The sequence below is a fragment of the Schistocerca gregaria genome, chromosome 2, assembly GCF_023897955.1.
Source record: "Schistocerca gregaria isolate iqSchGreg1 chromosome 2, iqSchGreg1.2, whole genome shotgun sequence".
Lineage (NCBI taxonomy): Eukaryota > Metazoa > Arthropoda > Insecta > Orthoptera > Acrididae > Schistocerca > Schistocerca gregaria.
In genome coordinates this window covers 823,101,899-823,246,077 of record NC_064921.1, presented here as the reverse complement: position 1 = coordinate 823,246,077, position 144,179 = coordinate 823,101,899, and the positions used below count along the sequence as shown (strand labels likewise).

The 144,179-nt window shown below is 41.0% G+C and overlaps 1 protein-coding gene across 1 annotated transcript; it reads left to right on the top strand.

Annotated features, from left to right (window-relative positions):
• The first annotated feature begins 62,701 nt into the window (after window positions 1-62,701).
• On the top strand, window positions 62,702-131,547 carry LOC126335998 (ubiquinone biosynthesis O-methyltransferase-like). The gene is made up of 5 exons (XM_049999476.1): window positions 62,702-62,884; window positions 77,450-77,670; window positions 87,497-87,629; window positions 106,991-107,138; window positions 131,363-131,547. The coding sequence occupies exons 1-5, from the start codon at window positions 62,702-62,704 to the stop codon at window positions 131,545-131,547; spliced, it is 870 nt and encodes a 289-aa protein (XP_049855433.1).
• The last annotated feature ends 12,632 nt before the right edge of the window (window positions 131,548-144,179 follow it).

Below are 144,179 nucleotides of genomic sequence, written 5' to 3'. Positions count from 1 at the left end.
TAGCGGGCATTACTTCGTACGAATAAAGAGCTAGCTGCGTTGCACAAGAGCGATGTTTTCTGAAACCATGTTGATTACGTATCAATAGATCGTTCCCTTCGAGGTGATTCATAATGTTTGAATACAGTATATGCTCCAAAACCCTAGAGGAAAACCGACGTCAATGATAAAGGTCTGTAGTTCGATGGATTACTCCTACTACCCTTCTTAAACACTGGTGCGACCTGCGCAACTTTCCAATCTGTAGGTACAGATCTATCGGTGAGAGAGCGGTTGTATATGATTGCTAAGTAGGGAGCAATTGTATCAGCGTAATCTGAAAGGAACCTAATCGGTATACAGTCTGGACCCGAAGAGTTGCCCGTATCAAGCGATTTGAGTTGCTTCGCAATCCCTAAGGTATCTACTTCTAAGAGACTCATGCTAGCAGCTGTTTGTGTTTCAAATTCTGGAATATTCCATTCGTATTCCCTGGTGAAGGAATTTCGGAAAACTGCGTTCAATAACTGCACTTTAGCGGCACGGTCGTCGTTAACAGTACCATCGGCACTGCGCAGCGAAGGTATTGACTGCGTCTTGCCGCTTGTGTACTTTACATATGACCAGAATTTCTTCGGATTTTCTACCAAATTCCGACTGTTCCTTGGCTACCCGTGTAGCCGCCAGCCGAGTGTAGTGAACTCCTGACCTATACAGCGGAACCCGAAACCCCACCATCCTATGGCGCAAGTCAAGGAATCTGCAGCCAACACGGTCGCAAAACCGTCTGAGCCTCTGATTCAGACCCTCCACCCAGCTCTGCACCAAAGGTCCGCACTCGGTTCTGTCGATGATGCTGCAGATGGTGAGCTCTGCCTTCATCTCGTAAGCCAGACCGGCAGTCTTCACCAAATCAGATAGCCGCTGGAATCCAGAGAGAATTACCTCAGATCCAAAGCGACACACGTCATTAGTGCCGACATGTGCCACCACCTGCAGCTTGCTGCACCCTGTGCTCTTCATGGCATCCGGAAGGGCCCTTTCCACATCAGAAATGACTCCACCCGAAATGCACACGGAGTGCACACTGGATTTCTTCCCCTACTTAGCCGCCATATCCCTAAGGGGCCCCATTACGCGCCTAACATTGGAGCTCCCAACTACCAATAAGCCCTCCCTCTGCGATTGCCCGGACCTTGAAGGCTGAGAATGATCCTCTGAAACAGGGCAGGCAGCTGCATCTGGCTCAGCCAGAGACAGTGACTGAAACCTGTTTGTCTGACGCACCGGGGAGGCCTTCCTCGCCAAAAATGTTGGCATACGAATATATTCGCACTCTTTTAAAGCAGAACATTCTAAATCCGTTTACACAGTCTCTCTTTGCAGTTAATCCCCCATAAACAGAATTACCCTCTGACTGCCACTGTCTATATACAGGGTGGTCCATTGATAGTGACCGGGCCAAATATCTCACGAAATAAGCATCAAACGAGAGAACCACAATGAACGAAACTTTATCTAGCTTGAAGGGGGAAACCAGATGGCGCTATGGTTGGCCTGGTAGATGGCGCTGCCATAGGTCAAACGGATATCAACTGCGTTTTTTTAAAAATAGGGACCCCCATTTTTTATTACATATTAGTGTAGTACGTAAAGAAATATGAATGTTGTAGTTGGACCACTTTTTTCGCTTTGTGATAGATGGCGCTATAATAGTCACAAATGTATAAGTACGTGATATCACGTAACATTCCGCCAGTGCGGACGGTATTTGCTTCGTGATACATTACTCGTGTTAAAAGGGACCGGTTACCAATTGGTTGATATCATGTTGATGTATGGCAATTGTGATCAAAATGCACAACGGGCGTGTGCTATGTATGCTGCTCGATATCCTGGACGACATCTTCCAAATGTCCGGACCATTCGCCGGATAGTTACCTTATTTAAGGAAACAGGAAGTTTTCAGCCACATGTGAAACGTCAACCACGACCTGCAACAAATGATGACGCCCAAGTAGGTCGCCACACATTAGTAGCAGACAAATTGCGCGAGAATCGGGAATCTCAAAAACGTCGGTGTTGAGAATGCTACATCAACATCGACTGCACCCGTACCATATTTCTATGCACCAGGAATTGCATGGCGACGACTTTGAACGTCGTGTAGAGTTCTGCATCTGGACACAAGAGAAATTATGGGACGATGACAGATTTTTTGCACGTGTTCTATTTAGCGACGATGCGTCATTCACCAACAGCGGTAACGTAAACCGGTATAATAAGCACTATTGGGCAACGGAAAATCCAGGATGGCTGCGACAAGTGGAACATCAGCGACCTTTGGCGGTTTAATGAATGGTACGGCATTATGGGAGGAAGGATAAGTGGCCCCCATTTTATCGATGGCAATGCAAATGGTGCAATGTATGCTGATTTCCTACGTAATGTTCTACCGACGTTAGTACAAGATGTTTCACTGCATGACAGAAAGGCGATGTACTTCCAACATGATGTCCGGCAAATAGCTCCTGGGCGGTTGAAGCGGTATTGAATAGCATACTTCATGACCGGTGGATTGGTCGTCGAAGCACCATTCCATGGCCCACACGTTAACCGAATCTGACGTCCCTGGATTTCTTTCTGTGGGGGATATTTGCTATCGCGATCCACCGACAACGCCTGACAACATGCGTCAGCTCATTGTCAATGCATGTGCGAACATTACGGGAGACGAACTACTCGCTGTTGAGAGGAATGTCGTAACACGTATTGCCAAATGCATTGAGGTTGACGGACATAATTTTGAGCATTTATTGCATTAATGTGGTATTTATAGGTAATCACGCTGTAACAGCAAGCGTTCTCAGAAATGATAAGTTCACAAAGGTACATGTTTCACATTGGAACAACCGAAATAAAATGTTCAAACGTACCTACGTTCTGTATTTTAATTTAAAAAACCTACCTGTTACCAACTGTTTGTCTAAAATTCTGAGCCATATGTTTGTGACTATCACAGCGCAATCTATCACAAAGCGAAAAAAGTGGTCCAACTAAAACATTCGTATATATTTACGTACTACACAAATATGTAATAAAAAATGGGGGTTCCTACTTTTTAAAAAACGCAGTTGATATCCGTTTGACCTACGGCAGCGCCATCTAGCGGGCCAACCATAGCGCCGTCTGGTTTGCCCCTTCAAGCTAGACAAGTTTCGTTCTTTGTAGCGTTTTCATTTGACGCTTATTTCTTGGGATATTAGGCCAGGTCACGATCAACGGACCATACTGTATGGTATGTCTCCCACCTATTGTCTCTTTTTACTGCCACTGATTTACAGTATATTCCATTTCTACTGTCTCATCTCTCTCTTACACAGCCTGCTTTTGTCTTTCTTTCCCGCTTCCGTTGTCTCCACCATACACAGACTGCTAAGAATATCTCGGGAGCCGTTTACCTACATGTTTAAAGTTTCGGTACTAAATGTGGCATCCCCGCTCCCCACATCTTGAAATTCGCCGGTCTGGTCATGAATGAGGATGAAATGATGAGGGCAACACAAACACCCAGTCATATCGAGGCAGGTGAAAATCCCTGACCCCGCCGGGAATCGAACCCGAGACCCCCGTGCACGGGAAGCGAGAACGCGACCACGAGACCACGAGCTGCGGACCCGATCTGGTAGGGTCCAAACTTCAAGCCTTTATACGATTTCCACTCATCCATATTTTTCATCTCCTCCTTCCATTTGTAAGTAGGATGTTTAGGTTTTTTTATTGGTAACTCCAACGCCACATAGCGCTCTGTAAGAAAATCACTGGCTGTGCTGTGTGCAGTCTGTGGCTGGTTTGAATTGTTGTCTGCCATTGTAGTGTTGCGCAGCGGCAGTTGGATGTTAACAGCGCGTAGCGTTGCGCAGTTGGAGGTGAGCCGCCAGCAGTGGTGGACATGGGGAGAGAGATGGCGGAGTTTTGAAATTTGTAAGAATTGGTGTCACGAACTGATATATATATATTATGACTATTAAGGTAAATACATTGTTTGTTCTGTATTAAAATCTTTCATTTGCTAACTATGCCTATCAGTAGTTAGTGCCTTCAGTAGTTTGAATCTTTTATTTAGCTGGCAGTAGTGGCGCTCGCTGTATTGCAGTAGCTTGAGTAACGAAGATTTTTGTGAGGTAAGTGATTTGTGAAACGTATAGGTTATTGTTAGTCAGGGCCATTCTTTCGTAGGGATTTTTGAAAGTCAGATTCCGTTGCGCTAAAAATATTGTGTGTCAGTTTAAGCACAGTCGTGTATAATTTTTCTAAGGGGACGTTTCATATGTCGACCCTTAGCCGAGGATACCTCACTGGAATCTTCTAATTTTTTTTCTTATAGTTTGTGTAATAAGTGTAGATTTTGTTTATTGCTAGCGCGTAATTGTAGAGAGAATCTCCTTTGTAGTTGTAGTCTTTCATTGTTGTACAGTAAAACAGTTGTGGCATGCATGTAGATTTGCACCAAGTATTTCGCAGCTGCGCTTGCAATTAACTAGATATTATTTTCAGTGCTATATTTATGTGTTCTCTTATTTTTGCTCTTCAAATTGTGCTTTTATGTGTTATCGTGTGAAATATTGTGACAATAATGGCGTGTGAAAAACGTAACACTAGGCTCCAAAGTAAACTGAGAAATAATAGTGACGACGAGCGTCGCTTATCAGCACCATTGTTTAGTGAATTAACAGACATTCGAAGTAGTAATTTGGTAATTGTGCATAGGGAAATGGAGCGGGCGGCAAATAATGGTGTAGACAATGAAACAAGTAGTGAACAGGGAACAATTATAGATCGATCAGTCGGCATCAGGAATCCGAAATGACAGAACACAATATTGCAAATACTGTAGACTTAGGTTATGGGTCCTCACCGTTTTCTCAAATGAGTCAAGACACATTTTCTGCCTGTCAAAATGTAAATGTTGCCGGTGAAAATGCACAGCCAAAAAGCATAGAAAAACAGATTCCAGACACTAATACATTATTATTGCAATTAATGCAACAAATGGAACAAAATCAGAAACAAATGGGGCAAAATCTTCAAAAGTTAGACACAATGGAAGAAAATCAGAGACAAACACAGCAAAAGCTTCAAAAGTTAGACACAATGGAACAAAATCTGAGACAAACACAGCAAAAGCTTCAAAAGTTAGACACAATGGAACAAAAGCTTCAAAAGTTAGACCCCACACTTGAACAAACACATGAAGATTTAACCAATGAGTTACATAACATCGAATCGAATTGTCAAAAAGTCTTTAATGACGTAAAAACTCAAATTTGTGAGCATTTCCAACCTATTTTTTCGCGGCATGTAAATGTATTACAGAATCACGAAGCAGCCATAAAAGAACTGCAAACTATTGTTCATGAAAATCATGAGACCTTGCAAGCTAAAATTGACTCAGTTGCATCTACCGATTCGGTTACGCAACTTGCAAAAACTCAAGCGAACTTAAAGGACACAGTAGATACTCTGAAAATTGGTTCAGAAAGACACACAGAGGAAATAATTTCACTATGGGACAAAGTAGCAGAACTTTCAGATCAGTTCACTAACTTATCTACAAAGGTAGATGATGATCTGAATGACACAAAACCTGTAGCCTTCACTGACACTGAAGAGTATGAACAAATTAGAAAATTCAAACAGAATCAAAATCAAATCAACACACAGTACAAAAGAGAAATGCGGGAAGTACAAGATCAGTTAGCTCAAGTAATACAAGAATTACATATTTCAGAGGACACTCGCGCCCCAGTACGGGAAGAGGGACATAGCAATACAGAACAACCACAAAATAATAACACAGGGCATTTCGGAAATCATGAAAGAAATTGGCAAGGTGCACTGAATTTTGAGATGGAACCGCCGAAACGATGTAACAATGACCGACATGCGACTCGCCGACATGATGATTTTGACTATAAGCTGTTCATTACTACACATAAATTCAAAACATTTAAGAATTGTGGCAACGACATTCATCCACAAGCGTATCTTCATCAATTCTCATTGTTTTCCTCCCAACTGGTCATCAGAACACAGATTAGAATTTATGTGTGGCTACTTGGAGGATGAACCAGCTGTAAGAATGCGATCGGTCATTCACGATTGCCGCAGTGAAGGAGAATTTTATCATGCCTTCCTCTCAGCATATTGGTCTCAAGCTACACAAGACCGAGTAAAACATGGCATCATAATGATGAAACATTTCGAAAATCTGAATTTTCCAGTCCTGTGAAATATTTTGAAGACATGTTACAGAAGAATCAATATCTTTCAAACCCATACAGCCCCACAGAACTCATTCACATTTGCTTAATGAAATTGCCTGAACATTTACGACATATGATTTTGGCGGGACGTTGCAAAGACGACATTGAAACTTTTCAGGGGATCTTACAAGAATTTGAAATTGACACTGACAATCGCGGAACGCGAAAACAGAAACGCAACAATTACAGGTCACATCCGTCACAATTCCGTGACGACAGAAACAATAACTGGACACGACATGTCTATTCTTACAACGCAAATCGTGACCAAAACAGACACCACTCATATTAGAACCACTGGCAGAGTAATAGCTACAGAGAAAGATCGCATTTCCGTAGTAATGATTATAACAGAGACAATCGTAGAAACAGACAATATTGGAGCCAAAACAATTACTATCAAGGGAGACAGAATAACTTCAGACGCAACGGTCCAGCGCGCAGTTACGATTCAGGGAGAAATTCTACACCACGTGGCCGACAAGAAAGAAACTATGGAATCTACCGACAAAATGACAGACCTGAATTGCACCAGAAGTGGCGGGATTCCTACAGGACAGGGCCCTCTCGGCAAGGTGAATTTGTAGATGTTAGGTCTCCTAATCCCAATAACGGCGCACGCCAACAAAGAGACAGACAATGACTCACACCGCAGGCAGCCCCATGCGCCGGCTGGCTGAGAGAAAAATAACATAGACGCTAACCTTAAGAAAAAATCCAGTATTCTTTACCGACGTATACCGCATGATAATTGCGTTCAAGTTAACTCTGAGCACTAGGAAGAGTAAAGGATTGTACTAGATTTCACATGTAAAACCGTTTATTGAAAGATAATCTGCTTTTTAACTTTGTCTTTGCCATATAACTTTTCACTTTACAATACTCATATGCTTTGTCAGACTTAGAATCTGTTAACATGCAACAATGTTTGAAGTTTACTATCCAGTCTAGAACCTACAGAACATATTTAGACAGTATTTACGAGTGCATTGTTATAGTGAACAGACGTCACAGTGTTATTGTGTGTGCACATTCTTGCTTGTTAGTTGCACGATTACGTAACGACTATAAGGCTCACATACTTAGAACATTTACCAGTACTGCGAATGAGATTTTAATGCAATATTTTGGTTTACTTGAAAATACATTCTGGATTTAAAGTACTTTCTGTGAGATACCAGATGACACAGTGGTTAGTTTATGTGATAGCTACACGATTTTATCACGACGCTACTAATGTGTCACACAATTTACAATGTTGCTTTTGCGGTGTTTCTGTTTTATATCTGCACTGTTTTTCTGAATTCTTCTGGAAAGGAAGTAGTAACTTTGTGGTATAGCTACAATGAGACAGCCTTTACTGTAGCACAACAATACGTTACAGTACAGTACTTACTTCATCACGGCAACAAGCGTAGTAACTACGATATCTATACGCAAAGCATTTCACTTTTGTTTATCATGAGGTAAGTACATTGACTTCTGCAGAACTTAGCTTTCGGAGGACGATAACTACGACACTTCCACAGAGATTATCTTACAAAAAGACGCACAGTTTAGCGCTACAGTACACGTATTTGAGTGATTAATTTTGTACTTAAAACATTTATTTTTAACGATATTTGAAGTACAATGATACAGAGGTTTTCCGTGATACATTTCATTCCATTGCTGTAATCTGTAACACTTGAGGATATAATTACATTAATCCTCAGGGGGGTACACGCCTACTTTGTGTACCATGTGTGTGGCAAGCACAAGGAGCCGTAGCTAATATGGTATTTGCTTATACAACCTAACACATCGGTACCATATTTCTCTAACACATAAATTACACAGCTATCTGATCATTTAACTGAGAGAAATAAACATTTATTATACTACATCAGTGACAGATGTTTACGTAATTACACAGTCGGATAACTTCACACTTACGAAATTGTATTTTGTCTGTACTTTGTGAACTGTTCATACTTTTTCGGAACCATTGTGATACTATGAGAGTTTTGAATGACATATTTGGTATGGGATCACGATATTTAAAGTACGTTTGAGGTAGATGACACTTTTGACATGAGCAGAGAATTCTTTTAGGTTTTGAAATTATTGGAGGAAGCTACGACGATTTTGAGAGTTTGACTGAGGTGTTATGATGTTATTATTAGGATGACTATGTGTATTATGCTGCTGAGGTATGTTTATGATCAATAAGCTGATGCTATATGAGGAATTTGATTATGCTACATATTTATTATGATGAGATATTGAAGAAGTGTCGACGAATATGTATATGTGTAATAAGGTAAGGAATAAAGAGTAGTGGTTAGGGACTCTGGTTTGTGAAAAAGGATGTTGGAAACCGAGAATCGTACTTTAAGTGTTATGAAATGTGTGTATATGCGTGAATGTATCACTATGCTGCTGAAAATTTTTTGGACACTATTATATTTAAAGGATTTTGTTTCTACAGATTAGTAACGCAAATTCTCAACCTGTGAAAATATTTTTATATGAGACTGTCACTGTAGCGGAAACTGCTGTCGTAACTTTTTCAGTAAGAAAGGTAAGTGACCACCTGCACGTAATGCGTCGTGGGCACCCAGCTGTGCGACAGTCGCCTGGGAAAAAAGCCATTAGTGTGTGCCTTTCAGAGGCGTAGGTAAAAAAAAGGAAGCCATTATCCTGGCTATTGAGATTCCTTTGTAGAAAACATCGTAAATACGACATCCTCAAACTTGAAAACATGATTACAATGTGGAGTTCTAAATTTAGGACATATCCTGAAATGAAATGATGAGAAACATTTTATATCTATTGTCTTTCTAGCTGAGAGATTGCTCATTTTGTTTAATATCCAGTTTCTATCTGCACTGCAGCATTGGTTAAAATAAAATTTAATAGATGTACTAATATCACTATTTTCTGTCTACAGACCCAGTAAAGAATCATTTTATGATGTACGTTCTTGGAAAAGAGAGCACAAATAGATATTTCCCTTCACAGGAATGGAAAAAATATTTTTTTTACGATTTGGTAACTTATCTGCTAGTGTATGTTCTCGTGATGCACCACTCTAGTGTTAAGATGTGACATAGGTATTAAACATTTTTACTGTAATATTTTTTCTGCTTCAGCTTTGTCATGTTTAGATATAAATTATTATATTTATTACTGCTCGCTTTGCTTACTTGCATTTTTTTTGTCATTGCTGTTTGTATTAATTGTTTTGTGCCGCTGCATTGCCTCGTTCCTTAGTTAAGCATCTGAGCTCAGTAGATTTAAGTTAGCTTAAGATGGGGTAGGCTATAATAGAGAACGAGTTGCGATGAATTGTAAGAAATGCATTGAGAAGCTATATGAAAATGATTTGGCCAAAAAAGTAGTGCACAGTGGAGGAAAACTATTTTTGAAAGAGGATGTGAACAAAATACAGAAAGCATGCTTGGATAGGATATTTTGGTGGAAACAAATGTTGAGATAAGACGAAAGATCTACAGAATGACGTTTTGGGTTGGACTGCAGTACCAAATGTTACACTGAAAACAAACCCTGTCCTTTCCTTGTGTTATCCCGCTATGTGTTTGTGTACCCTTGTGTATTTATGTTCTTCCGGTCTTTATATGTTTATGTGATAAGACTTATGTTGCAGAATTTTTCTAATACTCAGTTACATGAACTATGATGAGGAATACTGTTATCCTCAAATATAATTTGCATTAATAATATTTTATTTACTTTGTAAAGATATTTAGACATTATTTATCTGTTCTGTTTTGTTGCTCATATGTGAAGTTGGTGTTTCAAAAGTTATTCTGATCTTTATGTATGTCCTTATGTCATAATTTTTGTAAGGCAGATGTGCATGTTTATTTCTATTCTTTTGTAAAGCCTGTATTACTGCAAATGTTATCTGTACTATTATGTTCTTTAGTGATATATTTTGTACCTTTGTTATTGTATTCTCATGTTATAAAATTGTAATTGACACCAGTTCATCAAATTAAGTAACTTGTAAATTACATTTCACTGCACACATTTCTGTTGGTCATATATATGGATAATATGTGAGAAGTAGGGACTGATAGTGTTTGCACATGTGTTAATAATTCAGCAAGGGACTGGATAACAGCATTTCTGGTTCTAAGGACATTTCAAAAACAATTTTTGTGAGTGCACAAGTGGTGGTTATGGACTTGCTATATTATCTGCAAGACTCTTCAGTGGTGATTGTGCGCCTGCACAGTCAAACAGATGGCTGCTGGCCATCTCTACAAGGACTACAGTGGGTCTACACCTTTGATGACCCACCAACACCATTATTTCTACAAGGTCTACAGTGGGTCTGCATCTCTGGTGGCCCACCAATACTGTAATCTCTACCAGGACTACAAGGGGTCTACTCTGTGTTGACCTACCTACCAATATTCTTCAAAACTTCGACTGACTCTGCTGTGGGTTTGCTCTGTTGTGGCCCATTACCTGTCTGCATGTCAAGAGTCAGCACTGTCTTTCCGTTGGAAGGACAACACTACTTCTTCAAGACTGCATGGAAATCCACTACTTCTGTGTGCATTTTCTTTTACTACTCAGACTTTGAGAAAAACACTGCAATTTTACTTTGATGAATGATCAGGACTGTCTTTATGGACTGTGAGAAAATTTTAGCTTTTGACCAACATTGTACTGATAAGTGTGTGCATTTCATTTCTTTGTTATTGTAATTATGAAAACATTTTTCATATCTGTGTTGGCCACTGCCCAAAACAATTTGTAAATTTTTTTGTGGGGAGCAAGGGGGCTACGTAAGTAGGATGTTTAGGTTTTTTTTATTGGTAACGACAACGACACATAGCGCTCTGTAAGAAAATCACTGGGTGTGCTGTGTGCAGTCTGTGGCTGGTTTGCATTGTTGTCTGCCATTGTAGTGTTGGGCAGCGGCAGTTGGATGTTAACAGCGCGTAGCGTTGCGCAGTTGGAGGTGAGCCGCCAGCAGTGGTGGACATGGGGAGAGAGATGGCGGAATTTTGAAATTTGTAAGAATTGGTGTCACGAACTGATATATGTATTATGACTATTAAGGTAAATACATTGTTTGTTCTGTATTAAAATCTTTCATTTGCTAACTATGCCTATCAGTAGTTAGTGCCTTCAGTAGTTTGAATCTTTTATTTAGCTGGCAGTAGTGGCGCTCGCTGTATTGCAGTAGCTTGAGTAACGAAGATTTTTGTGAGGTAAGTGATTTGTGAAACGTATAGGTTATTGTTAGTCAGGGCCATTCTTTCGTAGGGATTTTTGAAAGTCAGATTCCGTTGCGCTAAAAATATTGTGTGTCAGTTTAAGCACAGTCTTGTATAAATTTTTCTAAGGGGACGTTTCGCATTCTATCTTTTGATCGCACTCCTTCTATCCCCACCCAGCTCTCTTTCTCTTTTACTGCCACTGTTTCTCACTAAGCGTCAGTATCTCCTCTCTCTTTGGCTCCCATGGCTATTGTCTTCATCCATTTTCTTTCTCTTTCACTGCCAATTTCTCTCTCCCACAACCACCGTCTGCTCTCTCTTTCCCTTTCGCAGGCACTATCGCCTCTTTCTTTCACCGTCACTGTTTCTCTGCTTCCCTCTTTTGGCCAAAAATTTTGATAATGAAGGCGGAATGAGAATTGAGCCAGCTGGTTCACCACTTTTCCGTCAGAGTCTTTTAAAGAGATACGTAACCGTCTTTTTTGTGTTCCAAAAGCAGCGTTTGTCAACAGGTTTCCTACTTTTTGCCGCTACAGCAGCGTGTGCTGATTCTATAAAACGAATTCGGTAGGTCAGTAAAGTTTCGACAGTCACATACTTCTACACATTTACACACTACGACAGATACAAGCGGCAAATAAGAACGCATAGTATAAGGTTAACACGAAATCGGTAATTGTACATCTTCTTTAGATACTTTGCCATCGATCGCAATTCATCGAAAACACCCGGCTTACGTTTTTTATTTTACAAGAGTAAAAATGTTAAAATTATATTACTGAATTTGCAGTTTTTCCATCTTTACACAATTTTTAGCAGTCATTTTAAATTCTTTTCAGGCGTGCTAAGAACTTTTTTAGCCAATTTTCTGTCACTACGGTACCAGCCTGGGCATGTTTGTATAGGCGTGAAGAGCCATTAAGGCCAAGATGCCGTGCTGTAAAGTTTTATTTGTGAAAAATGGTGACTAATAACCCAGTTTGGTGACCTCAGTATCCTCGCGATAACCCTAGAACCCTCACCGTGTATTCACTACGTCAATTAAAACTACATTTACGGCTCAAACCGGATATTACGAGTATTTTTACGTGCATAATGCGGTTACTTTGAACACATGGTTGTCGGTAACGGACAATGATATCGAAAAAATTTTGAAGGTTCCCCAAGAACAATTTCTTAAGAAGAAATAGTAAGCGTTTCGATGATTTGTCATGAATATAAATTATATGTTTCCCCACAGTTGATACCCAAGAAACATGTCTTTTCGGGATATTCTTAGCGAGCGTTCATGAATATATGATGTTTATATAAGCCACGTAAGGTCGACCCTAGACCACAACTAATGCAAAAAAGCAAACCGATTTTCTAATTTTTTCTGGCATGGAGGAAGTCTCGAATATTTAAATTGTGACCCTTTACTGTAGGATAACTGCAGTATGTCCATTCTTCCGACAGCTATACAAATGGTCACTAAACCAAGGGCTATCCAAAACACTTGAGCCCTTATGTCTGTGAATAATAGAACCCGAGACAAGACCGCCTGAGAGACAGCATTTTCACGCTTGGTTTCTTGGAATATGTTGGTACCGCGCATTGTCTTGGAACGGTCTTACTCACGATGGGCAAATTACCAAGATTACAAAATGGTTCAAATGGCTTTAAGCACTATGTGACTTAACTTCTAAGGTCATCAGTCCCGTAAAACTTTGAACTACTTAAAGCTAACTAACGTAAGGACATCACACGGACCCATGCCCGAGGCAGGATTCAAACCTGCGACCGTAGTGGTGGCGCGGTTCTAAACTGTAGCGCCTAGAACCGCTCGGCCACCCCGGCCGGCCACCAGTATCTGAGAATGAGAACACTTAGCGACTTCCAATAAACTTTCCACCAAGCAACATCCTTACGAAAGTTTTTTCACTTACAAGCTTAACGTCAAATATGTAACACATTAACTCATTTGCAAAGTAATCAGATGTCTGAAATTGTTTCATAGCTAGGAGTTGGATTCTTTAAATAATCGTAGATGGGGTGTTTACTGGTACTTACTAATTAAGTATGTCCATAGCTGACGTCCAATGAAGAACATCGCAGGTGACTCGTAACAAATACAAAACGAACCACAATATTCACTTATTAATACTTATATTTAACACATTTCAATTATCTAAAGTATTAATTGTTTATACTAATACGCATTACTGAATAATTCCAGATACTTCACTTACTTAACAGAAAGTGGGAAAGGAAAATATCACATTTAGTGTAGTTATAGAATTCGTGTCCTTTTTGTTGTATCTGTCACTACTTCCATTACTAAATATGAAGTTACTGATCTCTCTGCCAAAAAATAGTCTCTGAGTTATCCTTAACAATTTTGATAAAACACATTTTTATATACATCATCAAAAAGCTGTTATTAAACTTTATTTCGCTGCAAGTAGTTTTAGACTATTTTGTAAACTTCTGGCAAGCATTGGACCTTACTGTAGAATGTAATGTGTAGAATTTTAAGCCGTAATGTGTGCCAGAGGATGACGAAATCGGCCACGACTGACATAACGTCCGTAGAGATCAGCAATCGCTTGTTGCAAAACACATTTTTTACCGCCGGCCTTGTCTGCATTTTTTTTTTTTAAATGACCGATTTCTGTTCAACATGAACCATCTTCAGATTTGATTATACCGGTTACTCGAGTAACCTGTCGAACTATCAAAAACATTTATGTGTGACATCTCTAATCTAATGATCCAATAGTCGGAACTAACTGGAGCAATCTCTGGTGGTGTATACAAAAGATCGTTTCTCTGTTGATTACAATGATATTTCTGGAGCAGACAGTATCAATTTGATGAACAAATAAGAGCGCATCCGAAAGTTAACTGTTCTGTTCGGTAAAAACTTGCATAGGTTGCACTCCATGTAAGTTTTGTGGTGGGTGGTGTGGAGGGGTAATTTGGGAGGGGAAGTATAGAAGCGAACGCTAGTGCCTCTGATGAGTCTTTGTTTCCATATTATCTGGGTCGTCATCTTCTGCCTGTGGCTGGCGAGTTTTTTTGTGGCTTATCCGTATCAGGTCAGGCATCGACATAGTTGTTATCTAGTTTAATCGTAAGACGTAGTTTAGGATTAGAGAAATCGGCTGTGATGGGTGTTTATATTATCAATTTTTTTTTCACTCCTATGAGCAGAGTCCGTATTTGTTTGCAATTTGCAACGAGTTTTTGATTAGTCTGAATGTATGCATTGGCAGTGTTCTTCACTGTCCTCACCTTTGAGAAGTAACTGATCCAGTTTTAAAGTGCAAATAACTGTATATTTATGGGAAAACTGGTTTTGTACTCATATTTATTAAAATTTACATGTAGCGGCATATTTTCCTTTTACTACTCAAAATAAAAATTTCCATTCGTAATCAAATAATATTTTATGACGACATTGTAAAGTACGATATTTAAAATTCTAGTTTTTTACCTAAGGCTCACTTTTGTGTGGGTGTTAGTAATAAAAATTTTTCTGCCACGCCGGGTAACTGTCTTGTCACGGTCCGCGCGGCTGCACACCCTCCCCCCCCCCCCCTCCTTCCCTCCCATCCCCGTCGGAGGTTCGAGTCCTTCGTCGGGCAAGGGTGTGTGTGTGTCGTTTTAGCGTAAGCTTAGGGACCAATGACCTCCTCAGTATGGTCTCGTAAGACCCTACCACAAATTTAATTTTTTAAAATTTTCTAACCGCCCACCAGTTCCACAGCAATGGTGATTTATAAATTAGAAAATTAACTTACCTTTATAAAATTTGTGAAGCAGAGTAACAGCAAGTTAACCTATATAACAACAATTACTTACCAAATGTGTTATGTCAAAGTTTTCGGAAAACCTAATGAAAATGTTTTGAAAACGTCTACTGACTATCGGACACCGTGAAAGCTGTAACGCTCGCTATTAATAGTGGGCGCCAGGGGTTCATAAATGCAATAGGTTTCTTTACTTTCTTGCAATGAAAGCTAGTGACTGTAGTTGTGCGATTTCACTATATGAGTTAATTGTCTACACATGTTGCAACAGAACCTGGGGTTCCCCTTCTTCATTGTGTGATGCTAGATCGCATCTGTATTATCAGCTATACGCATTTACTTGCAGCTAAAATCACATTTCAATACCAAGAACACGGAGTGAGTGGTACCTTGCTTCGTCAGGTCACCAACAAAAGATATTGGCACTGGGTGTAAATCGTCCACTCCGCGTATTTAAGAGTGCTCATGGAGCTTAATTAAGATTTCCGTTATAGATAATAAAGGATTTTCTCCTACTATACCAAGATATTTATAAATACAAAGATTATATTGCTTGTGAACATAGCGTTTCTCCTAAATAATATTCATTTAATATTCGTCATCACTAAAGTGCCTATGAGACATATTAAATAGCCACGCATTCGTGTCTGTGAGAATATTGTTTGAATCTAAGTATTTCTCTGTCCAACAAGTCCCCCAACAGATGAAAACAATCGAATACATTATAACACTTGTTATTGTATGTAAATATTAACACTTTTTAAACTTTAGTATTTTTTTGATCAATAAATAAATAAATGATTTCATAAGGCTATTTCGCATCAGTGTGTAAAGTAGTGTATTTCTATTAAATACCTTTGAAATAAAAAAAACCTTTTTCCAGATCTGTGACTGGCTTATGTGAGGCGCACCATTTTCAACGGTCTTAAGTTCCCTCAAAGCAAAAACTTAATGCCTCCACCTGTATGTGGGCAACAATTGCGAACTAAGCCCTTACCATCCACCTTTGTGTTAAGTAATATGCTTCTTACTCGTAAGTACAATGCGTCTACGGGACGTAGCACGAATGACGACATCACTAATAAACTTAACTCCTTCCATAGGCAGTAACTGACATAATATTTCAGTAAACCCTCTTCCCAGCTTAATAAAGCATTTACACACTCGTTCGTGTTAATATGATTATCACAACAATACTTAAAAGCTTTACATACTTCAGCATCTCAGCTTGTGGCGTCGCAACTAGTGCGAGCGCACAGTTTTCTATCAAATATTTACTGTGAAATGTAGACAGACTGTAAAGTAGCCATCAGATTAGCATATGTGCTGTAGCGGGCAGATTACCGGTGTCCGTTCGTCTGACGTCACGACCATATGGCATGTCTGTACCGTGAGAATGTAAGACCTGTGCGCTAACTAGCCGCGTGTATAACGTGGAACTTTCATCTTTAATAACTTCTAACTGAGGAACCTGAGGAAATTAAAAGTTAATATACTAGTTTCTGTTATGAATAAAAATAAGTCATCCAAATTTGAGCTTTGAAACCTGCATATTTTGGAAATTAGAAAAATCTTACAGAAAACGCAAATTTCTACAATTTTCGAGTCTAAATAAATACCATTATGTATAGATCACCTTCAGTGACCATCCAACTATGAAACAAAATCACCTTCCGTGCTTTTGTATTTATTTTGAGAATTTTACTTTTAGAAATTCACCTATAACTTTGTTAAAACCATAAATGTTTTGAATTTTTGTGAACAGTTATTTTATATGAGTAGGTGAGAGTGAATGAGTGTGCCTGAGTGAATGAAAGAGGGACATTCGCCATTCTTTGCAAGTGTATAAAATCTAGGTTGGAACTCGCAAGTGTTCAGACGATGTAACCGTGGGAACAGAGTCGCCAGTGGTTCCCCATCTTAGTGAATGTCGGATGTCCAAGAGTGTATGGTATTGTACAAGCAGCCAGAACGTTCGCGAGTATTTAAATAATTTCTGGAAATAAAGTAAAGTCTAGTTTTCCTTTCGGTTTGTTAAATTATACAGTAAATTTTGTGTAACAAGAAATCATGACGTAAATGATTCAGAAGTCATGACTGGTGCGTGCTAGATTTTGGCGCGAGGCGCACCCAAAGAGTTAATTCTGATTGGCTGTGTGATGTGTGAGCCAATGAGATGCGAGGACGGTTAGGAGACTAGGAGAGTGAGTCGCGAGTGGATGAGGGGTCGCGAAGGAACTGTGATCGAGAAGAGACATGCTTGATGTGTCCTCGCGAATAATGTGTAAAATGAAGTCATAAAACGGCTTCATCGGTTCGGTACTGTGCGATTTGAGACTGGAAGAGTCCAGTAACGCGTAGTGTGAGTTTGAGCGAGTTGTGACTTTTCGTTCCGCGAAAGACGCGAGTAACTTTAATAATTAAAAGCGTGGCGGTACTTCGTAAACTTTTACTAAGTGCTTATGGCGAGCATTAACGTTAAAAAACGAACTATTATTGAACATCGACTGCAAACGTGTATGTTAGAAAATCGTCTGTGGTGCAGTTAAGTAAATTCCGTAACTTTGAAAGCTAATTCTGGCGGGGTTTGAGTGTGGATAGAATTGTGAACTGAACTTTCTTCAAACGTAGATTAGCGGGCTGATGATCAGGCTTAAAGACAATAAAGAGCTTAAATAGAATTACCAACTTCGCGTTCTCGTTTGAGTAAACAATTACTACCATTCCAATAACTCAATTTATTTAGGAAGATTGCTCATAGATTGTATTTCAGCAAACATGTATCGCGGCCTCCGGTGAGCGGCTATTAAATTGCAGTTTCTTCAACACTGCTTTTCTGCAATTTTTCCAGTAGCTGCTATCAGGAGAGGCGAGTGCAGCAACTACCTAAGAAACGAGGTAGGTGGATTTTCTTTCAGGGAAAGGAAACTGCGCGATAAGAGCCTGACCCGTCGCAAGTGGTGCATCGGCCGGGAAATAAAAATAGTAAATTCCAGTGAATTTCAAAAAAAGCAGTAGTGACAATTACCGGACAATATAGAAGTGCTCGCTATGTGTAGGAACTGTGTAGCGTACAAATTGATATCGCCACGTGAATAGGAAGGACAGTGAAAGTGTCCGTGAACTGTAATGTGTTGTACGGAACGGAAGAATTTTTCGGTGACTACGCGCCGATTGGAATAGCAGTCTACGACGGCGTCTGGCAGACGACGAGCTACGGAGACTACGCAGAGGCGACGACAGCAGTGGCAGTTGGCAGCGCTGATTCGAGCGGGGGCCCGGAAACTGGTACAGCATTGCAGTGTATGGTGAACGGACCCGCAGTTTCATCTAGCAGCAACGCAGCACGCCGAAGCACAAAGTTAAGTACAGTGCTTTTGAAAACTTTGTGTGTTTGTGGAGTCAAACTGAGAAAAATGGCTGAGTTTCAACCAAGTGACAAAAAGGCGGAACTAAGTTGTGATAGTGGGATGGAGACAGGGGAAAATGACCCCATGAATTTTAGTTTAGACGTGTCTCAACCCAATTTCAGTAGTAGTTTGACTGATTCATCCTATGTTAATTATAGTTTGGAGTCAGATCCAAATATGTCAGTGCCCAGTGAGTTACAGTTACCCATGCCGGTAGTTAATGTTAATAGGGACATTGTATCAGCAAATGAGGGGGCGAAGGGTAATGTCGCCAGTATGCTGATGAATCTATTAACTAAGATGAACGTGTTGGATTCCAATATGTCAAGTAAGATGGATTCCAGTATATCAAAATTGGAAACTAATATGTCACAAATGGAAACTAATATGTCAAGTAAAATGGATTCAAAAATGTCTAAATTAGGATCTGATTTAAGTAATGAGATGACTAAAATGGGCGCTGATTTAGATTCCAAAATATCCGATCTCAGAGACTGTTGGAAGCAAGATTTAGCAGTGCTCAGTAGTAAAGTAAATGTTGAAATACAGCAGGTTAAACTAGAATGTACAGAAAATATTGTTCAAGTGCAAAGTGAATTGACGACACGAATCGAACAGGTTACTGAGGATCAACAGCAATTTAAATCCCATGTTGATGCAGAATTAGATAAAGTATGTGAGCACATAAAAGTGGTAGAGAATTCCAATGAAATTAATCATGCCGCTTTAGAATGTAAAGTAAATGATACCAAAATTCGGTGTGAGAAACTTGGAGAGCAAGTTGTAAATAAGGTCAATAATTTAGAGACTCACATAAGCCATTTCAGTGAAAGTGTGAATGAGCAACTTTGTGGGCATGAATGCAGACTAACCAAAGTAGAACAGTGTGTTTCTAACCATAGTGGTAGTATAATTTCCAGTGGAATAACTGAATCTACCGAGGTTGCGTATGTTACCCACAGACAGTTTTTAAAATTTGACCCAAGTAAGAACATGCACCCCAGAGAATTTTGGAACGATTTTGAAGACGTTTTGCCGAAAGTATGGAGCGATAAACAAAAGATAGGCTTTATCACTTCAAATTTGATGGGAGAGGCCAGAGTATGGGGGAATTTAGCCTCTGGAAAATACGCGAAATTGTCAGAATTTAAATTAGCGTTCTTTGAGGAATACTGGGGAAAGAGAAAGCAGATGGATGTTCTTAATCGGTTCTGGTCGGGAGAGAAGTATGACCCCAAGAGAGAGGGCATCAAACGATTTGTTCAAAGGTGGGTAACAACTCTGTCCTACCTTAGTAATAAGTTAGAAACAGAACAGATCATATTAGGGGTAGAAAATAAGCTACCGTGGAACTGGAAAACTAAGATCATATCTGCGCCCCGAGATAACATTGACAAGTTCGTACAGTATTTAGAAAGGGTTGAATCCGTCCAAAAAGAAGAAGAAAACATGAGGAGGGAGCATCGCCCGCCTGCTAGGCAGAATGACAATCGCGCGGATGTAAACATTAATAGGATGGGTGTTCAGAGAGGCGGCGGATACCGTGGCAGTTCACGTGGTAGAGGAAGAACATATGTTAACAGGTTCAATGAACGCGAGCAGTATGACAGCGGCCGACAGATGTCAGGAGGTGAGGCGGTCAGCTGGAGGCATAGTGATGACGCACCGCGCTCGGAAAACCATTAATTGTCTACGAGTGTGCTGGCGATCGTAGGCAACAGCGTTTGAAGTTAAATCCGCTGGCAAAACCATTCATAAGAAAGCAGCCTGAACGACCACCTAACATAAATGTTGTTGCTACAAAATTTAGGGAGGATAACGTAAAACAGACAGAGATAGTAGCTTTAAGTCAAGTGGAGGTTAATGAACCAATTAACTGTAAGAATAATCATAAGAAGCCACTTATTGAAGAACTAAGTACTAGTTATAAGGGTAATAATCAGAAAGACATTATGCACAGTAAAACTAATGAAGAGCTGTCGGATAGGGGTGAGAACAGTAATAATGGCAGGGTTGTGACTGTGCTTGATAAGATAATTGATGTTGTAGATAGTTACGAAGAAGAGGATAGATTAGAGGAGGAGGTAGAGGTTAATGACGACGCCTTGGATAGGGTCGTAGAAAAGGAGGTTAATGAGAAAGAGGGGGAAACATTGGAAAAATGTTTTGACTTAGCAATAGTGGATAGGCTAATAGGAGCTGCCACTAGAATTGAGGGTGATAATAAGCATGAAATAAACCCTGTAAGTGTGAATGTGATTGCCACCCAAAAGACAGGCTTCGAAAGGAGAGAAATTGTGCAAGATTTATTGGAGGAAGCAGAACCCAAAATAAATAAAGAGTACTTAGGGCAACCGATAGTAGAGCTAAGAGTATTAAATGAACCAGTTAAATGTTTGATAGATACTGGATCGGAAGTCTGTGCAGTATCCCAGAACTTGGTAAATGAACTCCCTAACAGTAAACAGATTGTTAAGATGCCAGTAAGTGGCTTGAACATTGTAGTAGCAACCGGTAAGACTAAGAAGACAGTAAAACAGGAAGTGTTTCTACCCATAGCATTTAAGGAAGTAGAAATAAGACAGAACTTCTTAGTTATAAATGGACTGAGTGTAGACATGTTGGTGGGGGCTGACTTTTTGAATAAATATGAAGGATGGGTGAATTTTTCTACCAATGATGTTATGGTAAAAATTAAGGGTAAACTAATTACTATACCTTTCATCGGTAAGCAGCTATGTGAGGACCCTGAGCAGAATGATTTTCCTATATGTATTTGTAAAACAGAGAAATTCTTGGAGGGCTATAATGAGTACGGTGGCAAAAAAGTAGAGGATCCGTCTGAGCTTGTGAGTGTCAGAAATAGGATCGAGGAGAAATTACTAAAGAGAGACGTGGCCAGGAGTGAGTAGAAACCTCAGAGAGCTTTGCACTCTTTGCAGAGCTAAGTGCGTGACGAGCACTAGGTCTCGAGTCGTTTGACAATATTTCTTCCACTTTCTTTTCCGTATTGTCAACCTACCTCTTCTTTCATTCAGAACTAAAATTCTATCGTCTTTCCTTCTTCTCTATCGTAGTTTTTAAGTGATAAAGTGTCTAAGTAATGAGTAGGAAAGAACCTCAGTGCAGTATAGGTTAAGCGTAAGGAATGAGTGTAAGAGAAAATCAAAAAGGATTAAGATACCTCAGATAAGTAATAAGTCTCAGTAAAGTAAATGTTTGGCCTAAGGTGTGAGTAATGCCCTTAGAAAGGTAAAATAACTAAGAAATGTAAGAGCCTCAGAAAATATGGTGACGAACATTGAAGCTGTTTGTTAAGTAACAGAACGATATGTTAAGACGTAGCATTAAGCTAATGTTTAGGAAAGGAAATGGAGCAGTACAGCAAAACTGTCTGTTCAATGAAGTCAGAGCCTCAGGAGGTGATTTAGTGGTAAAATGAGTAAAGGTACAGTGCAACAAGGTTGACTGTCAAAGGGGTAAAGGAAGTTAAGTTAAAGGGACAGTGCAGCAGGACTGACTGTCAAATGAAGAGAAATATGTGAGAAAAGGAGAAAGAATGAGCATAGTGTTTGGCTAGCTCGATATTAGGAAAAAGTGAGGCTACGAAGGTGAGTAAATAAAAAGCTTAATGTTGGTAACCAGAGGTGGCGTTTGTTGGTAAACAGAGGAGATGTTTGTAAACAAAAGGAAGTGAGGCTACGAATGTAAACAGAGCTGAGGCGACGTTGGTAACTCAGGAGGTGGATGTATGTTAGAAAGTATGGGTAACGAGGTTTCGCAGATTAGTAGGAAACGCTTTAACAAATACTAACCTGAGTGTGTGAAGTATGAGTATGAGAGTTGTAAATTAAACCCGAATGTGACTAGAGAAAACCTGATGTTGACAAGAAATTGAAGTAACTCCAGATATGTGAGATGAGGAAAGTACCCATGACATCGATTCCATTTTTGACCAGAGACACACAAAGCTCCCCAAGTTTGTCGTAGAGATTAGTATAAGGATTGTAGTGTTGATAAATGAATAAGTAAATATGTATTTTTCAGTGTTTAATTTATGATACAGGACTACAGGAGATTGCCTGGAGACAGAATTGTAATATTGATAATTTTGTGTATATTTTATATTGTTGTGTATTGTACAGGAACTGGACAGTCACCAGTGCTGGCGGAGATTTATTATGTATTTGTAAACTATTTGTAGGAATTGTTTTTCTTAGTATTTCTTATGTAACCATAACTTGTTTGATTATGAGATGAAGAAGTAATTAAAGAGTAAATGTGCCACTTCGGTACTGCATTAGGAAAGTCAATTCACTTTTCACTTAAAAAAAAAAAAAAAAAAAAAAATTTGAAAATTGTACATACTGTAAAGTAAATTTTATCAAAAATATGAGACTTTAGAGTCAAGCAGATAGCGCCATTTATCGCTGCTGTAGGTTAAGACGTAGCAGTTAGAAAGGGAACTGAGGCCAGCTGATGTTTCAGGTGCGCCGAAGTAAACAGAGGTGGTAGCACGAGACTTGAAATGGACCTCCCAAGCAGGACCCGGTCGAACTACGAGTGCTATCAAAATCTTAAGTGTAAGTGGTAAAAAAAGTGACGCTCACCATAGCGATAGTAGTGTTAGTGTGCGTGTGACGTACATCAAGATAGTATTTAGGTTTGTTTTCTCTTTCAGGAATTTGTAAATAGAATTTTGTAATCTGAAAAATTTTTTTTTGAATGATGATAAAAGTGCATGTTTAGATATAAGATGTTTTGTAGGTCGTCAGCCCTAGGTATAAGTGGATGATTGATGTACAGGAACTATAAATGTTAAATAGCTGTTTGAGTAAATCTTTAATAGAAATTTTTTTAGAAAACTAAAAGTTTGTCATGAATGAAAAAATTTAGTTTCCTCAGGAGGTGTGTGGCGTCGCAACTAGTGCGAGCGCACAGTTTTCTATCAAATATTTACTGTGAAATGTAGACAGACTGTAAAGTAGCCATCAGATTAGCATATGTGCTGTAGCGGGCAGATTACCGGTGTCCGTTCGTCTGACGTCACGACCATATGGCATGTCTGTACCGTGAGAATGTAAGACCTGTGCGCTAACTAGCCGCGTGTATAACGTGGAACTTTCATCTTTAATAACTTCTAACTGAGGAACCTGAGGAAATTAAAAGTTAATATACTAGTTTCTGTTATGAATAAAAATAAGTCATCCAAATTTGAGCTTTGAAACCTGCATATTTTGGAAATTAGAAAAATCTTACAGAAAACGCAAATTTCTACAATTTTCGAGTCTAAATAAATACCATTATGTATAGATCACCTTCAGTGACCATCCAACTATGAAACAAAATCACCTTCCGTGCTTTTGTATTTATTTTGAGAATTTTACTTTTAGAAATTCACCTATAACTTTGTTAAAACCATAAATGTTTTGAATTTTTGTGAACAGTTATTTTATATGAGTAGGTGAGAGTGAATGAGTGTGCCTGAGTGAATGAAAGAGGGACATTCGCCATTCTTTGCAAGTGTATAAAATCTAGGTTGGAACTCGCAAGTGTTCAGACGATGTAACCGTGGGAACAGAGTCGCCAGTGGTTCCCCATCTTAGTGAATGTCGGATGTCCAAGAGTGTATGGTATTGTACAAGCAGCCAGAACGTTCGCGAGTATTTAAATAATTTCTGGAAATAAAGTCTAGTTTTCCTTTCGGTTTGTTAAATTATACAGTAAATTTTGTGTAACAAGAAATCATGACGTAAATGATTCAGAAGTCATGACTGGTGCGTGCTAGATTTTGGCGCGAGGCGCACCCAAAGAGTTAATTCTGATTGGCTGTGTGATGTGTGAGCCAATGAGATGCGAGGACGGTTAGGAGACTAGGAGAGTGAGTCGCGAGTGGATGAGGGGTCGCGAAGGAACTGTGATCGAGAAGAGACATGCTTGATGTGTCCTCGCGAATAATGTGTAAAATGAAGTCATAAAACGGCTTCATCGGTTCGGTACTGTGCGATTTGAGACTGGAAGAGTCCAGTAACGCGTAGTGTGAGTTTGAGCGAGTTGTGACTTTTCGTTCCGCGAAAGACGCGAGTAACTTTAATAATTAAAAGCGTGGCGGTACTTCGTAAACTTTTACTAAGTGCTTATGGCGAGCATTAACGTTAAAAAACGAACTATTATTGAACATCGACTGCAAACGTGTATGTTAGAAAATCGTCTGTGGTGCAGTTAAGTAAATTCCGTAACTTTGAAAGCTAATTCTGGCGGGGTTTGAGTGTGGATAGAATTGTGAACTGAACTTTCTTCAAACGTAGATTAGCGGGCTGATGATCAGGCTTAAAGACAATAAAGAGCTTAAATAGAATTACCAACTTCGCGTTCTCGTTTGAGTAAACAATTACTACCATTCCAATAACTCAATTTATTTAGGAAGATTGCTCATAGATTGTATTTCAGCAAACATGTATCGCGGCCTCCGGTGAGCGGCTATTAAATTGCAGTTTCTTCAACACTGCTTTTCTGCAATTTTTCCAGTAGCTGCTATCAGGAGAGGCGAGTGCAGCAACTACCTAAGAAACGAGGTAGGTGGATTTTCTTTCAGGGAAAGGAAACTGCGCGATAAGAGCCTGACCCGTCGCAAGTGGTGCATCGGCCGGGAAATAAAAATAGTAAATTCCAGTGAATTTCAAAAAAAGCAGTAGTGACAATTACCGGACAATATAGAAGTGCTCGCTATGTGTAGGAACTGTGTAGCGTACAAATTGATATCGCCACGTGAATAGGAAGGACAGTGAAAGTGTCCGTGAACTGTAATGTGTTGTACGGAACGGAAGAATTTTTCGGTGACTACGCGCCGATTGGAATAGCAGTCTACGACGGCGTCTGGCAGACGACGAGCTACGGAGACTACGCAGAGGCGACGACAGCAGTGGCAGTTGGCAGCGCTGATTCGAGCGGGGGCCCGGAAACTGGTACAGCATTGCAGTGTATGGTGAACGGACCCGCAGTTTCATCTAGCAGCAACGCAGCACGCCGAAGCACAAAGTTAAGTACAGTGCTTTTGAAAACTTTGTGTGTTTGTGGAGTCAAACTGAGAAAAATGGCTGAGTTTCAACCAAGTGACAAAAAGGCGGAACTAAGTTGTGATAGTGGGATGGAGACAGGGGAAAATGACCCCATGAATTTTAGTTTAGACGTGTCTCAACCCAATTTCAGTAGTAGTTTGACTGATTCATCCTATGTTAATTATAGTTTGGAGTCAGATCCAAATATGTCAGTGCCCAGTGAGTTACAGTTACCCATGCCGGTAGTTAATGTTAATAGGGACATTGTATCAGCAAATGAGGGGGCGAAGGGTAATGTCGCCAGTATGCTGATGAATCTATTAACTAAGATGAACGTGTTGGATTCCAATATGTCAAGTAAGATGGATTCCAGTATATCAAAATTGGAAACTAATATGTCACAAATGGAAACTAATATGTCAAGTAAAATGGATTCAAAAATGTCTAAATTAGGATCTGATTTAAGTAATGAGATGACTAAAATGGGCGCTGATTTAGATTCCAAAATATCCGATCTCAGAGACTGTTGGAAGCAAGATTTAGCAGTGCTCAGTAGTAAAGTAAATGTTGAAATACAGCAGGTTAAACTAGAATGTACAGAAAATATTGTTCAAGTGCAAAGTGAATTGACGACACGAATCGAACAGGTTACTGAGGATCAACAGCAATTTAAATCCCATGTTGATGCAGAATTAGATAAAGTATGTGAGCACATAAAAGTGGTAGAGAATTCCAATGAAATTAATCATGCCGCTTTAGAATGTAAAGTAAATGATACCAAAATTCGGTGTGAGAAACTTGGAGAGCAAGTTGTAAATAAGGTCAATAATTTAGAGACTCACATAAGCCATTTCAGTGAAAGTGTGAATGAGCAACTTTGTGGGCATGAATGCAGACTAACCAAAGTAGAACAGTGTGTTTCTAACCATAGTGGTAGTATAATTTCCAGTGGAATAACTGAATCTACCGAGGTTGCGTATGTTACCCACAGACAGTTTTTAAAATTTGACCCAAGTAAGAACATGCACCCCAGAGAATTTTGGAACGATTTTGAAGACGTTTTGCCGAAAGTATGGAGCGATAAACAAAAGATAGGCTTTATCACTTCAAATTTGATGGGAGAGGCCAGAGTATGGGGGAATTTAGCCTCTGGAAAATACGCGAAATTGTCAGAATTTAAATTAGCGTTCTTTGAGGAATACTGGGGAAAGAGAAAGCAGATGGATGTTCTTAATCGGTTCTGGTCGGGAGAGAAGTATGACCCCAAGAGAGAGGGCATCAAACGATTTGTTCAAAGGTGGGTAACAACTCTGTCCTACCTTAGTAATAAGTTAGAAACAGAACAGATCATATTAGGGGTAGAAAATAAGCTACCGTGGAACTGGAAAACTAAGATCATATCTGCGCCCCGAGATAACATTGACAAGTTCGTACAGTATTTAGAAAGGGTTGAATCCGTCCAAAAAGAAGAAGAAAACATGAGGAGGGAGCATCGCCCGCCTGCTAGGCAGAATGACAATCGCGCGGATGTAAACATTAATAGGATGGGTGTTCAGAGAGGCGGCGGATACCGTGGCAGTTCACGTGGTAGAGGAAGAACATATGTTAACAGGTTCAATGAACGCGAGCAGTATGACAGCGGCCGACAGATGTCAGGAGGTGAGGCGGTCAGCTGGAGGCATAGTGATGACGCACCGCGCTCGGAAAACCATTAATTGTCTACGAGTGTGCTGGCGATCGTAGGCAACAGCGTTTGAAGTTAAATCCGCTGGCAAAACCATTCATAAGAAAGCAGCCTGAACGACCACCTAACATAAATGTTGTTGCTACAAAATTTAGGGAGGATAACGTAAAACAGACAGAGATAGTAGCTTTAAGTCAAGTGGAGGTTAATGAACCAATTAACTGTAAGAATAATCATAAGAAGCCACTTATTGAAGAACTAAGTACTAGTTATAAGGGTAATAATCAGAAAGACATTATGCACAGTAAAACTAATGAAGAGCTGTCGGATAGGGGTGAGAACAGTAATAATGGCAGGGTTGTGACTGTGCTTGATAAGATAATTGATGTTGTAGATAGTTACGAAGAAGAGGATAGATTAGAGGAGGAGGTAGAGGTTAATGACGACGCCTTGGATAGGGTCGTAGAAAAGGAGGTTAATGAGAAAGAGGGGGAAACATTGGAAAAATGTTTTGACTTAGCAATAGTGGATAGGCTAATAGGAGCTGCCACTAGAATTGAGGGTGATAATAAGCATGAAATAAACCCTGTAAGTGTGAATGTGATTGCCACCCAAAAGACAGGCTTCGAAAGGAGAGAAATTGTGCAAGATTTATTGGAGGAAGCAGAACCCAAAATAAATAAAGAGTACTTAGGGCAACCGATAGTAGAGCTAAGAGTATTAAATGAACCAGTTAAATGTTTGATAGATACTGGATCGGAAGTCTGTGCAGTATCCCAGAACTTGGTAAATGAACTCCCTAACAGTAAACAGATTGTTAAGATGCCAGTAAGTGGCTTGAACATTGTAGTAGCAACCGGTAAGACTAAGAAGACAGTAAAACAGGAAGTGTTTCTACCCATAGCATTTAAGGAAGTAGAAATAAGACAGAACTTCTTAGTTATAAATGGACTGAGTGTAGACATGTTGGTGGGGGCTGACTTTTTGAATAAATATGAAGGATGGGTGAATTTTTCTACCAATGATGTTATGGTAAAAATTAAGGGTAAACTAATTACTATACCTTTCATCGGTAAGCAGCTATGTGAGGACCCTGAGCAGAATGATTTTCCTATATGTATTTGTAAAACAGAGAAATTCTTGGAGGGCTATAATGAGTACGGTGGCAAAAAAGTAGAGGATCCGTCTGAGCTTGTGAGTGTCAGAAATAGGATCGAGGAGAAATTACTAAAGAGAGACGTGGCCAGGAGTGAGTAGAAACCTCAGAGAGCTTTGCACTCTTTGCAGAGCTAAGTGCGTGACGAGCACTAGGTCTCGAGTCGTTTGACAATATTTCTTCCACTTTCTTTTCCGTATTGTCAACCTACCTCTTCTTTCATTCAGAACTAAAATTCTATCGTCTTTCCTTCTTCTCTATCGTAGTTTTTAAGTGATAAAGTGTCTAAGTAATGAGTAGGAAAGAACCTCAGTGCAGTATAGGTTAAGCGTAAGGAATGAGTGTAAGAGAAAATCAAAAAGGATTAAGATACCTCAGATAAGTAATAAGTCTCAGTAAAGTAAATGTTTGGCCTAAGGTGTGAGTAATGCCCTTAGAAAGGTAAAATAACTAAGAAATGTAAGAGCCTCAGAAAATATGGTGACGAACATTGAAGCTGTTTGTTAAGTAACAGAACGATATGTTAAGACGTAGCATTAAGCTAATGTTTAGGAAAGGAAATGGAGCAGTACAGCAAAACTGTCTGTTCAATGAAGTCAGAGCCTCAGGAGGTGATTTAGTGGTAAAATGAGTAAAGGTACAGTGCAACAAGGTTGACTGTCAAAGGGGTAAAGGAAGTTAAGTTAAAGGGACAGTGCAGCAGGACTGACTGTCAAATGAAGAGAAATATGTGAGAAAAGGAGAAAGAATGAGCATAGTGTTTGGCTAGCTCGATATTAGGAAAAAGTGAGGCTACGAAGGTGAGTAAATAAAAAGCTTAATGTTGGTAACCAGAGGTGGCGTTTGTTGGTAAACAGAGGAGATGTTTGTAAACAAAAGGAAGTGAGGCTACGAATGTAAACAGAGCTGAGGCGACGTTGGTAACTCAGGAGGTGGATGTATGTTAGAAAGTATGGGTAACGAGGTTTCGCAGATTAGTAGGAAACGCTTTAACAAATACTAACCTGAGTGTGTGAAGTATGAGTATGAGAGTTGTAAATTAAACCCGAATGTGACTAGAGAAAACCTGATGTTGACAAGAAATTGAAGTAACTCCAGATATGTGAGATGAGGAAAGTACCCATGACATCGATTCCATTTTTGACCAGAGACACACAAAGCTCCCCAAGTTTGTCGTAGAGATTAGTATAAGGATTGTAGTGTTGATAAATGAATAAGTAAATATGTATTTTTCAGTGTTTAATTTATGATACAGGACTACAGGAGATTGCCTGGAGACAGAATTGTAATATTGATAATTTTGTGTATATTTTATATTGTTGTGTATTGTACAGGAACTGGACAGTCACCAGTGCTGGCGGAGATTTATTATGTATTTGTAAACTATTTGTAGGAATTGTTTTTCTTAGTATTTCTTATGTAACCATAACTTGTTTGATTATGAGATGAAGAAGTAATTAAAGAGTAAATGTGCCACTTCGGTACTGCATTAGGAAAGTCAATTCACTTTTCACTTAAAAAAAAAAAAAAAAAAAAATTTGAAAATTGTACATACTGTAAAGTAAATTTTATCAAAAATATGAGACTTTAGAGTCAAGCAGATAGCGCCATTTATCGCTGCTGTAGGTTAAGACGTAGCAGTTAGAAAGGGAACTGAGGCCAGCTGATGTTTCAGGTGCGCCGAAGTAAACAGAGGTGGTAGCACGAGACTTGAAATGGACCTCCCAAGCAGGACCCGGTCGAACTACGAGTGCTATCAAAATCTTAAGTGTAAGTGGTAAAAAAAGTGACGCTCACCATAGCGATAGTAGTGTTAGTGTGCGTGTGACGTACATCAAGATAGTATTTAGGTTTGTTTTCTCTTTCAGGAATTTGTAAATAGAATTTTGTAATCTGAAAAATTTTTTTTTGAATGATGATAAAAGTGCATGTTTAGATATAAGATGTTTTGTAGGTCGTCAGCCCTAGGTATAAGTGGATGATTGATGTACAGGAACTATAAATGTTAAATAGCTGTTTGAGTAAATCTTTAATAGAAATTTTTTTAGAAAACTAAAAGTTTGTCATGAATGAAAAAATTTAGTTTCCTCAGGAGGTGTGTGGCGTCGCAACTAGTGCGAGCGCACAGTTTTCTATCAAATATTTACTGTGAAATGTAGACAGACTGTAAAGTAGCCATCAGATTAGCATATGTGCTGTAGCGGGCAGATTACCGGTGTCCGTTCGTCTGACGTCACGACCATATGGCATGTCTGTACCGTGAGAATGTAAGACCTGTGCGCTAACTAGCCGCGTGTATAACGTGGAACTTTCATCTTTAATAACTTCTAACTGAGGAACCTGAGGAAATTAAAAGTTAATATACTAGTTTCTGTTATGAATAAAAATAAGTCATCCAAATTTGAGCTTTGAAACCTGCATATTTTGGAAATTAGAAAAATCTTACAGAAAACGCAAATTTCTACAATTTTCGAGTCTAAATAAATACCATTATGTATAGATCACCTTCAGTGACCATCCAACTATGAAACAAAATCACCTTCCGTGCTTTTGTATTTATTTTGAGAATTTTACTTTTAGAAATTCACCTATAACTTTGTTAAAACCATAAATGTTTTGAATTTTTGTGAACAGTTATTTTATATGAGTAGGTGAGAGTGAATGAGTGTGCCTGAGTGAATGAAAGAGGGACATTCGCCATTCTTTGCAAGTGTATAAAATCTAGGTTGGAACTCGCAAGTGTTCAGACGATGTAACCGTGGGAACAGAGTCGCCAGTGGTTCCCCATCTTAGTGAATGTCGGATGTCCAAGAGTGTATGGTATTGTACAAGCAGCCAGAACGTTCGCGAGTATTTAAATAATTTCTGGAAATAAAGTAAAGTCTAGTTTTCCTTTCGGTTTGTTAAATTATACAGTAAATTTTGTGTAACAAGAAATCATGACGTAAATGATTCAGAAGTCATGACTGGTGCGTGCTAGATTTTGGCGCGAGGCGCACCCAAAGAGTTAATTCTGATTGGCTGTGTGATGTGTGAGCCAATGAGATGCGAGGACGGTTAGGAGACTAGGAGAGTGAGTCGCGAGTGGATGAGGGGTCGCGAAGGAACTGTGATCGAGAAGAGACATGCTTGATGTGTCCTCGCGAATAATGTGTAAAATGAAGTCATAAAACGGCTTCATCGGTTCGGTACTGTGCGATTTGAGACTGGAAGAGTCCAGTAACGCGTAGTGTGAGTTTGAGCGAGTTGTGACTTTTCGTTCCGCGAAAGACGCGAGTAACTTTAATAATTAAAAGCGTGGCGGTACTTCGTAAACTTTTACTAAGTGCTTATGGCGAGCATTAACGTTAAAAAACGAACTATTATTGAACATCGACTGCAAACGTGTATGTTAGAAAATCGTCTGTGGTGCAGTTAAGTAAATTCCGTAACTTTGAAAGCTAATTCTGGCGGGGTTTGAGTGTGGATAGAATTGTGAACTGAACTTTCTTCAAACGTAGATTAGCGGGCTGATGATCAGGCTTAAAGACAATAAAGAGCTTAAATAGAATTACCAACTTCGCGTTCTCGTTTGAGTAAACAATTACTACCATTCCAATAACTCAATTTATTTAGGAAGATTGCTCATAGATTGTATTTCAGCAAACATGTATCGCGGCCTCCGGTGAGCGGCTATTAAATTGCAGTTTCTTCAACACTGCTTTTCTGCAATTTTTCCAGTAGCTGCTATCAGGAGAGGCGAGTGCAGCAACTACCTAAGAAACGAGGTAGGTGGATTTTCTTTCAGGGAAAGGAAACTGCGCGATAAGAGCCTGACCCGTCGCAAGTGGTGCATCGGCCGGGAAATAAAAATAGTAAATTCCAGTGAATTTCAAAAAAAGCAGTAGTGACAATTACCGGACAATATAGAAGTGCTCGCTATGTGTAGGAACTGTGTAGCGTACAAATTGATATCGCCACGTGAATAGGAAGGACAGTGAAAGTGTCCGTGAACTGTAATGTGTTGTACGGAACGGAAGAATTTTTCGGTGACTACGCGCCGATTGGAATAGCAGTCTACGACGGCGTCTGGCAGACGACGAGCTACGGAGACTACGCAGAGGCGACGACAGCAGTGGCAGTTGGCAGCGCTGATTCGAGCGGGGGCCCGGAAACTGGTACAGCATTGCAGTGTATGGTGAACGGACCCGCAGTTTCATCTAGCAGCAACGCAGCACGCCGAAGCACAAAGTTAAGTACAGTGCTTTTGAAAACTTTGTGTGTTTGTGGAGTCAAACTGAGAAAAATGGCTGAGTTTCAACCAAGTGACAAAAAGGCGGAACTAAGTTGTGATAGTGGGATGGAGACAGGGGAAAATGACCCCATGAATTTTAGTTTAGACGTGTCTCAACTCAATTTCAGTAGTAGTTTGACTGATTCATCCTATGTTAATTATAGTTTGGAGTCAGATCCAAATATGTCAGTGCCCAGTGAGTTACAGTTACCCATGCCGGTAGTTAATGTTAATAGGGACATTGTATCAGCAAATGAGGGGGCGAAGGATAATGTCGCCAGTATGCTGATGAATCTATTAACTAAGATGAACGTGTTGGATTCCAATATGTCAAGTAAGATGGATTCCAGTATATCAAAATTGGAAACTAATATGTCACAAATGGAAACTAATATGTCAAGTAAAATGGATTCAAAAATGTCTAAATTAGGATCTGATTTAAGTAATGAGATGACTAAAATGGGCGCTGATTTAGATTCCAAAATATCCGATCTCAGAGACTGTTGGAAGCAAGATTTAGCAGTGCTCAGTAGTAAAGTAAATGTTGAAATACAGCAGGTTAAACTAGAATGTACAGAAAATATTGTTCAAGTGCAAAGTGAATTGACGACACGAATCGAACAGGTTACTGAGGATCAACAGCAATTTAAATCCCATGTTGATGCAGAATTAGATAAAGTATGTGAGCACATAAAAGTGGTAGAGAATTCCAATGAAATTAATCATGCCGCTTTAGAATGTAAAGTAAATGATACCAAAATTCGGTGTGAGAAACTTGGAGAGCAAGTTGTAAATAAGGTCAATAATTTAGAGACTCACATAAGCCATTTCAGTGAAAGTGTGAATGAGCAACTTTGTGGGCATGAATGCAGACTAACCAAAGTAGAACAGTGTGTTTCTAACCATAGTGGTAGTATAATTTCCAGTGGAATAATTGAATCTACCTAGGTTGCGTATGTTACCCACAGACAGTTTTTAAAATTTGACCCAAGTAAGAACATGCACCCCAGAGAATTTTGGAACGATTTTGAAGACGTTTTGCCGAAAGTATGGAGCGATAAACAAAAGATAGGCTTTATCACTTCAAATTTGATGGGAGAGGCCAGAGTATGGGGGAATTTAGCCTCTGGAAAATACGCGAAATTGTCAGAATTTAAATTAGCGTTCTTTGAGGAATACTGGGGAAAGAGAAAGCAGATGGATGTTCTTAATCGGTTCTGGTCGGGAGAGAAGTATGACCCCAAGAGAGAGGGCATCAAACGATTTGTTCAAAGGTGGGTAACAACTCTGTCCTACCTTAGTAATAAGTTAGAAACAGAACAGATCATATTAGGGGTAGAAAATAAGCTACCGTGGAACTGGAAAACTAAGATCATATCTGCGCCCCGAGATAACATTGACAAGTTCGTACAGTATTTAGAAAGGGTTGAATCCGTCCAAAAAGAAGAAGAAAACATGAGGAGGGAGCATCGCCCGCCTGCTAGGCAGAATGACAATCGCGCGGATGTAAACATTAATAGGATGGGTGTTCAGAGAGGCGGCGGATACCGTGGCAGTTCACGTGGTAGAGGAAGAACATATGTTAACAGGTTCAATGAACGCGAGCAGTATGACAGCGGCCGACAGATGTCAGGAGGTGAGGCGGTCAGCTGGAGGCATAGTGATGACGCACCGCGCTCGGAAAACCATTAATTGTCTACGAGTGTGCTGGCGATCGTAGGCAACAGCGTTTGAAGTTAAATCCGCTGGCAAAACCATTCATAAGAAAGCAGCCTGAACGACCACCTAACATAAATGTTGTTGCTACAAAATTTAGGGAGGATAACGTAAAACAGACAGAGATAGTAGCTTTAAGTCAAGTGGAGGTTAATGAACCAATTAACTGTAAGAATAATCATAAGAAGCCACTTATTGAAGAACTAAGTACTAGTTATAAGGGTAATAATCAGAAAGACATTATGCACAGTAAAACTAATGAAGAGCTGTCGGATAGGGGTGAGAACAGTAATAATGGCAGGGTTGTGACTGTGCTTGATAAGATAATTGATGTTGTAGATAGTTACGAAGAAGAGGATAGATTAGAGGAGGAGGTAGAGGTTAATGACGACGCCTTGGATAGGGTCGTAGAAAAGGAGGTTAATGAGAAAGAGGGGGAAACATTGGAAAAATGTTTTGACTTAGCAATAGTGGATAGGCTAATAGGAGCTGCCACTAGAATTGAGGGTGATAATAAGCATGAAATAAACCCTGTAAGTGTGAATGTGATTGCCACCCAAAAGACAGGCTTCGAAAGGAGAGAAATTGTGCAAGATTTATTGGAGGAAGCAGAACCCAAAATAAATAAAGAGTACTTAGGGCAACCGATAGTAGAGCTAAGAGTATTAAATGAACCAGTTAAATGTTTGATAGATACTGGATCGGAAGTCTGTGCAGTATCCCAGAACTTGGTAAATGAACTCCCTAACAGTAAACAGATTGTTAAGATGCCAGTAAGTGGCTTGAACATTGTAGTAGCAACCGGTAAGACTAAGAAGACAGTAAAACAGGAAGTGTTTCTACCCATAGCATTTAAGGAAGTAGAAATAAGACAGAACTTCTTAGTTATAAATGGACTGAGTGTAGACATGTTGGTGGGGGCTGACTTTTTGAATAAATATGAAGGATGGGTGAATTTTTCTACCAATGATGTTATGGTAAAAATTAAGGGTAAACTAATTACTATACCTTTCATCGGTAAGCAGCTATGTGAGGACCCTGAGCAGAATGATTTTCCTATATGTATTTGTAAAACAGAGAAATTCTTGGAGGGCTATAATGAGTACGGTGGCAAAAAAGTAGAGGATCCGTCTGAGCTTGTGAGTGTCAGAAATAGGATCGAGGAGAAATTACTAAAGAGAGACGTGGCCAGGAGTGAGTAGAAACCTCAGAGAGCTTTGCACTCTTTGCAGAGCTAAGTGCGTGACGAGCACTAGGTCTCGAGTCGTTTGACAATATTTCTTCCACTTTCTTTTCCGTATTGTCAACCTACCTCTTCTTTCATTCAGAACTAAAATTCTATCGTCTTTCCTTCTTCTCTATCGTAGTTTTTAAGTGATAAAGTGTCTAAGTAATGAGTAGGAAAGAACCTCAGTGCAGTATAGGTTAAGCGTAAGGAATGAGTGTAAGAGAAAATCAAAAAGGATTAAGATACCTCAGATAAGTAATAAGTCTCAGTAAAGTAAATGTTTGGCCTAAGGTGTGAGTAATGCCCTTAGAAAGGTAAAATAACTAAGAAATGTAAGAGCCTCAGAAAATATGGTGACGAACATTGAAGCTGTTTGTTAAGTAACAGAACGATATGTTAAGACGTAGCATTAAGCTAATGTTTAGGAAAGGAAATGGAGCAGTACAGCAAAACTGTCTGTTCAATGAAGTCAGAGCCTCAGGAGGTGATTTAGTGGTAAAATGAGTAAAGGTACAGTGCAACAAGGTTGACTGTCAAAGGGGTAAAGGAAGTTAAGTTAAAGGGACAGTGCAGCAGGACTGACTGTCAAATGAAGAGAAATATGTGAGAAAAGGAGAAAGAATGAGCATAGTGTTTGGCTAGCTCGATATTAGGAAAAAGTGAGGCTACGAAGGTGAGTAAATAAAAAGCTTAATGTTGGTAACCAGAGGTGGCGTTTGTTGGTAAACAGAGGAGATGTTTGTAAACAAAAGGAAGTGAGGCTACGAATGTAAACAGAGCTGAGGCGACGTTGGTAACTCAGGAGGTGGATGTATGTTAGAAAGTATGGGTAACGAGGTTTCGCAGATTAGTAGGAAACGCTTTAACAAATACTAACCTGAGTGTGTGAAGTATGAGTATGAGAGTTGTAAATTAAACCCGAATGTGACTAGAGAAAACCTGATGTTGACAAGAAATTGAAGTAACTCCAGATATGTGAGATGAGGAAAGTACCCATGACATCGATTCCATTTTTGACCAGAGACACACAAAGCTCCCCAAGTTTGTCGTAGAGATTAGTATAAGGATTGTAGTGTTGATAAATGAATAAGTAAATATGTATTTTTCAGTGTTTAATTTATGATACAGGACTACAGGAGATTGCCTGGAGACAGAATTGTAATATTGATAATTTTGTGTATATTTTATATTGTTGTGTATTGTACAGGAACTGGACAGTCACCAGTGCTGGCGGAGATTTATTATGTATTTGTAAACTATTTGTAGGAATTGTTTTTCTTAGTATTTCTTATGTAACCATAACTTGTTTGATTATGAGATGAAGAAGTAATTAAAGAGTAAATGTGCCACTTCGGTACTGCATTAGGAAAGTCAATTCACTTTTCACTTAAAAAAAAAAAAAAAAAAAAATTTGAAAATTGTACATACTGTAAAGTAAATTTTATCAAAAATATGAGACTTTAGAGTCAAGCAGATAGCGCCATTTATCGCTGCTGTAGGTTAAGACGTAGCAGTTAGAAAGGGAACTGAGGCCAGCTGATGTTTCAGGTGCGCCGAAGTAAACAGAGGTGGTAGCACGAGACTTGAAATGGACCTCCCAAGCAGGACCCGGTCGAACTACGAGTGCTATCAAAATCTTAAGTGTAAGTGGTAAAAAAAGTGACGCTCACCATAGCGATAGTAGTGTTAGTGTGCGTGTGACGTACATCAAGATAGTATTTAGGTTTGTTTTCTCTTTCAGGAATTTGTAAATAGAATTTTGTAATCTGAAAAATTTTTTTTTGAATGATGATAAAAGTGCATGTTTAGATATAAGATGTTTTGTAGGTCGTCAGCCCTAGGTATAAGTGGATGATTGATGTACAGGAACTATAAATGTTAAATAGCTGTTTGAGTAAATCTTTAATAGAAATTTTTTTAGAAAACTAAAAGTTTGTCATGAATGAAAAAATTTAGTTTCCTCAGGAGGTGTGTGGCGTCGCAACTAGTGCGAGCGCACAGTTTTCTATCAAATATTTACTGTGAAATGTAGACAGACTGTAAAGTAGCCATCAGATTAGCATATGTGCTGTAGCGGGCAGATTACCGGTGTCCGTTCGTCTGACGTCACGACCATATGGCATGTCTGTACCGTGAGAATGTAAGACCTGTGCGCTAACTAGCCGCGTGTATAACGTGGAACTTTCATCTTTAATAACTTCTAACTGAGGAACCTGAGGAAATTAAAAGTTAATATACTAGTTTCTGTTATGAATAAAAATAAGTCATCCAAATTTGAGCTTTGAAACCTGCATATTTTGGAAATTAGAAAAATCTTACAGAAAACGCAAATTTCTACAATTTTCGAGTCTAAATAAATACCATTATGTATAGATCACCTTCAGTGACCATCCAACTATGAAACAAAATCACCTTCCGTGCTTTTGTATTTATTTTGAGAATTTTACTTTTAGAAATTCACCTATAACTTTGTTAAAACCATAAATGTTTTGAATTTTTGTGAACAGTTATTTTATATGAGTAGGTGAGAGTGAATGAGTGTGCCTGAGTGAATGAAAGAGGGACATTCGCCATTCTTTGCAAGTGTATAAAATCTAGGTTGGAACTCGCAAGTGTTCAGACGATGTAACCGTGGGAACAGAGTCGCCAGTGGTTCCCCATCTTAGTGAATGTCGGATGTCCAAGAGTGTATGGTATTGTACAAGCAGCCAGAACGTTCGCGAGTATTTAAATAATTTCTGGAAATAAAGTAAAGTCTAGTTTTCCTTTCGGTTTGTTAAATTATACAGTAAATTTTGTGTAACAAGAAATCATGACGTAAATGATTCAGAAGTCATGACTGGTGCGTGCTAGATTTTGGCGCGAGGCGCACCCAAAGAGTTAATTCTGATTGGCTGTGTGATGTGTGAGCCAATGAGATGCGAGGACGGTTAGGAGACTAGGAGAGTGAGTCGCGAGTGGATGAGGGGTCGCGAAGGAACTGTGATCGAGAAGAGACATGCTTGATGTGTCCTCGCGAATAATGTGTAAAATGAAGTCATAAAACGGCTTCATCGGTTCGGTACTGTGCGATTTGAGACTGGAAGAGTCCAGTAACGCGTAGTGTGAGTTTGAGCGAGTTGTGACTTTTCGTTCCGCGAAAGACGCGAGTAACTTTAATAATTAAAAGCGTGGCGGTACTTCGTAAACTTTTACTAAGTGCTTATGGCGAGCATTAACGTTAAAAAACGAACTATTATTGAACATCGACTGCAAACGTGTATGTTAGAAAATCGTCTGTGGTGCAGTTAAGTAAATTCCGTAACTTTGAAAGCTAATTCTGGCGGGGTTTGAGTGTGGATAGAATTGTGAACTGAACTTTCTTCAAACGTAGATTAGCGGGCTGATGATCAGGCTTAAAGACAATAAAGAGCTTAAATAGAATTACCAACTTCGCGTTCTCGTTTGAGTAAACAATTACTACCATTCCAATAACTCAATTTATTTAGGAAGATTGCTCATAGATTGTATTTCAGCAAACATGTATCGCGGCCTCCGGTGAGCGGCTATTAAATTGCAGTTTCTTCAACACTGCTTTTCTGCAATTTTTCCAGTAGCTGCTATCAGGAGAGGCGAGTGCAGCAACTACCTAAGAAACGAGGTAGGTGGATTTTCTTTCAGGGAAAGGAAACTGCGCGATAAGAGCCTGACCCGTCGCAAGTGGTGCATCGGCCGGGAAATAAAAATAGTAAATTCCAGTGAATTTCAAAAAAAGCAGTAGTGACAATTACCGGACAATATAGAAGTGCTCGCTATGTGTAGGAACTGTGTAGCGTACAAATTGATATCGCCACGTGAATAGGAAGGACAGTGAAAGTGTCCGTGAACTGTAATGTGTTGTACGGAACGGAAGAATTTTTCGGTGACTACGCGCCGATTGGAATAGCAGTCTACGACGGCGCTGGCAAAACCATTCATAAGAAAGCAGCCTGAACGACCACCTAACATAAATGTTGTTGCTACAAAATTTAGGGAGGATAACGTAAAACAGACAGAGATAGTAGCTTTAAGTCAAGTGGAGGTTAATGAACCAATTAACTGTAAGAATAATCATAAGAAGCCACTTATTGAAGAACTAAGTACTAGTTATAAGGGTAATAATCAGAAAGACATTATGCACAGTAAAACTAATGAAGAGCTGTCGGATAGGGGTGAGAACAGTAATAATGGCAGGGTTGTGACTGTGCTTGATAAGATAATTGATGTTGTAGATAGTTACGAAGAAGAGGATAGATTAGAGGAGGAGGTAGAGGTTAATGACGACGCCTTGGATAGGGTCGTAGAAAAGGAGGTTAATGAGAAAGAGGGGGAAACATTGGAAAAATGTTTTGACTTAGCAATAGTGGATAGGCTAATAGGAGCTGCCACTAGAATTGAGGGTGATAATAAGCATGAAATAAACCCTGTAAGTGTGAATGTGATTGCCACCCAAAAGACAGGCTTCGAAAGGAGAGAAATTGTGCAAGATTTATTGGAGGAAGCAGAACCCAAAATAAATAAAGAGTACTTAGGGCAACCGATAGTAGAGCTAAGAGTATTAAATGAACCAGTTAAATGTTTGATAGATACTGGATCGGAAGTCTGTGCAGTATCCCAGAACTTGGTAAATGAACTCCCTAACAGTAAACAGATTGTTAAGATGCCAGTAAGTGGCTTGAACATTGTAGTAGCAACCGGTAAGACTAAGAAGACAGTAAAACAGGAAGTGTTTCTACCCATAGCATTTAAGGAAGTAGAAATAAGACAGAACTTCTTAGTTATAAATGGACTGAGTGTAGACATGTTGGTGGGGGCTGACTTTTTGAATAAATATGAAGGATGGGTGAATTTTTCTACCAATGATGTTATGGTAAAAATTAAGGGTAAACTAATTACTATACCTTTCATCGGTAAGCAGCTATGTGAGGACCCTGAGCAGAATGATTTTCCTATATGTATTTGTAAAACAGAGAAATTCTTGGAGGGCTATAATGAGTACGGTGGCAAAAAAGTAGAGGATCCGTCTGAGCTTGTGAGTGTCAGAAATAGGATCGAGGAGAAATTACTAAAGAGAGACGTGGCCAGGAGTGAGTAGAAACCTCAGAGAGCTTTGCACTCTTTGCAGAGCTAAGTGCGTGACGAGCACTAGGTCTCGAGTCGTTTGACAATATTTCTTCCACTTTCTTTTCCGTATTGTCAACCTACCTCTTCTTTCATTCAGAACTAAAATTCTATCGTCTTTCCTTCTTCTCTATCGTAGTTTTTAAGTGATAAAGTGTCTAAGTAATGAGTAGGAAAGAACCTCAGTGCAGTATAGGTTAAGCGTAAGGAATGAGTGTAAGAGAAAATCAAAAAGGATTAAGATACCTCAGATAAGTAATAAGTCTCAGTAAAGTAAATGTTTGGCCTAAGGTGTGAGTAATGCCCTTAGAAAGGTAAAATAACTAAGAAATGTAAGAGCCTCAGAAAATATGGTGACGAACATTGAAGCTGTTTGTTAAGTAACAGAACGATATGTTAAGACGTAGCATTAAGCTAATGTTTAGGAAAGGAAATGGAGCAGTACAGCAAAACTGTCTGTTCAATGAAGTCAGAGCCTCAGGAGGTGATTTAGTGGTAAAATGAGTAAAGGTACAGTGCAACAAGGTTGACTGTCAAAGGGGTAAAGGAAGTTAAGTTAAAGGGACAGTGCAGCAGGACTGACTGTCAAATGAAGAGAAATATGTGAGAAAAGGAGAAAGAATGAGCATAGTGTTTGGCTAGCTCGATATTAGGAAAAAGTGAGGCTACGAAGGTGAGTAAATAAAAAGCTTAATGTTGGTAACCAGAGGTGGCGTTTGTTGGTAAACAGAGGAGATGTTTGTAAACAAAAGGAAGTGAGGCTACGAATGTAAACAGAGCTGAGGCGACGTTGGTAACTCAGGAGGTGGATGTATGTTAGAAAGTATGGGTAACGAGGTTTCGCAGATTAGTAGGAAACGCTTTAACAAATACTAACCTGAGTGTGTGAAGTATGAGTATGAGAGTTGTAAATTAAACCCGAATGTGACTAGAGAAAACCTGATGTTGACAAGAAATTGAAGTAACTCCAGATATGTGAGATGAGGAAAGTACCCATGACATCGATTCCATTTTTGACCAGAGACACACAAAGCTCCCCAAGTTTGTCGTAGAGATTAGTATAAGGATTGTAGTGTTGATAAATGAATAAGTAAATATGTATTTTTCAGTGTTTAATTTATGATACAGGACTACAGGAGATTGCCTGGAGACAGAATTGTAATATTGATAATTTTGTGTATATTTTATATTGTTGTGTATTGTACAGGAACTGGACAGTCACCAGTGCTGGCGGAGATTTATTATGTATTTGTAAACTATTTGTAGGAATTGTTTTTCTTAGTATTTCTTATGTAACCATAACTTGTTTGATTATGAGATGAAGAAGTAATTAAAGAGTAAATGTGCCACTTCGGTACTGCATTAGGAAAGTCAATTCACTTTTCACTTAAAAAAAAAAAAAAAAAAAAATTTGAAAATTGTACATACTGTAAAGTAAATTTTATCAAAAATATGAGACTTTAGAGTCAAGCAGATAGCGCCATTTATCGCTGCTGTAGGTTAAGACGTAGCAGTTAGAAAGGGAACTGAGGCCAGCTGATGTTTCAGGTGCGCCGAAGTAAACAGAGGTGGTAGCACGAGACTTGAAATGGACCTCCCAAGCAGGACCCGGTCGAACTACGAGTGCTATCAAAATCTTAAGTGTAAGTGGTAAAAAAAGTGACGCTCACCATAGCGATAGTAGTGTTAGTGTGCGTGTGACGTACATCAAGATAGTATTTAGGTTTGTTTTCTCTTTCAGGAATTTGTAAATAGAATTTTGTAATCTGAAAAATTTTTTTTTGAATGATGATAAAAGTGCATGTTTAGATATAAGATGTTTTGTAGGTCGTCAGCCCTAGGTATAAGTGGATGATTGATGTACAGGAACTATAAATGTTAAATAGCTGTTTGAGTAAATCTTTAATAGAAATTTTTTTAGAAAACTAAAAGTTTGTCATGAATGAAAAAATTTAGTTTCCTCAGGAGGTGTGTGGCGTCGCAACTAGTGCGAGCGCACAGTTTTCTATCAAATATTTACTGTGAAATGTAGACAGACTGTAAAGTAGCCATCAGATTAGCATATGTGCTGTAGCGGGCAGATTACCGGTGTCCGTTCGTCTGACGTCACGACCATATGGCATGTCTGTACCGTGAGAATGTAAGACCTGTGCGCTAACTAGCCGCGTGTATAACGTGGAACTTTCATCTTTAATAACTTCTAACTGAGGAACCTGAGGAAATTAAAAGTTAATATACTAGTTTCTGTTATGAATAAAAATAAGTCATCCAAATTTGAGCTTTGAAACCTGCATATTTTGGAAATTAGAAAAATCTTACAGAAAACGCAAATTTCTACAATTTTCGAGTCTAAATAAATACCATTATGTATAGATCACCTTCAGTGACCATCCAACTATGAAACAAAATCACCTTCCGTGCTTTTGTATTTATTTTGAGAATTTTACTTTTAGAAATTCACCTATAACTTTGTTAAAACCATAAATGTTTTGAATTTTTGTGAACAGTTATTTTATATGAGTAGGTGAGAGTGAATGAGTGTGCCTGAGTGAATGAAAGAGGGACATTCGCCATTCTTTGCAAGTGTATAAAATCTAGGTTGGAACTCGCAAGTGTTCAGACGATGTAACCGTGGGAACAGAGTCGCCAGTGGTTCCCCATCTTAGTGAATGTCGGATGTCCAAGAGTGTATGGTATTGTACAAGCAGCCAGAACGTTCGCGAGTATTTAAATAATTTCTGGAAATAAAGTAAAGTCTAGTTTTCCTTTCGGTTTGTTAAATTATACAGTAAATTTTGTGTAACAAGAAATCATGACGTAAATGATTCAGAAGTCATGACTGGTGCGTGCTAGATTTTGGCGCGAGGCGCACCCAAAGAGTTAATTCTGATTGGCTGTGTGATGTGTGAGCCAATGAGATGCGAGGACGGTTAGGAGACTAGGAGAGTGAGTCGCGAGTGGATGAGGGGTCGCGAAGGAACTGTGATCGAGAAGAGACATGCTTGATGTGTCCTCGCGAATAATGTGTAAAATGAAGTCATAAAACGGCTTCATCGGTTCGGTACTGTGCGATTTGAGACTGGAAGAGTCCAGTAACGCGTAGTGTGAGTTTGAGCGAGTTGTGACTTTTCGTTCCGCGAAAGACGCGAGTAACTTTAATAATTAAAAGCGTGGCGGTACTTCGTAAACTTTTACTAAGTGCTTATGGCGAGCATTAACGTTAAAAAACGAACTATTATTGAACATCGACTGCAAACGTGTATGTTAGAAAATCGTCTGTGGTGCAGTTAAGTAAATTCCGTAACTTTGAAAGCTAATTCTGGCGGGGTTTGAGTGTGGATAGAATTGTGAACTGAACTTTCTTCAAACGTAGATTAGCGGGCTGATGATCAGGCTTAAAGACAATAAAGAGCTTAAATAGAATTACCAACTTCGCGTTCTCGTTTGAGTAAACAATTACTACCATTCCAATAACTCAATTTATTTAGGAAGATTGCTCATAGATTGTATTTCAGCAAACATGTATCGCGGCCTCCGGTGAGCGGCTATTAAATTGCAGTTTCTTCAACACTGCTTTTCTGCAATTTTTCCAGTAGCTGCTATCAGGAGAGGCGAGTGCAGCAACTACCTAAGAAACGAGGTAGGTGGATTTTCTTTCAGGGAAAGGAAACTGCGCGATAAGAGCCTGACCCGTCGCAAGCTAATAGTCAGACTTCCTACACACACTTACTTACTTACACACACACACACACACACACACACACACACACACACACTTACTGTGTTCGAAACTTGGATCTTCCTCTGAGTATTCATTACAGGTTAAAAATCTTTCAGAGTTAATTTTATAATCATCGTATACTCTAGAATAATACGAAATTACAAGCAGTAATTGTAATTAATATTTCTTTGGCACATAAAATACTGATTTAGCTTAATATTTACCTTTTATTTGTGAAAAATGCTCTGTATGCCATGATTTAGTTGCTCTTCATACCCACAATGCAACTTCCACCCGGATCTGGACACTAAACACATTGTAGTACCTTTGCATCAGAGTCCTTAGTCGGTAAATTACTAAGTTTTATTAATTCTGATGTAATGGCCCCTGAACTTTTTTTAGCCAAAGGTAGGGGCACTCCCTCGACCACCTTTAGTTTTTTGTCTTCCGTTCATAACCTGTCATTTCTCCTTTGCTGTAATGATAATTAATATCATCAAGGGACATGCAACGAGTTGACGAAGGTCATGGGATACCGATGTGAGAATACACAGATGGCGGTAATATGACGTACAAGAGGACAGAACATTGGCGGAACTGTCGTTTGTACGCAGGTGTTTTATGTAGAAAGGATTCCGGCGTCATTATGGCCGCACGATGGGAATTAACAGACTTTCAACACAGAATAGTAGTTGAAGCTAGGTGCATTGGACATTCAGTTTCGTAAATCGTTTGTGAATTCAATAGTCTGAGATCCACAGTGTCAAGACTGTGTCGAGAACACCAAAGTAAAGAAATTACCTCTTACCACGGACAGTGCAGTGGCCAACGGTCTTCGTTAACAACCGAGAGCATTGGCGTTTGTGCAGAGTTGCCACTGCTGACAGACGAGCAATGCTGTGTGAAATAACCTCAGAAATCAATGTGGGGCTATGACAAACGTATCCTTTAGGACAGTGCAGCGAAATTTGGCATTAATGGCAGCAGACAGCCGACTTGAGCGCCTGACTAACAGTTCGACATCACCTGCAGCGCCTCTCCTGGGTTCGTGATCATATCGCTTGGACCCTAGAAAACTGCGGACGGGTCAGATGAGTCCAGATTGGAGATGGTAAGAGACGATGGCAGGGCTTGTGCGTGGCGAAGACCCCACGAAGTCACGGTTTCAATCTGGCAACAAGGCACTTTGGAACCTGGTGGTGGGTCCATAATAAGCTGTGTCAACATAGACTGGACTGGGTTCTTTGGTCTAACTGAACCGATCGAAATAAGTTCTGCAGAAATTTTTACGAAGTCTCAGACGGTGTTCAGGAAAGATAGATTAGGCAGAATTGGTGGTGGAGTGTTGGTGTCTGTCAGTAGTGGTTTATCTTGTAGTGAAGTCGAAGTAGATACTCTGTGCGAATTGGTGTGGGTGGAGGTTATACTTAACAGCCGAATTAAGTTAATAATTGGCTCCTTCTACCGACCCCCAGACTCCGATGATACAGTTGCGGAACAGTTCAGAGAAAGTTTGAGTCTCGTAACAAATAAATACCCCACTCATACGGTTATAGTTGGTGGGGACTTCAACCTACCCTCGGTATGTTGGCAAAAATACTTGTTCAAAACCGGTGGTAGGCACAAAACGTCTTCCGAGATTGTCCTAAATGCATTCTCCGAAAATTATTTAGAGCAGTTAGTCCACGAACCCACGCGAATTGTAAATGGTTGCGAAAACACACTTGACCTCTTGGCCACAAACAATCCAGAGCTGATAGAGAGCATCATGACTGATACAGGGATTAGTGATCACAAGGTCATTGTAGCTAGGCTCAATACCATTTCTTCAAAATCCATCAGAAACAAACGCAAAATAATTTTATTTAAAAAAGCGGATAAAGTACCACTAGAAGCCTTCCTAAAAGACAATTTCCATTCCTTCCGAACTGACTATGCGAATGTAGACGAGATGTGGCTCAAATTCAAAGATATAGTAGCAACAGCAATTGAGATATTCATACCTCATAAATTGGTAAGAGATGGAACGGATCCCCCGTGGTACACAAAAAAGGTCCGAACGCTGTTGCAGAGGCAACGGAAAAAGCATGCGAAGTTCAGAAGAACGCGAAATCCTGAAGATGGGCTAAAATTTACAGACGCGCGAAATTTGGCACGTACTTCGATGCGAGATGCCTTTAATAGGTTCCACAACGAAACATTGTCTCGAAATTTGGTAGAAAATCCGAAGAAATTCTGGTCGTATGTAAAGTACACAAGCGGCAAGACGCAGTCAATACCTTCGCTGCGCAGTGCCGATGGTACTGTTATCGACGACTGCGCCGCTAAAGCGGAGTTATTGAACGCAGTTTTCCGAAATTCCTTCACCAGGGAAGACGAATGGAATATTCCAGAATTTGAAACACGAACATCTGCTAGCATGAGTTTCTTAGAAGTAGATACCTTAGGGGTTGCGAAGCAACTGAAATCGCTTGATATGGGCAAGTCTTCAGGTCCAGATTGTATACCGATTAGGTTCCTTTCAGATTACGCTGATACTATAGCTCCCTACTTAGCACTCATATACAACCGCTCGCTCACCGATAGATCTGTACCTACAGATTGGAAAATTGCGCAGGTCGCACCAGTGTTCAAGAAGGGTAGTAGGAGTAATCCATTTAACTACAGACCTATATCATTGACGTCGGTTTGCAGTAGGGTTTTGGAGCATATACTGTATTCAAACATTATGAATCACCTCGAAGGGAACGATCTATTGACACGTAATCAGCATGGCTTCAGAAAACATCGCTCTTGTGCAACGCAGCTAGCTCTATATTCGCACGAAGTAATGGCCGCTATCGACAGGGGATCTCAAGTTGATTCCGTATTTCTAGATTTCCGGAAAGCTTTTGACACCGTTCCTCACAAGCGACTTCTAATCAAGCTGCGGAGCTATGGGGTATCGTCTCAGTTGTGCGACTGGATTCGTGATTTCCTGTCAGGAAGGTCACAGTTCGTAGTAATAGACAGCAAATCATCGAGTAAAACTGAAGTGATATCAAGTGTTCCCCAAGGAAGCGTCCTGGGACCTCTACTGTTCCTGATCTATATAAATGACCTGGGTGACAAAATGAGCAGTTCTCTTAGGTTGTTCGCAGATGATGCTGTAATTTACCGTCTAGTAAAGTCATCCGAAGACCAGTATCAGCTGCAAAGCGATTTAGAAAAGATTGCTGTATGGTGTGTCAGGTGGCAGTTGACGCTAAATAACGAAAAGTGTGAGATGATCCACATGAGTTCCAAAAGAAATCCGTTGGAATTCGATTACTCGATAAATAGTACAATTCTCAAGGCTGTCAATTCAACTAAGTACCTGGGTGTTAAAATTACAAACAACTTCAGTTGGAAGGACCACATAGATAATATTGTCGGGAAGGCGAGCCAAAGGTTGCGTTTCATTGGCAGGACACTTAGAAGATGCAACAAGTCCACTAAAGAGACAGCTTACACTACACTCGTTCGTCCTCTGTTAGAATATTGCTGCGCGGTGTGGGATCCTTACCAGGTGGGATTGACGGAGGACATCGAGAGGGTGCAAAGAAGGGCAGCTCGTTTTGTATTATCGCGTTATAGGGGAGAGAGTGTGGCAGATATGATACACGAGTTGGGATGGAAGTCATTACAGCATAGACGTTTTTCGTCGCGGCGAGACCTTTTTACGAAATTTCAGTCACCAACTTTCTCTTCCGAATGCGAAAATATTTTGTTGAGCCCAACCTACATAGGTAGGAATGATCATCAAAATAAAATAAGAGAAATCAGAGCTCGAACAGAAAGGTTTAGGTGTTCGTTTTTCCCGCTCGCTGTTCGGGAGTGGAATAGTAGAGAGATAGTATGATTGTGGTTCGATGAACCCTCTGCCAAGCACTTAAATGTGAATTGCAGAGTAGTCATGTAGATGTAGATGTAGATGTAGATCGTTGACTGGGACTGGTTATGCTGAGCTGCTTGCAGATAATTTTCAGCCGGTCATGGAATGCATGTTCCGCAACAACGATGGAGTTTTTGTGGATGACTATGCGTCCCTTCACAGGGCCACAAATGTTCGCGACTGATCTGAAGAACATTCTGGACAATTCGAGCGAATGATATGGCCATACAGATAGCTCGACGTGAATCCCATCGAAGATTTATGAGGCACTATCACGTACTCTGTAATCTGCTTTTTGTCACTTTTGCTAAACAGAAAAGTCTTCGTACCTTTTTTATTATTTCTATTTATGGCTGAAATAATCGATGCAGTAACCGCTTTATGATCGCTGATTCCCTGTTCTGCGTTAACTGTTTCAAATAGTTCGGGTCTGTTTGTCACCAGAAGGTCTAATATGTTACCGCCATGGGTCGGTTATCTGTTTAACTGCCCAAGGTAGTTTTCAGATAATGCACTGGATTCTTTGTCCCTGCCACCCGTTATTAACATTTGAGTCTCCCAGTCTTTATCCGACAAATTAAAATCTCCACCCAGAACTATAACATAGTCAGGAAATCTACTCTAAATATTTTCCAAATTTTCCTTCAGGTGCTCTGCCACAACAGCTGCTGAGCCAGGGGGCCTGCAGAGACATCCAGTTACCATGTTTGAGCCTGCTTTAACCGTGATCTTCACCCAAATTATTTCACATTTCGGACCTCTGTCAATGTCCTTCGATACTATTGCACTTTTCATCGCTATAAACACGCCTCCCCCTTCACTGTCCAGCCTGTCTCTGTGGTATACACTCCAATCTGAGGTTAGAATTTCATTACTGTTTACATCTGGTTTCAGCCAACTTTCTGTCCCTAGTACTATGTGGGCGTTGTGACCGTTTAATAATGAGAGCAGTTCTGGGACCTTTCTATAGACGCTCCTGCAGTTTACTATTACCACTTTAATATTGTTATTCGCTGTTGCGTTTTGCCTACTATTACCTCATCACGTCTCAGGAGGCGTCTTGTCGAGCCTAGAGAAGGAATTCTCTGACCTAAAAAACCCACATGTGCACTCCACACGTACTCCGCTACCCTTGTAGCCGCTTCCTGCGTGAAGTGCACGCCTGACCTATTCAGGGGACATTACATTTCTTCACCCGATAGTGGAGGTCGAGAAATTTGCACCCCAGATCTCCGCAGAATCATCTGAGCCTCTGGTTTAAGCCTTCCACTCGGCTCCAAACCAGAGGACCGCGATCGGTTCTGGGAACGATACTACAAATAGTTAGCTCAGATTCCGACCCGTGAGCGAGGCTTTCCGCCTTCACCAATCCCGCCAACCGCCTGTATGAACTGAGGATGACCTCTGAACCCAGACGGCAGGAGTCATTGGTCCGACATGAGCAACAATTTGCAGTCGGGTGCACCCAGTGCTCTCTATCGCCGCCGGTAAGGCCTCCTCCACACCTCGGATGAGACCCGCCAGCAAGCAGACAGAGTGAACACTGGCCTTCTTCCCCGACCTTTCCGCTATCTCCCTAAGGGGCTCCACCACCCGCCTAACGTTGGAGCTCCCAATCACTAATAACCCCCCCCCCCCCCCCCCCCCGTGTGCCTGTTCGGACCTTGCTCAAGGAGCAGTCACATGTCCACTCACAGGCAGAGCGGGCGGCGCCACAGGGCGACCCTCCACTTTGAACCTCCGCCTCGTGCGCCGCGAACGCTGCTGAACCCGCGACTCCCCTTGGGGAGAGGGTGGCCCAACCCCGCCCGGTACCCGCGAGGATGTCTCGAGAGCAGGGACCGTGGGTAAAGCACGTAACACCTGGGGTGTACCACGCGACGCACCAGACTCCCCACTGCCGCTACACTCCGAGGCAGCAGCCTGAAGACGGCTGACGGCGGCCAACAACACGTTCAGCTGTTCGCGAACAGTGGCCAGCTCCTCCTTCGTCCGTACACAGCAGTCACACGTCCTATCCATCTTAAGAAATCAATTTACTGTAGAGAGTTAATCAACTTTTAACTAGACTGTTAATTCACTAAAGGCGGCCGATAGCTGACTAAACTGTGGTTACGAGACACTTCTTGTGGAAAACAATGAAAATAAGCACTATCATCTCTGGACTGTATTCAAAACAGACGCTAGCTCTACTGGCACTACAGCTGACTGAAGGGACTCTCTCTCACTGTATTCAAAACAAACACGAAATCTATGGAACACTATTACTAGCACTCAACAATTAAAACTTCCTAAAAGCAAAAACACAGTGAAGAAGAAGTGACAAGTAAGAAAAATACAGTTAATACTTAAATAAACGTAGTTCGCTGCAGAGCAGATGTAAAACAGACTACAGTTAATCTGTGTTATATAATAATGGCGTTTAAATTATTTCCTCTATTTTGGTATCAAAGTACCACGTTCCCGTAGTAATTAAGTTTTTTATATGATTTTTGGCCTGTTAATTAGTTGGAAGCAGTCAGTTATGTAGCGCGACGATCGGGTGTTATAGGCGCGCTATCGTTTGCCCACTTCATCATGTGCAAGTCGAACATGCAGCCTGCGTTTTAAACGAAGTCCGATTGTTATTATTAGGGAAAACTAACTCTTTGCATTAAGTATGAAGCATAACACAGTTTCTCGTCACAAAGCTCGCTGCTTTACCATGACCAATGCTTGGTCTGATATTTATTCTTGCAAGAGAAGGAAAGTAAAGTCATACGAGTAAAAATTATTTTATGCTCTAAGAAAATACTAACAGTGTTAATACCTTCTTGCCAATTTTGTGATTACATGTTTTCTTTGATTAATGACAATGTAACGGATGCTCCTTTCGATAACATTTACAGGTGAAGCAAGATGGTACAATAAGGACGTCGAACATGTTTCCGCTACTCTTGTCATTTTAAGAGGGCTCATGAACTAATTGCCCAAAATAAATCTCACAGAAATAATTTGTTACAATTTCGGACGATGTTTTACACTTACTGCCAGTTCTGAACATGTATTTTCGCCAACATATCGAAGGTACATCGAAGTCACCACTACGTGTAACTGTACGAGTACGGTACCTTTTCTCTGAATCTTTCAGCAACTGGATCATCTGAGAAAGGGGATTGGTAAAACGACTCAATTACTAATTTATTTCTACCCGTAAAGGGAAGGCGTCTGATTTGCAATAGTTGCCCAATATGCTACACATTAACTTTGCTAGTAGTAGGCGCTGAGCTCTGTTAGAGATTTTCTTAAACAGGACTTTAGCGAGTCACAGCACGACACATCGACTGGGACGGCGTTGTTGAGCTGGTCAGAGTGCATAGACGCTGTTATAAAATGTATAGTATTTGTTACATCGGTCCCAAGTTAATATTTGTGTTTTAGTGTGAATGGATATTGTTGTACTGTTTTATTGTTCTTGTTTGTGATGAAATCACTTACAATTTTACAGTTAGGTTCATTTTCCAACGAGTGGAGTTAGCATGAACGTGGTTGTTTGAGCAAGATGGCGAGAGTCCTAATAAGCAATAACATAAGGATCCAAACAGCGATAGTGTCGCATATTAAGAAATGTATCACATATGAGGAGACCTCTTTGTCTCAAAATTTGTGACACATAATTTATATAATAATATCATAAGACGACAATATTTTATCACTTATTATAGAAAAGTAATAACATTTGTTTCTTTTTATTTTATTAAATTACTCTAAACAGGGATTACTTTGAATAGTCCTCCGAGTGGAAACTTGGTCTGTCTTCCGGACCTTTCTATTAGGGTAGCATTTTATTCATGAGATAATTGATATTCCTCCAAATTCAAAGTGCTCTGCTCACAGTACTCATAAAACATAATGTAACAAATATAATCAGAAAAGCTAAAGAGTTTTGATAGATATTTATGACGAAATTTTTACAATTTATAGAGCCCTTGAAAATCTACTATCTCCGAGAGATAGAAACACGGCTGGCAAGTAACCCAGGCCACATTGTCACGCAGTTATTAATAAGCAAGGTAACTGGGGCAGCTTTCAACCTAGCAGCAACAATGGAAACGTCTTTGAGTCCCTTCAGGAAATCACGTCTCATCCTGCGCAATAGAAACGTCTTTAGGGAGTATGATTGTTCAATTCACCACCTTGATGAACCTCCACAAGAAAGTGATGCCAGAAATTAAACTAGTCATAACAATGTTGGTCAAGCTGTCAACAATACAGACATCTAACTACTTCCGTAGCTCGCTAACACATCTGGAAACCCGGCAGTTCAAGTAACATCATCTTCGCTCTGTGCTGAGTTAATAAAGCCATATATAAGTGAAGCGACTGCAAGAATCTAAACAGAAAAAATTACCAGCCGAAGCTAAGAATAAAACAGCGAAAAATGTAATTGGGAAGATGAGTGGAAAATCTTCAAAGCGGAGGAGCGGTGTGGTAAGTCTGCATCCGATGCCTATCTTGATTAGAGTGGTGATTCAGACTGCAGTGATGACGATGATGCGGAATGCCTACTTTGTACAGGGCGCTTTTTCTGATTACAAACACGGAAAAAATGGAGACAGAGCACGAAATGTTATCGCTGGGCCCATGATGATTGTGGTGTCTAGGAAGACAATGTTGTACGTGCGCAATGTCCTGAAAGTGTGAAATGAGCGAAGGATAACAGAGATCAATGAAGATATAAAAAGTGTAAGTTCATATTTCATATTACTACTAATAAAAAATATGTTTACCGTCTAATTTTAGGAAATCCTTACCTCACTTCTATCTAATGCCTTGTTTATGAAAATTTAGTAACTCATTGAAAGTTTGTTTATTACTGCAAATACCGAAAAATGTATGGTAGAGTTAAATAGCGGGAGATATTATTAACTCTATAAAAATGCAATAGCATTTACTTTTTGGTCCTTAACATGCGTTTAAAAAAGTGCACATCGTGTTAGGTACCTTTCCTCTACTAACTCAAAGGATCAATCCACTTCAGTTTCGCTACAAGATAAGCTGCTCCTAACAGCAACAAACACGTCACCACTAAGTATGTTCAATCTATCCTTTCAGAACAAATTTAGGTCCTTTACAAAAATTTCGATTGAGCTTATCTCCGGCTTTAGTACCTATGACGATTTGTCGAGTGCTTTTATTAGCGCTTGGACCTCTGGGTCTTTCCCAGCTGAGTTACGACAGTTTCTTGCTGCAGTATCTACGGTTTCTTGAGTTTGTCTTCCACGCTTTGAGGCTGAAGCCCCTTTTATTGCTCCAGAAACCCTCTACCCCAAAACTACCTAGTTCACTCCACAGAGCACCGAGTACCTCGCAGCCGCCTCCTGTGTGTAATGCCTAGTGTCGGGCTGTGCAGAAGATGAATGCCCGTCAGAGGAAATGGACCTCGATGGCCATTAGAGGGAGCAGTATTGCTCCAGAGCCACACTCGCATAGGGAGAGTGCCACCCGTCTCGCCACGTGAATACGCTGGTCAACAGTGTTTCTTCCGGCCGGTATAAAACAGGAGCGTCTAGCTATCGGTCAGTCAATTTTGCACTCGCGTCTGATATTATCGGTTACTGACATCGATTTACTACAGACTATTCGATGACAACTTTGCTTGCCATTTCGCTCTGATCGTGTTTTGCATTGTCTCTCTCTTTCCTCTAGGCCCGTTGACATGGTTGTGGCTAAGGTTTCCGCTTTGTACCTAGTTGTTGCATAGCTTACTTTGGCTTGTCCTAGTCTGTCTCTCGTTCGCTGTCAGTCAGGCGTATTTATCTCGACTACCGCAAGGTGTCGTGTCCTCTCCTGAAGCCGGTCCTCCTCCCTTGTGGCTTCACTGGTATTTAATCTGGCTTCTGACGTATGTCCTGATATCTAGCTACACGCAGATACAGTATAATGGACCCTTGAGCTGTCAAGTGGAACTCAATACTCCACCACTCCATGGTGCAAGTCAAGGAATCTGCAGCCTACACGATCGCAGAACTATCTGAGTCTCAGATTCGGACCCTCCACTCGTTGTGTACAAAATGTCCGCAATCGGTCCTGTCGATGATGCTACACATAGTCAGCTCTGCTTTCATCTTCAAAGCAAGACTAGCACTCTTTGCTACTTCATGTACACTCCTGGAGATTGAAATAAGAACACCGTGAATTCATTGTCCCAGGAAGGGGAAACTTTATTGACACACGTTGGGTGGCACGGGATACATGCGGACGTGCATTGTCCTGTTGGAACAGAAAGTTCCCTTGCCGGTCTAGGAATGGTAGAACGATGGGTTCGATGACGGTTTGGATGTACCGTGCACTATTCAGTGTCCCCTCGACGATCACCAGAGGTGTACGGCCAGTGTAGGAGATCGCTCCCCACACCATGATGCCGGGTGTTGGCCCTGTGTGCCTCGGTCGTATGCAGTCCTGATTGTGGCGCTCACCTGCACGGCGCCAAACACGCATACGACCATCATTGGCACCAAGGCAGAAGCGACTCTCATCGCTGAAGACGACACGTCTCCATTCGTCCCTCCATTCACGCCTGTCGCGACACCACTGGAGGCGGGCTGCACGATGTGGGGGCGTGAGCGGAAGACGGCCTAACGGTGTGCGGGACCGTAGCCCAGCTTCATGGAGACGGTTGCGAATGGTCCTCGCCGATACCCCAGGAGCAACAGTGTCCCTAACTTGCGGGGAAGTGGCGGTGCAGTCCCCTACGGCACTGCGTAGAATCCTACAGTCTTGGCGTGCATCCGTGCGTCGCTGCGGTCCGGTCCCAGGTCGACGGGCACGTGCACCTTCCGCCGACCACTGGCGACAACATCGATGTACTGTGGAGACCTCACGCCCCGCGTGTTGAGCAATTCGGCGGTAAGTCAACTCGGCCTCCCGCATGCCCACTATACGCCCTCGCTCAAAGTCCGTCAACTGCACATACGGTCACGTCCACGCTGTCGCGGCATGCTACCAGTGTTATAGACTGCGATGGAGCTCCGTATGTCACGGCAAACTGGCTGACACTGACGGCGGCGGTGCACAAATGCTGCGCAGCTAGCGCCATTCGACGGCCAACACCGCGGTTCCTGGTGTGTCCGCTGTCCATGCGTGTGATCATTGCTTGTACAGCCCTCTCGCAGTGTCCGGAACAAGTATGGTGGGTCTGACACACTGGTGTCAATGTGTTCTTTTTTCCATTTCCAGGAGTGTAGTTGCCTGAAACCAGAGAGCATCTTTTCCGGTCCAGCGTAAGAACACTATATGTAACTATGTGAGCCACCACCTGCAGTTGGCTGTACGCTGCACCCTTCTTTACACTCATTAGGACCTGTTCCACTTGTGAGAAGACTCTTACCTCTCTCATTATGAGCCTAGCACTGGAGGTCCTGTCTATCAGTAATCCCTCTCTCTTCGAATGCCCAGGTGTTGCAAGCTGAGAGGCTTCGTCGGGAACAGGACAAGCAAAGTGTCTCGTTCAGGGCCCGCCCGGTTGGCCGTGCTGTCTTACGCACGGCTTTCCGGGCGGGAAGGAGCGCCAGTCCCCGGCAGGAATCCACCCGGCGGATTTGTGTCGAGGTCCGGTGAGCCAGCCAGTCTGTGGATGGTTATTAGGCGGTTTTCCATCTGACTCGGCGAATGCGGTCTGATTCCCCTTATTCCGCCTCAGCTACACTTAGGCGGCGATTGCTGGTCAAACAAGTTCTCCACGTACGCGTACACCACCATTACTCTACCACGGAAACATGGTGTTACACTCGTCGGGTGTGAGACGTTCCCTGAGGGGTCCACCGGGGGCCGAACCGCAGTGTGGGGCGGCGGAGGGGTGAAGTGGACTGCGGTAGTCGTTGTGGGGTTGCGGACCACTGCGGTTGCTTCGGGGACGGAGCCACTCTGTCGTTTCTACGTCCCCGGTTAACTAACAAAAAATGGTTCAAATGACTCTGAGCACTATGGGACTTAACATCTGTGGTCATCAGTCCCCTAGAACTCAGAACTACTTAAATCTAACTAACCTAAGGACATCACAAACATCCATGCCCGAGGCAGTATTCGAATCTGCGACTGTAGCGGATGCACGGTTCCAGACACAGCACCTAGAACCTCTCGGCCACACCGGCCGGCTTATCAGGCACAGGTAATGCCTAAATTTATTTGTCAGGTGAAGCAGATTAAGGTTAAAGGTAGGTGGCGTTAGCTAACCAATGTGCGTACAAAAGGCGACTGCGTAACTAAATTACAGACGCGAAAGAGAAATTAGGTAAAACAGTGCGTTATAAAGATGCATTCAGTGCAAGAGTATTCATGAAAGAGGTCCAAAAACACAAAAAAAAAATTTAAACTGTCAAGCTGCAAAACTTAAAATGACGCTACAACATTAGTCAAACCTATGGAACCAGTTAAATTTTTGGAATGTAGTCGAATTAATTCGGGTCATGCTGAGGGAATTAGATTAGGAAATGAGACACTTAACGTAGTAAAGAAGTTTTGCTATTTGGATTGGTTGATTGGTTGTTTTTGGGGAAGGAGACCAGACAGCGAGGTCATCGGTCTCATCGGATTAGGGAAGGACGGGGAAGGAAGTCGGCCGTGCACTTTCAAAGGAACCATCCGGGCATTTGCCTGGAGCGATTTAGGGAAATCACGGAAAATGTAAATCAGGATGGCTGGACGCGGGATTGAACCGTCGTCCTCCCGAATGCGAGTCCAGTGTCTAACCACTGCGCCACCTCGCTCGGTGAACCAGTTAAAGATAAGGAATAAAAAAGTTAGTGTCACAATCACAATAAAAGCTACTTGTGGGTTGGGAAAAAGGATATCATAATAAGACTGGTTTCTGCTAACTAATTGATCGTTCAATAAAATTCATTTCCCTGCACCGGAGTGTTTCAGAATTTCAGTTTCCTCTAAAAGATTTAGCCTTTTTCCTTCCCTGGCGGTATCGGGTGTATGTAAATTGCTCGACTTCGGGGAGCGGCGCCCACTAGATTTTAGGTGCTCTGCTCAGGCAGAATCCTGTTTCATTTGTTCGTACTTGTTAATCAAATGTTCACGGAATCCGGTTCGAAATTTCCTACCAGTCTTGCCCACGTATGAAGCTTCACAGTAAATCTATATATGGAATATATCTACATAAATCTAACAAGTTACAGAGAAGTCGAACAAAAATTAAACGAGTGTGTGGGTGAAAATGCTCCCTCAATCCTAAGAGAAGTTTTTAAGTTATTGCATGTTAAATGTTTTATATATAAAATAAATTTTGAAAATTAATGTCTCAACAACTCCTTAAGCATTTTTCCCATACATAGTGTCTATGATGTTTGCTGGTGACACTATCTTGGTAGTAAAGGATGTTGTGTGCAACATTGGCTTGGTTTCAAACAGTGCAGTTTATGACATAAGTTCATGGCTTGTAGAAAATAAACTAATTCTAAGTCACAGTAAGACACAGTTTTTACAGTTTTTAACGCACAATTCAACGAAACCTGACTTTTTAATTTTGCAGAATGGGCATATGATTAGTGAAACTGAACATTTCAAATTTCTTGGCGTTCAGATATATAGTAAACTGTCGTGGAAAGCCCACGTTCAGGATCTTGTTCAAAGACTTAATGCTGCCATTTTTACTATTAGAACAGTATCTGAAGTGAGTGATCGTTCGACACGAAAATTTGTCTACTTTACTTATTTTCATTCGCTTATGTCGAATGCTATTATATTTTGGGGTAACTCATCTCATTCTAAAATGATATTTTTGGCACAGAAACGGGCGGTTCGGGCAACAAGCGGTGTAAGTTCACGAACCTTTAGTCGACCCCTGTTCACGAGTTTGGGTATTTTGACACTGGCCTCTCAATGTATAAGGGTATATTTCGTAAACCACATCAAATACTGACGAATCGATTCCGCAGACCGAACGTGAGGAGAGGAGCTAGTGTAATTGTTTAATACAAACTATAAAAAAATGAACGGAAGTATGTTTTTTAACAAAAACCTACGTTTTTAAAATTGAACCCCGTTAGTTTTGTTAGAACATCTGAACATATAAACAAATACGTAATCAGTGCCGTTTGTTGCATTGTAAAATGTTAATTACATCCGGAGATATTGTAACCTAAAGTTGACGCTTGAGTACCACTCCTCCGCTCTTCGATCGTGTGTACCGGAGAGCACCGAATTACGTAGGGATCCAAAGGGAACAGTGATGGACCTTAGGTACAGAAGAGACTGGAACAGCACATTACGTCCACATGCTAACACCTTTTTATTGGTCTTTTTCACTGACGCACATGTACATTACCATGAGGGGTGAGGTACACGTACAGACGTGGTTTCCGTTTTCAATTACGGAGTGGAATAGAGTGTGTCCCGACATGTCAGGCCAACAGATGTTCAATGTGGTTGCCATCATTTGCTGCACACAATTGCAATCTCTGGCGTAATGAATGTCGTACACGCCGCAGTACATCTGGTGTAATGTCGCCGCAGGCTGCCACAATAAGTTGTTTCATATCCTCTGGGGTTGTAGGCACATCACGGTACACATTATCCTTTAACGTACCCCCACAGAAAGAAGTCCAGAGGTGTAAGAACAGGAGAACGGGCTGGCCAATTTATGCGTCCTCCACGTCCTATAAAACGCCCGTCGAACAGCCTGTCAAGCGTCAGCCTAGTGTTAATTGCAGAATGTGCAGGTGCACCATCATGCTGATACCACATACGTCGACGCGTGTCCCGTGGGACATTTTAGAGCAACGTTGTCAGATCATTCTGTAGAAACGCGATGTATGTTGCAGCTGTTTGGGCCCCTGCAATGAAGTGAGGACCAATGAGGTGGTCGCCAATGATTCCGCACCATACATTTACAGTCCACGGTCACTCTCGCTCTACCTGTCTGAGCCAGCGAGGATTGTCCACGGTCCATTAATGCATTTTCGGTAGATTCACTGCCCCGTGGTTTGTCAAACCCGCTTCATCGGTAAACAGGTAGAACTGCAACGCATTCTCTGTTAATGCCCATTGACAGAATTGCTCTCGATGATTAAAGTCATCACCATGTAATTGCTGATGTAGCGACACATGAAACGGGTGAAAGCGGTGACGATGCAGTATGCTCATGACACTACTTTGACTCAGTCGACGGACTCTCGCAACGTCCCGTGTACTCATGTGTGGGTTCATGGCAACAGCAGCTAACACACCAACTGCACCCGCTTCTCCTGTGACGGGCCTGTTACCTGTTACGGACCCGTTTGCGTGCTACGACCATACCTGTTGCATACAGTTGGCGGTAGATGTTTTGCAATGTGCGGCACGTTGGATGCTCTCTGTCCGGGTACCGTTGTGCATACACCCTGCAGGCTTCAGCTGCATTTCGTCGACACTCGCCATAGATGAGTATCATCTCCGCCTTTTCAGAGTTCGAATAAACCATGGTCACAGTTCCTACAACACTACACATCACAGACGTCTGGTAACACGGTGTACTACAGTTGGTCTGCGTGCGGAGACGAATGCAGAATAACAATAGCAGCAAGCGCTACATGCGGACACTGCGACTGCTCGAACAAACCACAACAGTGCACTACAGCCACACTCGTAAACACGGTCGTCATCATAAACGTGTCCCTGCAGATGCTGCTCGCCGACCGTGGCCCGTGTTTGTTACAACACGCAAGTGAACGTCGGAGGTTTCAAGCGTCAACTTTAGGTTACAATATCTCAGGATATAATTAACATTTTACAATGCAGCAAACGGCACTGATTACGTATTTGTTTATATGTTCAGATGTGCTAACAAAACTAACGTGGTTCCAATTAAAAAACGTAGTTTTGTGTTAAAAAACATACTTCCGTGCATTTTTGTATGGTTTGTATTAACCAAATACACTAACCCCTCTCCTCACGTTCGGTCTGTGGAATCGGTTCGTCAGTACTTGATGTGGTTTACGAAATATATCCAGCGGTAACGTTAGGTGACTCACGCTGTATATTCCTTACTGTCATTTCTTGTCAACAATATTAGCTTATTCCCAAGAATAAGCGGCTTTCACTCAGTTAATACTCGCCAGAAATCAAACCTGCATTTGGATCGAACTTATTAACTCTTGTGCAGAAAGATGTGCAGTATACCGCTGCATCCCTTTTCAGTAAGCTACCACTGGAATTCAAAAATCTTAGCAGAAATCCACGCGCTTTAAGATCGAAACTGAAGAGCTTCCTCATCGGTCAATCTTTCTACTCTTATTCTGTCGAGGAGTTGCTTGAAAAATTAAACTGATTCTTGTTATATTGTTGACTGTGTTTAGTTAAACTTATGGACTGACTTTTTTCGGGTTTATAAACATTGTATTTTTATCTGTTATTACGTTCCATGACCTTGGAGATTTGCTCCTCAATTTGGTCCTACGGAACTTGACGTGTAAATAAAAAAAACAATAAAAATAAAAATGGATTCGTCTTATTGAGAACCTGTTTTGGATCACAGGCTGAAGCATGCACTCCATGAGTGAAACCATGAATTTTCACATAAATAACAAATGAAACGTGAAAAGTAGCACAGCATTACGAAGGGAACCGGAAGTACATATGAGCGACAAAAGGTCTTCTCTCGAATGTGCAGAAATTATTTCAAATGTTTAGTCATGAACTTGTGATATTCAAATGTGATGCTAGCGAATACTCCGAAATAATTTCAACTTTGGAACTCAGAGTATTTCATGAACTAGTCTGACGTGTTGACCACGGTTATTTTTGGGAATGATCTACACTAGGAAATTAGTTTGCAGTTGTGGAACTTTAAACTTGTGCTAAAGGAGCTTTGATTATTTTCCAAAACTTTGTGGAGATGTGAGATACTGTTCCGTTACATTTAACTCCTTGCTCAGATACTGATTAATTCAACATTAAATAATTATTAACTTGTGGTAAATATTACAGTGATTGAATAAACTCAGTTAGTTAAAATACTAAACTCTGTGAGAAGTGAGCTTTATTTTTCACAGCAAATTCCTGCTTGCTTTTATGACTGGAGTGTTTCTCAGGATTAATGCGACAAATGTTTTGGTTGGCCATTAGACTGCAACGTATCCAACCCTTAAAAATCCAATCACACATTCAGAGGCCCTAGAAACAGTGATTTCCTAATTTACAATTTGTTATTCGTGCGGCAGATGCATGTGGGGGTCTTATGAGCTAAAGGATTGTTGAACAGTTATTTCGTGGAATGAACAAGATAGGCATAAGTTTTAGATTCTTCATTTATTTTCTGTATAGTCGCATATGCTGGTCGCATCTGGAATCAACTAGCAACAAGTTAGCAAAGAAAAATTTAATTCTGTTATTTTGCAACCCATAGGAAGCGTTCATGACGCTCATTTGCTAGCCCTCCACAATGCCTTTTAATTTTGCATTGACTTTGCTGAAATTTTAACTAGGATTTGAGCTGCTCAGTATTTCCGACCGGCATCAGTAATGTTCTTTCTCTGTTCTTCTCCCTGTTATCTAATTCTTTAACGGTTTTACGTAATTTCTATAAATAAACGTTTTAAATTTTCAAGTTTTCCTCCATTATGGTCAACTTTAGTCCTTCGAATTTACTTTCCGACCATTGGATCGCAAAATTTTTGTCGGATATTCGTCTCCCAACATTTTAACTACCCCCTGGATTTTTCAGTATGGCCTGGGTAAAAATTTCCTCCTTAACCTTTCGCTGTTGACCTCTTGAAGCTTCTGAAACTGTAATCATCTGTTTGTCGGTAAATGTACACGACGTCTACGTACTTCCGTCTCACTCGGATAATTATATCGTCGTGCGTAGTTTTTTTGCCTAAAGGATATTTATGACAAATTTCATTAAGGAATGAATACAGTTGAAAGCTGTAGTCTGTATTCACAGTTCCTGGATAAGATCACTTCCAAAAATTACGATCCATGTGTAATTATATATTTCCATTAAAGTGTGGCTGAAAAGAAGTGAGATATCTTAAAAAATATATTTTTTTCAGGCATCAGCATCTTACTTCTGGCTGTGAGGATCATAGACACCTTATCAGCATGGAGAAGCAAGATGTGTACATAATCAGCGTGGGTAAGCCAGACGTGTCTAATCTCGCCTGCGCTTCCCTTACGTTCATAGCAGCAAAACAGATTGACGCGCTGTGGTCAGATCTCACTTGGCCAAAGAGGCCGCTGCCACTGCTAGAGATTGGCTGCGGGACCGGTGACGTCGCCACGAAGGTGGGTACAGCGTTTCAGTCCTGGCAACATTACCATCCACTCATACCTGACAAATAGTAGGCAACTCCGTTGTTTTCTGGGAAGTGTAGTCGCTCAAAAGAAATCCAGATCGACGTAGAAAAACGAATACACTTGCCAAAGTAAATGGCTGCTCATCTTGCATACGAACAACTACAGCATAACAATAGGACACCTTTTTTCTGTAGGCCTATTGCTTCATATGACGTCTGAGGTGTTTTTAATAGTAGCAAAAACTTTGCGTAGTGTTTATTTTAATTATAAGGATAATACGATCACTTGTTCAAATTCGCCAGTGTGAAACACATTTCCTGTACTGAACAAATGCTCATAGCTGTTGAGGTATGCTTTTTTGAGCCCACTTTTACTAACATTTTTTCTTGTTTTGATCCATACTACCGATGTGAAAGTTGCCTACACTACAATCTTAGCAACAGCAGTACCGGCACATGTATTACACTGTTAGAGGTAATAGAACAGTTTCCGCCTATAACTTTCGATTCGTTTGTTTCCGTTACAGGGACCCTTACCTCAAATTGATAAGTATATCCTTCTCCACCATCCTTGTAACGTCATCAAGAAATCACATTGTATACACAGTATGTGATCAAAAGTATCCGGACACCTGGTTGAAAATGATTTGCAAGTTCGTGGCGCCCTCCATCGGTAATGCTGGAATTCGAATGGTGTTAGCCCACCTTTAGCCTTGATGACAGCTTCCACTCTCGCAGGCATACGGTCAGTCAGGTGCTGGAATGTTTATTAAGAAATGGTAACACATTCTTCACGAAGTACTGTGCTGAGGAGAGGTATCGATGTCGGTCGGTGAGGCCTGGCACGAAGTTGGCGTTCCAAAACATCCCAAAGGTGTTCTGTAGGATTCAGGTCAGGACTCTGTGCAGTCCAGTCCATTACAGGAATGTTATTGTCGTGTAACCACTCCGCCACAGGCCGTGTATTAGGAAAAGGTGCTCGATTGTGTTCAAAGATGCAGTCGCCATCCCCGAGTTGCTCTTCAACAATGGGAAGCAAGAAGGTGCTTAAGACATCAGTCTAGGCCTGTGCTGTGATAGTGCCACGTAAAATAACAAGGGGAGCAAGATCCCTCCATGAAAAACACGACCACACCATAACAACACCGCCTCCGAATTTTACTGTTGGAACTACACATGCTGGAAGATGACGTTCACCGGGAATTCGCCATACCCCCACCCTTCCATCGGATCGCCACATTCGTCACTCCTCACCAAGTTTTTCCACTGCTCAATCGTCCAATGTTTACGCTTCTTACACCAAGCGGAGGCGTCGTTTGACATTACCGGCGTGATGTGTGGCTTATAAGCAGCCGCTCGACCATGAAATCCAAGTTTTCTCACTCCCGACTAACAGTCATAGTACTGCCAGTGCATCCTGATGCCGTTTGGAATTCCTGTGTGATGTTCTAGACAGGTCTGCCCATTACACATTACGACCCTCTTCAACTGTTGGCGGTCTCTGTCAGTCAACAGATGGGGTCGGTCTGTACACTTTTGTGTTGTACGTGTCTCTTCACGTTCCCACTTCAATATCACATCGGAGACAGTGGATCTAGGGTTGTTTAGGAGAGTGGAAATCTTGCGTACAGACGTATGAGACAAGTAACGCCCAATCACCTGACCACTTTCGAAATCCGTGAGTTCCTCGGAGCGCCCATTCTGCCTGTACGATGTCTAACGACTACTGAGGTTGCTGATACGGAGTACGTGGCAGCAGGTGGCAGCACAATGCACCTAATATGAAAATCGTATGTTTTTGGGGGTGTCCGGATACTTTTGATCACATAGTGTATGTACATTTATTGTATTACGTTTCCGGACACAGGTCTCAATGTAAAACTTGATCTACTAATTCCCCTCTGGAACCTTTAGAAGTGAGAAACATGAATTGTGAAATGCCCTGTTTAGTTTAAAATACCTTGTACTTCTACTGGTATTACGGAATTTTGAAAGCCTCCAGTCCTACTGGTACTTCAGTTTGGGAGTTCATAAGAGTAGATGCACCGGCTTTTTTCCGTGATATTTTACGTCTTGATATTAAATCTGACACATATGTGAATATACACTATACGACTGAAATTATTTAAATGTCGAAGGAGCGAGAACTTTTATAAAGTGCAACGGAATATTAAAAACAGGAGTTAAGCATAGTTAACCAAGACAAAACTGAAGCTAGAATTCATGTTGTAGACACACAGCAGTTATTAACAAGGCATACAAAGGACATGCACCTTATAGATAGAGTTCATACAATGTAGAACATATGTTCTCACAGTCTGTGTTGGTCACGATGTGGAATGTACATCGGTTTATTATTCATGTATTCAGTAGTTCTTTGCTACACACAGTTTCTGAAAGACTATACAATTCATTTCAAGTCACAGATCATGAAGTTACAGCTTCTCCGTTTTTCCCTTCGTATCACTTTCATGAATTCACAATCTAGTGAATAACTGTTATATGTGGATAATAGCTTAGCTGTTCTGATATCGACCATTAATATTTTAATGAGCAAGAAATCTCACTATGTTGCAAGTTAAAGATTTAAGAAAGCATTAGTTTTTGCACCTCATGCCACAGAAATCAATTTAGTCCAGCAGACAACACTCATTGCTTATCTGCATTTGCATTGCCAATTCAGTTTTCAGCACTTCATGGGGTTGACACCAATTGAAGCAGTTCTACGTTTTCTTTTCACGATGCCAATATTAATATTAATTTATGGTGTATTTGGAGAAGAAGTGCTAGACACTGTGTGACGTACATTTTATGCAGATGCGACAGTAGCTTTCTACGCACTGCATACACGTGTATTTGCACACGCGTCCTGCATCACACTGTTCGACTCTCTCACAGTCGATATGGCACTCGCTCCCTCCCTGTTATTGCGGCATCCCGTTTTACACAGTACATAGAGCACTAAAAAGATTTTCAGAAGATTATAATAATTACCTATTCTAAGAATCAAAATAAACATGTTGACAGGAAACCCATGTCGTAACATGACAGAAAGAATGCTAAATTAGACGTTACAGGACAGGAAGAATTGTCTGAACCAAGAAAGATATGTATTAACTGAATAGAAGAGAAAATAATGACACTAAAAATCTGCAATATCTTGAGAGTTTCAACGACAGATTTTGATATTAGTTACACAACAACGAAAATGCATGGGAAACACTTGCTAGTTCTTGGAAAAGGAACGAAGAGGTGAAAAGCAGAAAGTTCCTATAAATCTGAATGAATGATGGAAAGTAGAGGAGCATGATGGCACACTGTTTCCAGTTTCGCCTTTTGACATTGTTTACATGAAGCTAGAGCTCGATGAATTCTCCGCTCTATGTTAATGAAGTAACATGTGTCACACAGCTTAAGAAAGAACTTCTTAGATCCAGAAGGTACTTAACTGAGTTGAGTATAGCAAATCAGCTTACTTACAAGATCATCTGGTATACACACTACCCAATGTGAATTATCTGGATCCTTACATTTCAATAAACTATCATCCTTAAGTACATAATTTTGTCTAATTGCAGTGTTGAGATGGTGTTTCCATTTCACTTTGATTTACTTATGGTGTGATTTTTATCTTGCTACTTGGTGATATTCGTCAGCAAACATGATGAAATTCTTAAATGCAACACCCTTTAAATACAGAGAACCAAAATTATTCTTGTTACGATCTTGTTCATTTCAACTACGCAACCATAGGAGTGATGTCGTAAATTCCTGAAAATACAGTGACCATCTGGCTAAGTGTCCGTGGGTTAACTTAACACTTATCTAGAACTGCAAAGCTCTATGCTATCTGTAGACCTTGATCACCCAGTCACATGGATAACCACTAAATTATGTAACACTCCATATGACAGCCACATTAGCAGTGGACTAGCATCTTTCACTCTTCGTGAAGGAATGGATCTACAATTCAAAATACAATATCCTTCAAATACTTGAAAGGTTTCTACTCCGCAACTAGTCTTTGAGCTGTCAGACCCACTAAAAAGATTTTTGTTTAGTGCAAGACGCCACAGGATACAAGCAAGAAAAACCTGTTCCACACCTTCAGATTTGAAAATGTTAGCATGCGAAGAGCTGGGTGTGGTAAGGCGCCAGGCCTACAGAAAAGCAACTTGTTATCCAAAAAAAGGTAAAATAAGCTTATCTATTAAGTTTTGCAGCAAAAGCAAAACGAGGACAATGGAATGCAGTCGAACTAAGTCTGGTGATGCTGAGGGAATTAGATTAGGAAATGAGACACTTAAAGTAGTAAAGGAGTTTTGCTATTTGGGGAGCAAAATAACTGATGATGGTCGAAGTAGAGAGGATGTAAAATGTAGACTGGTAATGGAAAGAAAAGCGTTTCTGAAGAAGAGAAATTTTTTAACATCAAGTATAGATTTAAGTGTCAGGAATCCATTTCTGAAAGTATTTGTATGGAGTGTAGCCATGTATGGAAGTGAAACATGGACGATAAATAGTTTAGACAAGAAGAGAATAGAAGCTTTCGAAATGTGGTGCTACAGAAGAATACTGAAGATTAGATGGGTAGATCACATAACTAATGTGGAGGTACTGAATAGAATTGGGGAGAAGAGGAGCTTGTGGCACAACTTGGCCAGAAGAAGGGATTGGTTGGTAGGACATGTTCTGAAACATCAAGGGATCACCAATTTAGAACTGGAGGGCAGCGTGGAGGATAAAAATCGTAGAGGGAGACCAAGAGATGAATACACTAAGCATATTCAGAAGGACATATGTTGCAGTAAGTACTGGGAGATGAAGAAGCTTGCACAGGATAGAGTAGCATGGAGAGCTGCGTCAAACCAGTCTCAGGACTGAAGACCACAACAACAACAAGTTTTGCAAACTGTTATTATGATTTTTTACATATGACAGTAAGAGGCTCAAATGAACGCAGTTACTTCTAACGATCCACGAAAATAATCATTTAGTACCTAAAATCTATCAGTATAAATTGAGGATTTCAAATCGAGACTTGCATGGAGATTCAAGTCTCAAGATAAATTCAATAAAGTTCAGTATGAAGTCAGATACTACTAGAAGAGACAGAAAGACAGACAAATACAGTATTCCAGACTAATACACCAATCACCAATAATACATCAAGCATCAACAAACACTTAGTTAACACATCAGTTAACACCCGTAAACTCACCAGCCCACAACAGGCAAAGAGTAGGAAATCAATTATGTCCCAGAATAATACAACAAAACATCAATAAACATTTAGTTAACATCTGACTTAACAACTAGAAGCACACCACATAACAACAGGCAATTAGTAACTACAAAGAGAGCGTAAAATACCTAAATCAGAGGAGCATTATTCATATTTCATGAAGAATTGGCACTTGTTCGACTAAAGAGTCTGAGACTAGGAACAAATAGGCAAACATGGAATTAGGTAAAATGCAGATCTCAGTCAAGAAAGAATGTACCAACTCACATCTACTGATTTTAAGTTGTTACAATTGAAGGTAATTCTATAAAAGAATGCATAAATAAAATATAAACTACGATGTGTATGTGGCTTAAACTACAACTACAGATATTAACACTGAACTTGCATTAATCCTGAGTACAAAATAAATTACACGTAACCAGCACATATAAAATTCATGAATTATCAGAAATGCTGAAGGCCAATAGACGGGACCTAGACAGCACATCCCTAACACCAGTGACATCAGCAATTTTAGCAATGTAAGTTAGCCAAGCTGGAATTGGTAAGCTCTTAAAATGCAATTGGGGTTAACGCAAGCTTAAAGAAATACAATATACATAGTGTAAAGAATCCTATGACATAGCAGATAGCTGCAAACAACTGTTCGTAAGGTCTACATAAAAGGTACTCACCAATTAAGTTCAACAAGCACTCTCTAATCACGCTTTGCGTATCAATTCAGTAGACACAATTAAAAGACAAAGCTTCAAGGGCGTGTTCCACTGAATCTATTATGTATGTGGGTAGAATAAGGAAACACACCAGCTCAAAGTCATATTCAGCTTCAACAAATGCTCATAGTATCCACATTCCACACTGGCTGACAGCGATTGTCCTTGTGTGGACATCCTGCAGTTATCAGTGGTAAATGACTGAAAGCAAGCTCAGCATTGTGGAGAGCGTTCCTGTCTTCAGGTTTGATGCAAAAGGAGGTGCTTATTTACCTACACAGTCAAAGAGATGATACCTTGTTTTTGAATTAGTTTCAAAGCACTAAATGGGTCAATCCTCCCCTCCTAAAGGTCTACCAGAGGGGGGGGAGGGAGAAGAGATTGGGAATAATTGGTCTGAGTGCATTTCCTTCTTTTAAATTGACCACTCTTGTCACACAATCATTAGAAGGAACACTAACTTTGACCTGACAATGGTGAACCCTTTGATGTGTATCAGTAGCAAAATTTTTAACTACAAAACTAACCAGTGTGGGTAACTTTAGAATCTAGCAAATTCCTACAACAATATCTTTGAAGAAATTTTTTCTGCTTTCTTGCTCTGAGCTCAAAAATTTTTTATGAAAAGGGTGTCCCCAGTCCTTAATGGTGTAGGCCACCTATTGTCGTTAGACCTCTGAACTTCCTGCTTGTGTGGAAAATTAATTTTATTAATCGTCTTGCTCCAATTTCTTTTAATATTGTTGCACTAGATACAATGATGTTACTTCCAACCACAGAGAATGAAGTCAATAAAACTATTCAAAAGCTAAAAAATAAAAAGTCAGAAGGCTTAGATGATGTACCAATGTGTGTACTGAAACAATGCATAGGGATTATACAAGGCCCATTAAAAAATATAATAAATGAATCCTTCACATCAGGGACATTTCCAGAGCAGCTAAAACAGGCAAGAGTTGTACCTTTGCTTAAGAAAGGTAATGCAGAAGACATAGAAAATTACCGGCCCATTTCCCTGCTGTCAGCATTCTCAAAAATAATAGAAGCAATTATGAAAGACAGATTAATGAATTATCTGAATAAATACAATCTTTTAAGCAAATCACAGTTTGGTTTTTGAAGTGGCAAAAATACGGAGTCAGCCATAGTAGAATTCACAAAAGTTGTACTTAATGCTCTTGATAAAGATGAGTGTGTCACAGGCATATTTTTGGATCTTTCTAAGGCTTTTGATACAGTCGACCACAAGATTCTATTAAATAAATTAGAAGCATTAGGAATAAGAGGGGTAGCTAATGACTGGTTTCGATCATACCTAACAGATAGGGTACAAAGAGTAGAGATAACACGTACTTCAAATAGATCTAAACATTTAGTAAAATACTTATCAGAACCAAAACATATTAATATAGGGGTTCCACAAGGTAGCATATTAGGACCAATACTATTCCTGATATACATCAATGACTTTCCCAGTAGTGTTACCCATGGTGAGAAAATTCTCTTCGCTGATGACAGCAATATTATAGTCACTGAGAGAACAAGAGAACTCCTTACCGAGAAAGCAAATGAAACTCTCAAGGAAGTTTACGATTGGTCAATAAGCAACAAATTGACATTAAACATAAAGAAAACTAATGCCATGAACTTCAGTTTGAAGAGGAAAAATGACAATGTTAAATTAAATGTAGATGGCACCTCTATAGACTGTGTAACAAATGCAAAATTTCTAGGAATGAATATTGACTCTCAGCTGAAGTGGTGCGAACACACAAAGGTACTTGCAAACAGAATGTCATCAGCATGTTATGCCCTTAGAATTCTATCATCTGTGTGTAACATGCAGTGTCTTTTAGTTACATATTATTCATATGTACACTCAATTCTTAGCTATGGCATTCTTTTTTGGGGAACAAATCCACAAAATATGAACACAATTTTCAAACTCCAGAAAAGAGCCATAAGAATAATAACCAGAAATAGTAGTCGAGCTCATTGTAAAGATCTGTTCAAAACACTGGGAATTTTAACTGCTCCATGTGAACACATTTACCAGTCAGTTGTACACATCAAAAGTAACATTGGCAATTACTGCACAAACAGCTCTGTCCATGACCATGCAACAAGAGATAGACTCAACTTACATTTACCAAGAAAAAATAAACATAAAACTCAAAACAGCATTTTCTACCAAGGAATAAAACTGTACAATAAATTACCAAAAGAGATTAAAGAAATTTCAAAAATACACTTATTTAAGAAGGCAGCTAAAAAGTACCTGTTATGCAATACATTTTATACATTGAAGGATTACTTAGATAAAGCAGAGTAGGGGTTTGATAAAAAAATGGTATACAAACAAATAATAATAATAATGATGATTATAAAACATCCAATATTCCACATAACACTTTCACTTTATTATTTTTCTTCTTTTTTCCTTGCTAGAGACACTCTCCCCTCAAGCTATGCATAGCACAATACTAACACCTCTTCCTCTTTCTGAGCTCAACATCTCACTCATTATGAAGGGATGCTGACTCAGTTTTTCAGGATAGCAAATGGGAACTTGCAGTACAGAAAATGGCCCAAGGATCACCTGTGTGTGTGTGTGTGTGTGTGTGTGTGTGTGTGTGTGTGAGTGTGTGTGTGTGTGTGTATGTAGTGAGTGAAGTGTTATGAAACAATGTGTGTATAGTGTGTGCAGTGACTGATAGTGAAATATGAGTGAATAGTGTGGCATTACATTATTTAATGAGTTATTTGTAAATAAATTATTGTATACCAGGAGCAAAATCTAATGATTGTCTCTAACTAGAAGTCTGTAAATATATGTGTATACGAATTAGCTTATTGTAAATTGATCTAAGCTTGTAAATACTTTGACATGTCCTATATCCTTGTAAAAATAGATCTATGGATGAATAAAACTACTACTACTACTACTACTAATAGAGTAAGGATTAATATTTTCAGGCAAGAGGTCATTGACAGATGAAAAGTTTGATATTGAGATTTAGTCATCCATGCAAGCATTAGTTTTGCAAGTGTGGTCTTATGCACATCATGCATAGGAAAATTAAAAACAAAATTAAGCCAGTAGATGGATCTGTCACAGTTACTCTGAGGTTGGCTACGATAAATAATCAGCACTTATTTAAGGTTCTGATTAATATGTTTAGTGAATGATGGCTGATAGTTTGGGATGGTGATGGTATACGATGTGGAGCAACCAAAATAGAATTTACTAAATTTTGTAGAAGTGAAAGTATGTGCATTATCACTGATGTACTGGCAGGACCAAAGTATGTAAATATTTTATCGAGATGCTGAATTGTCGAACCCACAGTCGTAGCCCTACTTGGGACAAGTCACACAAACTGTGTGAAAGATCCACTGCATTAAAAATATACCTATTGTCACTCTTAGTGCTTGGAAACTGTCCTAACTAAAACACGATAAATGTTCCAACAGCTTCCTCTCCACATTAGAGTGAAAAAGCCACGATGTGAATTGGAATCGGTTCCTGATATTCCTTCTCTAACTATCTGACGTCTGAGTTAAGGAATAGCCAAGTAAGGCGCACTTTAATATTCATTAAGACCTTAAAAGTAACCAAATTACCCGCACATGCGTTATGAAAGTACGTAAATACAGGTGGCTTTCACTCTTTAGGGAGACAAATCTTTAACTTCCCCAGTGCAGTGGGTACAATGACTTATGGGACCTTTGTTAAGATGACACCCAGCTGCTTGCTTCCCTGTAAGGAATACGCCTGATTCCATGAAAATGATCATGTGGCATTGTTGGCTGGGAGACCCCAAATGGGGAAGTTCAGCTGCCGGCTCGCAAGTCTTATTTCAGTCGATTCCACATTGGGCGACTTGCGCGTCGGTGATAATGATGAAAGGGTAATGAAGACAACGCAACACCCAGTCCACGACCTGAGAAAATCCCCAACCCAGCTGGGAATCGAACTTGGGTTCGCTGCATGGTAGGCAAACACTTTACCACTCAGCTAAGCAGGCGGACACCTGATTCTATGATCTCAGAAGGTTCCTGATCCACACTAAACATTCGACTCAGCAATCGGCTAGATGGTTGTCAGAATCCTTTGTGGGTTTTACGGCAAAGTGGAAAGCTGAAATTCGAACTGTCCAACATGTTATTCTGCCAATCATGCGGCGCTTAGCCAATACCCAACTTAGCGTTTGATAGTGTATTTCTAAAAAGAAATGTATATGCTCCATAGAGAACTTCATTTTTTCCAGGTAACGTAAAGCTGCCAGTGCTTCAAACTTGTATGTGGAGTATTTAACATCTTCTGCCAAGAGTGGGATACATGACTGGCTCATGTTCATCATCCTTTTCTTGAAACAGGACTGCAGCAACTCAAGAACCGGAGGCATCAGTCTGGATAGTAAATTGCTGCTGAAAATCTGTAATGGCTAGCACGAGGTCATTCCTGAGACTCTATTTCGATTTACCAAGTGCTGACTACTGAAACTGCTCTCTCGTGCGACGAAGTTGGTTTAAGCAGGCAGCTAGTTGAGCAAAGTCTGGAATGAAATTTGTGAAAAAGTTAACCATTCTGATAAACTTTGCATCTTCCATCTTATCCTGGTGAATGGGGGAGGGGCAAATTATAAATGCCATTGATGGGTTCATTACCAATTTCAATGGCTGAAACTAGATCTCCCATGGCATGGGCAAATGAAATGACACAATTTCAGAGTTTTTACTGGTTTCATACAGACATGATTTTATGTATATAGACTGCACCTGCGTTTCAGGCTTGGTCCTCCATTTATGTTCGATGCTAAGGTGCTATTCCAGAACAACGAGAGTTTTGGTTGGGTAAGGGGGGTATTCCAAGCTAATCTGTACAGTTGTGTGAGCAGCTGTGTCAAGGTGTTATAGTGGCTAACATAGTTGCCTAGCAAACAGGAGACCCAGGTTCAATTCCCGGCCTTGGTACCTTTTTCACTCTCTGCTTCAGTCTATATACATAAAATCATATCTGTATGAGACCTGTCTCAGAAGTTCTGTCATTTCATTTGTAAATCTGGATGGCAAGTCACGAGAGACCCCTCAAGGTGTCCCATTCTCCAATAAGATGCTCACCAATACTAGCCAACCAACAGTTAGTATATGGGCAAATAATCAGTAGTTGAATGTAATAAATTCTACATAGTCTTAAAACCCCCATATCCATTTCGAAACACTCCGTATTTTGTCACAACAAATTACCTTTATAGTTAGTGATACAATTTACATTGTTTTACTTAGCTAATAATGAGTAAAACATCGTCTTTTAGGTGAAACAGGCTACCTCTGTCTTTTAAAGAAAATGTTAAAACGTAAGTTAGGCAGCGCTCTCGTACCATGCTCCCTGTGATTATCCATGGAAGTTAAATACAGCTTTAAACACAGCTAAATTCCAACGCGGTTACGTGCTTAACTCTCGAGCAACCTGATGCCAAAAATACAAATTTTCTGTCACACGGTACAGAAAAACAAACATTCAGAAGGGAAAGCTTGTAAACACACACACACATTCACACACACACACACACACACACACACACACAACTACTGCTACTCGAAAATTGAGAATTGTTTTGAAAATGTAAGCAAATTCCGCCTGTTATTCAGAATGAGATTTTCACTCTGCAGCGGAGTGTGCGCTGATAGGAAACTTCCTGACTGATTAAAACTGTGTGCCCGACCGAGACTCGAACTCGGGACCTTTGACTTTCGCGGGCAAGTGCTCTACCAACTGAGCTACCGAAGCATGACTCACGCCCGTTACTCACAGCTTGCCCGCGAAAGGCAAAGGTCCCGAGTTCGAGTCTCGGTCGGGCGCACAGTTTTAATCTGTCAGGAAGTTCCACCTGCTATTGTTTATAAGGCTATTGTTTTTTTTTTTTTTTTTAGAATAACTGTTTGAGAAAATATTTCGAGAATATGTCATATTATCGAAGTGATTTCTGTTACATCTCGACTACAAGTATGTGCCTCAGAAAAGAAATAATGTCAACTTTAATTGCCAGAAGAATCTTAAACACTTCTCTGTGATTTGTGCTGCTTAGGAATGAACTTTCAAAGTCATCAGATAAAGCTGTATGAAACAATCGTTATTCTTTACCGAGAATGTGAAATGGCAAATTTCATGCTCTCTTTAATGCACCTCTGCACACTCTGAGTAAATATAAGTTGATGTCACTGTTTATCTAGCTTGTAGTGAACTCATCACTAACAACAAGTGCTTCACATATATAGTATCCGTTTATGAATTTTAATAAAGAATGAGATACATAATTTCGTATGTAGAACAATATATTTAAGTCATTAGGAGAGATGTCTGTTTGATTTGCATGTGGCTTGTTCGTCCTTTAATTTACAGTACAACCTGATACGCAACAGCTATGCCCTAAATTCCTATGACAAGTAATAGATCGATATATCCTTTTCGAAGGTAAGAAAAAATTGGGGCTCACGATTAAGCACGGATTATTTATACAGGGTGTTAAAAAAATTTATATTTTGTGAGATGGTAGTATGGACGAATATGGAAAATAACGTTCAGTAGACGTGGACTCTGAAAGACATACCTTAAGGGCGGTGACTACTTGTTCGTCTTCGCTAGTCTCAACAAATCTTTCTACTGCAAGCTTTTTGAGGCAGGTGGTGAAACGAGAAGTAATATGGGTTTTGGAACAACATAAGTCAAGACATTACGCATTTATTTTGTATCGAGGATGTGCTTTTTCATATGATACTGACTTCATTTTTCTTCATTTCCTCACTTAATAAATTTAACAAATCACTGTTTCAGAATTCTCTAACAACTGGGTCTGTACAACATCTTAGTGTGGTGAAACTGTGTAAACTATGCTGCGATCTGGCAAAAGAAGCAAATTTTAACATGGGAACGAGAGAAATGTATAGGTTTTACTCAAAATTCGCCACTCATGACACATCTCTGGGCCGGTGGCTCTAGGCGCTGCTAGGGCCGCAGGCCGCAGGTTCGAATTCTGCCTCGGGCATGGATGTGTGTGATGTCCTTAGCTTAGTTAGGTTTAAGTAGCTCTACGTTCTAGGGGACTGATGACCTCACATGTTAAGTCCCATAGTGTTTAGAGCCATTTTTGTAAATTTGATTTGTGCTTTAGTTTCTCAGAAGATGCAAATTGATACGCAGATATTCCAGCGGTGTTTCAGATTCGTTAAAGATTGAGAAGAGGGCAGACAGCTGCCGAATGGAGAGCGCCGCAGCTATAGACACACACTCAGTAGGTTTCAGCTCGTCCAACCCAGGCCTCCCAACATTGCCCAAAGGGTATAGTCCGTGCAGAATACCGTGGCGAGGAGATGCGCAGATGGCAAGGCATGGGGAGATAGAGGGTGGTAGCAGTTGTGGACAGGTGCTGTAGGGGAAATGGCGAGCGCTGGAGGGAAAGTGCCTATTTCAACTGAAACCTATACTGACATTTTTTGCAAATATTAAGTGGGATCCCTCCACCCCTACACTTGCATGGTGCCATTCAAAAACGTTTATCGACTCTGTTTTCGTTGGTATCTAAAAAGAATTCCGCCGAAAATGCCGCAATTTATTTTCGCCTGGCCTGTTAACTATTTGTAACTTTCAGAGAAGTGCTGGTTCAAATGGCTCTAAGCACTATGGCACTTGACATCTGAGGTCATAAGTCCCCTAGACTTAGAACTTGAAAGTAGACTGTTCAGGTTCTTATGTTGGTAGCGCTACGTAGCACTCTGTACGAAAATCACTGACTGTGCTATGTGCTGTCTGTGGCTGGTTGGCATTGTTGGAATATTCGCTTGTGTAGTGTTGGGCAGTTGGATGTGAACAGCGCGTAGCCGTCAGCAGTGGTGGATGTGGGGAGAGAGATGGCAGAGTTTTGAGAGCGGACAACCTGGACGTGTGTCCGTCAGAAAAAGGAAATTTGTAAGACTGGATGTCATATATAATGATTTTTTAACACTATTAAGGTAAATACATTGTTTGTTCTCTATCATAATCTTTCATTTGCTAACTATGCCTATCAGTAGTTAGTGCCTTTAGTAGTTAGAGTCTTTTATTTAGCTGACAGTATTGGCTCTCGCTGTATTGCAGTAGTTCGAGTAACGAAGATTTTTGTGAGGTAAGTGATTCATGGAAGATATATGTTATTGTTACCCAGGGCCATTCTTTGGTAGGGATTATTGAAAGTCAGACTGCGTTGCGCTAGAAAAATTATTTTGTGTCAGTTTAGTGATGATCAGAATAAGTAAAGAGAGAGCTGAGTGAGTCAGTTTTACTCAGCTGTCTTTGTATCAAATAACGTAGAAGTTTACCAGCACAGTAATTTAATAATTTTCCAAAAGGGACGTTTCATAAACTACTTATAGCTAAGTAACCTAAGGACATCACACACATCCATGCCCTAGGCAGGATTCGATCCTGTGACCGTAGCAGGCGCGCGGTTCCGGACTGAAGGGCCTAGAACCGCTCGGCCACAGCGGCCGGCTCAAATTTACATGCAGTGTGGCTTACAAGAGCAAACATTAAAGTGCAGTTCTGTATTGGCAGGTTACAGCCGCACGGCTGCCACCTTGCACGAAGCTGGTGGCCTGTGACACCAGCTCAAAGAAACTGGAGTTCTGCAGGCTCCACAACGCGCTGCCCGGCACCATCGTGTACGAGGAGCTGAATGTGTTCAAGCCGGACCTGCAGAACTCCGCTGTGTGGCAGTATGCGCCCTTTGGCAAGGTGTTCTGTTTGATGCTGTTGCACTGGGTGCCCGACAACAGGTACGTACTATCCTTCCCGCCTTATGGGCTACACCACCTGCTCAGTCTTGTTTAACTTCTCCAACTGTAATCCAGGAGGGATTACACTTGATCATTCTAGCTGTGATTGCTACTGTAATACCGCTACGTGTAAGAAATATTGTAAGCAATCAACGATACAAATTTTAAGTTTATAGATATTTATTAGGTTGGTGCATAAGTGTGTATTCTTATTGTTTTGTATGTTGGTATTCCTGTTGCTGTGGATTAATTAATCGATTGTCAATTTTTTATTTGTAATTCACTGTTGTTATTTGACTTTACATATTGTTGTTTTGTCACGCAGAAGTAGTGTGTGCAGCCGTAGACTCTAGAAAATGGAAGGCCAAGTGCAGAAATCTTAACATTTCCGACTTATTCTTCTGTTTGTGTTCAATAGAGGTGTGGTAGCAGCGGAGACAGCCAGAAACATTTGCACTTTCTATGGGAAAAATACCATTCGACAGTGCACGGCAAGAAAATGGTTTTCTAATTTTAAGGAGGATCGTTTTGACATTAATGACTCTCCATGTTCAGGAAGACTTTCGGTGTTTGGAGAAGATCGTTTAAACGCGTTAATCCCCAATGATCTATGTCAGTGCACTCGAAAACCAGCAAATGTGATGAACTGTGATTGTTCCCTCATTCCACCATTCGCATGCAATAGGGGAACGTTCAAATATCGCGGCATGCTCCAGGCCAAAATCACAAAAATTCCGGCTTACCGCAAGTGCTTGCTCGTCATCAATTGGTTCGTCAACAACACCGACAATTCCCATATTTACGCATACATAAGGAAAACAAAGAGATGGTTGAGCCCAAACAAAGCAGAAATTCCCCGTATAAAGACCTGCGCGCATCCACAAAAGATAAAGTTACGCATCTGCCGGTACAGCAACCGTACGGTGGACTACGAATTGCTTCCCTGAGGTGTAACAGTCACTGCTGACAATTATTGTCAACAACTGAGACGTCTTGCAGACGCAATCGAAGAGGAACGACCAGGAAGATTGGGTGAAGTGATGCCACTCCATGTTAACACCCGTTCGCATCCTGCCAGACTGACACAAAACACTATACAGGAGTTGTGTTGGGAAGTCATTCCGGACCCATCTTATTCACCTAATCGTGCGCCCTCAGATTTTCACTTTTCAGCTCTCTATTGAGCACCTTTCAAGGAACTTACTTTCCGCATGAAAAGGGGCTCTGAACGTGGCTCGATGAGTTCTTTGCCTCAAAACCACGTGATCTCTACAGTCGCGGAATCGAAAAGTTACCCCGGCGTTGGCAGACTTTTGTAAGTAGTGAAGGAGAATACATTATTGATGACTAAAGTCTCTGTTATTGGTATCTGTTATTAAACTTGCGGAGGAACCCTACGAACCCAATATATCTTTTGATATCGATAAAAGTAGGCTACACAAGGGTTGTTATAAGGTCACCAGTAAAGTGTATCATTTATTAGAGCAAAGCTATTGGATACCATGTAACTATGTGGGCTATACAAAATGTGTAGACTACTGTTTAAAGCGAAAACAACATTGTTGGTAGAACAACATTGCAAGTAATATCATATCCCTACATAGCCTGCCTCAACCTCAATGCACTTGGTCCTTCCCTTAAGAACATTCCTAAATTCACCCTAGAAGAACCTTTGTGGTAATGTGCACGTACAAAACTTTTGCACCGCTTCCGCGACATCGTTGCGATGCTCCTTCATCAGACTAAAGAAGTAAAAATCACTTGAAACAACATAAGGACCGTACGATAGGTGCTCCAGCAGCTAGAAACAGAGATTTTTATAAAGTAATGGGTTGTTATTATCAGCTGTATCACTGTGAGCATTATTCTGATGCAAAATCGTAGATTATCGTTTGAAAACTTCCTTCTCCTTTGCGTTTTGGTGTTGGGTTTCAGATTTCGCAGCACCTCTTAGTGGCTGTCACTGTTCACTGCTTGAACGTTATTACAGAAATGGTTCATATCCAGAAGCATTGTCATAATCTTTCTTGCAGAAACATGGCTTCTGAACTTTTTCCTGTAGACCACTCTGTGGTTCGTAGTGATCCACCCGCTTTTCATAAACGATTAATAAGCAACTGAATATCTTACTTTCTCTTCAGAACGCCTTCAATGTGGTTTCGAATTTTCAAACGTCCAAGATTGTGTTTTTCAGTTGGCGTAGTACCCAGTTAGCATTAATATCGCGATACCTTAGAAATTCATGGATGACAGCATATGCTGAACCGTCGTTCATTTTTAACTCTTGCGTAATATCATCAGTTCCGGAACGAAGATAATCGCGAATCATCCGTTCAGTTGTATCAATGTTCCGTCCGTTTCCTAAGTGTGTGGCCGCCCCTAAAATGATATTTTCTGAGGGATAGAAAGTAATCGATTCTATTCTGTTTCAGAGGTGAAACTAAATTAGTTTCGAAACATCATTACTACTATTAAAATTTTGTAAGGGTGTAGTACTGATTACATAAGTCATCAATAATTACTTTTTCTCAGTTAGTAGCGTTAATGCAGTGGATGTTACAGGTTTCTCACGAAGTCCACCCACAATATATATAAGCTGTGCTATATCGCTGATAATAAAAGTGAGACGTATACGTAAAAAATACTAAATATCTCAAGAAAGTGTCTTCTTCAAGTTATAGGTAGTACCTGCAGTAATCCAGAAATTGTTTCATTACTTGCTTCGAAACAGATAAATGAATTAACTGACAGCACAACACACAGTAACCACATAAGGGCTAGTATACAGTACAAAGTATTATTATTATTGTTATTACTATTAGTGGATATCAAGAGCTTTGATGGAAACCCAGTCCTAAGCAAAGAAGGGAAAGCAGAAAGGTGGAAGGAGTATATAAAAGGTCGATGTACTTGATGACAATATTATGGAAATGGAAGAAGATGTAGATGAAATGGGAGATATGATACTGTGTGAAGAGTTTGACAGAGCACTGAAAGATCTGAGTTGAAACAAGGCCCCCGGAAAAAGACAACATTCCATTAGAACTACTGACAGCCGTAGGAGAGCCAATCATGTCAAAACTCTACCATCTGGTGAGCAAGATGTATGAGACAGGCGAAATACCCTCAGACTTCAAGAAGAATATAATAATTCCAATCCCAAAGAAAGCAGGTGTTGACAGATGTGAAAACTACCGAACTATCAGTTTAATAAGCCACAGCTGCAAAATACTAGCGTGAATTCTTTACAGACGAATGGAAAAATTAATAGAAGCCGACCTCGGGTAAGATTGGTTTGGATTCCGTAGAAATGTTGGAACACGTGAGGCAATACTGACCCTACGACTTATCTTAGAAGAAAGATTAAGGAATGGCAAATCTACGTTTCTAAGTTTGTAGACTTAGAGAAAGCTTTTGACAATGTTGATTGGAATACTCTCTTTCAAATTCTGAAGGTGGCAGCGGTAAAATAAAGGGAGCGAAAGGCTATTTACAATTTGTACAGAAACCAGATGGCAGTTACGAGAATCGAGAGATTTGAAAGGGAAGCAGTGGTTGGGAAGGGAGTGGGACAGGATTGTAGCCTATCCTCAATGTTATTCAATGTGCCTATTGAGCAAGCAATAAGGGAAACAAAAGAAAAATTCGGAGTAGGTATTAAAATCCATGGAGAAAAAGTAAAAACTTTGAGGTACGCCGATGACATTGTGATTGTCAGAGACAGCAAAGGACTGGGAAGAGCAGCTGAACGGAATGGACAGTGTCTTGAAAGGAGGGTATAAGAAGAACATCAACAAAAGCAAAACGAGGATAATAGAATGTTGTCGAATTAAGTCAGGTGATGCTGAGGGAATTATATTAGGAAGTGAGACACTTAAACAAGTAAAGGAGTTTTGCTATTTGGAGAGCAAAATAGCTGATGATGGTCGAAGTAGAGAGGATATAAAATGTAGACTGGCAATGGCAAGGAAAGCGTTTCTGAAGAAGAGAAATTTGTTAACATCGAGTATAGATTTAAATGTCAGGAAGTTGTTTCTTAAAGTATTTTTGTGGAGTGTAGCCATGTACGGAAGTGAAAAGTGGACAATAAATAGTTTAGACAAGAAGAGAATAGAAGCTTTCTAAATGTGGTGCTACAGAAGAATGCTGATGATTAGATGGGTAGATCACATAACTAATGAGGAGGTATTGAATAGATTTGGGGAGCAGAGGAGCTTGTGGCACAACTTGACTAGAAGAAGGGATCGGTTGGTAGGACATGTTCTGAGACATCAAGGGATCATCAATTTAGAACTGGAGGGCAATGTGGAGGGTAAAAATCGTAGAGGGACACCAAGAGATGAATACACTAAGCAGATTCAGAAGAATGTAGGCTGCAGGAGGTACTGGGAGATGAAGAAGCTTGTACAGGATAGAGTAGCATGGAGAGCTGCGTCAAACCAGTCTCAGGACTGAAGACCACAACTTCAACAACATTAGTGGATATAGTCAGTCATAAAGCATTAACAGCGTGAAGTCTTCCAATTTGTGCCATTTGTGCCAGTTCAGAAGTATGGAGTGCTGCAATTATGCAATTTACGAACGATAAGTATAATGCACACATTTTAACTTTGTTGATTTTAAATGGAGTTCTAGTATGCAGGTCAAGCATGTGCGCAACGGAGAAGAGTAATGCAGGGGAAGTATGTTTTGTGGCAAGTGTCTACCCTCGCTGTTGGCTTTCTTATCTGAGAAGCCGTTGTCGGTAGTACTTGTGATGCACCAGGAATTCCTCCCTCATTCGAGAACACTCACTCACTCACTCACACTCACACACACACACACACACACACACACACACACACACACATAGACACACGCACGCAAACTAAATATCATCCGTCTTTCATCATTTAAAAAATAAAAATGTTCCAAGAAGTGTCATTCTACATTTTAGTTAGGTCCTAAAATTGGGGATAATGTGGTAGAGCGGATGGTGGAGGGAGCAAGGCGGGGGGGGGGGGGCAACAGACGGCAGGGGGTTAGGGGGTGAGTAGGGGGAGGGGATTAGCTAATGTCTAATTGCACTTAGAGGTAATGTTCTAAGATGGTTTGGGAACCACTGATCTATGATGGCTGACCGTATGGAATCGTGATACTCTGTACTCTCGACTGCCTACAATCGACTGGCTTTGTCTGACACAACGTAGCAGCCTTATTGCCATTTTCGCCATCATCATAAAACTTGTAGTTTTTGAGCTGTTCTACAAATCTTTAACATAATGCAGCGCTTCAGCAAGCGTTAATTGTTCAGACAATAAGAAATACAGCCTTCAGTTTTTTTTTTTTTTTAAGTTTACCTAGTACAGCTGACCCACGGTCCGCTTCTAATGGCCGATGCTGTTTGCTATCTGATTTGCCCATTTATTATATTGCGTTTGTACATTGTGCCTCCATATATTTTGAATTATACTGGTAATGACACCAGTTGCAAAGGTGTTTCCCAACTTGCCAGTTTTATGTTCAAGATATTTCATGCTTCGCACGCCTGTGTCTCTCATACTAATTTATTAGGTACTGTAGATGGGTTTCGCCCTCTTCTTACAATACTTGAGTGTAAATTTTCTTGCCCTGACTTAGTAGCTAGTTCTTAGGAAAACTCTTTAATGTACTGTATCATAGGTAGGCATTTGTCCATTTGCAGGACTTTTCCTGTCACATTTTGTTTACATTTACGTTGCGCTGAGCGCATGCCCTCTCCGCTGAACTGCTCGCGACGCCTGGTTTCCTTGTTGCTTACGTGTGACCCTTATTCCTGGCCAGGCGCAGAGCCGTCTATGTTTTTCTTAGTGTTTTTAGTCTTGGCAGACATAGTCTTACGATTATGCGTCTTTATTCTGTTTTAGTTTTATTCTGTGGCGAAGCCCACAGTTGGCCCTAAAAATAATGTAATTTTTGTATCACGAATTTCCTTATTATGAAATCATTACATTGATGATGTATTTCAGTGTCTAATATATGTACATATAGGTTCTGAAGAAGAAACCATTATTTTCATCGAAACATCGGAAAAGTAAAAAAATAAGAAAAACCTTGCCACTGAAGGCTGAATTTCTTATTGTTTGAGCTGTTCGGTTAACAGAAGCTAATTAGCTATATAAATAATGCATTAAAAGTAATGATTGTAAAAAGCGTCGACGAACAGTGGCATGAAACCAAATATACTTGTCATCAATTGGAGCGGTATAATAGGTCATTTCGTTCAATAGCAGCAGTTAGAACGACTACAAACAGATGTTGGTTCAGAATTCCATTTTTTTACTGATCACTTGTCAACTGATTCTAAGACAATCGCGCTATTATGAACTCCATTTGTACTATGCATGAAACGTGATTTATCTACGCTATTAACTTTTGATATTTCCCGAATGGCTGAACTCATCGTAACTCTGTTTTCGCCCAAATGATTTTTGGAAAATTCTTCAGCAAATGACGTATTATCTCTTTTCACATATGAATTAATTACAGAGATATCGATATCAACTTATGTTTTTCAAATTGAAGTATAGTAATTTCCGCTGCTAGTATCGTAGTTCAAAAAGGCGAATTAAATGGCGTTTCACTATTCAAAATCTGATTACTAGTTTTGCAGTAATTAAAATAGTTAGAACTTAGGATTTATTTGTTTTGAACAGCCGACTGCTATCTCGTGTGGAAGTTCGTGTTGTTATGCGGAACTGTCGCATCATGCTGATGGGGTGTTCCAGTTTGACGAAAATTCACAGAGAGTCTGCTTACAAAGGTGGTATAGTGGGAAAAAAGTTATATTAAAGCTGACAGTAATCACAAGTTGCTGTTTGCATCAGTGTTAGGCAGGTGCCAGAGCCAGACAGTTTTGGTTGACTCCCATGCACACTGGAAGGCAGGAGCCAGCTGTACTGCATTTGTAGAGGAACACACTTCTGTGTTGCTTCTAACGCCACTTTCCTTCTGTCCTTGTCAATCGAGAGAAACCCGTTGTTAGCTGAACATCCATAGTTACTGATGATGGGCGGATAATCTTCATATCAACTCCGGACTGTCTTCTGGTAAGTTTAAAGAAACTATTAAAATGTTGATTAAAATCTGTATAATTAAGAATGAGCACACTTTCCTTTGTTAACGAACCTAACCTATCTTCGAATGCCAGCTCTTCACAATATTTGTTAACGAAAAGTTAAATACACTTTATAGCTCTCTTTACACGGCGAACACAGTCAAGCCACGGAACTGACTGATTGTTGTACTTGCATTACACACTCATTGTTGAGAGCGCTCTTGACACTGTTGATGCTATCGATATAAATGTACCACACCCCACATGCCGCCCGACATTTTATAGCACTCAAATTACATTCAAGATTTCTCGAAATTTTGGAAATCTATCTTCGCTCAAAGATCGATAAAATGTCTGCTACATTTTATTCTGAATCTACTTGCAAATTTATAAAATTCGATTCCTACAACATTCATTCAAAAAATTTGTAGCGTATTTCAGTATATTCAGAATTTTTTGAAAATCTACCTTGCTTAGGAACACTAGTGGCCCCTGAGTTATCTTCACATACCTTAACAGGATCATCATATTTTGCATTAAAAACTTTCAAAATATCCAGAATTAACTTAATCACGGTGACAACTTCTGACAGTGCTATATACTCAGCGAAAATAGAAGATTATGTAACACTTTGTGTTTCTTTGGTTTCCAAAATATCATATTTACAAATAATCTAATTACATAGCCTGATGTAGACTTATGGTGTACACAATCATCTGCTCAATCCACATCTACAAAAAATTTAAGAGATCAGCATTTTCAGTACATCTATATTTCTACTTCAGTCCTTTTGTTTGATGCAAGTATAACAACAGTCACAAAGCATATTTAAAGTGAGTATAATTTTAATAATTTGAAACCTACCCAATTAGTTTATAATATAACTTACATCTGGTCATGTTCCTGGCCTAATATGCAGCAGAGCACCTATCAAGTTCGTGTACTTACTCTAATGACTTGAATCTTGTGCGGGTTCTAATTTTCAAGTTAACTTCCATTGGCGTACTGTACAACTCTGTATGTTTAATCCAATATTTCTTAGCTAGAGATTCAGTCTAGCTGTCCTGACTAAAAGTCACTACACTCTCTTCATAAATAAAATCAGTATTTATCCCAATATAATTTTTACTTCACTTAAGTCTTTCGAAATCGCTTGGGTAACAGATTCTTGATTACTTGTATTTTCCTTTTACCTTTTCTACAGTTTAGCAAATTATAACAAACACACGTACATCACATAATCTGTACTCATCATATTTACTTCTTTTAAAACGTACACCCTTCAAAGACTCATCCAAACAACCATACGATGCTCTAGAACTTTTCTCAGATCATATAATGCGTTGAAAATCTTACAGACTGTGCCTGTTACATACTCATATCCTAGTGGCTGCTTTACATAAATTTCTGAGAAAACTTTAATAGTTATAAATGCCGTCTTTACATCTATTTCCTCTACCATTAAGCCCATTAAGCCCTTTTGGCAACAATATGACAACAAAAGTTTGAAAGTATGTACCACAGCAAGTGATGAATAAGGATCATCCACAATTTCATTTTGTTGAAAGACCATTACAATTAATCATGTTTCGTAAGTGCTATCAGATTTCTTGTAAAATCCCACTTTACGGCAGCAACATTTACATTCACTTGTTTAATTACTAGTTTTTCATGTGTTATTTTTATTTAAGCATTTAATTTCCTTATCCATTGCTTGCTCCCAAACTTTTCAGTCACGACTACACATAACAAAAGTTTTATGGACTATCAGCGCTACAGAAGTTTACATAAATGAAACTACTCATGACACAGTCATTAAATCTATGAAGTATTCTACATTCCCTGGTTGACACTTTCTCAACTCAAATTGTTGTTCACGTTTACAACTGACAAAACGCCTTTCACTACTCTTTTCTTCCATTTACTCGTTTATAGATTCATTGTCTATGTTGTTGATATTGCACTCATAATCAGTAAAATGTTGACTCACTGAATCAGAGTCCTGGAGATTAATATATTTGATGTCCTCTTCCATATTAAGAACATATATGGCAATGATAACTTCATTGTTAATCAATACTCTGCATCAAATTTGGCTGTACCCTATCAAAATTCCCAAGTCTGCTTTACAAGCCAACATTGGCTTTCGCAGCTCTTCTAGTTATGTACGAACACTTCTTCCTCAATGATATTTCATAAAGACGTTTCCTTTGAACTGTTTTAGCTAAAGTTCTGCTCTTAAGGTACGCAGCTCCACAAACTAGTTCAGGCCAGAATCTCCTATCAACTTTCGTTTCATCACGCAGGCATGTTGACATATCCGTAATTGTCTTGTTGTATCGTTCTGATGTGCCAATTAATTCGTGTAGACAGGACTGACATGCATTTAAAGTAATTACTTTCTGTCTTATAAAGTGATAGGGAGCTGAATTTAAAAAATCTTTCCCATAGTCACAGCTCAATTTCTTAATAGTTTTACCAGTTAAATTGTCAGTTTTATTGATGTATTATACAAAACAATCATAAACTTTATTTGTAGATTTATTAGTGTAGGGAAGAGTCGAATCATATTATTTTAACCATGTTTGTAAAATGGAGTTAATTATATTCAAAGCGCATTATTTTCTGTCGTGTATTTTCTCCATGAAATAGTTTTACCATATTTCCTTTATACTACCTTTTTATAGGTGAGTAAAGGCTAATGTGTTTGACACTGCGGCAACTTCATCTAATAAATGGATATTGTCGCAGGCATGCTATCCAGAATATACACAAACTATTGGTACCTGGTGGAGAAGTTGTCTTCAGCATAACAGCTAACATGTTGTTTAGCGCTGCCTTTGAAGACATAGCGAAAGACTCGCGCTGGTCGGAGCACATGCAGGTAATGTACAGGTCTAAACAATTCCCTACTACATTTTAGATTTCTTTGGAAACGATCACTAGTAATTCCATAGAAAATTCTACCTTTCTCTCAACCACAAATAAAGTGACCAGCTAGGAAGACTATTCTTATTGAAATATGTAAGCTTTCGCTAAGATTTTCTTAGTTGTTCAACGATCTTGAATACTCGACGTTTCGACCCCTCTGCTGTGATATTCTACAAGAGTCTTCTGGTATCAGTGGGTGGCTGAGCAATCACTATTAGACTAATTACAGCACACACAGAGGCATTTGTGCAGTCATTTTTCCATGCTTCAGAAGCTGTTGAAGGGGAAGATACAGTGCCTTGGAGCAGGTTGATAACAATAAATGTTAATCATAAGAACAGTCGTCCTCGAAAAGCAAAGGTCTCGATCCAAAATCCCTAAATTTCACTAAACAAATACTCGCCAGCACAACCTAGAAAATAAAATTGATGAGTGAATGTCAAAACCGTTTCTGACTAAAACCGGCGTTCTCTAGGGCTATGGTTTGTCTTCTATCTCACTTTGGACAAAGTCATCCGACCGAGCGAGGTGGCATGCCGGCACGGTAGCTCAGCGTGTTCGGCCAGAGGATTACGTACACTCTGTAATAAAAAAACTGAGTTAATCGATCATCAAAGAACTTCATCGGATGTCTTACGAGGTCCGCTCTGAGCAGATACAACGAACAGAAAGCGAACAAATTGAGATTAATAAAAAAAATAAAAATAAAAAAGGTGGCGCAGTGGTTAGATACTGGACTCGCATTCGAGAGGACGACGGTTCAGTCCCGCGTCCGGCCATCTTGATTTAGGTTTTTCGTGATTTCCCTAAATCGCTCCAGGCAGGTGGCCGGGATGGTTCCTTTCAAAGGGCACAGCCGACTTCCTTCCCTAATCCGATGAGACCTATGACCTTGCTGTCTGGTCTACTTCCCCTAACGACGATCTGACAAAACTAGCAGACTACAGGATGACAGCAATCAGACACACACATAAACAAATCCGTCAAAAGAGTTGGTCTCCAAGTATTCTTCCAAAAATAACATAATACCTCTGCTCAAAACATCTTACTCAAAAACTAATCACGAAATATGGACAAATCGAGAGAAATTCTCGCTTCAAGCATTTAGACAATAAAATGTGTACGTCCATACGCACGAAAATCAGGTATAAATGCCGTGTCCTTCGTGAGCGACTTTTGGATACGCAACGCTCCAGCGACAAGCAGCAACATCGGGCGACAACCTTGGGTGTTCTGCGTGCGAGCGACCATGTCGCGCTACAAGATGGCTGCTTAGAGCCAACCAGCTGTTGAATACTGTAGCTGGAGAGAAAAGCTACGGAATTAGGTTTACTTAAGAAAACAAAGCGAAGAGGAATGCTCTGCATGAAGTTTACAAATGGAGGAATCTCCATGGAGAATTTCGTAAGTATCGTCAGCTACAAAGATCACCAGACAAGTTCTTCGAATACACGTGAATGAGCAAAGGAGGATTCGAATATCTCGTCAGTAAATTAAATACTTATTTTTTACATGATTAAGGACCTTTAAACAACCAATAGATGCGGAGGAATGATTATTACATGACTGACTACGCTAAATACAAACATAAGGACACGGAAGGAGAAGCATGGACGATAGGTAACTGTGGTGTAGGGGTAGCGTATACAGTTCGTAATTACATGCGTGGACAATGTAATCAGTTCCATTCCCGCCAGTTGTTATATATTTACTGACTATTACGATTGTATACTAAATATTATTTATACTGTTTACACTGCATCGCTAAGTCCATTTTTAAGGTCTTGCCAAAGAACTTGATCTTTACACCTATCGCAGTATATCACGTACATTTAATTCCCAATAAATTAGAGTGAACCATGAAATTTTGCAGATATTTCATGTTGCGAACGTAATTCATCAGCAGTCAGTGGTTAAGACCAAGCGTTTCAATTACTCTAAATACTCTCTAAAAGTAAAGCTTACAAAATTCTTGAAAAGAAAGTAAAACGTTTTGTGTAATGATTTGTCTAAAAGTATGAAATAAAAAAAATGTTTGGGAAACGTTTGCTGCACCTTATTTTCTGTTCCTGATTTCGGGCATCATTAAAAGGCACGTAGAACGTTTCTCTGATCTACTTATTTCTTTTACACAAATCATTTCATAAAATATCTGACTGATTTCTTTCAGTTTTTAATTTCAAATTTTATTCAGAAAGCATGATCTTACTGACTCCTCTGTTGCCTTCCTGACATACTTGATTCGAAGAAAGCCTTTTTGACATTTAAATACCGCAACAATGTATCTTTTTATGTGCAAAATAGCTAGGTCTTGAACAGCTGACGTTTCTGACACTTCATGTAAAGCAGCTTCTCGTGAAATATTTCAATTTTTCCTCAGCTTATTAATTAAGTTTTCGTTCATTACAGTGATTACTTTCACGCAGTTAAATATTTTCTTGCCAAACTAGACCTCCTGCTGGTCAATTTGATATCCCGTTTACCTGCTTCTCTCCCTTTTTTTTTAAATATGAAAATTTAGACAAAACCTCATGGTGTAAGTTATAGCGAGTCTTGTTTTCGCTCTGCTCACGGCCTTGCAAAAAAATATCGATTGTTAATCTTACGATAAAATAGTCCTTTCTGCGTGCTGTCATTTCCAGAAATAGTCGTTCCAATATCTTGAACTTTTATGAGCTACGATGATTTTTACGACCACTTGATTCCCGAAGCTCAGGAAAGGTTCGAAGGCGACGCGAGCGACACGTCCGCGGATATAACAACCAATATCTCAAGAATGAAAAGAGGTATCATTCCAGTCTCAACTTTAAATACAATTTACATATATTGGTTACATTTCATATGCAGTAATGTATAGCCTTAAATGAACTTTACTGGAAGTCTACACAGTGTGATTTTACCTCTGCAAATTCTTAAAAATTTCGTGCAGCCATGTACTCAATTTGTGCAGCACAGTAACTATGACAAATAACGAAAATAAATTCTGAGCTTTATCATTTAACAGTTTGCTGAAGAATCAAATTTTTTTCACCGAATAGTTTTCTTAAAATCGAATGTTAAATAATTCAAAGCTGCCGTCGCGTCTGCTCCACTGCTTTTCCAAGAAGACAGGTGGCTGTCGCTCTATGTCACGTGTGCTGCAGCGACAAGATTCAAGCACGTTTGGATTCAATCGTCGCCAGTTGCAGCGGGAGACAGGCAGCGACACAGATGTCGCTCACTTAGGACACTTCCATAACGACACCTACAGTTGTGTTTTGTCGCCTGAAGCTGTCGTGCGCTGTCGCTCATTCTGTCGCTCACATAGGACACAGTCTTATAACATAGTAATCAACCCTGAATACTTGTACGGTAGCTAAAAGCTTACATCACACTGAAAAAATCAGATCCTACATAAGAACTCAAAGTTCTGAGAAAGATACTCTGCACCAAAACAACAGAAGTGGGGTACAGATTACAATCCGGAAAAAAATGTCGAGTCTCGTGACTGACAACAGGGAAAGAAGACTGAAATTTTATGGGAACATTCATAAACGCCCAGGTGCAAGACTCACTCACAGGCTTGAGACGCACTTAGAACAACTCAAAACCATATCCTGGGCACAGGAGACCAAAAACGTTTCAGAAAAGACTTATTTAAATCCACTGGAGAGATCGTTAGCACATACGAGGTAGGGTGACAGATTGAAAAAAGAAAACAATTCACGGAGAAAGAATGAGAGCAGCTAGGAAACAAGACTGAAGTATAATAGCTTAGTGTGATGCGATAGCGTCCAGGCGTACCTAATAATAATAAATTACACTGTCCCCAGGATATGGCAGAGCTGGAATCAACCAAACTATTATCTGTGGCTCTACATTGCATAGAGCACTCGTTGCATACGCCACTTTCAGATCAATTAATAATTCAAATGAACCCAGTTTTCTATAACTGTACAAATAAAAAGATAACATAAATTACTTTAGCTGGGACAAATCTTTTGTTCAAAACTGAAAATTTAATTTAGCAAATTCAATAAACGCTTTTCGCTGGTGGCTATTGTGTTCCTAAACTGTTACTTAAAGCAAAGTCCTGCGACAGGTATTCTTAAAAAATGTAAGGAGAAAGAATGGGCAACCTGTGACTAGTGACAGTATAATAAAGAAAGCAAAAAGTTCTGAATATACCGAGGCAAGGCTAGTTGTGGATGGGCTTTATGAAATGGGCAGGCTGGTCTCTAAGACGCCGTACGAAAGTATGCCAAAAGCTTCCATAGGATTTTGAGGAGAAAACATAACAAATTTCAGCTGTATGTCACCACACTTCGGAAACAGAAGAACTTGTCCATGGACCAAACAGCCAACGCTGATGAGATGCCAACTAGGTTTGATACGCCAGGTACTTTACGATTAACGACTGGGGACTATAGAAGTTACCATCAAAGCATCAGGGTGTGAAAAACAGCGTATAACTGAAATGATGGCAATAACAGCATATGGGCGCAAACTTCTCCCTTTCTTAATCTTCAAGGGGAAAAAAGCCTAAAAACTCCTAAAAATTAAATATATTTCCCCAATGACATAATTGTTCTAAACAAAGAGAAGGAATGAATGACTGAAGCTTTAATGCTTCAGTGGCTCCGAAAAGTATGAGAACTCCGTCCTGGTGGGCTTTCCAAACTACCATCAGTTCTATGTCTTGACTCATTTCGTGGTCGTCTCACTGATGACATAAAAAAGAAGATTCAAAGCCCAGCCAGTGACCTGATTGTTATTCCTGGAGGAATGATCTTTGTTACAACCCCTGAATGTTAGTATAAATAATCTTTTCAAAGGTTACTCACAGGAATATATGGAATGTTGTTTGCATGTTATGTGGGTAACGAAGTTAGATGTTCTTTTCTTAATTATGATTGTGTCACTCAACAATGGGCCACATTACCATTGTTGTTGTTTTGAGAGTTCACTTTTACATCTATTGTTTTCTAAAATAAATTTAGCCTACTAGTGATGCACCAACAAACCCTTTTTTTACGATATCAATTTTTAAAATTGGAATGCATGTTACATTTCATGCATGTTACACTAGATTCTCATGAATACGATAGAGTCCGCGCAGGATACGGTGGCCGATGCTCAGTGACCAGTTTTCCTCCTAAGCGCTGGGCGAGTTCATTCGTTTGTTCAGAAGGGGAGGCCGACAAGTGTTTGCAGACTTTCGTCTGGTCTGCGATTACAGAAAGAGGCGTGCGGCCTGCAATCGTTCTCAAACGATTTTACAGAAACTATTTGGTAAAATAATTTCATTTTTGCGTTATTTATACCGTTATATGTGACCTTAATGAGGATGAGCCCATCATTTCGTTAATGGTCACAGTTTCTGTGATATTTGCATGGAAGTAAGACATTGAGTGAAATTCGAAAAAGTTTGCAATGAATAACAGGTATCGCTATGATTTTGCGTTTGGCACATATTACATAATGTGTTATTGCATATGAAACTTGGCTAGCATATTGAAGCTTTCTTTAGATTTGGGTGGATGTCTCTATCTGTTACCTATCTCGAGAAAATTGATCTCACGTAGCACACTCATTTGCGATCGCAGCGCACCAGCGATAAAACGAGAATGAAATATCCACAACATTTTTCATATTTAAAAACGGTTTGAGATATTGAAATGAGATTTTGGCAAATGACAGCATGCAAAGTGGAGAATACTATACCTTATGGTTTTTATGCAAAACTTCATTAGCTACCGTATTATTCCACTAACTACAGACTTTTTCGATGAAATAATGTAATTTTTAAGGCCCATCAATAGCTCTCAAACGAGAAATACTGTGGGTTTTGAAACTACACAAGCGAAGACATTAAACATTTATTTTTCTACTGAGGATGTGCTTTTTAATAAACTGTTGACCTTGCTTTCCTCTATTTCCTTACTTAATAAACCACTGTTGCAGAATTCTCCTCCAATTGCGTCTGCACAAGATATTATTGCAGTGACACTGTCTAAACTTTGCTGGGATTTAGGAAAAGAGGAAAATTTTAACGTTGCAACTAGAGAAATGTGTAGGTTGTAGTCAAAATTCGCCACTAATGTCGATTTCTGGCAGTTACAAGTTGTTAACAAGCTGGGTGAAAATAAATCGCTGCTTTTCTTGCGTTTTCAGTGGAATTCTTATTAGCTACTAACCAGAGCAGAGTGAAAACTCCTTTTGAATGATCACCATGCGAGTGTGAGAGTGGAGGTGCTCTACTTAATATTTACAAGAAATGTGAATGTAGACTTCAGTTTAGAATGGCACTTCCCCTCGAGTGCTTAGCATTTCTCCTACAGCGCCTGCCAGCAGCCCACACCACTACCACTCTCCCCACACTTGCCCTGCTGACTGCGCACCTGCCAGCCACCTTAATCTGTGCAGACTCTACATTCTAGAAAATGTGAAAGTGTGCAGAGCTACCAAGCTGTGGACCAACACCAGGCACACACATACTGAAATTTTCAGCTGATTCCGCTGAAATTACTTTAAAAACTTTTCTTGTTTCTTGACAACCCTTTTATTATTTCCAAAAGCATCCCACATGTTTCGACATGACACCATTTCTTACAGCAGTGTTAAAAATGACAGAATGTCGAAACACGTAAGATATTTTTGGAAATAATAAAGGCGTGGTCAAGACATGAAAATTTAGTAAAGTGCATGCAAATGTCCTCTTTGTCTCACATAATTTTTATGCGAATGCAAGAGTGACGCAGTTCATGCTTCTGGCGTGGGCAAACCCCGAGTACCACCTGTAGCATCAAGCTGGCCTTTAGGTCCGATTTACACGAGCGGTTTTCCGATTGAAATCAACTGTTAATCATTGGTGGGTGCCACATGCTTAGTGTGTAAATCAAGCGCTTGCCATGTAGTGAGTGGTTCAGTGACATCGATGACCATACCGAACACGGAGGTCTAAAATGCTGAGCATGATTCATTCTGTGCAAGTGAAGAAACAAGGGACTGTACTGTCATGAAGTCGGCTAATATCCGAAGTAGGGTTGTTATATCTAGCTGGCACCTCGTCGGGACGCTCTGAAATGTCGGTGTACAAATGAACTAAGAAATTTATTTAATGTGATTACTTTTTATATAGAACACAACTCCATGGAACTTGTTGCGACAGAAGTAGTTGGTACACCACATTTTTCGGAATATTTCACCTTTCTCAGCAAGTCTTTTTTTCTCTTTTAAAATTTACAAAACTCCATGGAAGTCAGCTTATAGTTAAACTGGCGTTGTAAGATTCATCCCCCAGTTGCTGGCAGCAGATGATCTCATTCATTAGTCCACCAAGCAGACATTATCGAAAGTACTCTTTACACAGAGGCGTTGCGTGCAGTGTTAGAAAACAGATACTCTTATAATTTTATCAGTTGGCATTTGCGTTCAGGATTTTCGGTCTCCTTAAGATAGTAAATCTACCTTCCTTCCACAGAGTGTTTAGACTTTCATTCTTCCCAGTCACACTGAGTTTCTAAAAAGATCTTCAGGTACATATATTCCTGAAAACAATTGTCATCTGAAATCTTTACGCCATTTTTAGTCAGGTGTATAATAGTATTTTCAGTCGTCACCCAATCTGGTGTTTCAGATAGCGCTATCCAGTCAAATACTTGATATTTCTTAAGAGAAGTAGTTCATTTCTCTAAGTAATCAAATGCTATGGTATAGTAAGCCATTTTCTTTACCTAAAATTTCGAAGTTAAGATAAATATTTCTTGGTTTGGTTTCTCATTCTTTAATTTGTTCAGATTCATCTTGGTTTGCATGGAAATAAAATTGGCAGTCTTCCTTTCATTCGGACGCCTTTGAGTGTTGGTTAATATATTTCTTATTTCAATTATCGAGACTTTATTCTTCTCCATGCAGAACCATGTCTGACTGCAGAAACCTGAAGTAGATTTCACTGATCAGACTACTGGAAAAGTCTGAAATTATTCTTGGTGATCTGTCTTCGGCGTCAAAAACTATTTCAGCGGAATCCAGAGCTTAAGAATTCTCTCAACTGCGGGCACTGTTTCTGAGTGAGGCAGAAGAATCTGGTGACTGACATCAACATATAAGCAGATCTCTTCCACGTTCTCTGTCGTCACCATCTATATTGAGAAACAATTAAATATTTTAATGAGCATTATTTAAATGTCGAACGTTAACACTCCAGCAACGCTTGATGTACTGTCGTGAAGAATATGGGCAGGGCATCCAATTCCTTCTATATTTTTTTTCCTAATTCCTCTTTCATTTGGTGAAACATATTTCGCCGGCCGCTTCGATGAAGCTCTTCGAAGTTAGTATTGGTATTGTTTGCAGAAAAAGCGACTCATAGATCTAACGGAATTTGCAGTTTTCTTGAAGTATCTAGACAAAACTTTGCAGTTGTCTCCAGTATTTCATTATTCAGCAAATTAAACTTCAACGGTCCTGTTGGATTTCGTCGCTTCCAATAAAGTACTCAACAACTAAAGGAAACACCTTTCAAGCTTGTGGTCCGATGCATTGGTGCCTATGACTTAAAATGAAACTTCTTGCAATTGTTTTATGCATTCGGACACGGAGTGTGGTGCGAGAACATTTTTAACAATCGTTTAGCTTCGGTCCTGGCTATAGACTGCTTTGTGGCGACTTTTTTTTCGAGTCAGGATACATGGCGGCATTCAGTTTTAAGGCACAGCCAAAGAACTGAAGGACTGATTATGTTTAACAACTTTATGAACTGTTGTTAGTTCTGCAGCAGCAACGAGCCTTTCTTCCTGGGTACCTTCCTTAATCATGAATGAAAACGACATAGACGTTGACATCGATGCTATAGCGAATCTATCTGTGTGATTCTTTGTAGAAATGTGATGCCTCACATTTGTCTTACCTCCGTGAGCTACTGAGATGGAAGAGCTACCAATCTCACACAACGCTTCTTGATAAGTATTCCCTTCTTGAGAAGAGACCACTCTTTTATGTATTCGTCCGAAAACGACACTTTATCTCTCCATAGTTAGCCATTTTCGTAAGGTATGATAAGTTTATTAGATGGTAAGCAGTCGACAATAACACTTTAGTCCCTGTTGGGTCTTGCCTAATAGTCTCGTATAGGGTGCCTAAGGGATTCTGCATTCTCGGAATGCTATTCAACAATTCAAGCAAATAACATGAGAAGTTTTTTTTCAATAAAGCAGACTGACAATACTTAACTTGGGATTTAGAACAAGTGTCGCAAGCGAGGGGCTACAGGCAATATGAAACAGAGACCTGTGATGTATACAATGTTGATGCAAGTCTGTCACACAGTTTGTGGACCACTACTAACTGTTCTCGTAGCACTCTCTGCTAGGCTGTGGCAATACTCTGAGAATCCTGTCCACTAACGTCCGTATACTGAGCCGATATCAGTGGCCGAGGCTGGCAGGAGCGGCGCTTATATTCAGTTCGGCTTGAGAGCGCTCCTGTCGTTGTGTGTCACTATTCCGCCCATCATTGGCCAATGTCGTTTCACCACCATCTCTGGTCTTGCATTCTTTGTCTTCGTCCGGCGCTTGTGGCTACGCCAGAACATTCCTCCCCCAAACGGGGTGGACTGCCGTCGTGTAGGAAGTGTGACCACAGTGGCGAGAGTGGGTTGGGGGGGGGGGGGGGGGGGGGGAGCAGAAGTGTGGACGCGCATCGTCGGGCCGGAAGCTGTGGCTGCAGGGGACGTCAAGCTTCCGGCCGTACCCCGCCACCCGGCCTGCGCTCTGGCGGAAACCTGCCCTGAAAACGACCAGAAGGGTAACCGTCCATCTTCTGCTGCCATGAACCAGATGAAGAAGGCGGCGACTGCTGCAGTGTGGGCAAGTCCAGCTCCATGGGTAGGACGAGAGGAGGTGGAGGAGGCGAAGGCTCCGTTTCCATGGGGTCGTCCCGCGCTGTGATGATGACACCCTCTGGCGGCTGCTGTGGCCGCGTTGTCCTCTGGACCTGTAAATCTGGGGGAAGAGAGACTGAAAAATCTACATCTACATCCACATACATACTCCGCAATCCGCCATACGGTGCGTGGCTGACGGCACCTTGTACCACAACTAGCATCTTCTCTCCCTGTTCCACTCCCAAACAGAACGAGGGAGAAATGACTGCCTATATGCCTCTGTACGAGTCCTAATCTCTCTTATCTTTGTGGTCTTTCCGCGAAATGTAAGTCGGCGGCAGTAAAATTGTACGGCAGTCAGCCTCAAATGCTGGTTCTCTAAATTTCCTCAGTAGCGATTCACGAAAAGAACGCCTCCTTTCCTCTAGAGACTCCCACCCGAGTTTCTCAAGCATTTCCGTAACACTCGCGTGATGATCAAACCTACCAGTAAAAAAACTAGCAGCCCGCCTCTGAACTGCTTCTATGTCCATCCCCAATAAGACCTGATAGGGATCCCAAACGCTCGAGCAGTACTCAAGAGTAGGTCATATTAGTGTTTTATAAGAGGTCTCCTTTACAGATGAACCACATCTTCCCAAAATTCTACCAATGAACCGAAGACGACTATCTAACTTCCCCACAACTGCCATTACATGCTTGTCCCACTTCATATCGCTCTGCAACGTTACGCCCAAATATTTAATCGACGTGACTGTGTCAAGCGCTACACTACTACTGGAGTATTCAAACATTACATGATTCTTTTTCCTATTCATCTGCATTAATTTACATTTATCTATATTTAGAGTTAGCTGCCATTCTTTACACCGATCACAAATCCTCTCCAAGTCATCTTGTATCCTCCTACAGTCACTCAACGACGACACCTTCCAGTACACCACAGCATCATCAGCAAACAGCCGCACATTGCTATCCACCCTATCCAAAAGATCATTTATGTAGATAGAAAACAACAGCGGACCTACCACACTTCCCTGGGGCACTCCAGATGATACCCTCACCTCCGATGAACACTCACCATCGAGGACAACGTACTGGGCTCTATTACTTAAGAAGACTTCGAGCCACTCAAATACTTGGGAACCAATGCCATATGCTCGTACTTTAGTTAGGAGTCTGCAGTGGGGCATCATATACATGACAGAGGCGAAGTTGATTTTGGTGGCGGCACGAGCAAGCTATCTAGACCTGAAAGAAGATACATCCAAGCGCCTCGCTCCCACCGTCTGCTCTCGCTAAAAGCCCTGTAAAACAACAATATCATGCATCGCGAAGCGATACTTGCGGCCTTCCTTAGGCGCCGGATGCTGAGGTTGGTGGACTAGGTGCAGATGTGTCTGATGGCGGCGGCCGTGAAGCCATTCCGCCGGCGATGGTCCATCTAATGGATGCGAACGATATGAGGCGATAAACAGTTGCAATGCTTGATCCCTGGTGTGTTCGGTATGACGTTTGGGCATCTGCTGCTTGGATGTTCCGACAAAACTTTCCGCTTCGCCGTTTGACTGTGGATGAAACGGTGCACTAGTTAGATGCTTTATGCCATTGCGCTCACAGAATGTTTCAAATTCATTTGACGTGAACTGAGGTCCGTTGTCTGACACTATTACTTCAGGTAAACCTTCGAGGCAAAAAGTAGATGACAACACCTGAACTGTGCTGCGTGATGTTGTCGTGTTCACTGACACGCAAAAGGGAACTTGCTATATGAGTCAACCATAATCCACCAATGAGTGTACCAAGAAGGTCCCACAAAGTCTATGTGAAAACGTTGCCATGGCGATTGCGACTGAGGCCAAGCAGAGAATTTTTGTGGCGGAGCACACTGGTGTTCTGCACATTTGTGACACTATGAAGTCATCTGTTCTATTTGGGCGTCTATACCCTACCAAGTACAGTGTCGGCCCGCTAACTGTTTCGTATGAACAATCCCCCAGTGTTCTTGGTGAAGTAACTGCAACACTTCTTTTTGCAAAGTTTTAGGGATCAATAAACGTGACTGTCCACTGCCATTCTGAACAAGAATTACACATTTCTGTACAGCGAGGCTATGCCGAAGTGCAAAGTATCGGCGCACTACAGAGTGCTATGCAACGAGCGAGGCAAAGAAGTGCGAATGTATCTTAGCAAAATATTCAAATCTGAATCAGTTTCCGTTGCTTGTGCAATTTTCTTATAGTTGAGAGGAAAAGATTGAAGCAATATGCAATATGCAATATGCATTTATGTGAGAACAAGATGCAGCAGAAGCGTCAAAAACTTTGTCAGGGCCAATCGGAAGACGTGAAAGGGCGTCCGCATTACCATGTTGAGCTGTCGGACGATGCATAATATTGTACTGGTATTGAGACAACAAGAAAGCCCATATTTGCAATTTTGGGCAGTTATTATAGGAACCAATTTAATCGGATGGAACAAGGACTGCAAAGGCTTATGATCCGTTACTAGGTAGAATTTTCTGTCATACAAATAGCGATGGAATTTGGTGACACTATACACAATAGCCAAAGCCTGTTTCTCAATTTATGAATAGTTACACTGAGCTTTGGACAACAGTTTTGACGCGAAAGCAATAGGCCTGTCTTTATCACCAATTCTGTGCGAAAGCACAGCACCGATTCCGTAACAGGAAGCATCGACTTGCAATGCAACTGCCTTGACAGGATCAAAGTGAACTAAGCATGCATCACTGAGCAATGCATCTTTAAGTTTTTGAAAAGCTGCTTGGCGCTTATCTGTCCAAACAAAGGGGACATTTGAAATGTCTGGACTAGCAGGCCAGAGCGGGTTAGGTTGTGGAAAGGGGCCAAAATGAGGTTGCTGTCAGTTGCAATCAACATACAAACTTTATATGTCAACACACAATATTACACAAGAATGCAAAACACTATAAGTTGTAATGGATCTCCCTTGATTAACTTTAGATCGGCTGAAGGCCACACTCAAAATCCAAGACGCAAGGCCTAAATAAGAAATTGACATAGAAGTTTCTTCTGGAGGTGTCACCCAAAAACATTTTCTAAATCTTCAATCGAAACAGGCTGAAGGCCTTAGCACTTTAATTTTAATGGAACTCGGCTTCCTATTAAGCAATAAGAAGTGTTTCAATCCAATGGAAGATAATTGAAGCAATTTCGGCTGAAGGCCCCACACAAAAGCATCACGACCGTATGCCTTACAGGGCATGACAAGTACATTAATTTAATAGACATTAAAACTCTGCTGAAGGCCACACATAAACACAATAATTTAATGGATTAACGCCTTAAAAGATTTGATGTAAAATTCAGCTGAAGGCCGCAATAAGAACAACAATCTCATGCCTCAAGGGCAAGACAAGACCATTAATTAAGGATATGTAAAACTCAGCTGAAGGCCACACATCAACCAAATAACTAAAACTCAAACAGGGAAGTTACTACGTAACAGACACGGAACGGCGCTCAGAAGTTCCAAGGAATTGTAACACTAATGCCCGTTTAGGTGAGACACGCAGCCGGACCAACAATCTCTTAATCACAAGGCAACCCAACCGACAGACAGCCGACCGACCAATCAACCAAATCAATTCCGTTCGACGCAACCAGCAAAACGACCACAAGAGTTCAATACAACGAAACACAGCGACCAACAACACCTCAGCCATCAAACTACACGCTGCGCTCTACAGCAACAACACGACGAGAAAAGTACACCGCCGAAAATTACGTCAACGACCAGGGCAGGTAGCCGGAACGTCAACGGCCACAAGGCAGAAGATACAGCTGGTGAAACGTTGTTGCTCGCGTGGGGGGCTTGCTTGCTACTCCACGCCAACTAACCAACTGAACTGCTGGTCCGTACGCGACTGCTGCTCCGTCGCGACTGCACTGCTTATGCGTCTCCAACTGATTTTCTTGTTTTGGACAGACGACGGCCCGGAGACAGTGGGTCCGACCCAACCATGCAGAGGTCATACAACCGACGTCTCTGCAAAGGAAAGAATCTACTGCCAGACACACGATGACCTGGAAATACTAACGGTCGCTCCAGAGATGGTACGACAGTGCACTTATCGATACGCGCTGCTGCTGCCGCTCGCGGGCAAGTAAGGCAGGAAGTTAGTGACGCCAGTAAATGGAATAAGAAAACGAGGCGGCAGACCCATAATAGAAGATGACAAACAGTAAATGGCATGAACACGAGCCCTGCACGGCTCAACATTCTTGCGACGCAAGCTATGCAATGGAGCTGCGATTTGTGCAGGATTCAAATGGTTCAAATGGCTCTGAGCACTATGGGACTTACATCTGAGGTCATCAGTCCCCTAGAACTTAGAACTACTTAAACCTAACTAACCTAAGGACATCACACACATCCATGCCCGAGGCAGGATTTGAACCTGCGACCGTAGTAGTAGCGCGGTGCCGGACTGAAGCGCCTAGAACCGCTCGGCCACCGTGGCCGGCGTGCAGGATTCGGTATGAACCGAATATAATAGTTCATTTTCCCCAAAACTGACAGCAGTTCCGTAACACTGTGAGGAATTGGCAAATCTCGTATGGCTAACAAATGAGACTGAAGAGGATGTACACCTTGACTGTTTAGGGCGTGATCAAGACACTGAATTTCAGGCTTAAAAAAAAAAAATCATTCTTTTCCAGCTTACACTTTTGTCCTGCATCAGATAACACACGAAACAAAGACGCAAATTTGCATTATGTTCTTCAGGTGTATGACCTGCTACTACAATATCGTCCAATTAGTTTGAACAGTTGGGCACTTGTGCAGTCAACTGTTCCTAATACCACTGGAAAATGGCGGGTGTGGAAGCACTGCTAAAAAGCAAACGCAAATCTTTAAACAACCACAAGTGAGTATGCACTACCTACACTTTTTGAGATTCTTCACCGAGCGGTATTTGAAGATAAGCTTCGCACAAATCAATTCTTGAAAAATAGCGTCCAGAGCCTAATTTGTCCATGAGATCCTCTGGGTGTGGCAATGAATAAGTATCAATGACAGTTTGTGGATTGACTGTAGACTTAAAGTCAACAGAGAGGCGAATGCGACCTGAAAGTTTCGGTGCAAAACCAATGGACTTGCTCATTGACTAGCTGATATGGGAACTATAACTCCGTTATCATGCAATTCTTTAAGTTCAGCAGCGACTTAGTCCCATAATGCAATGGAACAGTTATGGCCTGGAAATATTTTGGCTGAGAAGTGTCTTTCAGCATAATTTGTGATACAAAATTATTAGCTTTGTCTAAACCTTCAGAAAAGAGTTACCGGAATTCTTTTAGCAAGCTAGCTACACTGTCTACTGCATTGAGTTTAGACACTGACAACAAACCCGAACAAATTAAAGGAATCAACAACAAACATGTTCTCACACTCGCGTGACTGAAGCACTGCAAAAGTCACAGTTCGCGTTTGTGAGCGATACATGGCAGGCAAAGTACATGTTCTGAGAACGGGGATGTCGTGTCCATTATAAGCCACCACTCATTTGCTACCGAGCGAGGTGGCGTAGTGGTAGCACACTGGACTCGCATTCGGGAGGACGACGGTTCAGTCCTACGTCCAGCCATCCTGATTTAGGTTTTCCGTGTTTTCCCTAAATCGCTCCAGGCAAATGCTGGGATGGTTCCTTTGAAAGTGCACGGCCGACTTCCTTCCCCATCCTTCCCTAGTCCGATGAGACCGAAGACCTCGCTGTTTGGTCTCTTCCCACAAACAACCCAACTCATTTGCTAGTTTTAGACAGCTACGGGGAGCGTAACAGTTCATGTGTGTAACGATTGGGTAATGTGACAGAGGCACCCATGTCCAAATGACATTTCACACGTTTCCCACAAATAAGTACATGAACAAAAAGTTTGTTTATTATTGTTTGAAGAAACTCCACGTTTGCTAGTTTTGCTGATGCCCATTGCAGACTTTGAATATACTGCATTAATAACATGGGTCTTATGACTAGAACTTTGTGAGTGAGTCGAATTCTTATGTTTGTTCTGTTGCAGACATACGAATTGCAAATGTCCTTTCCTAGCAGAAGCGTAACACTGAGTTTGGCGGGAGGAGTATCTTGGCATTTGTGCCATGTATAACATTGAGGGAAAGACTTCATTCTGTTCGCCTGTGTACCCGACTGTGTAGCGAACTGCTTACGCGGTGTGGAAGGTTGTTTACTCGGTGTGGCTAGCGCATGCCACCAGTGTGGCATGGGGCGACCACAAACAAGGGACTCAACCCAACAAATAGCTGGCCGCTTGAAAGTATGAATCGTACTGGCTCTGAGCACTATGGGACTCAACTTATGAGGTCATCAGTCCCATAGAACGTAGTACTACTTAAACCTAACCAACCTAAAGACATCACACACATCCATGCCCGAGGCAGGATTCGAACCTGCGACCGTAGCGGTCGCGCGGTACCAGACTGTAGTGCCTGGAACCGCTCGGTCACTCCGGCCGTCTATGAATCGTACTGATCTAGTATTTGCACTACCTGCTGAAATGATGGATCATATTGTTTCAAATTTGTGCTCTGAGTTTGACATCAGGTACATTGATCACGACCACATCGGGCAACATGTTTTTTTTGTTTGGTCATCTGTCTACTGACTGGTTTGATGCGGCCCGCCACGAATTCCTTTCCTGTGCTAACCTCTTCATCTCAGAGTAGCACTTGCAACCTACGTCCTCAATTATTTGCTTGACGTATTCCAGTCTCTGTCTTCCTCTACAGTTTTTGCCCTCTACAGCTCCCTCTAGTACCATGGAAGTCATTCCCTCATGTCTTAGCAGATGTCCTATCATCCTGTCCCTTCTCGTTGTGTTTTCCACATATTCCTTTCCTCTCCGATTCTGCGTAGAACCTCCCCATTCCTTACCTTATTAGTCCACCTAATTTTAAACATTCGTCTATAGCACCACATCTCAAATGCTTCGATTCTCTTCAGTTCCGGTTTTCCCACAGTCCATCTTTCACTACCATACAATGCTGTACTCCAGACGTACATCCTCAGAAAATTCTTCCTCAAATTAAGGCCGGTATTTGATATTAGTAGACTTCTCTTGGCCAGAAATGCCTTTTTTGCCATAGCGAGTCTGCTTTTGATGTCCTCTTTGCTCCGTCCGTCATGGGTTATTTTACTGCCTAGGTGGCAGAATTCCTTAACTTCATTGACTTCGTGACCATCAATCCAGATGTTAAGTTTCTCGCTGTACTCATTTCTACTACTTCTCATTACCTTCGTCTTTCTCCGATTTACTCTCAAACCATACTGTGTACTCATTAGACTGCTCATTCCGTTCAGCAGATCATTTAATTCTTCTTCACGTTCACTCAGGATACCAATGTCATCAGCGAATCGTATCATTGATATCCTTTCACGCAACATAACATCTGAATATAAAGCACCGCAAGCACATGTGAACATGCATTTCCTTGTCATACCCTGCAAATCTGTTACCCACTCACGATAAGTTTGTTCTGACCGTTTTTTGCAATTGAAGAATTGATACCTAGCTGCAACATCTACATCTACATGTACATCTACATCTATATCTACATGGCTACTCTGCAATTCACATTTAAGTGCTTGGCAGAGGGTTCATCGAACCACAATCATACTATCTCTCTACTATTCCACTCCCGAACAGCGAGCGGGAAAAACGAACACCTAAACCTTTCTGTTCGAGCTCTGATTTCTCTTATTTTATTTTGATGATCATTCCTACCTATGTAGGTTGGGCTCAACAAAATATTTTCTCATTCGGAAGAGAAAGTTGGTGACTGAAATTTCGTAAAAAGGTCTCGCCGCGACGAAAAACGTCTATGCTGTAATGACTTCCATCCCAACTCATGTATCATATCTGCCACACTCTCTCCCCTATAACGCGATAATACAAAACGAGCTGCCCTTCTTTGCACCCTCTCGATGTCCTCCGTCAATCCCACCTGGTAAGAATCCCACACCGCGCAGCAATATTCTAACAGAGGACGAACGAGTGTAGTGTAAGCTGTCTCTTTAGTGGACTTGTTGCATCTTCTAAGTGTCCTGCCAATGAAACGCAACATTTGGCTCGCCTTCCCGACAATATTATCTATGTGGTCCTTCCAACTGAAGTTGTTCGTAATTTTAACACCCAGGTACTTAGTTGAATTGACAGCCTTGAGAATTGTACTATTTATCGAGTAATCGAATTCCAGCGGATTTCTTTTGGAACTCATGTGGATCATCTCACACTTTTCGTTATTTAGCGTCAACTGCTACCTGACACACCATACAGCAATCTTTTCAAAATCGCTTTGCAGCTGATACTGGTCTTCGGATGACCTTACTAGACGGAAAATTACAGCATCATCTGCGAACAGTCTAAGAGAACCAACCACATTCAACTGTTGGTCATAAATGTTTGTTGGCGAAGAGATAACACTGTCATATGCAGGTTCACGTGGAGTGGCGTTAGGAAAGAGTTTTTGAATTAATCTGAACTCTGAACTTCCTACCGTGGATAATAGATAGGGAAGCTTAACAGTGCCTGCAACATTGAGGGCTAGTAAATGTGCCTCGAACTGCGATAGCCACTCGAGATACTCCTCTTCTTGGTAAAAAAAAAAAAAAAAAAAAAAAAAAAAAAAAAAAAAAAAAAAAAAAAAAACTGTCGAAAAGATGGTATAGCAGCTGTAGTAGGCGTTGCTTGTTCTGTCGGGAGTGCAGCGTTGGCCAGTAGCTCTTGCAACGTGTTCAGCAATGCAGATATTTGCTGCCTCTGAAACTGAAACATCTGCATTAGCTGTGCGGCATCTAACGCTTGTAGCTGCGGCGCCTGAGCAGCGGGCGGAAGGAGGGCGGGGGGCTTGTCGGAAGACACAAATGCAACAAAAAGACAAAAATATGTTCAAAGAGAATTTTCTGTAACCCCCACCCGAAAACACTGAGTAGCAAAACGACAAGAAACTGTTAAAGCAAACAAGCGCCCCTGCAAAGTAAAGACAAGAGAGAACTAAGGCACTAGCACAATAGAAACTAAAAGTTCGTGGCCGTCAGCACTGGGTTCGGAGGATTCTCGTCGCCAGTTGTTGTGTCTGGCCCACTCGTCTGCCTATGTTGGCAGAGTTCTTTACTTAAACTCTGTTTTTTTCCTGACAGCCACTGTCACTGTTCATGTCAATTATTTTGTGCCTCAGTTTTATTAAGTATTCAGCATGTACTCCATTTAAGCCTATTGAAGTGGTGTCATTCACTAATTTATTCGCTAATGTTGTACCTGCTGCTGATTACCAAAACATTAACAAAACTTAACAATACGCATTGTTTTCTTTTTTTCTAAAGTAAAACTTATGCCAGTGTCGTAGTGGACATTCGATGTCATGGATTTTTCCCTTCGTCACAGGACTTGAAGAAGTTCATATTTCCGTACGAGCACTGTGAGGACCCACTCAGCGAGTTCAGTCAGTTGCTGAAGAGTGAAGGTTTGCAGGTCCTCCGCTGCTACGTGGCTCCGCAGAGGGTCCTCTTCCCGAGCAAGGTACAGCACACAGGTGAGCTTCTACTTTACCTCTCATATGTAACAGCGTCTCAGAAAGTATCAAAGGCGGGCCAAAAATGATAATCAGATGCATTTTAGACCACCTGCCTCAGAAGCCTTTGTGGCAGACCACTTCATAGTCGTGAATCTTCGGTTTCTCTCTGTGTATGAAATGTTCAAGCAACTTATGGGAATGTGGATGTATGAAGTCTTTGACAACTGCTGATATTGTGACAGGTCCTAACCCTGTAATTATCAAGGCATAAATGCAATGGGAGAGCATTACGCGAAAGGACAAAGTGCATGTGCATACACACACACATACACACACACACACACACACACACACACACACACACACACACACACACACACACAATAAAAGACAACCAATGACAGAGGTTATCGACAGTAAATATTCATTATCAACAGGTGAGGTAACAGTAACAACATCTCCCTGTCGTTTGACTAGTAAGCAGTATAGCTACGGGAGTATCAGTGCAGTCTTCATTGTTGCCAGATTTCTACCTCCACTCCCTATGACGTAATAAATGATATAATGCATTGTTGCCACATTTTCCTCTTCCCTCTCCCCCTCACTCCCTACGTGTATAATTGCAGGAAATTCACTCCTATGACGTCCCTGTGGAAGTAGGGCAGAGTTCCTCATTGTAAAGTGGCAGAGAACTTAAATAATCCAGTATGGGGTGTTGTCTCTTGGTTTGAAATTAAAAAATCTGTGATGGTGACCCTAGATGGCAGACCTGTGGAATACTTCTCGTATCTGTATTAAATTGTCCTAAGTTTAAAATGCAAAGAAACCAAAAAAGTCTTTTATTTTAAGTTTAAAATGATTGAAGTCCACTGGTAGTCAGAACTACACCTCATGTCCTAACTTTAAAACTGTGTTGTTTACTGCTGTAACATGTATGTATGTCAAACAATTGTCACAGTCGTGTGCAGTAGGATAGGTATGACAGAGGTAAGCACTTGTGTATAATTTGTTTAAACATGCCGTGCAGATCCACACAGAGAACTTGAACCATCTCACACCAGTCCACAGGTACTCGACACGACATTGCCACCACTACTCCATGCCCTGGAGCCATCTGCACTTGCTGCTAAGTGGTGGTCAGCTGCATGTTACTATTGCCTGATGCAAAGTACAGTCTCATCTGTGGCTGAAGTGGACTATTTCAGCCTCACATGTCACTGCTCACAGAGTATCTATGATGGTACATTAGTTGGATGCCATATCAGTCTAGTATGGTATGTAGCACAGCTCAACACACTGCTAATAGCGGCTCACTGAGAGAGAGTGAACCGAACCTACCACACGCCTTTACTAATGTGTCCAGTAGACTCAAGGGGCTAGTGGTGAAAGGCTGGTTTAGAACCATGGCAGTGTGTGCTCAGCACGATGTAATATGGTATCCACATACCCCACACACCACTTACACCTGTGCACGTCAGAGCTAGCAGAGTTTTTGTGTCATTATGACATGTTATCATTTAGAAATATGGAAAGTTGTCAGTTACCTATCGTTTAATTCAGTTAGTGCTCTCCCAACACAGCTGACTACATGGTTTCACATTTATCACACTTATCTTCACTCTTATTTTAGAAGTGGAAGGTTTCTGACCTATTGGTTGTGTAGAATATGACGTTATTAACCTTTTCAATACATGATATATGTTTCCAGCACCTGACATACACTGAGAGGACAAATGTAATGGGACACCTCCTAATTTCGTGTCTGAGATGCTTATGCCTGGTGTAGTGCAGCAGGTAGACTTGGCATGGACACAACAAGTCGCTGGAGGTCCCCCACAGATACTGAGCATGCTGTCTCTAAAGCCATGAGGAACTGCAAAAGTGTTGCCAGTGTAGGATTTTGTGCAAACACTGATCTCTCAATTCTGCCCCGTAAAGGTTCAGTGGGACTGATGCTGGGCGATATGGGTGTGCAGTATGTTCTTCAAACCAACTAGCAAACAGATGTGGCCGAGTGGCATGATACACTGTCATCCATAAAAATTCCATCGTTGTCTGGAAACATAAAGTCCATTAATGGATGCCAATAGTCTACAGATAGCTGAACATAACCATTTCCAGTCAACGATCGATTCAGCTCAAAAATGGCTCTGAGCACTATGGGATTTAACATCTAAGTTCATCAGTCCCCTGGAACTTAGAACTACTCAAACCTAACTAACCTGAGGACATCATACACATCCATGCTCGAGGCAGGATTCGAACCTGCGACTGTAGCGGTCACGCGGTTCGAGACTGAAGCACCTAGAACCCCTCGGCTACACCAGCCGGCTTCGGTTCAGTTGGGCCAGAAGTTTCAGCACATTCCGTGTAAACCAGAACTCTCAACACATTTCGTGTAAACACAGCCTACACCATTGTGGAGCCACCACCAGAGGTTATGTGTGTTAGTACTGAGAACTCCATGCGACCGCCGCTGCTCTGTGGTCGTTAAGTGAATGCCGTCAGCCACTGCGTTGTCCGTGGTGAGAGGTAGTGCCTGAAATTTGGTATTCTCGCACAGTCTTGAGGGTGTGGATCTCGGGATATTGAATTCCCTAACGATTATGAAAATGGAATGTCGCATGCATCTAACTCCAACTACCATTCTGCGGTCAAAATCTGTTAATTCCGGTCCTGCGGCCCTAATCACGTCGCAAACCTTTTCACATGAATCACCAAAGCACAAATGACAATCCCGCCAATGTACTGCCCTTTATATATCTGGCGGACGCTATACTACCGCCACCTGTATATGCATATATCACTATCCAATTACTTTTGTCATGTCAGTGTACATTCACCTAGGAAGATTCCTCTATATTGAGCTCCACACAATTTGGCAGAACACTTTATGGGATGAAATTCCAGTTTAGGGACTGCAGTGACCACGCTTATTTGATTTAATCCAGTATTATTCATCATTTTGCTTCTTGAATGCCTTCTTTTGATGCAATATTAACTTGTCACTATCTGTATCCACCAATTTCTGTACCTATGCTATCCAATTAGATGGTATGATAGCGCAAGTGAAGATTCGCTTCTTGGTACGTTAGTATACATTTCATACCCACTACACTCTCGGTTCTGCATGACAAGCTCTTGATAGATTTCCAGAGATATGTGGCGCCAAATGTTTATGAAATTCATGTTCGACAACGTTTAAGCAGTTATCATTTCTACCGTTCTGAAGGAGTGTTTCCTAACCTCGAAGAAACTGACTTTGACTCGAATAGTATGCGAGTTATGAAAACGTTGGCTAGCAGCACTGACGACAGGTAAGCACTCATAATGTGAACGAGACGATGATTTAATGCAAACCTACAGCCTTATATCAATATTTTAAATCAGATCAGCCATTCAGTATTATATAGATCTGTTGGAGACGTACTACTATGCTCAAAAGTGTCCGAATGACCGGAACTACGTTTCACCTGACTTGCAGGCAGCTCACGTAACGTATCTGTCTTGTAGGTCCTCTAATCTCGTTTCAGTATAGTCCTCTGATTACACAAAATGGTTACCACAATTGACCACAAGAAAACAGTGCTCTGTATGGCGATAGCTCCATATGTAAGTCAATACCATGATACTGCAAATATCAGGGAAAATCCGATTCAGTCGTTAACGCTTGTAAACTCAAATTTATTAGAAGAAGCGACATTTGTAATGTGTTACTGCTCTCATTAGTACCGGTACCTGGCACAAAGAATGAACGTAACAATAACTCATCAATCATTCTTGTATTCGCGTTCTGTAGACGATTTTCTAACTACCTATCAACCATCGTTTGCTTGGTGAGTCCTTTATTAATGAACTAACCACTTACAAAAACTTTGCTCAACAGTGTCAAGCGCTCTATCGAAATCACTTCGTCAGCAACGTACTGCATTTAATTTCACTGTATTCATGATAGCACGTTGATCTATATGCAGTTCAAAAACCACGGAACGCACTAGTTACCTAACACAAAATGACACTAAAGATTAAAGTTATATATATGTTGCTAGAGTCGACTACAACACTGACTAACCATAATGAGACGTGTTATAATACATTTTTAGCCAGTATCAGTTGACAAACCTGAAATTTAAACAACTTGACAAAAATTATGGTATTAGACAGTTGTCCCTGTAAAAACACCACGAAATATGTTAAATTTGGTTTTATTTCCAAGTAACAAACTTGAAATGACGTAATGTATGTATTAGGTGGCGATTCGAACCCAGAACCCAATCTGACTGTTATGGAGGCACAGTCAAATTCCAGATATGGAATTTTCTCAGCGGTAGCGAGATGTTTGAAAATGTTATGACGGGAGAAAATGAAGAATTTCTGCCATCCGGGGCTTAGAACCCGTCACTTACCGCTGTTGTTTTCTATCCATGAATGGAAATACCGATCTCTTTCACCAGGAGCGGGATGTGTGCATGTTTGAACTAGATGTGACGAAGAATACAGTGATAACTGTGAATCGAGCCCTATATACGTAGTTGCTTACTACACACGACAATTTAGCTATAGAATAGTTTTTCACGTATAGGTAGGAGTGGCATGTTAGAACCTGAAAGTATGTTGCGAAAAGATGTGTGTTTCACTGGGACTAGAAACCGTCACATATCGTTATTGACAATGAATGAAAGAAGTTAAAAATCAAAATAAATTTCCTTCAACATTTAGGTATGCTCATGCTAAAGCCTGAAAGGATATTATGAAAAATTTTGTGCCGAACAAGGATTCGAAGCAATACATGCGTCTTACGTGGGGACTTGAAGTGTTTGGAACCTTGAACAAACAACGATTTGGTCGCCCTATGTCATCACGAAGTTAAGTTTCGTCTCATTCAAAAACTTGCTTCGGCTCTTCGATATATTAATAACAGTTCTGTAAAGTCACAGTCTGTCACATTAAAAACTGTTATACTAGATACATATGTACTCTGCTCTTGGGCCGCTATTCATTTAAACTTGTGCTATAATTCTTCTAGATGCTCCTGCCTGTATGTATAGGTTTCCAGTTTCTCCGTGAGATACGTCTCGAATGCTTCTCAATGTAGATGATTAAACATGTAAATTGTTCTTTCTGCCAATTGTACGTAAGTAATCTGAACTGCATATTTTATTCAGTTTGTTTGAGGCTTTAAATGAAAAGAAACAAAGTTAGGGATATAGTCGACCATTTATTTTCACTTTGTTTAATTGAAACTAGCGTAACAGGACACACAAATAAGTACAAATTTGCATGAAATTCTGCACCACCGGCCGGTGTGGCCGAGCGGTTCTAGGTGCTACAGTCTGGAACCGAGCGTCCGATACGGTCACAGGTTCGAATCCTGCCTCTGGCATGGATGTGTGTGATGTCCTTAGGTTAGTTAGGTTCAAGTAGTTCTAAGTTCTAGGGAACTGAAGACCTCAGAAGTTCAGTCACATAGTGCTCAGAGCCATTTGAACCATTATTGAATTCTGCACCATCACTGGGTAATGATACTGATGGATCATACACACTGCATACTGAAGCACCATTCTCATTGAAAATTGTAGCAAAGGGTTCCTCTGAAGTGTTGTAACAGGTAAGCTCTGTTACTGCATCCCACGCATTTTCACAAAATCCACACACGTAAGCCCACCAACTAAGATATTTGTGCACAATACAGGGTGTCCCAGCTATCTTGTCCACCCAAAATATCTCTGGAACAATAATAGCTATTGGAAAACGACTTTCACCGGTATCAATGTAGGCCTGGGGCCCATGAATGTACATTTTTGGAAACATTCTAAAACGAAAGCATATGTGTTTTTTAATGGACCTCCTATATTTTTTCTTCAGCAATCCATAGCATGACAAAGCACATAGACAATGGCGTTTATTGCATCGTAATTTTCCCATTAAATCCCGAGATATTGAGACGCGATGTTGACGCTTGAAACACATGACATGCGCTGCTAGCGCACGTCCTGAGGCTCAGGCGTGAACCCCATGCTGCCCGTAATCGCGATGTGATTGACAAGTAAGTGTCCCTCTCCATAAGAATGGAGGTGTGATTACACATGTCAATCACATCCCGATTACAGGCAGCATGGGGTTCACGCCTGAGCCTCAGGACGTGCGCTAGCAGCGCATGTCATGTGTTTCAAGCGTCAGCTTCGTGTCTCAATATCTCGAGATACAATGGGAATATTACGATGCAATCAACACCATGGTCTATGTGCTTTGTCATGCTATGGATTGCTGAAGAAAAAATATAGGAGGCCCATTAAAAAAAAGTTTGTCTTAAAAACACATATGCTTTCGTTTTAGAATGTTTCCAAATATGTCCATTCATGGGCCCCAGTCCTACATTGATACCGGTGAAAGTCGTTTTCCAACAGCTGTTACTGTTCCAGAGATATTTTGGGTGGACAAGATAAAAATGGTTCAAATGGCTCTGAGCACTATGGGACTCAACTGCTGTGGTCATTAGTCCCCTAGAACTTAGAACTACTTAAACCTAACCAACCTAAGGACATCACACACATCCATGCCCGAGGCAGGATTCGAACCTGCGACCGTAGCAGTCGCATGGTTCCGGACTGCGCGCCTAGAACCACGAGACCACCGCGGCCGGCGGTGGACAAGATAGCTGGGACACCCTGTATATAGGGTGACTGAGCTAGTACAAATGAAGTTTCTAAATGTAGATTTCTGAAAGGGATGCACTATATGCTGTCCTCGTTATTTTATGTTTTCACTGTTCTTGGATAGTCCCCAACACACACTGTATGCACTCTAGTAACACTTCAGAAGTTTGGCCATTGAACTCTGCAGTCATTTCTCTTAAATTCTGACATAATTGATATCATTTTCAGTCCCATGTCAATAACTCGTGGAGCTTCAAAAATTACTGATATGTGGACCTGATGGTCTGAGGACAAACGTGCAACAAACCGTTTACTATCACCTGCATTCAGCTTGTAGACTGAAAAGAATAACATTACTTTCATAGGCGCACTATGTAATGCTAGCGTCTTGACGGGTGATGCAGACACAGGTGTCAGTGGAAACTCAATGTCTGTAAAAGATTGTGCGTGCTGACATGATTTATGTTCACATGTGTCAAGTGCACTGTACAATGCTGGTGGCTCAGAATTCAATGCAGACGTTGGATACACAGGAAGCTTTAAGTTTGGAAACAACTCTGTGTGCTGTGTTGATATATCAAGCACTATGTCAGGATCTCTGCCTGTGTGCTGACTTGATTTCTGGTGCTGCTCAAAGTTATCAGGCACTGCATGTTCAATGTAAAAGGACTGTTGTGTGATGGAGAAACAATGAATGAAAACTATGACAATGCATACGCATACACACACACACACACACACACACACACACTGAATTATAGAAATAATAAACATTGAATGAGGTTAGTATGTAAAATCTACTGTGCAAGACCATTTTTTACTCTGCTTGACGGTTGTGAATCTCTGACGGTGCTTTAGGATGATCAGTCTCTCAGTATGGTGCACATGGCACGAGTCCATCTGTTAGCTAGTGTGCCTAGACACTATGAATGAGTGGTGGAAGCATAAGAATGTGATGCCAGGGAAATTAAAACAACCAATTTGGACTGGTAACCACACAGAATATGTCTGTAGCCCCAGGTCAGCCATAATGGATCTTACATCACTTAAGATGCCCTCCATCGCTGTCTTGGACTGAGCCATAACATGGCTGCACTAAGGTCTGCCACTATGGATTGCCATCTCGAATTTTTATAAGTATCCAACACGGATTACATGCTTAGCATGTACTTTCACTGTGATATCATAGGGTAATCCAGTAGGAGAAGCGAAATTTGGCAGGAATGGAGACTGCACTAGTTATGGAATATCTGTGAGCTATAAATCGTTCCACAACCATTATGCTGCATGAAGTCAGGAAAAAATCTAGTAGATACATCTGTGTTGGACCTAAGAAGTCTTTGGCAATGGCAGTCAACACCTGCAAAAGCTATGACGTCTCATCGATTAATAGTCCCGTATCAGAACGACTAGTATGTGGGTGAAGCAAAACTTGTATTGACTTACTGTGTAGGGTCTGTGATCTGTCCTACAGCTCTTATTTAACTTTGCTAGTTGTGTTCAACGATTTTTGTTGTATTACAGAGGTGTAATGGATAATTTTTTACTAGTTTTACTGAATCGTGGGGTGTTTTCTTATAGTTTTACTGTAATATGGGATAATTTGTTACGAGTTCACTGTAACATGGAGTAACTGCTTATAATTATTGCTGTAAAATGGGGCATTTTAATACAGCTTTGGTGTAAAAAGGGTGTATGTGTTGCAATTCCATTGGTATATGAGGTAGTTTGATATAATGTTTGCTATAGCTGCTGCCATTTCTTACAATATTTGTTAAAACAAGGCGTAATTTGTTGGAAGTACACAGGAACGTTGGGACAATTTATTACCAGTTTTGCTGTAACGGAAGCATTCTGTTACAGTTTCGATGTAACATGGAAGCTGTTTATTAGAGTTTTGCTGTAGATTGTAGAAGCATTTGGTGAAATGTTATGTAGTCTTTACTGTGCAGTGCTCCAATTATTCAGTCTACCACCACCTTCTCATTTCATATAAAATATTCAAATATTTCATAGAATAAAACTCTCCATTACTTTGTATAACTTTGAGATTTGCCGGAAATTTTTCAACGCCTAACTACAGTAGAACATATTCCAATGTCCCACAACCTAGCAGGCTTGTAGATTTCCTGAAGCCCATTGTGCATTTGTTTCATACCACATTTTCTGACACTCACTATAATGAGCAGCAATGGACCTCTAGTACAAGTAACCTTATAGTTAGTTGTCTGTGGTATAGATCTCAAATCATGCTGTAGTGGTTCGAGGAGCACTTATGATGGTATAATTGTCATAAAATTAATGTGATCTGAAAGCATCTGGGATGTTACTGGATGTCAGGTCTGCACGCATAATGTACGGAAGTTTTGCGTACAACTGTGTTGCAAGATACTTTCACAAGAATCCGCTGTAGAGCTGCTTCACTAGCATGCATGATCTGCCGAACAGTCCTAAGCCTACATGTAGAGTGCAGTGTACGATTCAAGATCTTTTGACTTCACTGCCACTGTCCTAACCATTTCTTATTCGAATGGCATGTGGTCTTCGTAAGGACCAAGATGGCCTTAGGTGTGTTCGTCTCAGTGCTATTACTAATTTGAATTTCACTTCATTTCAGACACAACTTGATGTCATGAGTAGCACAAGATGCACTCGTGCCATTAAAAACATGCTACACTAGTCTCCCAAGTTTGCAGGACGCTGCGGTTAAAGCATGTGGCAGTTGAGGAGGTTGGGCACACTGCCTTTCAGTTAGCTGCTGTTACCATTGCAACTGGAGGTACTTTCCCAACTATCACTTCACATTGAAACCACTGACAAGAAGAAGGGACTGACTGGCAAGACATCAGTTAAGTCAACAGGCAATACATTCCATCGTACAATGGGGAGCTGCAGAGGCTATAAACTGTAGAACAAGACAGAGATTGGAATACATCCAGGAAATAATTGAGGACCTAAGTTGTAAGTGCTGCTCTGAGACGAAAATGTTGCCACAGAAAGGAATTCGTGGCGGGCCGCATCAAACCATTCAGAATACTGGTGACAAGAAAAAAAATAGTTTTGCTTAGCAAGAGTGGCAGGATACAAATTGCAGAGTATGTGAGTAGTAAACATCAATTATTCACGGCTACGGATTAAGTTGTGGAGCACAAAAGGAAGAAATGCAAAAGCATTATTCACTACACTTTAGACAAGTATGTTCCGAGCAAGGTCTTAAGGAACGGGAAAGATCACCTTGGTTTAATAGGCGTGTTAGTACAGTGCTATGTAAACAAAGAGAGCTTCATCACATATTCGAGAAAAGTAATAAACTTCCTGACAAACAAAAGCTGAACGAAGTGAAAAGGAGCGTAAGGAGAACAATGAGATAGTTGTTCAACGACTTTGAAAATAAAGTATTGTCAAACGATCTGATTAAGAACACTAAGAGGTTTCAATGTCGCGTAAAATCAGTAAGCCGTTAGAAATCGTCTATCCAGTCACTCAGACATCATGCTGGTATGGAAACGGAAGATCAAGAGGGTCGAAATACTGAATTCGACCTCCCGAGATTGTTTCACTAAGGAAGAAAGTAATGCGGTCCCTCCTTTAACTCAACGTACGAACGTCGAAATGGCAAATATGGAGATGACCGACACCGGAACAAAAAGAGTTACAGTCGCTCAGTAGTGGAAGGAAAATTGGGTTTAACGACCCGTCGACATCGGGGTCACTAGGGACGGAGCAGAAGCTCTGGTTGCGTGAAGGTTAGGGAAGGAAATAGGCTATGCTCTTTCAGAGGAAACCACCTGGCAGCTGCCTGGACCCATTTAGGAAAATCACGGAAAACCTAAATCTGGATGGCCCATGGCGGGTATGAACCGTTGTCCTCCCGAATGCGAGTTCGGCCTGTTAACCACTGCACGAAAGGCATCAAGACCAGTCCTGTAAGATGGTACAAAGATTATGAGACAGAAATTGCTCCTCTTCTAGCAGCAGTTTATCGTATATCTCTGGAGAAATGAAGGCACTTAGTGACTGAAAAAAAAAAGCGCAGAGTATTCCTGTTTCCAAGAAGAGTCTTAGGACCGTTGCTTTAATTACAGGTCTATATCTCCGACATCAGTCTATTTTAGAATTATGACACACGTTTTATGCTCAGGAATTGTGACATTTTGAGAGCACGAAAATCTCCTCTGTAAATATCAACATGGATTTCGCAGACAACTTGCGAAACTAAGTTCTCTCTGTTCCTCCACGAGATTAATAGCGCTGTAGACAACGGTGCTTACGTTGATGCCATGTTCCTTGAGTTTAGCAAGGCATTTGACAATGCCCCTAACGGCCATTACTGAAAAAAAACACGAACTCATCGCATATCGGATCAGATTTGCTACTGGATTCAAAAGTTCCTGGGTGACAGAACTCAATACGTCACTCTTAACGGAACAAAATCGACGCTTGTTAAGGCCAGGGTACCCCAAGGAAGTTGACAGAACAGTTCTTGTTTCAGTGTACATAAACGATCTAGTAGAAAGTGTCGAAACTTTGTGAGACTGATCGGAGATGATGCGGTTGTCTACAAGAAAGCAGAGAAGCCAGAACACAGTCTCGCTTTGCAGATTTTCCTATAGAGGAATGATGAATGATGTATTGTGTATACATGGGAAAAGAAATGCAGTACTGCACAACTACACTGTTGATGTCAAATTGCTGGAGAGAGCATCTACCCTAAAATATCTGGGAGAAGCAGCTATCCAGAGCGACCTTTTGTGGAATGGTCACAATAAACAAATAGTAGGAAAAGCAGTTAATAAACTGACGTTCATAGCAACAATCTTAAGGAAATGTAACTCATCCACGAAAGAGGCGGCTTATAGGGCGCTTGTTCGACCGATTACATTACTTGACGGAGAAATGCATCCATGATAGATGCAGGCGACGATTTAGATTTGCCACAACTTTGAAATATGGAAAGGTCTTGATCGCACAACTTTTGTTTTAACCGTTACGCGTGTCAAAAGTTCATCATCAGTCAGAAGCTCCGTGATAAAGTGTATTGACATATATGTGCATGTTAGTGATCCATATTCGGAATTTTCAGTCAACATCACGAAAGTGAGCACATAGACTGAATATTATACAGGTCTCACCTCATGTAGGCATACATGACAGTGCTGTTGTCTGTTCGGAGAAAACCAGCGCAGAACTGACCGAGGCGATTAGGTGAGCGATGAAGCAAACGAAGGCCCATAGGTGGTGCTAGCAATGAACATAGAAATGAAGTTAAAGAGCAACTTTACAAAGGAACCATTCATAGTGACAACCTACATGCCCGAATATCATGGACAACTTGACAACGATACGTTTATGCTACTTATATGAAGAAGAAACTCGTACTGGCATTACATAACATTTTTTACGTAACATGAAATTGCGTCATAAGGAAATATCATGTATGACGTAAGAGAGATACTAATTAGTCAATAATCAAAACAGAAAGCATATTTGCAACCATTAACTTGTGTAGTACAATGTAAACATAAAACGATCTAAATCACAAAATAAAATGTAAGTTGTGAAAGAATATGTTTGCAGTAATCAAACGTAAAATGAATATGACCAGTGAAGTTATATTATAATAATCGAACATATGATGACAGAACCATTTACGTTAGCCTGTATGAGTGGCAACAACTGGAAATTAAATGGAACCTAATGCTACAGTTGAAATTATTTGGTTTTTCAATGCATAATGGTATAATATTGAACCATAATAACTGTCTAGAGGTTAAAAACCAACAGCCATCACAAGATAAAATATTACGTGAGTATGACTAACTGTACTCGAATTAGAATAATCGAACGTAGTAGCTCACATACAACAGAGCCATTTAGGCATGTCTACATGAGTGGAAACAACTTGAATTAAAATAGAAGCTATTATTACAATTAAAAAGATTTTAAAAAATGAATTTTATGAAAAAGTGTAACTGAATAGTAGTGAACCATGTAACAGTCTAGCTTGAAGTGCATATGTGAGAGCCGGCCCGACTGGCTGAGCGGTTCTAGGCGCTTCAGTCTGGAACCACGCGACCGCTACGGTAGCAGGTTCGAATCCTGCCTCGGGCGTGGATGTGTGTGATGTCCTTAGGTTAGTTAGGTTTAAGTAATTCTAAGTTCTAGGGGACTGATGAGATCAGATGTCAAGTCCCATAGTGCTCAGAGCAATTTGAGCCATTTTTTGAGCATATGTGAGAACACTAAAAAAAGACCATATATGTCATGGTACAGGATGTAGAACGAGGATTATTAATTGCCAAAAACTCTTACCTAGGCTTGTGTATTGCTGAAATACAGGTCATATGGTTTCGGAAGTAATGCACTGAGTTTGTACATGTTATACATTACGTAATGCAAATGTGTATAACAGAATGGAAATGCAGAATCATATGCACCAAACATAAGCTCTTGGAAATTGTAGTGAACTGAAGATGTTCATAAGGTCAACCACAATGTGATGTACATGTAATGTAATTACACTCAAGACGAGACGTTAAATTTATTCCGTCCATGGAATGGGAGCATATGCGTGTTGTGATGAAATTGTAAAATACGTCAAATGAATAGTATGAAGTACTGATGTTAGCAACATCAAAAGTACCGATATGATACACAGCGTCTGTAGTTAATGGAGCTGCACAGCGAGTACGTAAGACTGGAAAAATAAATCACGAAAGATAGTTGTATATGTTGAAGAAACCGGGAGGCACTGGGAGGTTTCAGATAGCCTATATATCTGCAAAACAGAGATTCCAAAACCAAATTTTAAACTTCAAAACATTGCCAATGCTTAATGTACACTCTAACCACAAATTACGATTGCATGCGTTTGCGGTAACGTCCGATTTACCGTTGGCCACACTTTCAAATACCCACACTGCCAGCTACGCCGCCGCGCTTCCTGCAGTCGCCACCGCGGCACGAGGACGCTGCCACAAACGATTACGCCGCTGCCAATAAGATGCAAGCATTCCCTCTGCAGAGCTCCAGCGGCAGTGGTACGTAGCTTGGAACATTCATGGACTGAGCCTGTTTTGTGTGTTTACTAGTCGAATAGCATTTACCGACTTTCACAGTGCCCAAGGCTCGACACCTTTTGAATAGACTTTGTACTGAAGAGTGGCAAATTTATAAATCTTTTGTATCTGAATATATTTCAACATTCAAAGCTGCTGTTAGTCATTGACGCTTCAAAAACAGCAACTAAGTTACATATTATTTTTACTGTTTGATATTAGATATTTAATAAATTTACATCTGTATTTTCTGTTCATGAACAGCCTCTGCCCCTCGCACCTGTCCCAACTAAAGAACCACACAGCAGTGTGCAAGGAAACATAACAGGTTTTGGGCGTTGTATACTGATGAAAATCTCTTGAGCTTCCAACCCCATCAAGTGGTTTTAAAATCCACAAGGTTTCGGCTGAGTACTCGTTGACCATTGTCGAGTGGTGACTGTCTAAGGGTACGTTTATGCTACATCCTTGACTCTGGCACCTTGCAGCTGGCTGCTAGGACATCACAACTCGCTGCTAGCCAGTAGCGTTTTTGCACCTGCGGTGCTGCCTTCCTGTGGGCTGCCCGCCGGGAGTAATTACTCTGCAACCCTGCAGCTGTTCATGTATTGGGCAGAGTGCTACCAGCGTCAAACGCGGCCCTCCTGGAACCAGGCACAGCCCAAGTTTCAGGACATAAGGCTGTGGTACAGCACCAAACATAAACCAGTCTCGTGTCATCGCCTTGTGAGAACCGTTGCCAGCAGCAGGGAGAGCAGCGATGATGCGAGTTAAGTGGATCACTAAACACAGTGAGCTGTTTCATCATCGCTGGACCACTCCAGCGAAAAATGAACACCGAGATGGCAGCATAAACGCACCCTTAAGGTTGCTACTGCCGACCTTATATAGCTACGCTACCTTTCTGTGACATGACAGGTGCTTGCTCTAGCGCCAAATATTGTAATGTTTTAGTTGCATGCTAGCCATTCCTGCTTCAACCTTCCAATGGCCGGATCCTAACTTTGCTTAGCTACCAAGCCATGGTTTTTAAACCACTTGATACATCTAGAAGCTAGAGAGAATTTCATAACGACAATTTATTGGTTACGAATTGTAGATTAAAACTGGGGAAAGTGAAAAAGTGTACGAAATTAAAGGATTAGGGACTTAGGTAAGTTGTAAGAACCAGAGGTTGCTGACAGTACCAAAGGAAGGCTACGACAACCGAGTAGCTTTGAGAGATGAAGTAGTGAGAGCAGAAGAGGATCAAATAGACAGAAACGTAAGGCCCAGTAGAAATCGAACACACGATGCAAAGAACCTAACTGATGACAGGACAAAAAAAAACATAAAATGCAGCAAGTGAAGTAGACAAAAGGGAATAGAAAAATGAGACTGACAGGAAGTAAAAAAGAGCAAGGAAGGAGTGGTTCTACGAAACATCCAAGGTTGTAAAGGAAAACATGACTTGGGGAAAGAGTAAGGAGAGAAAACTGAAACGTGACAGGGATTTATAGAAGAGCTATACAATGGAACTGAAGACAGTATCTTAATAAGGGGACAGGATTTAGATGAAGATGAGTTGGGAGGCATGATAGTATGAGAGGAATTTGACGGAGCACTGAAAGATCTAAGAAAAACAAGGCCACTGTAGCAGACGACAGTCCCTCAGATTTTCTGAGATCTCAGGAGAGCCAGCCATGACAAAACTATTCCCTCTGGTATGAAAGAAACATAAGATAGGTTAAATATATTCAAATTTCAATAAGAATTTAATAATTCCTATTGCAAATAACGCAAACGGTAACAGGTGTGAATGTTACCGACACATTGGTTTAATGAGTCACGAGTTCGATAAAATGAAACAAATTATTTGCAGAAGGAAGAAAAAACTGATAAAAGTCGACCTCGTGGTAGATCACTTTGACTTCTGGAGAAATGTAGGGAAATGCGAGGCAATACAGATCCTTATGTCTTGTCTTATAAGATAATTAAAGAAAGACAAGCCATCATTTTGTAAATTTAGAGAGCGCTTTTGACAATGTTGAATGGTATACACTTTTTGAAATACTGTAGGCAGCAGGGATAAAATGCAAGGAGCAAACAGGTCTTCTAAACAATCAAATGAACGCATTAATTGTAGTAGTCGTGAGAGTACACATACAGACTGATGTCTAAGTAGTAGATGTAACAGTTTACAGGGAGGGCATGTAGAGAGCAGACAAGGTGGACAGGGGAGCCAGATAGAAATAAGGACATAAATACAATGCTCTAAAAGTGAAAAAACGGCAATATATGACATATAAGAGCTTTACAAAGATACATAGGAGAATGACACATACGGAGCAATGATGTACAAAGAGCGTAGACAACAGGCGACAAGCAGAGAACCTAAGAGTCGTGTTTGGAAACCTATCGATATTAAACAATTGGAAGTGCATCTTTGGACAAAAGCAAGATGTCTACACGACCTGTTGTTTGCAACAAGAGGGAGAGGGGGGGGGGAGGAAGGTCACAATTCTGTTTGTTTAATACTTTCAGTTACATTTCAACACATCGAATGTGTTCTGGAAACCATCAAGAGAAACAATGTTTTTAAAGCTTTTTGCTTATTAAGAATTTTGTTCGTATGCTGCTGCACATATTTACACATTTGAGTTTTATTCCAGGATGTCCATGGGTACCATTTTCCGTTTTATGGTGAGGTTATTGTTATTATTAGTAACACTGAGCCTTTTTGCAATTAGGTGGAAGCGAAGGTGCATTTATCATTTGCGTTTTCCTTACTGTCTCTGTATCTACTTTGTGCTTAATTTTCATGTTTGTGGCTGATTGGCTGATATAAAAAGCTTTGCAGTCAGCCCCAAAAGATTTTCTATTTAACGCTAGCTACAAATTTGTTGTTGGAAGTTTTAATAGTATTTGTTAGTAACTAATCCAATGTGTTAGCAATCTTGAAAGCAAATCTAAAACGAAACCGGTGGAACAATACACTGAGGCTATATGACACCCTCCAATAAAAGGAAAATGAGACAAATTTTCAACTTTCTGTAGTATTATCACTGTATATGTAAGTTGTACTCTGAGGAAATTGTGATTTAGAATTGTACATCTCATCAACTATGGAAAAATAAAGCCTTTTTGGGTGGAATATAGTGCATGGTATTTAACTCTATATTATAAAAATTGACAGTTTGATACCATATAGAGGATATGTTGAATCACACAACAAAAAGACTGCTACACATTTGTGCTTTCAGACAAAAGCATTCTTCTGAAATAGAAAACACAAAAACGTTCACACAAGCAAACTCACAATTACAGGCCACTGTCTCTAGCCACTGAGGCCAGATTGGAGAAAAAATCTGTGGTTGTGGGGGTAACGAGCAGGCTACGGTCGGGAGAGGGAGGGATGGCAGGTTAAGGGTTAGCAGGATGTAGTATTGTTTGTACAAGCATACAGGACGTGGTGGGGACAGGGTAGGGGTGCTAGGTGCAGTTGGGACGTTTGAGGGTGAAGGGGAAGTGAGAAGAAAAGGAGAGAAGAAGAGGAGAAAAGAGAAGTGGATATGTTGATGGAACAGAAAACACTGTATTGGGAGTAGGAAAGGGGTAGAAGTGGGTCAAGGACAGAGTCTGGCTACGCTGAGGGAAGAGGGGTTACAAGGACGTGGGATATATTGTTGTGAGAGTTCACAGTGTGTAATTCAGAAACCTGGTGTTCGGAGGAAGGAGTGTGAAGTAGTCACTGAAATGGACACATATTTTGTTGGACTTGATGTTTAGCACCTGGGTACTCCAGCTGACTCTTGGCCACAGTTTGTCAGTGACTGCTCATGCTGACAGACGGTTTAGTGGTAGTTATGCCTACATAGAACAACCGGCACAGTGGTTGTAGCTTAGTTTGTAAATCACATGACTGCTTTCACAAGTAGCCTTGCCCTTGAAGGCGTAAGTTATGCCTGTGACTGGACTAGAGTAGAAGGTTGTGAGAGGATGTATGGGACAGCTCCTGCATCTAGATCTATTGCAAGGATGAAAGCAATGAAGCAAGAGGTTGAGAGCAGAGGTGGAATAGGAATGGACAACGGTATTATGTGGATTCAGTCGGTGGTGGGACACCACTATGGGGCAGTTGCGAAGGATATTGGGTAGAATATTCCTCAGGGCATGATCAGAGGTCTTCGAAACCCTGATGGAGAATGTGATACATTTGCTCCAGTCCTGGGTGGTACTGAGTCATGAGGTCAGTGCTGCTTTTTTTTTTAATTTGTAGTTAGTTCTACGGGATCAAACTGCTGAGGACGTCGGTCCTGACTCTACTTTGTGGCCAGATGTGGGAATGTGGGAGGTGGGAGGTGGTAGGTGGCTAGAAAGACAAGGCACTGGAGATCTGTTTCTGTACAAGGTTGGGAGCTTAATTCTAGTTTGTCACGGTTTCAGTGAGACCCTTGCTATATTTGGAGAGGGACTTCATATCACTATAGATGTGACTGCCACAGGTGGCTAGCTGTATACAAGGAACTTTTTTCATACTGAATTGATGGCAGCTGTGGAAGTGAACGTATTGCTGGTGTTGGTAGGTTTGATACAGATGGAGGTAGGAATGTAGCCGTCTTTGAGGCAGAGGTCAACATCGAGGCAGGTGGCTCGTTGGTTTAAGGAGAATCAGGTGAAGCAAATTGGGCAGAAGATGTTGATATTCTGGAGGAATGTGGACAGGGTATCGTCACCCTCAGTCCAGATTAGGAAGTTGTCATCAATGAATCTGAACAAGGTGAGAGATTTGGGATTGTCTGTGGTTAGGAAGGATTCCTCTAGATCAGGCTGTTCCAGCCCGTGGCTCCATTGTGAGCCGCGGAGCGCTCTCTGCTCCAGGGAGCCGTGTCGCTCGCTGTGACATTTCAAGTGGGCTGGCACGCTGGCAGGTGGGACGGCAGGCTGAGGCAGGCGACAAGGCAAGCGTTTTCATGTGCCAGCTGCGTCTTACAAGATCGACAACCTCATACTCTTAGCTGTTAAGACGTGGTGACATGCTAGTCCAGGAAATAGGATGTTCGAGAAATAAATAAGAAACAACTGTTTTACAAGAAATTGCATACTAAATTTATTGGGCTTCTGTAGCATGACATTTTCTTTTCATTACAAGCTCGGAAGTATTAGGCGTACTCTTTTCATTGCTAAGACAAGCTGCTCACAGCAATACGTAGATCCAAACATGCACATGATCGGAGCGGCATTGTTGTGAAGCTTGGAAAATGTTTTTTGCTGTAATGAACGATACCATCGTGAGAAATCCAACGTGTTGTAGTACCTCTCTTCCAACAAAGCTGAATTTTGCAAATCAATTATCTCAAATTGAAGTGACAGTGACAAGTCATCGGAGGAAACTGAAAAAGGAGTGCTGAATACCTTAAGTTCCATTTATAAACTAGTGAGGTCTCGAAATCGTGTTTCAAACGACGTGATGAGCTTCTTTAACTTTGCCTGGTAATCGCCGAAAGTAGTACCTTCAGGTAGTTTTAAAGAAGCAAGACGATTGAAGAACGTTAAATATCCATCACTCATCTGCCTCTCAAATAAACGCAACTGTTACATGAACGCTTTGATCTGGTCGTGCATGTCAACCATTAGCTGCCCTTTGCCCTGCAGTGCCAGATTTAAATTATTCAGATGCATACTTACATCAGCTAGGAACGCCAGGTCTGATATCCATTTTATATCTTTCAGACAATGCATTTCTTCCCGTTTCATTTTGAGAAAAAGTGATATTTCCTCACGAATGGGAAAGAAAACATCAAGAAATTTTCCCCGACTCAGCCAACGAACTGTACTGTGGTAAGGTATATCCCCATATTCCGCTTCCATATCTTTCAGGAATCCTTTGAATTGGCGGTGATTCATACCGTGACGCCGCACAAAATTAACACACTTCACGACATCTTTCATTACGCCACCTAGCTCTACTGTTTCAGCACACAGTGCCTCTTGGTGAATAAAACAATGAAGAGTCAAAATGTCTTTCCCGAAATCGTCCCTGAGTTTATTTTTCAAACGAGAAGCAAAACCTTGGTGACGCCCGATCATTTGTGGTTTGCCGTCTATCGCTACAGAATGAAGCTTATCCCACGGCAAATTCTTGTCCACTGATTCACAAACAGCTTCAAAAATGTCACTTCCTGTTGCGATGTAACCGAGTCGTACCACATCGAAGAGTTCTTTAGTTACTTGCAGCTCCATGTCGACACCACGCACAAAGACTGCAAGTTGAGCGCAGTCCGATATGTCGGTGCTTTCGTCAAGCGCTAGCGAAAATGCAACAGAGCTCTCCGTCTTTTTCCTGAGCTGTGTCTCTAAATCCGCTGCCATGTTCAGGATTCGACGAGACGTTGTTTGCTTCGACAGGCAAACCCCTTCAATTGCCTGCACCTGCATTGGAAACAAACATTCTGCAACTGCTACCATGCACGATTTTACAAGTGGTCCCACCGAAAATGGCTTGTCACTCGTCGCAATGATTTGAGCGACCCTGTAGCGTGCTCGAATTGCAGATTCGGTAGTGTTTTCTCTGCTCTCATTCACCTAAAAATTATAAACGCATTACAGAACACGAACTATGTTGCATGTTTTGATACCCTCCGTATTACGAAATCGTTTTTGATCTTGCGTCTCCTGGTATGTCGTTCTTAAGCCTGGCTACCAGTTCTCTGCGCGCAACGCCTTCTGTCTGATCATAGTGCACTGCGTGAAGACGTGTATAATATCGTTGTATATTGAACCTCTTCGCAGAATTAAATACTTTATGACATACAAGACACTGCGGACGACCATCCCTCTCAATGAATAGAGGTACAGGGCTCCCGCAGCTAGTCATAGCTGTCATTGAACACTGATTATTGCGTCAGTTGCGGCTGCATGCGGCCAGAGGGCAGTGAGTTCGCTTTCCCCCTCCACGCGGGCTCCGAGCTGCCGTAATGAGCGCTCCGGAGCGCTCCGGCTCTCTGGAGCTCGGTTGGAACAGCCTGCTCTAGATGGTCCAAAAATAGGTTGGCATATGATGTTGCCATGTGGGTTCCCATTGCTGTACCCTGTGCCTATTTTTAAGTCATGCCCTCAAAGGTGAAGTAATAGTGGGTGAGGATATAATTGGTCATGGTGACCTGGAAGGAGGCTGTAGCAGTCCTTTTGTTGCGCCTGTCTGTGGCTCAACGTCTCCTCTATATGGTGAGTAGCAATCTATCCGTTTTCATAATACTGTCGTTATTCATGCTGAATTTACACTCCTGGAAATTGAAATAAGAACACCGTGAATTCATTGTCCCAGGAAGGGGAAACTTTATTGACACATTTCTGGGGTCAGATACATCACATGATCACATTGACAGAACCACAGACACATAGACACAGGCAACAGAGCATGCACAATGTCGGCACTAGTACAGTGTATATCCACCTTTCGCAACAATGCAGGCTGCTATTCTCCCATGGAGACGATCGTAGAGATGCCGGATGTAGTCCTGTGGAACGGCTTGCCATGCCATTTCCACCTGGCGCCTCAGTTGGACCAGCGTTCGTGCTGGACATTCAGACCGCGTGAGACGACGCTTCATCCAGTCCCAAACATGCGCAATGGGGGACAGATCCGGAGATCTTGCTGGCCAGGGTAGTTGACTTACACCTTCTAGAGCACGTTGGGTGGCACGGGATACATGCGGACGTGCATTGTCCTGTTGGAACAGCAAGTTCCCTTGCCGGTCTAGGAATGGTAGAACGATGGGTTCGATGACGGTTTGGATGTACCGTGCACTATTCAGTGTCCTCTCGACGATCACCAGAGATGTACAGCCAGTGTAGGAGATCGCTCCCGACACCATGATGCCGGGTGTTGGCCCTGTGTGCCTCGCTCGTATGCAGTCCTGATTGTGGCGCTCACCTGCACGGCGCCAAACACGCATACGACCATCATTGACAGAAGCGACTCTCATCGCTGAAGACGACACGTCTCATTCGTCCCTCCATTCTCGCCTGTCGCGACACTACTTGAGGCGGGCTGCACGATGTTGGGGCGTGAGCGGAAGACGGCCTAACGGTGTGCGGGACCGTAGCCCAGCTTCATGGAGACGGTTGCGAATGGTCCTCGCCGATACCCCAGGAGCAACAGTGTCCCTAATTTGCTGGGAAGTGGCGGTGCGGTCCCCTACGGCACTGCGTAGGATCCTACGGTCTTGGCGTGCATCCGTGCGTCGCTGCGGTCCGGTACCAGGTCGACGGGCACGTGCACCTACCGCCGACCACTGGCGACAACATCGATGTACTGTGGAGACCTCACGCCCCACGTGTTGAGCAATTCGGCGGTAAGTCCACCCGGCCTCCCGCATGCCCACTATACGCCCTCGCTCAAAGTCCGTCAACTGCACATACGGTCCACGTCCACGCTGTCGCGGCATGCTACCAGTGTTAAAGACTGCGATAGAGCTCCGTAAGCCACGGCAAACTGGCTGACACTGACGGCGGCGGTGCACAAATGCTGCGCAGCTAGCGCCATTCGACGGCCAACGCCGCGGTTCCTGGTGTGTCCGCTGTGCCGTGCGTGTGATCATTGCTTGTACAGCCCTGTCGCAGTATCCGGAGCAACTATGGTGGATCTGACACACCGGTGTCAATGTGTTCTTTTTTCCATTAGGGACACTGTTGCTCCTGGGGTATCGGCGAGGACCATTCGCAACCGTCTCCATGAAGCTGGGCTACGGTCCCGCACACCGTTAGGCCGTCTTCCACTCATGCCCCAAAATCGTGCAGCCCGCCTCCAGCGGTGTCGCGACAGGCGTGAATGGAGGGACGAATGGAGACATGTCGTCTTCAGCGATGAGAGTCGCTTCTGCCTTGGTGCCAATGATGGTCGTATGCATGTTTGGCGCCGTGCAGGTGAGCGCCACAATCAGGACTGCATACGACCGAGGCACACAGGGCCAACACCCGGCATCATGGTGTCGGGAGCGATCTCCTACACTGGCCGTACACCTCTGGTGATCGTCGAGGTGACACTGAATAGTGCACGGTACATCCAAACCGTCATCGAACCCATCGTTCTACCATTCCTAGACCGGCAAGGGAACTTGCTGTTCCAACAGGACAATGCACGTCCGCATGTATCCCGTGCCACCCAACGTGCTCTAGAAGGTGTAAGTCAACTACCCTGGCCAGCAAGATCTCCGAATCTGTCCCCCATTGAGCATGTTTGGGACTGGATGAAGCGTCGTCTCACGCGGTCTGCATGTCCAGCACGAACGCTGGTTTAACTGAGGCGCCAGGTGGATATGGCATGGCAAGCCGTTCCACAGGACTACGTCCAGCACATCTACGATCGTCTCCATGGGACAATAGCAGCCTGCATTGCTGCGAAAGGTGGATATACACTGTACTAGTGCCGACATTGTGCATGTTCTGTTGCCTGTGTCTATGTGCCTGTGGTTCTGTCAGTGTGATCATGTGATGTATCTGACCCCAGGAATGTGTCAATAAAGTTTCCCCTTCCTGGGACAATGAATTCACGGTGTTCTTATTTCAATTTCCAGGAGTGTATTATGCACATTAATAAGAACAACATCAGTAAGTACCTCACAAACAGCTGCATTAATAGTAGTGGCAGAAGATCCAGACTAAACTTACATTCACCGAGAATAAATGAATATAAAACACAAAAACAGCATTTTCTACGAGATTATAAAATTCTGCAATAAATTGCGCAAGGAGATTAAAGAGACCACTAAAATCCAAATATGTAAAATCTCATTCAAGGCATACCTCTTAAAGAATTCATACTATTAAGACAAAGATTATTTGATAACACAAAGTAGGGAATGATAAAAAAGTTAACGTTATTTGATAATTCTACAGTAAACTGTCATTGTTTCATGAATCTTACAGTAGAAACGTATGTCTGAGATTTGTGATTTTCATTTTGTTGACCTCAACATCTCGTTCCTTGTGGATAAATCTTGCGTGATTATTTTCAGACAGTGTGTGTGTGTGTGTGTGTGTGTGTGTGTGTGTGTGTGCGTGTGGTGCGCGCACGCACGCAGAGTGTTGCAGTGTAGTTAACAGCAGTGTGCAGTGACCAGTGATATAGTACAGACGAGAAATCTAAAAGTATGTTTCAGATTAACTGTAAACTTAATTGTAAATAGATATAGAAAAACTGGACAAAATGTATCAGATTTAAGAACACAACATGTCACTCTAGACCGACGTCAGTACTAGGGCCTACTGTATACATGAGTCCGTTAAGTTATTGAAAATTGTTCCTTTTTTACATTAAGGTGGGGTGATTTATATAATTTTGAAAATGATCTATAGGTTAATAAACAACTAGCTAACCACCAAAGAATATCTTAGCAGAAAAACTCTTAAGCACTGAACATAGTGTACAACATACGTCCTTTTGCACACCACCTCTTGCTAAAACGCTGCTTTCCATATTTTAAGTCAACTATTATACTTGTATGCTATATAGTTTTTAGACACTTGCCTTTTCCTGTTTTTCTAGATTTTCTGAAATCAGTATACGCCTTTCTGGACTGCATACCAGAAGACCAGAAGGATGCTTTCTTAGATGATTGGATGCAGCGTTCGGAGAAACTGAAGAGATTATCAAAGGATGTTGGAAGGAGTGAAAATCCAAAATTCTACAGCAACCTTAACATAATGGTAGCCGTTACCAGTAAACTTTAACATAGAGTGTCTCACTGTCGTTTAAACACTATACAGTATTTCATATCAGAAATGTTACTCTAGGCAGAATTCATCAGAATCAGTCTATTGTTACCAGAGAACTGACGGTCAACCTCTTTTTGTCCTTATTATCATGTAAATGACGAATTTTTGTGTGTTAATTAAATCCTCTCAGTCGCAAAAGGGAGTGTAAAAGATTTCCATTCTGGATAGTTTTCGCGACACTCCTACCGAAGATATTCCAACTGAGCTAGTGCTCCATTATTAACTACTAGAATGTTGATGTGATGCTTTGTTGCTCTCATTATACGTCGCTTCCTCCCTCAACAGTCATCCCAACTGATTCGTTTTGCTACTCTTGTCGACATGAAGAGCTACTAAAGCTGCAGTTTTCTGTAGTCGAAACGATATGCAGGGTAAGTCTGGGAGGGGTGGACCACTCGGTGAGACGGACCAGTGGCGTATCTCATAAATGCGCCGCTAGGGAGCAGCTCCCGCTACTTTTGATAAAGCTCTTTTGTGAACAAACGTGGTGCAAAAGTGTTGCTGTTATTTTCGTCTTCGTGATGGATGAAAATCACTCTCTGTGTTGTGGTAAGCCGAAAAGTTTTATCGTGTAGTTGCATAATTTTATTATTAATGCGTTGTTTGCACAACGCCTACCCAATTTTCTTTACTGTGGGTTTGACAAATGTATAGGCACGAAAATAACCTAAAATGACCACCAAATTCGCAACCTGCAGATAGAGGTCGCGATGACCCATCTCTCTCAGTCGGGAGTAGAATCTCACACGCAGGTCAAACTACCACTCAAAAAGACCTAGTATGTAATCCCAAGCACATCAATAGAACAGAAAAAGAGCAGAAGTATCTGTACAAGTCAAATTCATTCACTAACACGACTTCAGGCCTACTCCTACTAGACCTAAAACTTTCAAAATAACCTGTTCAAAACTAAGTGCTCCTAAGTCAACACAGACAAAAACTTTGGATGAAACGTCACCCGTTTCTTCCAGTGAATTTTGAGAGGAAGGCAGTAACTGTATCCAAATGACTAAGCTCTTCTGAAATTATTGAAACTGTAAGGAAGAAAACGGATAAGAAAAGAAAGGAACAGAAGGAAGGTAAAAACAGATCATGAAGGAAAATATCATTGAAGAGAAAAACAGATGGAGGGCGCTGAAAAGGAAAACTGCTGCAACTAGGTCACTGTGTTCATCAAATGAAGACATTGTAGAAGTTTACAAAAATAACTTAGATGAATGAGATGTAGATGAACGTGTTGGGTGTTACGAAATCTATTACAGAACTAATGAAAATTACGATAGGATTCAGTGTGCTTCGCATTCACGATGGTCACATGAATGTTGTTCTGCAGTTGGTAATACAGTACATGTAACTGCTGTGGTGAGAGGAAGATAGGCTAATGCTTGAACGAAACCAGTAACTCACTGGAAAACCAATGTGCAAACAAGATTTATAACACACTGACAATACTGTTTTTGACTAAAATGTTCAATAGTATAATTCTATATTGATGACAGCATATTCCAAATAAAAATGTGTAATTTTAGTTCACTCTTTTCTTCATGTATAGCCATTTTTATGAGACCCGTTTCTTCCAGTACACTGGTCCATTTCACCCATACACCTGTGGCAGAGGTGGATCGCTCATGTATAAAGGGTGTTTCCGACAGAGCGAGCAAAAATGTAACAGGACACAGAGAATGCTCCACTGAACAATTTGGGGTAGGAAACCTGGGGTCGTTGAAGTCAGTTTAAGGAGATATGGATTTAAACTTGTCCTCCACTTTGCCTAGCACTACTGCTTAACAACCAGCATCCGTACAAGTTTATACACACTGTGCTGTTTGTTTACATGTACATTCCTTATGGTTCAAATGGCTCTGAGCACTATGGGACTTAACAGCTATGGTCATCAGTCCCCTAGAACTTAGAACTACTTAAACCTAACTAACCTAAGGACATCACACAACACCCAGCCATCACGAGGCAGAGAAAATCCCTGACCCCGCCGGAATCGAACCCGGGAACCCGGGCGTGGGAAGCGAGAACGCTACCGCACGACCACGAGATGCGGGCTCAGTCACAGAGAGACTTCACAGTTTTCAGTTGTGCGCACCTCAGCAGTATGAAGGAATTCTTCCTTTCTATGTTTCAGGCTCTTCTACTAACCATTTGTCTATCAAGGATTCTTCACAGGAGTGTAAAAGGAGGGAGGACAAGAGTCTGATGGAGAGAAGTAGTTGCGGAAATGCAAAGTAACAGAATTTACATGAGGACAAGAGCATTTAATGTTAAAGGAAATGTTTAATTTTTAGGATGAAGGAAGGTGGAGTCTAGTACTATATGCAAGGCACTTATGAAATGTGAGATGAATAGAAAGTAGTGAGAAAAGATGAGGAACGATTATCAGAGCCCATAGAAAGCACTAACTATTAAAGAAGCATTACGTTTAAGTTTCTCTGTAGTATTAGTTAAGGGAGCAAGACGCTGTGGCGTAGTTGTAAGATGTGAAAGGAGAGTACTTTAAGATTTGTGGAATGGACTGAGCAGCCATGAGCTCCAGACACATATTAGAATAGTCTCGTACATATATTAGGTATATTAAAGTGACTGAAAAACTTAAGAGCACAAGAGAGTAGGTGAAAGTGCGGTTCTGGTAGACATACAAAAGTAATACGCCAGTGTGAAGGTTGTGAATAATGGAGTATTATATAAGATAAAGTAACAAATATAAGACAATAGAAAAAAGGAGTAAGAGGTGGTATGAATGATGCCGAGGCTTCAAATCAGTAGGTTTGTAAGTTCACAGTTGCGGTGATAGGCAACCAAAGACAGTGATTAGAAAGTGGAGTCGTGAAATGATAGTAGCCTGCGTAGTATCTAATAAGAAGTTATTGGTGTCTAGTGTTTAGGTGACAATAGTAATAAGTGGGGTGGAAATTGGCGTGTTGGGAGTAGAAATGAGAATCAGTAGTATTAAGACTAATCATCGAAAATGAAGACAGAATGTGTACCAAATGAGAAACAAAGGAATGGAAGACTGAAATTGGGTAATCATAAAGGCATAATTTTAAAGCACTACAGAAGTAACATATCTATGTATATTGTTTCCAGGCGGGGTGAAAAGTGCCATTGTGCTCTGCACGAATGAGCACGCTTCAGATAAGCAATAGTTTCAAGAACTTCATTTAATAGCTAAGAATGGGAGGTGGCTTCAGAAAGGAACCGGCTGCTGTATGGGCAATGAAACTAAAGTTCTAGCCTTTTTAGTTAAGCGAGCACCGATAAGATGACAGCATGATGGCAGGGAGACGGTCGGATAGAGTGGAGGCAGGGAGCCGAAGGGTTACGATAAGAGTCGAGTCGGGCGCGGTAGGCTAGCACGGTGAATTGCAAGAACGTGAAGGAGGAAGGACACAGAAAAGCCAGGGGTAGTTTGAAAATGCGACACAGCATCCACAGGTGGGCACCCCTTGGGGATGGAGAATGTGGACTGGTCCAACCAGAGGCTGCCGAAGGGTAAAAAAAAAAAGTAGTTCGTTTGAAAAAACTTCAAACTGGAGCAGAGGGCCAGAGTAAAATTGCGAGAAGAGTGAAAATCAAAAGTGTATATGCTCAGAAAGCAACGGGGAAAGTATAAGGTAAAATGTGTCTGTTTTAAGGGATGAGATGGTGGCTGATGTCACAAGCCGTTTAGTGGAGAGAGAAGGGGCGCACAGTACGCCATTGTTGAGGACTGGCGGCTAGACCGGGGAGCAGTAGGGATGGCCGGCAGTAGCGCTCCCACAAGGTTACAAACAAAGCTTTGCTTTTGGCTAAATCTGAATAAGACCGAGACAAAGTAACGTTCACATAGGAGGTGAAGTTATTTTGTCTGTGAATGAATGTTTATCTTACTGTGTGACAATTACTGAGGTATAGAAGCAAACAGTTAATTAAGCAAAGCTTAGTGCATGCAATAACATTACAGTCATTGAACATAGTAAGTCAGATGCTGTGCTTGCTTGTGTTGTTGCAATTCTGTTTTTGTTTTCTGCCAGTGATCATTATGACCAGTTGATTAGGATCATGCTTATTTATATGTGGGGTACCAAGTTTAAGTAAAGACTGAGTTCTGTGGCATCCAGTAATACAAGACCCTAGCCTTGTGCACTAAAAGACCCGTGTGGCAGCTGAGGGAATGATTTTAAAACGATCACAATTGGGATTAGCCTGATTGAAACAACAACCAAGTGCAATCGGTATCCGACCGTCGTCTTAAACCCACTTAGAGCGGCATATCGGTCTGAACGCTATCTGACATGATTCTGGCGTGCAAACTATGATTTTGCAACTTGTTTGTAATAAATTGTATCGAAGGATTTTTAGGTCAACGTGTCTCTAGGGTGTAATTGATTTTATCAGAGCTGCGTTGCAGTATTTAGTAGTACCGGAATTCCTCTCCAGAACATTAGTTCTAAGTATTTTATAACTGTAGAATTCACAGGGTGCCGAATTACGTACGGGCGGCTGAAGTGCAGGTAAGGGCAGGTAAGATTACAGGCTGAGAAAGTGCGGAGGCTGACTACGCTGCCACTGCGCAGGTAAGTCATAAGCAGGACCGGCCACGTAACCCTGTAAATCTACCACTTACCTTACCAGACAGTCCAAGGGATCCAGTACGTTATAAGTTAGGGTTTGTCATTCCGCAGAGGGGATGTTACAAGATGGTACATCGGCCTAGGGAGTGTTACAATGCGTTGAACCGTCTGCCCAGAAACAGTAACAAATCCAGCAACTTTACACACCATTTGGCTATGGGCACAGCCTAACACGTTTGGCCCTTTTTACCACTCTGTCATGTCCTTTCATTTACGCATGTACTGCCGGTATATAGGAAATGAGCACTTTACTTTTCATATGGAGAATTAGCTAAGTCTGTGTGAGACCGTTGCAGATTTAGCCGAATCGTAACCAAAAGGAAATATGAAAAGAAATTAGATGGTTTTAAAAGCCTACGAATATATTTTGTGCTTTGATTTACTGTCGTGGATTAGGCATGGTTCAGCAATTTGTGCCAGAAATAAAACAGCAGTTGAAAAAGTAATTCAGCCTACACCAAAGGGCCAAGTCTATGTCATCCACGCATGGAGGTATTTTGCAGTACAAAAAAGGTTTACGAATCTTCCGTCCACCCCTCTCCCCCTCCTCCGTCTCTCGCCCGCCCCTGGTAAATGTAAATAGAAGAAAATTTCATAAAAAGGACTCTTTTTATGGACATAAACTACACAATAATCAAAATGGTTCTTAAAATCTTTATGTAATTAAATGCTATTTGGGGCAAACCTCACTTATACAGCAGTATCAGTTGTTTACAGTTTGTCCTTAATAGCGTTCAGCGATTTTATTCGTACTACCCATTTGTAGAATAAAAGGGTATACGTTGTCCAGTCACATTAATGTGACTACTTGTCAAAAACCTGAATAATAATCTTTTGACCATGGACCACTGCCGAACGTGAGTCAGTGAGGTTCCGAAAGGTACTGGCAAGGATGTGTGGCCGTGCTGACTCCATTGCTGAGGCCAACTTGGCTGATTCTCGGTTGACGCGTAAACAGCGCTATCGAGGTTCACGCCGAGCTGTGTGACACGTTGCATTATCCTGCCGTAGATACCATCGCGCTGAGGAAAAACAAACTGCATTTGGGGGTGCACATGATCCGAAGGTCAGATGCATATTTGTACTGATCCATTGTGCCTTCCAGAACGACAAGATCACACAGAAAATGCCACGTAAACATCCTCCAGACGATAAAACTTCCTCCAGCCCAGACCTTTACGATGATTTTTGCAGTGTGTCTGGTTTCCGACATTTCATGCCAAAGGAGCATAAAACGTGATTCATCTGAAAAGGCGACCTTTCGCTTCTCAGTGTACGTCCAATTGCGGTAATAGCGTGCAACTTCCAGCTTTTGTCGCCTATGAAAAACAGCCACCATGGGTGCATGAACTAGGTGCCTGCTGCAGCGGTCCATACGCAGCAACGTTCTTTGAAGAGACACTGGTGGTAGCCCCTAGGTTCCTCTCGGCGATGGCGGTCTGACAAGACTGCCAGATGCAGCATCGGAAGGTAGGACGTGGGGCGGAACTGGAAGCGGCAATGGAGAGGAGCAGGAAAGGAGAAAGTATGGGTGGGTACATTCGCAGAGGGCATCGCACAATGAGGGTGAGGGACTGTGGAAAGGAAGGAGATGACAGGACAGAGGGGGCAAAAACAGTAGGATGATGGATGTGAGATAATAGGTTACCATAGATCAAGGCCGGGAGAATCCGCGCCCGCATCTCGTGGTCGTGCGGTAGCGTTCTCGCTTCCCACGCCCGGGTTCCCGGGTTCGATTCCCGGCGGGGTCAGGGATTTTCTCTGCCTCGTGATGGCTGGGTGTTGTGTGATGTCCTTAGGTTAGTTAGGTTTAAGTAGTTCTAAGTTCTAGGGGACTGATGACCTAAGATGTTAAGTCCCATAGTGCTCAGAGCCATTTGGGAGAATCCGCTATCATATCCCTGTGGAAGTTCTCAGCTGCAAAAAATGTCCACCCCACCAGCTCAACACTTCTCTATTCCAGCCCAGGCTTATCTTACTCCATCAAGCCCGAGCCATCTGTGAAAGCAGCCTTGTGATATACCTGCTCCGCTGCAACTCTCGCACAGCTTTTTATAGTAGTGTGACTACCAACTAGCTATGCACCAGAATGAATGCCCACCACTAAACTGTGGCCAAGAGGACAGTACACCACCCTGTGGTACAACAGACATTTGAATATAACATGCTTGATTTCAATGGATGCTTCACTACCCAGGCCATCTGGATCCTCCCCTCCACCACTAGCTTTTCCGAGCTGTCCAGATGGGAATTATCCTTACAACACGTTCTCTGCTCCTGATGTTATCCTGGCCTCAACCTACGATAACCTACATAACCTACTGTCCCACATCCAATATCTAACAGTTTCCACCCTCTATCCTATCACCACCTCCCTTTCCACAGTCCCTCAGCCTCACTGTGTGCTGCCCTCTGATAATGCATGCTCATCGTTTCCCCTTCCTTGCTCTTCTACATTTTTGCTTCCTGTTCGCCCCTATCCCCCCCCCCCCCCCCACACACACACACAACCCACTTCTTAATGCTGCAATTGTCATTCTCAGCAGGCTGTCGTCTAGTTCCTGCCCACTCCATGATACAGCACTCTCCTCCCCCACCCACACACCAACAGACAGTAATCTTCTCTCTCCACACCATATCTTGTTGTCCTTTCCTCTTCCCCACCTCACTTCAGATTGCTATTTATGTGACAGTCACATTCTGGTCGGAGCTGCTGGTGGTACCTGTTGTGTGTGTGATGTGCTTGTTTGTGTGGATGTGTGTGTCTTGCACATCTGTACAATCTCTTCACTCCTGTCATCTATGGCCCATGGAGCAACACAGTTGCTGCAGCACCAATTTTGGATAGTGCCATTTTGCCACGCACAGTATGCTTTAATAATGTCAGCATGCGAACAGTTTACAAACTTAGCCGTTCGGAAATGTTTCCACCCGTGACCTCACTAAGAGACTCTGTGGTTGAACGGACTAGCAGTTAGCAGTTAGCGAGCGGACGGCTTGGACAAGTGTCCTTCGTGGAGACTCAGTGTTGGTAGAATATGCATTGTAAAATGAAGATGGATGTAGTTGGTAACGTTTTGGTAGTGGAATTATTGGCAACTATATAATTTTTGGAACTGGGTGACACATGAATAAGGTAAAATCTGCTAAATACATTGTTTGCTCTTCAACAAATATCTTTCTTTTGATAACCATATGCTTCCTAGTAATTAGAGCCTGTAGTAGTTAGAATCTTTTTATTTAGCTGGCTGTAGTTGCTGCTTGCTGTAATTGCTGTAGTTCGTGCTATGAAGATTTTCTATGAGGTAAGTGACTTATGAAAGACTATGTGCTATTGTCAGGATTTCCTCAAATTCAGTGCCATTATTTTGTGTTAATTTTTGAAGTCATGTTGTCATTGCAGAGCAGTCAGATTGCGTTGGGCGTTTATATTGTGTGTAATAAATGAATAGGTTAAGTCTGTGTTGTCTTTGTCAGGGGAAATTCCATAGGTCAGTGTCGAAATGGTAAAAATAAGTAACGAGACAGTAGGTTAAGTTTCACTCAGCAGTTTAAGTAAACACAAAGAAGTTTCACAAACTCAGTTACTTCAGTAGACGCACACAAAGAAGTTCCAGACTTACACGTAGACGCCAGTGTGAAACAAGTTACAGCCACATGTCCACTGCATCCGCCGTAAAGTATTTTTAAGGGACAGTCAGCACAGATACATAAAATATACACCTAAGCAAATTGTCTGAATGTATTACATTATCACAGATGTAATACTGTCGATTCCATATTCAGTTAGTTCTATCACGTCTCATGTAACGAAATAAAGCTGCAGTTGCGTCTAATGTAGGACCAGTTAAAACTTTACACAGAAGTATATAAGTACACGGAACTAAGACCATTTTGAACGAAGCGAATAGCTAATTATAAGTTAAATGAATATTCTATACTATGACATATGTAAGAAGAAATTCTTATATACACAAATTTGGCACCAGAATGAACCGTATCAATAGAACATCTGATAAAATGAGAGTTTAAGCATAACCATGTTCAACATGTATACGGTGAGATAACACGCCGATACACAAACTACAGCTCTTTTTATGGAGGTTTTAAAATGAATAAAAACATACTGCAGTTATTACACAGACGTTGTAAAATATACAAAAGAAGACGTATTATGCTTGAACCGGATCACTGAATACCCAATGCTGAAGAAACAGTTGGAAAACGCGATACTAATTTCAGTCTAGCATGCTTATACAGGGTGACTGTTTTCACCGCGTAGAAAATCTAGGGATTAATCGATGAGAGGATAGGGAAAAAAAGACCTAATGAACTTAGGCTGTAGACCGTTTACTCAATCATACATAATACAGAGACTGCGGTCTAACACGCCCTGTACCACGTGTTGAAAACGGTTCCCACGTGTCTCCATGGATGCGTTTACATACCATAGCATGCTCTGTCTCACACTTTCACATCGGCCAGGCTGCATCCAAACAGTGTCAAAGGCAGCGCGAATACGCCGTTCCAGTGTCTCCACAAGAGGAAAGGGCTCTGCCTACAGGATAGTTTTGAGATGGCCCTGTAACGAGAAAACACACGGGCTGAGAGCCGGTGAACGAGCAGGCCATGCGACTGGACCTCTTTGTCCGATCCATCAACCAAGGAAGAGACGACTGAGATGCGTCCGGACGTTAATGGCGAAGTGGCCTGGAGCACCATCATGTAGCAGCTACATAACCTTTCGAATCATCAATCAGGGTTGGCAGCCCTACAGCCAGGCGACTAGCTCGAGTTTTGGTGTTCTCGTAAAGATAAGTCATTTTAGATTGTACGACATATAGTTTAGTACTGATTACGTGGTAAATAGGTGTATTAGTGTGCTTTTTAAGTGTACCATTAAAGGTTTCATTTTTCTCTACGTAATGTAGCAGAAAACGCGAAAAGACCGTACCGTCGTATTTTCTGTTTACGTTCTGCTGCAGCAAATCTATAGAATCTTGTTTAGTTGTTCCTTGCTCTCTCCAGCAATTTGACTTAGCGTAACTCTTCATTATTTAACTAGCATTTCCGGAAAGTAGCGTAAAGTTTAAGTTCTTGTTTCAGAAACTTTGCACTTTTTTTTGTTTACACGCAGTTACGTATAGGCCAAATTTGTGTAACCATATTTTCGTGTTTATCTGCAATTTAACTGACTTATTCTTAATAAACTATTACGTTTATCATGAGTGAAAAGTGCTTGACTTGCCGTAGAATTGTTAGGTCGGGGCTTCGGTGTAATGGGTGCTGTAGTTTTTTCCATGTGGGTGACTGTAGTGGCGTGGGAATAGGGGAAGTAAATGAGACTCGTCAGTGGTTTTGTAGGATTTGTAGTAGAGATAGGAAGATATTAGAACAAGAGGGGAAAATTGCCGCCCTTCAGGCTGAGTTAGACAAGGCCAGGGGAGATATTGACAGGTTAAAGAGGGAGAAGGGTAAAGAGAGATGGGAAGTGGCAACAGGCAACAAGAGACCTAGAACTTTGTCTGACAGCTTCATGGTGAATGTGGAAAATAGATTTGACCTGTTGCTTCCGTTAGAAGCTGGTGAGCCTCAAGCCGTTGCACGTGCAGACAGGGCACAACAAACTTTCAGCAGCAAATTGAAAAGTAACAATGTAGAGAAATCAGTAAAGAGAAAGAAAATGTTGGTATTATGTAGTTCCCATGGAAGAGGTGTTGGCCAACTTTTGCAGGATGAACTAGGATCAGAATACCAGGTCACAAATTTTTTTTAAACCTAGTGCTGGTCTGGAGCAGGTGACAGCGGATTTAGGATCACTTTGCAAAGATTTCACTTAGGAAGACACCGTGGTTATAGTGGGTGGGGCAGGTAACAGTATTGACAGAGATCCTGGGTACAGTACAGAGTGTGACCTGGCGAAGATTGCATCAGCATCGAAGCATACTAGTGTTGAGTTTGTATCTGTTTTTGGGCGCCATGAGCGACCTCATTTGAACTTTTCTGTCAGGAGAGTTAACTTGGAGCTAACTGCTGCTCATGTCGGGTGCAGGTCACACATTCGTGTGGTTCCTGTTGATTCTCTCAGTAGGTGGGATTATACTAGGCATGGCCTTCACCTAAATAGGAGGGGGAAGGGTAAATTGGCTGGGGAAATAGCAGGAAAGTTAAGGGAGAGGCACTGTTATGCGTACAATACCAGTGGTTATAGGGTTCAGAAAAGACCCTTTTTAGGGTAGGGAGGACAGAAAGAAAGCAAATTGTAAGAGAGGTTAGAACTGAGACAAACCTTCAATTTGAGAAAGAAATCAAAAAACATAATTCCAGCTTATTACATCAGCATAAACAGCCATTGGTTAAGAATTTTCAACAGTCAGCAGATATTTTAACTCTACCCAATTGTAACTCAGTCAATGTGAAATGTCAGCTATTTTTATTGCATCAAAATATTCGAGGACTGAGAAATAAAATTAATGAGTTAACTATCTGCATAGATGAATTAGAGTCTTCAAACCCAGCTGACATAATCTACCTCTCTGAACATCATGTGACCACTGGTATAGAACTTTTAAGTGTTACAGGGTTTAGGTTAGCATCTCACTTTTGTAGATCAGAAATGGAGAAAGTAAGAGTTGCCACATTCATCAGGAACTGTCAAAAATTTAAGAACATAGACATTCATAAATTTTGCCTATAACAGCATATGGAAGCATGTGCAACAGAATTAGAATTTCACAAAAAATCCTTCATAATATTAAGTGTATATAGAGCACCTGCAGGTAACTTTAATCTGTTTGTAAACCACCTTGAAGCTGTACTGGCCCATTTAACAACCAAAGACAAAGAAATAGTGGTTGCTGGTGATTTGAATGTAGATTTCCTTAAGGACTATCCCAAAAAGAACTTATATGAGTTAGTAACAATATCATTCAACTTAATTCCCACTGTAAAGTTCCCCACTAGGATTACCACTTGCTCACAAACAGCCATTGATAATATCTTTATAGAAAAGTCCAATGAACAAAATTATATTACAAAACCAATAGTCAATGGCCTCTCAGGTCATGACATGCAGTTTCTTCTGTTAAATGTTAATACTGAACAGGATATAAAATCTGTTAAATCTGAGCTCAAGAGGGTAATCAGTAAGCCAAAAATTGATTATTTTAGGACACTCCTCAGAGACATTCACTGGACTGGTGTTTACACTGCATGAATGAAAAATATAACACTGTTGGTAATAAAGTGCTTACCTTATTCGAACACTGCTTTCCCCCGAAACGTATCAAGGTTAGAACAAAGTCTACAAAGAAGCCATGGATTACTCGAGGAATAGGGGTATCTTGTAAAACAAAAAGAAAACTGTATCTGTCAATCCGAAACATTTCCAATGTTGATGCTATAGCACATTATAAGAAATACTGCACAATATTATAGACTGTAATATGGATGTCAAAGCAAATATATTACAAGGAAAAGATAGTCATATCAGATAACAAAATGAAGACAATATGGGATATAGTGAAGGAGGAGACCGGTAGAACCAGACATGAAGAGGAACAAATAGCATTAAGACTAAATGATACATTGGTGACAGATGTGTATGGTATTGCAGAACTTTTTAACAAACATTTTATAGCTGTTACTGAAAAGATGGGGTTGTCAGACCAAACCAGACAGTTGAAGTAACTTCCATAATATGAATTTGACCCTCACTACCGCAACAGAAATAATGTCCGTCATAAAATCTTTAAAATCAAAAACATCTAGTGGGTATGATGAAATAACAACCAAGTTAATTAAAGAATGTGATTCTGAGCTAAGTAACATATTAAGCTATCTGTGTAACCAGTCGTTTATCAGTGGAATATTTACTGAATGGCTAAAATATGCCAAAGTTAAGCCACTGTTTAAGAAGTTAGATAAAGAAATAGCATCAAATTTCCGTCCAATTTCGCTGTTGCC

What these genes read in the sequence shown, in the direction of transcription:
- LOC126335998 (XM_049999476.1), top strand. Translation starts at nt 62,702, where the DNA reads ATGGAGAAGCAAGATGTGTACATAATCAGCGTGGGTAAGCCAGACGTG. An exon ending in CACTGGGTGCCCGACAACAG is followed by an intron (nt 77,671 to 87,496) that starts GTACGTACTATC and finishes ATATTGTCGCAG; the next exon opens with GCATGCTATCCAGAATATAC. An exon ending in GCTGGTCGGAGCACATGCAG is followed by an intron (nt 87,630 to 106,990) that starts GTAATGTACAGG and finishes CCTTCGTCACAG; the next exon opens with GACTTGAAGAAGTTCATATT.